Raw genomic sequence first — 118,421 nt, 5'->3', positions numbered from 1 at the left:
TTATTTGAGGTTTCACTTTCCGTGGTTTCAGTGACCCTGGATCAGTGGCAGTCTGAAGACATTACATGGAAAATTCCAGAAATATGAAACAGTTCGTAAGTTTTAAATTGCAGGAGACGACATTCACCTAACTTTTATTACAGGATATTGTTATAGTTGTTCGATTTCATGATTAGTTATTGTTTTAACCTCTTACTGTGCCTAATTTATAAAGTAAATTTTCTCAAAGGTATGTATGTATAGGGACAGAACATAGTGTACATGGGGTTCGGTACTGTCCGTGATTTCAGGCATCCACTGGGGGTCTTGAAACGTATGCACCTTGAGTAAGGGGAGACCACTGTATATAAAAATGTTGGATCACTATGTTGTACAACTGAAACTAATGTAGAAAGAACGAAAGAAAGAAAGAAAGAAAAGAAAAGCAAGAAAGAAAGAAAAGAAAGAAAGAAGGAATTCATCAAGCCCAGGCCTTCCTTGCTGTGCGTGGAGATGGCGTGTGAGCACGTCTATGGGGAGAATCCAGGATGGAAAAGAAGCTCCATCTACACATCTGGCTACCTGTCAGGCACTTGTGTTCCACCCGGGGCTGACTTCTCCATCAGGCACTGGAAACCTAGTGCCCAGGACCCATAAAACTTTTCTTAGAGGAGGAGATTTCTTATGATGTTTTAAAATTTATTTATTTATGGCTGCATTGGGTCTTCGTTGCTGTGCGCAGGCTTCTCATTGTGGTGGCTTCTCTTGTTGCAGGGCACTGGCTCTAGGCACGTGGGCTTCAGTAGTTGTGGCATGCAGGCTTCAGTAGCTGTGGCTCACGGGCTCTAGAGCGCAGGCTCAGTAGTTGCGGCTCACGGCCTTGGTTGCTCCGTGGCATGTGGGATCTTCACGGACCAGGGCTCAAATCCATATCCCCTGCATTGGCAGGCGGATTCTTAACCACTGTGCCACCAGGGAAGTCTGTGATAATGTTTCAATTTCTTTTAAAATCAGACGAGGAAAAAATGAACATAGTGACTGCTACATCCTGGAATATATTCATCTTTATACCAGCATGGTCATAAAATATAACTTTTTAAAAATTGAAGTAAAGTTGGCTTACAATGTTGTGTTAGTCTCTGCTGTACACTAAAGTGATTCAGATCTGTATATACATATAGATATACTTTTTCAGATTCTTTTCCATTATAGGTTATTACAAGATTTTGAATATAGTTCCCTGTGCTATACAGTAGGAACTTGTTGTTTATCTATTTATATATAGTAGTGTGTACCTGTTCATCCTAAACTCCTAATTTATTCCCCCCTTCCACTTTGGTAATCATAATTTTGTTTTCTATGTCTGTGAGTCTATTTCTGTTTTCATTTGTATCATTTTTTAGCTTCCACATATAAGTTATAGGTATTTGTCCTTCTCCGTCTGACTTACTTCACTTAGTATGATAACCTCTAGGTCCATCCATGTTGCTGCAAATGACATTATTTCATTCTTTTTTTTATGAACGTAATCTGTTATATCTATATTTCTATATAGATATAGATATATATATATCTCACATAGTCTGTATCCATTCATCTGTCAATGGACATTTAGGTTGCTTCCACGTCTTGGCTACTGTAAGTAGTACTTCTATGAACATTGGGGTGCATGTATCTTTTTGAATTAGGGGTTTCTCTGGATGTATGCCCAGGAGTGGAGTTGCTGGATCTTATGGTAAGTCTATTTTTAGTTTTTTAAGGAAGCTCCATACTGTTTTCCGTAGTGGTTGCACCAATTTACATTCCCACCAACCGTGTAGGAGTGTTCTCTTTACTCCACACTCTCTTCAGCATTTATTATTTGTAGACTTTTTGATGATGGTCATTCTGACTGGTGTGAGGTGATAACTCATTGTTGTTTTGATTTGCATTTCTCTAATAATTAGTGATGTGGAGTATATTTTCATGTGCCTTTTAGCCATCTGTATGTCTTCTTTGGAGAAATGTCTATTTAGGTCTTCTGCCCATTTTTTGATTTTTTTTTTTTGATATTGAGCTGTCTGAGCTATCTGTATGTTTTGGAAATTAATCCCTTGTCAGTCGTATCATTTGCAAATATTTTCTCCCATTCTGTAGGTTTTGTTTTCCTTTTGTTTATGGTTTCCTTTGCTGTGCAAAAGCTTATAAGTTTGATTAGGCCCCACTTGTTTACTTTTGCTTTTATTTCTTTTGCCTTAGGAGACTGACCTAAGAAAACATTGCTACAATTTATGTCAGAAAATGTTTTGCCTATGTACTCTTCTAGTAGTTTTATGGTGTGATTTCTTATGTTTAAGTCTTTAAGCCATTTTGCGTTTATTTGTGTGTATGGTGTGAGGGAGTGTTCTAACTTCATTGATTTACATGTGGCTGTCCAGCTTTCCCAACACCACTTGTTGAAGAAACTATCTTTTTCCCATTGTATATTCTTGCTTCCTCTATTGAAGATGAATTGACCATAAGTGTGTGGGTTTATTTCTGGGCTGTCTATTCTGTTCCTTTGATCCATATGTCCGCTTTTGTGCCAATACCACACTGTTTTGATTACTGTAGCTTTGTCATATTGTCTGATGTCTGGGAGGGTTATGCCTCTAGCTTTGTTCTTTTTCCTCAGGATCGCTTTTGCAATTCTGGATCTTTTGTGGTTCCATATAAATTTTAGGATTATTTGTTCTAGTTCTGTGAAAAATGTCATGGGAAATTTGATAGGGATTGCATTAAATCTATAGACTGCTTTGTGTAGTATGGCCATTTTAACTATAATTCTTCCAATCCATGAGCATGGGATATCTTTCAATTTCTTTGAATCATCTTTAATTTTCTTTCTTTCTTTTTTTTACATATTTATTGGAGTATAATTGCTTTACATTGTGTATGATAATTTTCTTTATCAATGTTTTATAGTTCTCAGCATATAAATCTTTCACCTCCTTGGTCAGGTTTATTCCTAAGTATTTTATTTTATTTTTTATTTTTTTATTTTATTTTATTTCTTTGATGTGATTTTTAAAAGGGTGTTTTTTGTTTGTTTTTTTTACTTTCTCTTTCTGATATTTCATTGTTACTGTAAAGAAATGCAATAGATTTCTGCATGTTAATCTTGTATCCTGGACTTCCCTGTGGGCACAATGGTTAAGAATCCACCTGCCAATGCAGGGGACGTGGGTTCGAGCCCTGGTCCAGGAAGATCCCACATGCTGCGGAGCAACTAGGCCCATGCGCCACAACTACTGAGCCTGCACTCTAGAGCCCTTGAGCCACAACTACTGAGCCTGTGTGCCACAACTACTGAAGCCCGCGTGCCTAGAGCCCATGCTCTGCAACTAGAGAAGCCACTGCAATGAGAAGCCCGCACACTGAAACAAAGAGTAGCCCCTGCTGGCCACAACTAGAGAAAGCCCATGCACAGAAATGAAGACCCAACAGAGCTAAAAAAAAAAAAAAAAAAAAAAAGCCCGTGGCTGCTGATGCCAGACCTGCCCTAGCCACAGAGGCGCCAGATGCCCCAGGGGGTAAACCCTTGGAAGTCACACAGCTGCAGGGAATCAACTCAGATTTCAGCCCTGCCTCTGGGTGTGGGTAACCTGCAGGCACTCGTGCGCTCCCAGACCTTATAGAGGTTGAGCTGAGCCCACTGTGAGCACGCTGAGAATGAGGCTGCTATGGGGGGGGGGGTGTCATGCCCTCCCCTTTACGTGTGCATTGACAATGGCCTCCCCAGTTGTGGCCTGGACCACACTCCAGGCCCTTTGGGCTGTCCCCACACAGCTGACCTCAATCCTGTCACTGGTTCTGTCTGTTGAAGCCTGAGTTTCAGCCCCAAGACACTGCATACTCCAGCTGGTGAGATCTCTGGCTGGGAAGTGCAGCAAGGTGACCAGGACCGTCTGTGCTGCTCTGTCTCAGTCCTGCCTGATGCAAGGCTGCTGCACTCACCTCTGAGCCTCTGAGGCTCCCTATCTGTGCTGGCTGATCTCTCAGCCAGGGAGAATTGCCAGGGAAAAGGAACCCTTCCTCCTTCACAGCTCCCTCCCATGAGCACAGGTCCCGTCCAATTCCTTTTTTCCCCCCCTTTGGTCCTACCCAATCTGGGGATCTTTCTTGCAGCTTTGGTTGTATGAGATCTTCTGCCAGCTTTCAGTAGGTATTCTGTGAGAACTGTTCCACATACAGATGTATTTTCGATGTACTTGTGGGAGGACGTGGGCTCCATGTCCTATTTCACCATCTTGATCTCTAGCTCATTAGATCTTTTTTCAAAAATAACTTTTTGTTTGTTTGTTTTTGTTTTTTGGCCGCACAGTGTGGCTTGTGGAACCTTAGTTCCCCAGCCAGGGATTGAACCCACACCCTTAGCAGTGAAAGCACAGAGTCTTAACCACTGGAGAGCCAGGGAATTCCCGTCAAATATAACTTTTAATGTTATTTTGTTGAAGTTCAAGAATGTAACTTTTTTTTTTTTTTTGCGGTACGCAGGCCTCTCACTGTTGTGGCCTCTCTCGTTGCGGAGCACAGGCTCCGGACGCGCAGGCTCAGCGGCCATGGCTCACGGGCCCAGCTGCTCCGTGGCATGTGGGATCTTCCCGGACCGGGGCACGAACCTGTGTCCCCTGCATCGGCAGGCAGACTCTCAACCACAACGCCACCAGGGAAACCCAAGAATGTAACTTTTTTAAATAAAAATTTATTTATTTATGGCTGCATTGGGTCTTCACTGCTGCCCACGGACTTTCTCTAGTTTTGGTGAGTGGGGGCTACTCTTGGTTGCCGTGTGCGGGCTTCTCATTGCGGTGGCTTCTCTTATTGCAGGGCATGGGCTCTAGGCACACAGGCTTCAGTTGTTGTGGCTCGCGGGCTCAGTAGTTGCGGCTCATGGGCTCATTAGTTGTGGCTTGTGGGCTCTAGAGCGCAGGCTCAGTAGTTGTAGTTCGTGGGCTCCAGAGTGTAGGCTCAGTAGTTGTGGCGCAGGGGCTTAGTTGCTCCAGGCATGTGGGATCTTCCCGGACCAGGGATCGAACCCGTGTCCCCTGCATTGGCAGACAGATTCTCAACCACTGTGCCATCAGGGAAGTACCGCAAATGTTAAGTTTTGATATAACTTTTATGGGGCAAAACCACACAGGACCCACAAAAGTCCTAATACAACCCTGGGTCCCTGCCTTTGCTCGGTCTGCTTAGGTGTATACAGTGTGTCTGAGCCCCATGCCTGCTGTAACAGGTTACATTCCTCTGGCGTCTCTGCCTCGGTTCGTGTGGTGCGTATGAGCTCCTGCCTGGCCTAGGCAAAGCTTGGTGCAGCGGCTGAAAACACGGTCAATTAACTCCCGCAGCTCTAGAAGCCACAAGTCCAGAGTCACTTGCCCTGCGCTCATGCCCAGGTGTCTGCCAGGCTCGTTCCTTCTGAAGGCTCCAGGGAAGAGTCTATTTCTTGGCCTTTTCTCAGCTCTTGGTGTCCCCACATTTTTATGCCTTGTGGCCCCTTCCTCCCCACCTTCTCTGCGGTCTTCACGACCTCTGTGCTCACGTCGCTGTCCTCCTTCTCTGCCCCCCTCCCACTTAACACCCTTCAGGAGCTTCCCATCTGAGAAATGAAACCCAGCCTCCTTGGGAGCAGCGTGTGATACACCTGCCGTGTCCCTGGCTCCCAGGACTTGGAGCGGGAGGTGGAGAAGCCATATCAGGCCCAGCAACCCGCCACCCCCATAACCTCACCTTTCCATAGACCCAGGCACAACATAGAGGAAAGCCCCTTGCTGGAACTTCAGGATGGCAACGGGGAAGCCTTAAAGCCAGCCTGGGCCCTGCAGGCTGCGCGGGTCCCCCAGGTACCATAGCAAATGCTTCTGGGCTCCTCTCCCTGGGGAATGGGGAGGAGCTCCAAGGGCTGCTTTATCTGCCTTGCCGCAGGTCACCACGCCACAGGAACCTGAACCACTCAGCGCCTGCGGATGCGGACGAGGCTCGTGCCTCTGCAAAGCCGCATGTGTCACCCGGCTTCCCGGGGCAGCGTGCAGAACCGGGAACCCTGTTTTCTGTAAACGGCAAGTCCATTCTGAACCGAGGGCCTGGAGACGCCCTAATCGCAGCACTCATGCGTGATGGACCTGCTCCAGACGTTGTGATGGGGCCTGACCACATGGTGGGCAGCCAGGCACCAATGACCACGTGCACGATGGATAAAAATCCCTCCCGCGACCCCATGGACTCCTGGAGCTGGCGACAGGAGGGTGCACCCGCGCACAGAATGGCCCTTCTCACCCCCTGACTCTTGTTCCTGCTGTACCCTCCGCCTAGTGTTCCCCTCTTGTTCACCATGAACTCATTGACACTCCTCCCAAAGCCTTCGCTATTCCACCCTGCGTCGCCTGGCTTTCGCATCCACGTCTGCTTTTCGGGGGCCCCTCATTGTCCAATTCCTGCACTTTTGTTGACATTCCTAGGAAAGAGCGAGCCCTGTTCCATGCAGCCGGCCCTGGGAGGATGCAAGCTCACATGGGGTCACAGGGGCAAGACAGCACAAGGAGGGACGAAGTCTCTTCAGGGGAAAGGGGAGCCCAGAGCGGCGTGGGGTCAGGGCCGCCCGAGGGCGAGTCCCCTCTGCTGAGCTTTCCCGGACAGACCCGGGCGTCCATCTGCACAACCAGCCCGCGAGTCTCTGGGACAGGGTCTGCGCCCCACCGACCTAGCGCAGGGGAGGGTTTCCGACAGGGCCCAGGGTCCGGGTCGGGGGCAAGCCTGGTCTGCAGCAGCGCCGGGGGGAACCGGTGTCCTTCTGACGGAGAGCAGACAGACGCAAGCCGCAGGCCAGATGGACAGGTGGTAAAAGGGAGGCTCTCCAGTTACCGACGGAGCGAGAGAAGTGAGGCAGAGGCGTGCGGCACAGTGACATTTATGTAAAAAACAAAAATTAAAAGCACAGGTGCACGGAACTCGATGCATGTTGGGCAGGACGTGTGCAGGGACACGGTTTGCTGGGATGGCCTGGGGCGCTGCGGGCGGGGAGGGGGCTGGGACTGGAGCGGGTGGTGGGGTGAGAGCAGGGCTGGGTGGATGCAACACTGTAAGTCCCAGAGGAAAAAGAAGCGATCCGTGGGCACCGGGCCATGGAGACGTGGGCTGGACCCCAAACTGGGCACCCGCAGGCTCTCGGTGCGGCCGCCCCCTCACCTTCCTGCCGCGGCATCTGGGTGAGGTCCTCTACCAGGCTAGCGGCCAATTGGAAGCCGCCTAGGCTGTGTTCCCCGCCCCAGTGGAGTCCGGGTGTTCCCGGGACACGGATTCGGTCGCCATGGTAACAGGGTGCCCTGTCCGGAGAGGGGGCGGAGAATGTGCAGTGTCTGCACTGCCTCTGAGCGGTGCTGTGCAAACGTGCTCCCTTTGCAATTCAGCTGCCAGATAAGGCCGAAATTCCAGACAAATGAAGAAAGTTTTTCTTTTTGACTATGAGTGTGTCTCATATTTAGTATGTTAAAAAAATTGTTTTAAAAATATTTATTTATTTGGTTGTGCCAGGTATTAGTTGAGGCAGGCGGGTTCCTTAGTTCCCGCACATGGGCTCCTTAGTTGTGGCATGTGGTCTCTTAGTTGCGGCATGCATGTGGAATCTAGTTCTCTGGCCAGGCATGGAACCCGGGCCCCCTGCATTGGGAGCGCAGAGTCTTAACCACTGCGCCACCAGGGAAGTACCAAAAAAATTTTTTTTAAAAAAGTATGTCTTGGTTAGTGTAATATGTCCCAGTATAGGATTTCCAGATTTAGCAACTTAAAAAATAGGAGAGGCCCAGTTAAGAATTGAATTGGAGATAACCATGAGTGTTTTTTAGGATTAGTATGTTTCACATTGAGTGTATTTTAAGAACTTCAAATAGATAAGCAGCAAGGATCTATTGTACAGCACAGGGAAATATAGCCATTATTTTGTAATTAATACAATAAATTTAAATGGAGTAAATTCTATAAAAATACTGGACAATACGTTGTACACCTGAAACTAATATAATATTAGTTTCTATACTTCAATTTTAAAAAAACGATCAAAGCCCAAGTATAACAAAGGGATGATACCACATATGAAAAAGGAAAAAGAGGATTACCTTGTCTGCTATCGGACCATGTAATACCAATTAGTCAAATAAATATGAAATAGACACACGAAAAGCAAGTTTTGTTGCCTGTTATCAAAGATGCCTGCGGGACTTCACTGGTGGCGCAGTGGTTAAGAATCCGCCTGCCAATGCAGGGGACATGGGTTTGATCCCTGGTCCGGGAAGATCCCACATGCAGCGGAGCAACTAAGCCCATGTGCCACAACTACTGAGACTGCGCTCTAGAGCCCGCGAGCCAAAACTACTGAAGCTCCGCAACAAGAGAAGCCACCGCAATGACAAGCCCGCGCACCCAACTAGAGAAAGCCCGCGCGCAGAGACGAAGACCAAACACAGCCAAAAAAAAAAAAAAAAAAGAGCCTGGGACTTCCCTGGCGTTCCAGTGGTTAGGACTTCGTGCTTTCACTGCAGAGGGCACGGGTTTGATCCCTGGTCGGGGAACTAAGATCCCGCGTGACCACCTAGTGGGAGACATGTGGTCAGCCTTGCACATCCCCATGGCCTGGCTCCTAGGGCTCTATAAATTTCCCAAGGTGAATCACCCCAAAGCCTGTCCCCTTCACAAACTGTGCTTTCGCTACTACTGGCCAGGTTTCCCGCTAATGCTTTATGTGCCAGACACTATTTTTACTCCACACCATAACCTGGTGGTGAGGGAACCTCAATCCCTGTGACATCAACGAGGAAAGTGAGGTTTAGAAACAAATCAATGATGGGTCCGAGCTCACCCAGGGAGGCTTGGAATGCCACCACCTGGCGTTCCCCAAATTTCAGGCCCTGGGCGTCATCCCTACGACGGTGGTCATCTTCTTGTCTTCCTTTAAATTTGGCTCCTACGTTCACAGGTTTGTTGAGATAGAATTCACACACTACGCCACTCACCCACTTAAAGTGGACAATTCAGTGCTTTTAGTCTACACTCAGAGTTATGCAGACATCACCACAATCAGAGAACATTGTCATCACCCAATAAAGAAACATCAAACCCATGAGCCACCACTTCCCATCATCCTCAGCCCCCGGCAACCACTAATCTGCTTTGCATCTCTATGGATTTGCCTTTTCTGGGCATTTCATATAAACGGAATCAGGTCTCATGTGGTCTTTTGTGTCTGAATTCTTTCACCCACCATAACGTCTTCAAGGTTCATCAGTGTTGTAGCATCTATCAGAGCTTCGCTCCATTTTATAGCTGAGTGACATTCCATTGTATGAATGGACCACGACGTGTTTATCTGTTTATCAGCTGAGGGACATCTGAGCTGCCTCCACTTTTTGGTTATTGTGAATAATGCTGCTGTGAACAGGGTAGGTTTTGTGTATGTGTGTTTTCAAGTCTCTTGGGGATTTGAGTGGACTCGACGGGCCACATGGTAATTCTATGTTCAACTATTTGAAGAACTAACAGAGCATTTTCCAAAGTGGCTGCACGGTTTTACATTCCCACCACATTGTCTGAGGATTCCAATTTAAAGCTATTCATTTTGACTTTGAAACTATATATTGGAGTGAATTCTCTCCTTGAAGCCTTAAATCTGCTAGGTTCCCAGGCCTGCCGGGAGAGGATTTCTGTCTTACCCGTGAAGCTGGGGCCTTATAAGTCACAGAATAGGTTCCAGGGCATTTCTGGGGACGGGACTTTCAGGGTGTGGGTGCCACAGAGGAAGTCCAGCCCTGGTTCCTCCTCGGAGGGCTTGTCATGTGACGCGGTTTATTCTTAAGTGTGACACTCCAGGTATGGGCTCGGCTGTCTGACTGATTCGTCCAGTTCTCTCCTGATAAAAAGGAGTCTTAGAGAACCTCTGCCAGTAACCACACCGCTGTTACAGGGGAAGAAGCTGGGGACAGCTATCTGTGGATTCTGACAGGGCTGTGAATGCAAGATGCCATCTAAAGAAGAACGCTTGTATGGGGGGCAGGATGCTGAGGTAGCCCCTGAGATCCTTGCCTGCGGGTGCACACGCCCCCTATGGTCCCCGACCCTGAGCGGCCAGAGCAACCTGTGAGCGCGCTGGGGCCCTCGCTTTTGTGATTATGTTACATCATACAAGACTCGACAGAGTAGCCTGAAGAGACATTTTTCTCTTCTGACATAAAGGAGAATTAAACGGCCATACTGATATTTTTCCTTTGAGGTAATTTATCTTTTTATTAAAAACTTTTTTAGATTTTAACTTATTTATTTTTATTGAAGTAGAGTTGATTTACAGTGTTGTGTTAGTCTCAGGTGTACAGCAAAGTGATCCATTATATATATATTTATATATATATTCTTTTTCAGATTTTTTTCCCTTATAGGTTATTACAAAAATTTGAGGTCTTCCCTCGTGGCGCAGTGGTTGAGAGTCCGCCTGCCGAAGCAGGGGACAAGGGTTCGTGCCCCGGTCCGGGAATATCCCACATGCCGCGGAGCGGCTGGGCCCGTGAGCCATGGCCGCTGAGCCTGCGCGTCTGGAGCCTGTGCTCCGCAACGGGAGAGGCCACAACAGTGACAGGCCCGCGTACCGCAAAATAAAATAAAATAAAATAAAATATAATAAAAATTTGAGTATAGTTCCCTGTGCTGTATAGTTCCCTGTAGGTCCTTCTTGGAAACGGCCATATTTTGAGAGTAGGAAGCCATGTGACAAGAATCTGAGGTGGCCTCCAGGAGTGGAGAGGGGCCCTCCACCAAAAGCCAGCAAGAAAACAGGACCTCACTCTTACAACTGCAAGCAACTGAATTCTGCCAACAACCAATAATCCTGGACGTGGAGCCCACACCTCAGATGAGAGCCCAGCCCTGGCTGATTCCGTGCTGGCCACCTTGGGAGACTCTGAGCAGAGGACCCAGTTAAGTAAGCCATGCTCTCACTCCTGACCCACAGAAGATGTTAGCTAAAAAATCCGTGATTTTTTAAGCTGCTAAGTTGCAGAAACAATTGGTCCTTGCTTAAGACAGGCACATAGATGGTTGTAGCTGCATTGCCTCAACTGAAATGATGATCCAGTTTGAAAATAAATTGATCAGGTGGTAACACAATAATAAAACTTCATTCATATCATAAGCAAAAAAAAAAAGAGAGAGAGAGAGAGAGAGAGCCTTGTGAATTTGTTATTGTCATATATTATATTAATACAAGTCTGGAATTTGGTTTTCCTTCTGTTAAAATGCCAAACTGGTCTTGGCATATTCAGACCATTCTTAGCAACAGGTAGTAAAAAGGCGATTCTTTGTGTAATCTGCCCAGAGAGAGGAGATTCAGAAAATTACCAGAATAACCCCTGGGGCTTGGGCTGAATTGTCATGCCCCAGTTAAAAAAACAAACAAACAAACAAAAAAATACAGAATTTTTTTCCCTCACTTCTGAAAGAGCTAATTTTATTTTTTAAATTTTATTGAAGTATAGTTGAGTTACAATATTGTATTAATTTCTGCTGTATAGCAAGGTGACTCAGTTACATATATATATATTCTTTTTCATATTCTTTTCCATTATGGTTTATCACAGGATACTGAATATAGTTTCCTCTGCTATACAGTAGGACATTGTTGTTTATCCATCCTTTATGTAATAGTTTGCATCTGCTAATCCCAATCTCCCAGTCCATTGGAGGCAGGAGATAGATGGTCTCCAGGCTAGACATTTACAACTGGCCTCCTGTTCACACTTACTAGGGTGAGAAAAAGATGGGCTCCAGGTTGCACATTCACTACCAGCCCCCTGTTTACATTTCCTGAAGCAAGAGACAAACGGCCTCTAGGACTACATATTTATGACCAGACTCCTGTTTATATTTTGAGATCTGCACCTCTATATAAAAACCAGCAACAGAAATAGGGTAAATAATTGGAGATTGGACATTCTTATGGCAGGGACGGAGTGGGACTAAACCCTGTTAAAAGATCAAGAGGTCATACATTTCCCATCCTTGGAGCAAGGGAAACATTGCACATGCGCAGAAAGGTTCCTTGGGGGTCAAAAAGGAGGGGGCGCCACCCCATAATAGGTGATGCTAAGGCCGTCCCATAGGCCTCTGGGCTGTAATCCATCTTCGAAAAAAGTTGAGCACACGGGCTTCCCTGGTGGCGCAGTGGTTGAGAGTCCGCCTGCTGATGGAGGGGACACGGGTTTGTGCCCCGGTCCGGGAAGATCCCACATGACGCGGAGTGGCTGGGCCCGTGAGCCATGGCCGCTGAGCCTGCGTGTCCGGAGCCTGTGCTCTGCAACGGGAGAGGCCCCAACAGTGAGAGGCCCGCGTAGTGAAAAAAAAAAAAAAGTTGAGCACGCATGTTGGGGAGGGTCCTAGGGCAGGGCAGGTATGGAAAAAGAAACCAGATAATTGACCAGAGGTTAACAGAGACCCGGAAGAACTGCCCTATATGAATGACTTAACCGCCTCTTTACTGGTCTCCTCCTCATTAGGGAGGATGCCCACACCCTTTCTCTCCGGGTGTGCATCTCTGCCTTGCTTCTGTCTTAACGAAACAAACTGCTTCTCTGTGTGCTCTCCCACTTGTTGTTGTGCTGTCTCTAATAATAAACTCTGTACCTGTTTTTACAGTTTTTGCCTCCGTGAGAAATGCACTTTTCACTGGGGGCAAAAGCCATGGGGTGTAGTGGCCAGGATTCCTGGTTTTCATCCAGGCTCCCCAGGTTCAATTCCTGGGCAGGGAATTAAGATCTTGCTTCACGCCACCACTCACTGCTGCCTCTCTGAGATCCTTCCCCCACACCCCCTACCCCTTGGTAACCCCAGGTCTGTTCTCTGTGTCTGTGACTCTGTTTCTGTTTCATAGATATGTTCATTCGTGTCATATTTTAGATTCCACCTATAAGTAATATTATACGGTATTTGTCCGGAAAGAGCTAATTTTAACTGTGTTCTGTTTCTTTTAGAATCTAATCAGATATATGACTACTAGTTTCACATAATGTTTAAGATTTTTAAAAAATGTAACCTGGGACTTCCTTGGTAGTCTAGTGGTTAAGGCTCTGAGCTTCCACTGCCAGGGGCACGGGTTCCACCCCTGGTCAGGGAAGTTCAACATGCTGCAGCACAGTGCGGCCAAAACAAACAAACAAAAAACATGTTCAACTAAGTTGAATTATCATTCTGACACATTTTTATATCAATAGTAATTATGATCCATGTGGTATCAACTGAAGGATAATTTCCAAGAACCTAACTTAACAGTAAGAGATTGGATTCATGCTAATTTCTTAATTATTTAACGATCTTTGGATACTGGAACAATTTCTAAGTCTGAAAGTCTGGCCACAAAGAATAGATTTGGTGTTTTTTTTTTTTTTCTTTCTTGCCGCACCATGCTGTTTGCAGGATCTTAGTTCCCTGAACAGGGATCAAACCTGGGCCCCCTGCAGTGAAAGCGTGGAGTTCTAACCACTGGACACCAGGGAATTCCCTAGATTTTGTATTTCTACCTTGACTTCATATTTCTACGCATTGTAGGGTAACATAGATTTGGGTCGTGTTAATGAGCGTGCTTATTTTTGACACTTTAAAGTGTGTAAAGGATGTGTGTGGCTTTAGGGGGTAACATCATGTCTCCCAACATACCCATCCTCAACAGCCTTTGGGTTGTTGGGTCTTTTGACTTGTGGGGTGTGATGCTATCTCATTGTGGTCAGAACAGCAATTTAATCTCCAAAGGAAGGGGTGGCAGAATGGGTGAGAGTTGCTGTTCTAGTCGGCAAGGGCTGCCATAACAAAATACCACAGACAATGTGGCTTAAAGAACAGATGTTAATTTTCTCAGTTCTGGCGGCTGGACATTCAAGATCAAAATGTCGACAGCATTGATTCCTTCTGAGATCTCTCTCCTTGGCTTGCAGATGACCACCCTCTCCCTGTGTCCTCACATGGTCGTCCCTCTGTGCATGTCTGTGTCCCAATCTCCTCTTCTTAGATGGCAAGTCCACTGTGGCTGTGGAGTGATGTAGCCGAAAAATGACATTTTATGAAAGAACTATCCAACAACCTACGACTGATGCTTGCCTTCATTACCCACCTAATAAACAAAAACACCCAGGCACAGGATATAATATTTAAATGTCTTTGTCAAAATAAATAAATACATTTTTGTCTCTTATTTAAAAAACACAGGGCTTCCCTGGTGGCACAGTGGTTAAGAATCCGCCTGCCAATGCAGGGGACACTAGTTCAAGCCCTGGTCTGGGAAGATCCCACATGCCGCAGAGCAACTAAGCCCTTGAGCCACAACTCCTGAGCCTGCGCTCTAGAGCCCATGAGCCACAACTACTGAGCCCACGTGCCACAGCTACTGAGGCCCATGTGCCTAGAGCCCGTGCTCCACAAGAGAAGCCAATGCAATGAGAAGCCTGCGCACTGCAACAAAGAGTAGCTCCTGCTCTACACAGCTAGAGAAAGCCCGCACACAGTAACGAAGACCCGACGCAGCCAAATAAATAAATAAATTTATATATATTTAAAAAAACCCAATAACAACAAACCAAATAAACAAGTACGGTGACATTTATTTTTACTTCATCTCCAGGAAGGTATATTTGTGAAGATAGCATCTTCCACACCTGGTGTGAAGGGCAGGCTGTCCTCAGAGGCCTCACGAGGCCGGGAGACAATGGACTACAACTTCCAGAATGCCTCGCTCCAAGAGGTCGCAGACTGTACCCGCCCACTGCACCGCGAAGCCCCCTGGGAGATGTAGTAGGACGCTCCAGGTGCCCGCGCGTCGCCTGGCGGACAAGGTTAGTGTGATTATGAGTTCCTAGAACGCCCTGAACGCCCAGAACGCTCATCCTCAGGCTCCCCGGACCCTCTGGATGCCCGCCCAATAGTCGCTTCTGTGTGTTACAGTGAGATAAAGTGGTCTCAGTGCGTCCTAGACCTGGCCCGAGAGCCAGGACTTTGATTCCCGAAGGCCCTCTTCCCAGCCTAGGCCCGGCCCCGCAAACCCATTGGGCGGTCCCCCCGCGCCGCCACGCCTTCTGAGAAATGTAGTGTGACTCCCTGGACGCCCTGGTCCAGAGTCGGCTGCAGGAATACAACTCCCAGAAGCTCCAGCGCAGCGGCGTCTCAACGTCCCGGGCTCCCCCGTCGCTCTCTCGCGTTGGTCGGTCGGTCGCGCCACAGGGTCTTCTGGTAAATGTAGTCTGACTCTCTGTGCGCTCAGGAGGAGGGCTCCGGCAGCGGCGCACACGTGTTGGTCGGCAAGCTGCGCCGCGGGTTTCCTGGTCTTGGTGGTTTCCCCGGAGGGCGCTCTGGGCCGAGGTCTCCGGAGTCCGCGGTCTGGGGACGGAGTAACCGTCGGGAGAGCTGCGGGGTCCGGCCGGCCGGGGCCTGGGGCGGACGGTGTCGGGAGCTGACGGGACCCGAGAACCGTGGCCCTGGCCCCTCCCTGTGTGCAGAGACTCCGGGGTGGGCGTTGCGGGTCGGACCTGACCGCCGTCGAGGTTTGTTACTCGCCTTTCCCAGCTCTGACTCGGTCGAGAGCTCGGAGTCGGAAGAGATGACGGCCACGGGGCTCTTGGCTGCCTGCCTCCCGGTGAGTGGCCTCTCCTCTCCCTCCTGATGGGCTAGGCCTGGACCCCAGGCTAGGGGGCATAACTCCCCCGACTTCGGACCCTCAGCCCGTCGTTCTGGCCGAAGAGGGATGAACAGAAGAAGCAGAAAACTGCCTTGTCCTGCAGTCCTTAAGTGTATCAATAAAGCCCTAGAGCCAGTGAAGATCTAGTCACAAAGCCCCCCAGCAAGAAACTTCCTGACCCGAATGGCTTCAGCTACCACCCGTTTAATGAACAAACGATTCTGGTATTTCCATCATCTGGAATGATTTGTCTAAAAGAGGGAGCATGTCTCTGTTAATTCTTATGAAGCCCACGTAACCTGTGTTCCAAAACTTGTGCACTTCTCTCAGCTCAGGCTCCTCCTTTGAAAGGACAACAAAACAGACTCCAGGAAGTGGCAACTACTTTCTCAGACTGTTGGCAGGGTTAAGTGAATTTCCGTTAGAGAAAGTGCTGACTTAGCATTGCGCTCAGCCTGGAGAACTCTTGGCAAATGTTAACATTATTATCAGCAGTTAATAACATCATCTTTTTATGCCTGATATATAAAAAGGAAGAGAAATCCTGAAGGATGACTGTACATTTTGATCTTGTGGAGGATCCTTAGTTTATCAAGAAATACGTGAGATTCTTAGGGGGTAAACATTTCAGTATTATGGGGGCTCTCCTCTGAAATGGCTGATGGAGGCCCCCAGATCCCCCGGGGAACCTTGAGTATCCCTCCGAAGCCAGAACCTTCTCAGGACATCTCTCTGTACGCCTGAGTCCATCCTCACGTTCTCATGTATGCTGCTCCCAGCCCTTGTGGGAGCTTTGCAGAGATCAGGGTCTTAGCTAAGCAGACACGACGGTGACATTTCAGGGGCAGTTAACCTTCGATGATGTGGCTGTGGACTTCACCCAGGAGGAGTAGGGGCTGCTGGGCCCTGGCCAGAAGACCCTGTACCACAACATGATGCTGGAGACCTTTAGGCACTTGGTCACTGTGGGTGAGGCTGTGCCTTGTGTTGACTTGCATCTGCCTGGGGTCTTGGCAGAGTGGGTGTGACCTGGCTGGGAGTGTGGGGTCAGTGAACCCTAGAAGGGTTTCTCTTCTTCCAAGCCCTCAAGGCCTGGTCTCTCACTTGGACAGTGTCTTGGATCTCCAAACCAGCTATCGTGGCCCAGCTAGAACTCGGAGTAGAGCCATGGATAATGGACAGAGGACTCTCCCAAGGTTCCTGCCCAGGTGAGAAAGGATCTTTACAGTCAATGTTTATATTTTTCTTCATATCTACCCTTTCGTATACTCTTCACTCCCTTTGGTATTTCCATAATTCCTCCTAGGATAATTTTCCTTTTGTCTGAAGAGCTCCCTTTATCATTTCTTTTAGAGTGACAGAATTTCCCCACTTTATGTTTGCCTGAAAATGTCTTTATTTCATCTTCATTTTGGAAAGATACTTTAAGCAGAGAATTTTAAGTTGGCAGTTCTTTTTTTTTTTCAGCCCTTTAAAGACACCATGCTATTGTTTTCTGTATTCCATGGTTTCTGTTGAGAAGTCAACTCTCCGTCTTATTATTGTTACTTTGAAGACAGTGGGCCTTTTTATATGTATTTTTGCTAACAGTGCTTTGTTAAATACACAAATTTTAAGTGTACAATTGAAAAATTTTGACAAACGTGTACCTATATGTAATCATTCAAATTGAGCTTGAGGACATTTACATTACCTCACAAATTTCTTTTGTTACCTCTTTCCATTTAAAAAATTTTTTTATTTATTTTATTTATTTATTTATTTATTTATTTATTTATGACTGTGTTGGGTCTTTGTTGCTGCACGTGGGCATTCTGTAGTTGCAGTAAGCGGGGGCTACTCTTTGTTGCGATGCGCGGGCTTCTCACTGTGGTGGCTTCTCTTGTTGTGGAGCACAGGCTCTAGGCACGTGGGCTTCAGTAGTTGTGGCACTTGGGCTCAGTAGTTGTGGCTTGTGAGCTCTAGAGCACTGTCTCAGTAGTTGTGGTGTGTGGGCTCAGTAGCTGTGGTGCACGGGCTTAGTTCCTCTGCAGCATGTGGGATCTTCCCGGACCAGGGCTCGAACCCGTGTCCCCTGCGTTGGCAGGCAGATTCTTTTTTTTTTTTTTTTTTTTTGCGGTACGCGGGCCTCTCACTGTTGGGGCCTCTCCCGTTGCGGAGCACAGGCTACGGACGTGCAGGCTCAGCGGCCATGCATGTGTTAATGAATTGTGGCTTTGTCATGGCACTTGAGGAGGGTGACCAGCGGTGTGTGCATGCTTCATGGCCTTATTCAATTAAGCGCTCTATTCTTAATTTACTACTAAATCCTCCTTTAGTTTTTAGGTTTCATAAAAACTTTCGTGTGGGTAAAGGGTGTTATTGGTGTAGAAAATGTAGCCTATTTCTTCCCACCCCATAGGTTACACCTTGACCTAACGTTCTTAGGTGTTGTAATTGTGCTTACTTTTGCTCCTTTTTAGGGTTTGCTGAAGATGGAGGCATATAGACTGGAGTAGCAAGGGTTGGTGAGGTTTATCGGGGTTTATCGATTATAGAACAGGCTCCTCTAGAGAGGTGTGAAGCACCAGCAAGTCCTTTGAGTTTTAAGCTGTTGCCAGTAGTACTCTGGCGAATAGTCTAGTTCTTATGATTATTTGGGTTTAGGGCTAAGCGTAGTGGGATATCTAATCCCAGTTTGGGTCTTAGCTATCGTGTGATCAGAATATGTTAAAGTCACTTTAGTAGTTTATTTTTATTTTAATTATGGTTTTTTACAGCTTAATTAAGGTTTAACTTTATATTGTATGGTTCTTTAACACGCTTTACGCCGTAGTTCTATTAATTTGGGTCAATCATATGACCGCGGTGGCTGGCACGAAATTTACCAAACCAGATTAATATGGCTTAGTCAAACTTCCCTTTGTGGCTTAATTTTTATCCCTGCTGTCTCCCATGGGGGTGTGGTTGAGCAAGGTGTTGTGAGCTGCTGGTATAGCGTGCTTGATACCTGCTCCTTTTAATCTTAGTCATTCAGAGGGCATTCTCACCGGAGTGCGGATGCTTGCATGTGTGATTCTATTAAAACTAATAGAAAGGCCGGGGCCAAGCCGTTATGCTTACGGGGCTAGTGAGCCATCTAGACATTTTCAGGGTCTTGCTTTAGGAAGTATTTAAGCTGCATTAGCTTGTTGCACATAGCTGGTGTTTGTACGGCTGTATTGTGTGGCTTATGTCGGATGCAGTATTAAATCTTTGCTAAGGTGGCTGGCGAATCTAGGGGGATGTCTGTCTATATGGGTGGTGAATATCTAAGTAGCTCATGGTATGATAGGGAGGGGGTTGAGGTTGATTTATTGTGAGGGATAAATATTTTAAGCCGGGGTGGGGAATAGTAAAGTGCTATGTCCTGTGACCATTAAGTGATTGTACAACACAGGTTGCTCTTGCCAATTAATAAATACATCCAGGTCCAGCTACAATTTGCTTGACTGTGTTAAGACCTTTTAAGGTCATAGCTGAGTCTAAGCACTTCGCACCCCCCCAAAACAGAAAATACCAAATATATGAAATCGCAGTTATATGTGAGCATGGGCTGATTAGTCATTAACCCATCGAGATGTCTTACTTAAGGGGAAAGAGTGGGCGATTTTAGGTGAGATGGCCCTGAAGTAAGAACCAGGTGTCGGATAAAGTTCAGTAGAAACCCCCACAAGTTATGGGCCCGGCGCGAGAAGAGGGACGCCTGCCGAGCGGGTTGATGGTTTCACGCAGCCTGGTGATTAAGCTCGTGGTCTAATGGACGGGATTCCAAGCATGTTGATTTAAATTGATTTAACTTAATGTACTATGTTCGATCAATAATATGTATTATGTAATATCAATGATTACATTACATACTAATATTCCCCATATTAGTTGTGTTTGGTTATACAACGGCTATAGCCGCTGAACAATATCCTGAGGTTTGGGTTTCTAATAAGGTTTTATTGGGGGCATTTCTTTTAGGGTTAACAGTAGAGTTTTTACTGGTGTTTTGTATTTTGAAGGATGAGGATGTGGAAATTGTGTTTAAGTTTAATGGGTTGGGGGATTAGGTTATTTCTGATACTGGTGACTCTAGGTGTCTTAGTGAGGAGGCTGTGGGGATTGTGGATTATATAGTTGTGGTACTTGGTTGGTGATTGTTACTGGTTGGTCATTATTTATTGGTGTTGTGCTTATTATGGAGATTACTCGGGGTAATTAAATAAGAGTATACTAAGGGTGACGGTGATGAGAAATGATAGAAAGTATAGTTTAATAAGGTCTTTTTGGTTTGAGATTAGTGTGGAGGATTTTAGTTGAATGAAGGCTATAGTCTTTGGTAAGATAGTTTCTAGTCAGATTAAGTCTAGGAGGGAGGTTGCTAATTTTTGGCTCATTAATAGGTTTAGATGGGGAGGTAGGCCGTGTATGATGGTAGGGAAATATCCTAGGAGAGTAGAGAATTTAAAGGAATTTGAGGGTAAGTATATTTTGAGTTTTGTGCGTTAAGGTTGGTTTCGAATGCTAGTACAAAACCCGAGCTGTTACTACGAGGGCAGTTAGTTTTAAGTGCAAAGGTGTGGTTATTAGGGGGATGGTTGTTGGGGGAATGTTGTTGGAGATGATGAATCCAGCAAAGATACTTCCAGTTAGTAGGTGTTTGATAGAATTAACTAGGAGGGGATTGTTTTCATTGATAGGAGCTGAGGTATAGAAGCGGGTTGTCCCAGTAGTGTGAAGAAGATGATGCGAGTGCTATAGATGGCTGTGAGGGAGGTAGCGATTAGAGTTATTAATAGGGCTCAGGCGTTGGTATAAGATGTGGTGGTGGTTTCGATGATTAGGTCTTTAGAGTAAAAACCGGTGAGAAAAGGCATTCCTGTCAGTGCCAGGCATCCAGTGATAAGGGCTGTTGCAATGAAGGGCAGGGTTTTGAATAGGCCTCCTATTTTTCGAATGTCTTGCTCGTTGTTTAGGTTGTGGATAATGGATCCAGAGCACATGAATAGTATGGCTTTAAAAAAAGCATGTGTGCAAATATGTAAGAATGCTCGATGGGGTTGGTTGATACCGATTGTTACCATCATCAGACCTAATTGGCTTGAGGTAGAGAAAGCGATAATTTTTTTTAATGTCGTTTTGGGTGAGAGCACATATAGCTGTGAATAGGGTGGTAAGAGCTCCTAGGCATAATGTTATTGTTTGAATGAGTTTGTTGTTTTCTGTTAAAGGGTAAAATCGGATAAGTAGGAAAATTCCTGCTATGGCCATTGTGCTTGAGTGGAGTAGGGCTGATACTGGGTTAGGACCATCTATTGCTGAAGGGAGTCAAGGGTGAAGTCCAAATTGGGCTGATTTTCCGGCTGCAGCTAGTACGAGTCCTGTGAGGGGGAGGTTTAGAGAATTTAGGTCGAGTATAAAAATTTGTTGTAGGTCTCATGCCTTTGAGTTGGACAGAAATCATGCTATTGATATAATGAATCCGATATCTCTGATGTGGTTATGTAAGATTGCTTGGAGAGCAGCTGTGTTTGCGTCTGTTCTTCCATATCATCACACGATGAGTAGGAAAGATATGATTCCTACCCCCTCTCACCCAATAAAAAGTTGGAAGAGGTTGTTGGCTGTAACAAGGATTAGTATAGTAATGAGGAAGAAGAGTAGGTATTTGAAGAATTGGTTGACATAAGGATCTGAATGTATGTATCGTATTGAGAACTCCATGAGGGATCATGTGATAGACAATGCCACTGGTACAAACATAATTGAGAAATAATCTATTCTGAAGCTGAGTGTCAATTTAAGGGTTTGGACAGTGATTCAGTGTCAGTTTGAAGTGATTATTTCTTGGCCTGTATGAAGGAATATTATTGTTGGGATTAGACGGGTAATGAAAGCACATGAGATGGTATTTTTTTTACATGTGATGGGTATTTATCACTTTTGTAGGAGTTTTACTAGTTATCATGATTGGAATAATTAGTACTAGTAATGTGATGAGGGCAAAAGAAGAGAACAGGTTTATTACTTTTATTTGGAGTTGCACCAGTTTTTTGGTTCCTAAGACCAATGGATAACTACCATCCTTTAAAAGTTTGAAAAAGCCATACTATTAGTCATGGGGGCATGAATTAGCAGTTCTTGCAGTACTTTCTCGGGAAATAAGAAGTTTTAGTCTTCTGTTGCTAGATTCACAATCTAGTGTTTTTTTAAACTATATTTACAGTATAGGGGGCCCAAGATGATTTTAGGATTTAGTGACAGGAGTAGAAGTGGCAGGATATGGAGAGCTATAAGGGCATTTTCTCATGTGAAGGAGGGTGTAATATCACTGATGTGGTGTGTACATTTGCCGCGTTGTGTTGTGATTAGTATATACATAGAGTATAGGGTTGTAATTACAATATTGGTTCCTATTAGGATAATAGTGAGGTTTGATCATGAGAAAGTTGATATAACTACGAACAGTTCTCCAATTAGATTAATAGTAGGGGGTAGGGCCAGGTTTGTTAGGCTTGCTAGTAATCATCAAGTGATTATTAGTGGGAGGATAATTTGTAGGCCTTGGGCTAGGATTATAGTTCGGCTAGGATTCGCTCATAATTTGAGTTTGCTAGGCAAAATAATATAGACGATGTGAGGCTGTGGGCAATTATTAGGGCGGTAGCCCCTATGTAGCTTCAAGGGGCTTGAATGAGGATAGCTGCGATAACAAGTGCCGTGTTGCTGACTGAGGAGTAGGCGATGAGGGATTTTAGGTCTGTTTGACATAGACAAATAGAACTGGTTATGATTATTCCCCATAAGGAAAGCATAAGGAAAGGGTATGCTCTGAACTCTGTTAGGGGGTTGAGTATCGATGTGATCCGTGGTATGCCATAGCCCCTGAGTTTTAGTAGTATGGCTGCAAGGACTATAGAGCCTTCGATAGGAGCTTCTACATGTGATTTGGGTAGTCAAAGGTGGAGGCCGTAGAGGGGTATTTTTACTATAAAGGCTATCATGCAGGCCAATCATATAAAGACGTTGGATCAGGAGTTGAATAGTGGTTGAGCTCAATATTGAAGTACTAGGAAATTTAGAGAGCCTATGATGTTTTGTATATATGTTAGTGCCACTAGTAATGGGAGTGACCCAACTAGTGTGTAGAATAAAAAATAGAGTCCAGTGTTAAGTTGCTCTGTTTGGTTACCTCAACAGGTAATGATAATGAGGGTAGGAACTAGTGTGGCTTCAAATATAATGGAAAATAGTTCTGTGGCGGTGAATGTTGTGATTAGGAATGATTGGTATTAGTAACATGATTAGTATTGTGATGTATAGCTTTTTTTGGATTAGTGGCTCTTTGAGTAGGTAAGATTGGCTGGCTATTAGTATTAGGGGAAGGAGTCATATTGTTAGGATTAGTAATGGTGGGGAGAGGGAGTCAGAGAAGAATGTTAATGAGATGTTGAGGCTATTGTCGTTGAATTGGTTAAGAAGAAGTAGGCTTGTGAGACTAATTAGTAGACTGCGGGTTGTGGAGTTAATTCAGATTATACTTTTTTTTTTTTCCGGTGCGCGGGCCTCTCACTGTTGTGGCCTCTCCCGTTGCGGAGCACAGGCTCCAGACGCGCAGGCTCCGGACGCGCAGGCTCAGCGGCCATGGCTCACGGGCCCAGCCGCTCCATGGCATGTGGGATCTTCCCGGACCGGGGCACGAACTCGTGTCCCCTGCATCGGCAGGCGGACTCTCAACCACTGCGCCACCAGGGAAGCCCTATACTACTTTTTGATAGCCAAGTTAGGGGTATTAGTATGATTGTGGGGATGATAAATTTTAGCATTGGAGAAGATTGAGGTTTTGTATGTAATCGGTTCCATATTTGTTTGATACCATTACCGATAAGGCTAATATGAGGGCTGCCTCGCAGGCCGCGAATACCAGTAAGGTGATTGGTATTATGCTGGCTAAGGTGAAATGTGAGTTTAAGGTTGTCAGGGCTGCTAGGATAAATAGTGACAGTACCATGCTCTCTGGGCATAGTAGTGAGAATATTAGGTGGGACAGATATATTAGTGACCCTATGAGGGACATAGTGAAAGCTATGATAATATTTATATGTACTAAGGACACTTGGTAATTACGAGTTTAACCATAATCTAATGAGTCGAAATCACTTGTTTTATTTTCAACTAAATACCATATTCAGCTCGCTCCAATCACCTTTGAGTTCATTCATAGGCCAGGCTAACTGCTAATAATGAGATTAGAAGTAGGGCTATGGTAAGTATTGTTTTTAGGTTGTCTAGGTCGAAAAGGAGGAAGGTGATCGCTACTAGGAAAAATTTTATGGAAAAGGGTAGGCAGGCGGATCCTATAGGGTCAAATCTGCATTCCTAGGGGCTTGTTTTTTCTGTGTGTTTAGTTGAGGAAGTCAGAAGGCGATAAGTACGAGTAATGAGGCTAGTATTGTGTTTGTTAATAGGGTCAGTATTAGGTTTATTGTTCTTTATTGGGGTGTACCGAAACTAGCTGATTGGAAGTCAGTTGTACTAATTAATGCTAAAAGGACTATGAGCCTCATCAATAGACAGATACATGAAGAGTCACACAACGTCTACAGAATGTCAGTATCAATCAGCAGCTTCGAAGCCGCAGTGGTGGTTGGATGTGAAGTGGAATTTTAATTGGCGTAGGAAACAAACAATAAGGAAAGTAGACCCAATAATTACATGTAGTCCGTTGAATCCTGTGGCTATGAAGAAAGTTGATCTGTAGACTCCATCTGAGATCGTAAGTGGGGCTTCGTAATACTCTGATGCTTGTAGGAGTGTAAAATAAACACCGAGGGCGATTGTAATAAGAAGGGCTTGAAGTATGTGCTTACGATTTCCTTCTATAAGGCTGTGATGGGCTCAGGTAATGGATACGCCAGAGGCCAATAACACAGAAGTGTTGAGGAGTGGTACTTCTAGGGGGTTTAAGGGGTGAATGCATAAGGGGTGGCCAGCACCTGCCTAATTCAGGGGTAGGGGCGGGGCTTGAGTGGTAGAAGGCTCAAAAAAAGCTGGTAAAAAATAGGACTTCTGATACGATAAATAAGATTATTCCGTCTCAAAGTCCCTTTTGGACGGTTGGTGTGTGGTGGCCTTGGAAAGTGCTTTCTCGAATGACGTCTCGTCATCATTGATACATTGTTAGACTATTAGTTAGTAGGCCCAGTATTAGTAGAACTATTGAGTTGAAGTGGAATCATATGTTATGAGAAGTGCTGAAAGAGCTCCTGTGAGAGGTCAAGGACTGGGATTTACTATGTGACACGTGTGGGTTTGGTGGGTCACTATGTGTTGCTATGCAGGTATAAGCTTACTAAGAGGGTGAATACATAGGCTTGAATTATAGCAACAGCGACTTTGAGGATGGGGAGTAGGGCGAGAATGATAAATGTAATGAGAGCCGTGAATGTGCTGGTGCTTATTAGCACTAGGGTTGTCTCTTCGATTAGAAGTATTAGTAAGTGGCCTGCTGTAATAATATTGGCTGTTAGTCATACAGTGCTACTGGTTGGATGAATAATAGGCTGATAGTTTTGATAATTTCTAGCATACGGATAAGGAGGGTGGGTGTGCCTTGTGATAAGAAGTGGGCTAGGGATGCTTGTGTTTTATTAAGGAAACCTGGAATGATGGCACTGGCTCATAGGGGGATGGCCATTCCCACATTCATTGAGAGCTGTGTGGTGGGGGTAAATTAGTGGGGTAATAGTCCAAGGAGATTGGTTGAGCCAATAACTAGAATGAGTGATATTAGTATTAGTGATCAGATTTGTCCTTTATGATTATGGATACCTATTATTTGTTTTGATGTGAGTTGAATTAGTCATTGTTGAAGGGAAATTATGCAATTATTAATTAGTCCTTTTGATGTTGGAAATAAAATACTTGGGAATATAATGATTAGAACGACTACAGGGAGGCCTATTATTGGGGTTACGAAAGGGGCAAATAGATTTTCGTTCATACTGTTTCTCAAGGGGCAGGTTGTTTTTGCACTTTAGTGAGTGCTGATTTTGGGTTGGGGTAGTAGATGTGTTTTGAGATTTTTAGTTGAAATATAATAAATAATGTTAGAAATATAGATGAAATTGTAGTAAATCATGTTGATATATCTAGTTGTGTCATGCTATCAAGGAGAACTTTAGCTTTCAGTCTTTAAGGTTAACAATAATCTACCTTCTTAATGAGTTTATAGCATAGACGTGGATCATTTTTCAAAGTATTTTAGGGGCACTAGCTCAAGGACAGTTGGCATGAAGCTATGGTTTGACCCACAGATCTCTGAACACTGTCCGTAATACAAGCCTGGTCGTGTTGATATTAGGGTTGTTTGGTTTAGGTGCCCTGGGATTGCGTCTGTCTTTAGGCCTAAGGAGGGTACCGCATGAGTGTAATACGTCTTCGAAGGAGATTAGTATTTGGATTGTTATCTCTATAGGTAAAACTACTCAGTTATCTACTTCTAGCAGTCATAGCTCTCCTGGTTTTAGGTCTAGTGTTGGGATTATATAGGAATCAAAATTTAGGTCTTCGTGGTCTGTATATTCATAGCTTCAGTATCATTGGTGGCCTATAGGTTTTACAGTTAGAGATGGATTGTTGATTTCATCTATTATATAAAGGATTCGTAATGATGGCAAGGCAATTAAGATTAAGATAATAGCCGGTAGGATAGTCCAGATAGCTTCTACTTCTTGTGCATCTATTGTGCTAGTATGTGTTAGCTTAGTTGTAAGTATTATATAGAATATAATATAAGTATTATATAGAATACTTATAAGTAATATAAGTATTACTTATAAGTAATATAAGTATTATAATACTTATAAGTAATATAAGTATTACTTATAAGTATTCTATATAATACTTATAAGTAATATATAAGTATTATATAGAATACTTACTTAGTTGTAAGTATTATAGCGTAATAATATAGAGAACTAAGGAGCTAATTAGGAAAACAGTTATCAGTGTGTGGTCTTGAAAATGTAGCAATTCTTCTATCATGCGTGATGTTATGTCTTGAAAACCTAGTTGGAAGGGATATGCCATAGAGTATACAAGATTTTCACTTGTGACTTAACTTCGACAAAGTTATGTAAAATTTTACTAATACCTCGTTCATGAAGAAAGACATAGTGGCTATGATGTTGGCCTGAAACCAATAAAAGAGGGTTCGATTCCTTCCTTTCTTGGCTACTTTAGATTAACGTAAGTTGGCTATTCAAATGTATGGTATGGTGGAGGACATCCATTTAACCACTCTAATTTGTAAGTTCTACTGTTAGTACTTCTCCTTTGGATGTGAATACTTCTCAGATAATGAAGACTATCAGTATGACCGCTGTTAAGGAGATGAATGAGCCTATTGTTGAAATAGTATTTCATGTTGTATAGGCGTCTGGATAGTCGGAGTACCATCGAGGCATGCCAGATAAGCCTAGAAAATGTTGTGGGAAGAAGGTTATGTTGACACCCACGAATATGATCACGAAGTGAATTTTTGCTCATGTTGAGTGTATATCCTGAGAGTAGTGGAAATCAGTGTACAAATCCTCCTACGATAGCAGAAACAGCTCCCATTGAGAGCACATAGTGAAAGTGTGTGAATACATAGTAGGTATCATGAAGGACAATGTCTAATGATGAATTATCTAGGACAGTACCTGTTAGTCCGCCGACTGTGAAAAGGAAGATGAAACCTAAGGCTCACCTCATGTCTGGGCACCATTTAATATTGCCTCCATGGAGTGTTGCCAGTCAGCTAAATACTTTTACCCCTGTAGGAATAGCAGTAATTATAGTGGCTGATGTAAAGTATGCTCGCGAATCAACGTCTATACCTACTGTGAATATTTGATGGGCCCATATGATAAACCCTAAGAACCCGATTGATATTATAGCTCATACCATACTCATATACCCGAGAGGCTCTTTTTTACCTGAGTAATATGTTACAATGTGTCAGATCATTCCAAATCCAGGTGGGATTAAAATGTATACTTCAGGGTGTCCAAAGAATCAAAACAGATGTTGATATAAGGTTGGGTCTCCTCTTCCCGCAGGATCGAAGAAAGTTGTGTTCAGGTTTCGATCAGTTAATAGCATGGTGATTCTGGCTGCTAGGACAGGTAAGGATAGTAGAAGCAATACTGCTGTGATTAGTACTGATCATACAAATAGTGGTGTTTGGTACTGGGTTATAGCGGATGGTTTTATGTTGATGATAGTAGTGATAAAATTAATAGCCCCGGGCTTCCCTGGCGGCGCAGTGGTTGAGAGTCCGCCTGCCGATGCAGGGGACACGGGTTCGTGCCCCAGTCCGGGAAGATCCCACATGCCGTGGAGTGGCTGGGCCCGTGGGCCATGGCCACTGGGCCTGCGCGTCTGGAGCCTGTGCTCCGCAACGGGAGAGGCCGCGGCGGTGAGAGGCCCGCGTACTGCAAAAAACAAACAAACAAAATTAATAGCCCCAAGAATTGAGAATACACCAGCTAAATGTAGAGAAAAAATAGTAAAGTCAACTGAATCTCCTGCGTATGCTAAGTTTCCAGCTAAGGGTGGATATACAATTCAACCTGTACCCGCACCGGCTTCAACTATTAATGATGCCAGTAACAATAGGAAAGAAGGAGGGAGTAATCAGAAACTCATATTGTTTATACGGGGAAAAGCCATATTGGTCGCCCCAATTATTAGGGGTACTAGCCAGTTTCCAAACCCGCCAATTATAATGGGTATAACTGTAAAGAAAATTATTACAAATGCGTGGGCCGTTACTACCACGTTGTAAATTTGGTCATCTCCGAACAGTGTTCTGGGTTGGCCTAGTTCAGTGCGAATTAATAGGCTTAGGCCAGTGCCCACCATTCCGGATCAAGAGTCAAATAGTAAGTATAAAGTACCAATGTCTTTGTGGTTGGTTGAGAATAATCAGCAATTTATGAATATAGGTAAAATGGCCGAGCAGGCATTAGACTGTAAATCTAAAGACAGAGGTTAAATCCTCTTTTTGCCAAGTCCCGTGGTGAATTGATCATTTTGAATTGCAAATTAAAGGAAGCAGCTTCAACCCTGCCGGGATTTCTCCCACCTTTTTTTTCTCGTGGCTGGAGAAGTAGATTGAAGCCAGTTGATTAGGGTATTTAGCTGTTAACTAAAAGTTCATGGGAGATGTATCCCTCCCATCTAGTGAGGATTTAGCTTAATTAAAGTGTTCGATTTGCATTCAGTTGATGTAAGATACAGTCTTACAATCATTATTAGGCAGGAATTAAGTAAATTGTACTTGCTTAGGGCTTTGAAGGCTCCTGGTCTGGTTTAACCTAAATTCCTACTCTAGGATTGACAGTATTGGTGTGAGAGGTAGAAGTATTGTGGATACTGCGATTATGGTTGGTAAAAGGATTATTTGTTTTGTAGAGTTAAATTGTCATTTTATCTTCATGTTGTTTGTAGAGGGGAATAAGGTCAGTGCTGTGGAGTACGTGAGTTGTATGTAGAAGTACAGGTTGAGCAGTGCTGTGGTAGTTATGAGTGTGGGTAGGATAATAGTATTGTTTTTTGTTATTTCTTGAATAATCATTCATTTAGGCATGAATCCTGATAGTGGTGGATGACCTCCTATTGAGAGTAGGAGGGCAGTACATCAAAATGCTTATATTTTATATAAAGTTCTCCAAAGATAGTCCAGGTAAGCACGTACAAAGCGAGCAGCAAGTCACTATGACCCCTACAGAGTTGGGAAAGAATGCTGTTCTTTTTATTTCTTTGCCGCGCTGCGCGACATGTGAGACCCTAGTTCCCCAACCAGAGTTCGAACCTGCGCCTCCTGCATTTGAAGTGTGGAGTCTTAACCACTGGACCGCCAGGGAAGTCCCAAGAATGCTGTTCTTTTAAGAAGTTACGTTTCTAGAGTCAGAAGAAAGGGAAAAAAATTGATCTTTACCGTCAAGCAGGCACTCCCATCTTTGAGGAGCTCTGGTTAATGTGTAATGCAGATTCACGCTGCACATTAGGGAGGGAGGGAGAAGGCCCAAACAAACACAGATAATTTTATGTTTAATTTTTTCTTGTCCTGCCTTAAAATATAAATTTTATTTCATCACTGTGAACTTGCTAAAATCACTTACATGTTCTAGAAATTTGTTAGTTTCCTTGGATTTCTTACACAATCATGTCATATACAAAAAAAAAAAAATTGCTTTACTTCTTCCTTTCCAGCCTTTATGTTTTCCTTATTTAATGTTAACTATACTGACTAGGATCTCTAGTGCTTAACAGTGAGACATGCTGTCCTTAAGAGTACAGTCCAGTAAAGTTTTAGAACTGTATATTTATGTAACCCATACTCTAATCCATACATAGAATATTTTCATCTCCCGATATATTTCCTTTATGTCCCTCTCCAGTTAGTACCCCCAGAGGTGACAGCCATTGTTATATGATATCTGTCGCTTTAGATTATCCAGTACAATCTTGAATAAAAGTGAGAATGGACATACTTGCCTTGCTCATGATACCAAGAAATAGCATTCAATATTTCACCATTAAATGTGATCTGATGCCCTTTATTTGATTGAGGGCAATCTGATTGAGGACACTCTATTCCTAGTTTGCTGAGTTTTTATCATGAGTGGGCATTATATTTTATCAAATACTCTACATGCATGTATTGTCATGATGGTATTTTTTTTACCTTTGTTCTGTTGGTTTCCCCACTTGACTATTTTGTTCCTTTTTCTTGGTTTAATTTGCTTTCCTTTTCCCTGGCTTCTTGAGGTAGAAGCTTAGGTCATTAATTTTTTTTTAAGATTGATTTATTATTTATCTATTTTATCTATTTTTGGCTGCATAGGGTCTTAGTTGTGGCACGCGGGATCTTTGTTGAGGCAGGCGGGATCTTTCCTTGTGGCCCGGGCTCTTCGTTGTGGTACTTGGGCTTCTCTCTAGTTGTGGCGTGAGGGTTTTCTCTTCTCTAGTTGTGGCGCACATGTTCCAGGGCTCTGTAGTTGGTGGCATGTGGGCTCTAGTTGAGACGCGTGAGCTCAGTAGTTGGGGCATGTGGGCTTAGCAGCCTTGTGGCATGTGGGATCTTAGTTCCCTGACCGGGGATCGAACCTGTGTCCCCTGCATTGCAAGGCGGATTCTTTACCACTGGACCCAGGAAGTCTCTGGGTCATTAATTTTAATCCTTCCTTTCTGATGCTTGCATTTATAGCTACACATTTTCCCTTAAGCCTATTTTAACTGCATCCTGCACATTTTCATATGTTATATTTTCATTAGCGGTCAGTTCTTTGAATATATGAAACCGATTTCTTCTTTGATTTGTAAAATACACTGTTTAATTTCTAAATATGAGGAGATTTTTATTATTGATGGCCAGATTAATTCCATTGTGGTCAAATAACATATTCTGTATGTATCCAGTCCTTTTAAATTTATTGAGAAATGTCTTTATGAGACAGCATATTATCTATTTTAGTGAATGTGTATTCTGTTCTTGCTAGGCATAGTGCGTGATAAATGTCAATTAAGTCGAGTTGCTTAGTTGTGTTGCACACTTTATTCTCATGGATTTTCTTGTTTGCTTGTTCTGTCAGCTACTGACAGAAGAGTGTTAAAATCTCCAACCATTACTGGATTTCTTTATTTTTTAAATCAATTCTTTTTTCTTTTTCTAGTTTTATTGAGATATAATTGACATGTAAAATTGTATTACATTAAGCTGTACAACATTATGACTTGATATATGTATATATTTTGAAATACTTACCACAATAAGTTTAGTTAAAAATCTATCACCACATAGCTATAATTTTTTATTTCTTGTGATGAAAACTTAAAGTTTTTATGAAGCTAGCGTAACTTTATTTTTTTATTGAAGTATAGTTAACTTACAATGTTATATTAGTTTCAGGTGTACAAAATAGTGATTCAGTATTATAGATTATATTCCATTTAAAATTATTACAAAACAATGACTGTATTTCCCTGTGCTGTGCAATATATCCTGTTGCTTATCTATTTTATACATAGTAGTTTGTATCTGAATATTTTTTATCAATTTTTGCTTCATGTATTTTGAAGCTATGTTACTGGGCTTAATGACATGGCAGATTGTTCGGTCTTCCTATTGAACATACACTTTTTTTTTTTTTAATATTTATTTATTTGGCTGCGCCGGGCCTTAGTTGCCGCACACAGGATCTTCAGTGCCACATGCGAAGATTGCATGTGGGATCTAGTTCCCTGACCAGGGATCGAACCCAGACCCCCTGCATTGGGAGCGCAGAGCCTTAGCCACTGGACCACTAGGGAAGTCCCACATGTCTTTTTCTTTATTTTTACTTTCAACTCACCTGTTGAAATGTTAAAGTGAGTCTCTTGTAAACAGCATTTAATTGGGTTTTGTTTGTAATCCATTTTGGCAGTCTTATTTCTTAATTTGTTCAGTAAATTTGTATTTATTATATACTGATATGTTTGGGTTTATGTCTGCCACCTTGTTATTCTGTTTGCCTCGTCTGGTCTTTGTACCTTTGTTTTTCCATTCTGCCTTCTTTTGGATTAATTGGGTATTTATTCCATTTCATCTCCTTTTATTTCTTCTTAGCTTTATGTCTTTGTAATATTGTATAATCTTATGTTTTATTTGCTCTAAGGTTAACAATACAAATTTTATTTTATAATAATCTACCTGGAATTAATATTATGCCACTTAATGTAAGAACTTATATATTAGTATAATTGCAGTTTTCCCTGTTGTCGTATATATCACTTTTTACATATTATATAAGTCCATTATGCATTTTATTTTTCTTTTTTCTTGCGGTACGCGGGCCTCTCACTGTTGTGGCCTCTCCCGTTGCGGAGCACAGGCTCCGGACGCGCAGGCTCAGCGGCCATGGCTCACGGGTGCAGCCACTCCGCAGCATGTGGGATCTTCCCGGACCGGGGCACGAACCCGTGTCCCCTGCATCGGCAGGAGGACTCTCAACCACTGTGCCACCAGGGAAGACCTATGCATTGTTGTTATTCTTGCTTTGTACGGTCACCAGCATTTTAAAGAAATTTAAAAGTAATTTTGTACAATATTTTTTTCCTAGTTAATTAGTTTTGGGGTTGCTCTTCATTCCTTTCTGCAGACCCAGGCTTCTGTCTTTGATGGTTTCCTTTCAGGCTAAAAAACTTACTGTACCTGGAGGAGACTTCAGATGAGTCTGTCATCATTCTAAAGTCTTGGCTGCTTCTTCTGTCATTCCAGCCTGGATGAGGCTCCCACATGTGTCTCACTTCTCTCTGGGAGGGAGGTGCAGTTCATGAACTGTTTTTAAGGGAGCAGAGAGCATCTACAGGAAACAAATTAATGAGATTAGAACTGATGGTTCAGTTCCTGTGTCTCTGGGTTTGGTGCTTTAAAGTTTAAACCCACACTGCCTGTGACCTTTCACTTTTTTGATTCTGTTTTGGTAAGTGTTTAATACGGGCTCAACAAAAAAGTTACATTAAAAAAATGGAAATTAAGTGGGGAGGGGGTAAAATGGAAATCTGGTTTTCATGTATGGTTTCCCCCCAGAGACTGTCATTTAGAATGACTTTACTAGCTGTATTTATCATACATTGAAGTGTGTAATGACATGCTAAAAAATACGATGTCAAACGTCAGAATCATAAGATTTTCTCTGCAGGTTGTTGCCCTTGAACAGTAAACATCTATTAGGGTAAGGACTACATTATCACCATATCTGGCTTCTTTATTCTCAGTTCAGATTACTTAACTCAGTAAATATTTGTTATATATCAGGTTATATATCTAACAGATGTAACATGCCAGATTTCAGTGCTTTGCAAATACCACCATCCAAGTTACTTCTATTATTATGATCTTTCTTGTACTGATTCGGTTCTAGCTTTCTTACTTAACATCACGTATCAGTAATTTCTCCCCAAGATCAGACTGCCGTTACCCTGGTTGAGATTGAGGCAGACATTTACAATAATTGACACTTTGCTTATTTATACAGATGATGAGTCTCAGTCATTATTTGTTAATTTTACTAGATTAACTCTCAGAGGGTAACCTTATACTAGAGTTTTGAGGTTGCTTTACTATCACCATAGAGTATTAGCAACAGAAATTACCTGTAGATAAAAAATTAACATCGATGATAATTGATTTAACAAACAGAAGAATAGTTTTTGAAAGATAATAATAAAATTTAAATGCTAATGTTATAAATATCAGACCTTAGGGATAGAACATTTGCCAGGAAATAAATGCACATACCTATACTCCTGCTGTTATGAAGGATAATGGTGGAAGGGGAGAGGCTTCTAGTTAGACATGAATCTTCTAAAACCCAGGTTATGCAGGCAGTTGATAGAAGCCATTACTAGTAAGGAATATTGGCTGAATGCAGTAGTGAAAAGATAGAGTTAAAAGACAACATCAGCTCGTGGCTTTTCCTCCATTTTGTTAAACGATGTTCAGTTTCAGGTACCTGCTTTGTTATTGAGTTTCATCATCAGTATTATGTTAGTTACCTTTCAGTTTTATTGTTATATCATTTCTTATGACTGTAGAGTGATAGGGAATAAACTACTCTATGTAAAAACAACAACAAAACATGCTGTAGTATTTCTTGTGATATGCTCAGATGATGAAAAATTCTCTCCACTTTGTGTGTGTGTGTGTGTGTGTGTATGCGCATGCGTGCCTAAAAATGTCTTTATTAAGCCTTCATTTTGGAAGGATTTTTTTCTTGGATATAAAATTTTAGGTTTTTTCTTTCAGCTTTAAACGTAAGGTAGATAGCTAGTGGGAAGCAGCCGCATAGCACAGTGAGATCAGCTCGGTGCTTTGTGATCGCCTGGAGGGGTGGGATCTGGAGGGTGGGAGGGAGGGAGATGCAAGAGGGAAGAGATATGGGAACATATGTATATATATAACTGATTCATTTTGTTGTAAAGCAGAAACTAACACACCATTGTAAAGCAATTATACTCCAATAAAGATGTGGGAAAAAAAAAAAAAGATGTTTGTCTTGGGGCTTCCCTGGTGGCGCAGTGGTTGAGAGTCTGCCTGCCGATGCAGGGGACACGGGTTTGTGCCCTGGTCCGGGAAGATCCCACATGTCACGGAGCGGCTAGGCTCGTGAGCCATGGCCACTGAGCCTGAGCGTCCGGAGCCTGTGCTCCACAACGGGAGAGGCCACAACAGTGAGAGGCCCTCGTACCGCAAAAAAAAAAAAAAAAAGTTTGTCTTTTGTTTCCTTGTTTCCATTGTTTCTTGTGGGAAGTCAGCTGTTTTCCTTCTTGTTGTTCCATGAATATAATCTGTTGTTTTCTTCTGATTACTTTTAAGATTTTTACTTTTTATTTGGTTTTCAACAGATTGTGATGTTTTAGGTGAGGTCTTCTTTGAAATGATTCTGTTTGGAGTTTGCTGAGCTTGTAGGATCTATAGGATGGTGCCTTTAATCAATCTAGGAAAACTCTCCCACATCTCTTCAAATATGCCTTCTGCTGCTTTCTGTCTCTCTGCTTTAACATTACACGTTACACGTTAATCCTGTGTCAGATGCTCTGTTTTTACATTCTTTTCACTTCCTTTGTATCATCATAAAGTTTCCACCTACTGCCTTAATTCACAATCCTTTCTTCTACTGTGTCCAGACTGCAGTTAAGTGCATTCATGGTTTACGTCAGATATTATACTTTTATTTAGTTGTAGAATTTTTTTTGGTTCTTTTCTTCTTTTTTTTCCATGAAATTATTTCTCATGTTTATAATAATTTTAAAATCTTTTCCTGCTACTTCTGATGTTTGGGATATCTGTTTTTGTTGACTTTTTTTTTCTTGATTATGTGTCACATTTTCCTGATTCTTACATTTCCTGATTCTAGTCAGTTTTTTGTGTACTGGACACTGTGGATGATACCTTGTAGGGACTATAGATTGTTATCTTCTACTAAAGAGTGTGAATTTTGTTTTGGTAGGTGGTTAAATAATTACAAATCACCCTAATCCTGATGAGGCTTGGTTTAGGATTGATTAAGGTAGAGTTACTTTGATTTTGCTTAATCCTTGGGTGTAGCCCTAATTCTTGGGCATGGTCTTTCCTTCTAGGATGTAGCTTTCTAGGGTTTCAGCTGAATGCCTTGGGTGCTTACTGATGTTCTTTTGCCCAAGGTGGGTCAGAACTCTAATGCCTCCCAACACTGTGTAACTCCTGAAACCTCTGCTCAGAAACCTAGCAGCTGTTCTTTGCCAGGTCTTTGAGAGCCTTTTCCGATACATTTGCAGTTAGGGTCCAGCTAAGGACTCATGGAGAAACCCACTGCAGGTTTCTGGGTCCCCTCCTTTGCTCTGCTTGACTTTGCAAAGCCCTCCTCACAGACAATTCCATAGCCTCCTCCCTGTGGACAGGAATGTAAGGCCTCCCCGCCTGGCAGGAGCACAATTGTCTACCCTCTGTCCACCTCACAGACATGTACCAGGCACCCACAGAGCTACCAGTGCTGTGCCGGTATCTGGGGAAGAGCAGACAATAAAGGACCAAACGAACAAGGTGATGTTAAATAGCGCTAACCAGTGCTGAGCAGCAGATAAAACAGGACAGTGAGCTGGAAAATGAGGAGTAACCCATATAGGAGGGGAGGTCAGAGAGGGTCTCTTAGAGGAGGTTACCTGGGAGTTGTGACCTGAATGATGAGAAGAAAGGGAAGGGTTGCTGTCACCTGAGACCTTGGAATCAAAACAGACAGGCCTCAAACAGACAGGAATTGTGTGTTAATGGGGGAAATGGTCACTTACAGGGAGAACTAAAGAAACCCAGCAGAAAATGGAACAAGGAGAGCTGTGGTAGTTTGACCCTGGTTCTGAGTGCTCGGGAGGATCAAGAGGTATCCTCTTGACATTGTGAAACTTGTTTGTTAGGAAGGTTAATATGATGTCAGTTACAGGAGGAATGGACCTAACTAGGGAGATGGATCAGAATTTGGAGATATCTAAAGATTAAAGAGGGGTGGCTGTTCAGAATATTTTATGTTTGGGATGTCTGCTTATTCCATGATGTTTCCCCTAATATGTCTTCTCCCCCTGTTTTGCTGATGACTTTTTTAGCTGATCAGTCTTCCTGTGGATTCCTCTTGTTCTGTGTGTACATTTTGTGGCTTCTCTTCTCAAAGTTCCATCTGTTCCCTTAGTTGATATTTAAAAACATCTACTTGTATTGTGCACATCTTGTTGCTTTTATCTCATCATTCTCACTCTAGGAGTTTTTTTTCCCAAGCACCTGTTTTTCATTTCCTTTCAGCATGGAAGCAGACCTAAAAGCCAAGAGTCACCACCAACAGAGGCCATTTCTGGTGACAGATTACCCAGCAGCATGAACCTGGAAAGATACACAATGGGTGATTCCTGGTGTTCTACCATAGCAGATGACTGGAAATCTGAGGATGAATCCGGAAAGCAGAAGATGTACAGTGTTAGTGTGGGGCCAGTGGAATATGAACAAGGGCAACTAGTGACCCCAGATGGGGATTGGGAAAATGCTGAAGTTGTGGGGAAATGCAGCTTCTATTCCGACTTTGTTTCTTCACAGAGATTTCTTATCAAAGAACATTTTAATAAACTGACTCAGGAGTTCACAGTTTACAGCATAATTTTGTTTTTCAGAATCATCAGGAAATCTTGGTAGAAAAGAAATCTTGTAAAGGCAATCCATGTGGAAAAGTCCTGGAAAAATTTTGTAAGTTGAATGAGCATGGTAAATATACCAACCAGAGCATATGCTTTTCTACACATGAGATAATTAATACTGGAGAAAAATGTTATGGATATAAGGAAAGTGGGGATTTTTTTGCCCATAGGTCACACCTCTCTCAGTTCATGAGAACTCATGGTAGGGAGAAGGCCTATGAATGTAATGAATGTGGGAAAGCCTTTAAGAAGCTTTCATCTCTTTCTCACCATCTAAGAAATCTCAGTAGAGAAAAAGCCTATGAATGTAATGAATGTGGGAAATCTTTCTGGCAGAGTGTTCACCTCATTTTGCACCAGAGAATTCACACTTTTGAGAAACCTTATAAATGTAGTAAATGTGGAAAATCTTTTAGCCAAAATTCTCACCTTAATGTACATCAGAGAACTCATACTAGAGAGAATCCCTATAAATGTGATGAATGTAGAAAATCCTTCAGTGGACGGTGTAATCTTAATGTGCACAAGAGAACACATACTGGAGAGAAACCCTACAAATGTAATGAATGTGGGAAAACTTACAGTTTTCATTTATCCTTCACTCAACATAAGAGAACACACACTGGAGAGAAACCATATGAATGTCATCAGTGTAGGAAAGCTTTCAATCAAGGTTCTAACTTTATTGGGCACCAAAGAACTCATACCAGGGGGAGGAAATTACACATTTCATTTTAATTCACAAAAGCTATACAAGTATATGTAGATTTTGTCTTTTTTAACCATTTCCAGAGAAGGGCTGAGACTGGGTGGTATTTGATACCTGGGTAAATTGCCAATGAAAAATAATTAGTAAAATCAAAACTCCCTTCAATAATACTAGCTAATACAATCAACCAGTGTGGGAAAGGCCGTTGCTGAGAAGTCAGAATAGGTTGATGATATTTGACTCAAAGACTGAATGTACTATTTCAAAGAGCCAGAGTGCTATGATTTACTTCTTTGTTCTCCAGTGCTAGAAAGTTAGGGTACTTCTAATTTGTTTCAGGAAGTCACCATAAACTGTTATTATGAACACTGTGTAGAAATACGGAAAGCACCTGTAATGTGTACTGAGAAGTGCAGAATTGTTGTGGCTGTGTTATCCTATGTATGCATCTGGACAAGGGCTTAGAAGAAAACAGAAATGAACATAGCTAATTTAATAAGAGTCTGGGAATACTGGGCCTTTTTATGTTTCTCTAAAAATCGGGACAGTTTTACAACAACTAAAAATACAAGGAGGAGGGGCTTCCCTGGTGGCGCAGTGGTTGAGAGTCCGCCTGCCGATGCAGGGGACACACGTTTGTGCCCTGGTCTGGGAGGATCCCGCATGCCGCGGAGCGGCTGGGCTCGTGAGCCATGGCCGCTGAGCCTGCGCGTCCGGAGCCTGTGCTCCGCAGCGGGAGAGGCCCGCGTACCGCAAAAAAAAAAAAAAAAAAAAAAAAAAATACAAGGAGGAGAAAGAAGCTCAAATGTCAGTCTGAATCATTAGAAATGGGTGCACTAAAGTAGCAAAAACAAGAAGAAATGGAAATAAATTTAGTGCTAAACACAAGAAATTAGAAAAATAATATTTCTAATCAAGGCAGAAACAAGGATGTAATAGTGATAAAAGGAGAAAATACATAGTAAAAGATGATTCTGAGAAAAACAAACTATAAATTCCAAACTAACACGATCAAGAAAAATAACACACAGATTCGCACCATTGGAAATGAAAAGGGAAATAAACATAGAGAAAATTATATCATAAGATTTGTACATTTTTGTGTTAACACCTGAAAAACTTAGACGAAAAAGATAGTTTTCTAGAAAAACATAATATTGACTGAAGAAGACACAGAAAACCTAATAGACGAAACATTTCAGAATAAATTGAAAAAGTTCTCAGGAAATTACTCCACAAAATTTCAAGCCCAAGCTATTTTACCACTGAATTATTTCCACCTTCAAGAAATAGAAAATTCTTTGATATACAACTATTCCAGAACATATAGAGAGTTGAATGCTACCTCTTTTGTGATACCGGTCTGTCAAAGCTCAAAGAAAGAAAAAGGCCAATATCTCTCAGGAATATTAATGCAAAAGTTCCAGATCAGACATTACAGCGAGTACACCTGGATTTAGGAACAATCACTCCAGTAAACGGGTACTTTGTATTAGGAAATATACGACTACCATGCTCCATTTTAATCAAGCAGTGGGGAAAAACAAGTCATCTCAATGATTAATGAAAAAGAAGCTGATAAAACTTAATATTTATTATTTCGGGGGAGAAAAAAACCCTGGTAACGGAAAAAGTATTTTTGTTTGTTTGTTTTTGCGGTACGCGGGCCTCTCACTGTTGTGGCCTCTCCCCGTTGCGGAGCACAGGCTCCGGACACGCAGGCTCAGCGGCCATGGCTCACGGGCCCAGCTGCTCCGCGGCATGTGGGATCTTCCCGGACCGGGGCACGAACCCGTGTCCCCTGCATCGGCAGGCGGACTCCCAACCACTGCGCCACCAGGGAAGCCCGGAAAAAGTATTTTTATAATATGATGATATCAGGCTTAATGGTGGCACTAGAGCTGAGGTTGGCAAACTAGGGCCCACAGGCCAAATCTGGCCCATGTGTTTTTGTAAGTAAAGTTTTGTTGGAACATAGCATGTACCCACTCATTTCCATGTTGTCGGTAGCTGCTTTATGAGGTAGAGTAGCTGTGAAAGAGGTCGCATGGCCTGAAAAGCCAAAATGCCAGAAAAGCTTTGCCAATTCCTGATCTAGAGCCGTTCCTGTTCCATTCAGGAAGGACCAAGGCGAGGTTGCTCACCAGCCTTATGTATGAGCAGGCAGTTCACAAAAGGAGTACATATGGACAATAAATACATGGAAAAGTGTATGAGCTCATCAATAATCAAAGAGATATAAATAAAAATGATAAAAGTATATACTTGGGCACCTGTTATGAGGTAGGCAGTATCCCAAGCATTCAGTCTAAGTAACCTCATTTAATACAAAAATCTTAGTAAGGAAGTTCTGTCTAGACTGCAGAAAATTCAGTCCCAGGAGGCTAACTGACAGGTAAAGACTGGCAAGGATTTTAAAAGACTGTGTTGGATGTAGGCAAAACTAGTAGGGAAATTGACCCTATTATTCAGCACCCATGGATGGTTATATGGGTGCACCCTCTTTATAGGGTGGTCAGGTTAGAAGTGTCCATATGTAAAGTATGCTCATGAGTTGATTCAGCAGTCTCACCCGTGGAAATAACTGCCCAGTTATGAACGCACACGGCCCTAGGACCTTTGTTATAGCACGGTTTATAACAGCAAAATAAGAAATGCTCACCAATAGGAGAATGTTTAAGTAACTGTGGTGCAGAAATTAAATGGCATATTGTTGGGAGACAAAATTAGGCTCATAACAACCTGGATGATCCCAACTCTATGAAACCATAAATCTCAGGGGAACTCTGTGGAAGAATGTCACCCACATGTTGACATTGATTATCTATGGGTAATGGGACTTTTAAGCAATGTTTGCTCTACCTTTTCCTAAGCGATTTTGTTTACAGTGAATGTGTACCATTTGATACACATGCAGCTTACTTATTCAGCACAGTTCCCAGAATAAGTAACTTCTCAGCCTGTGTCTGGTTTCTGCCTGCCTCTGAATGCTCCCACCGTAGCACTGTCCCAGGTGTTCACCCTGCTTGGCTTGCACTGGCCCTGTTCTGGTTCCTGGAATCTTGGCAAGGTGCCTGCAAATGTTTTTCCCTCCATCTGGAACCACAGTCCACCCAGCATAACCTTTGGGAAGCTGAGACCCATCCTTCTGGTCTGGGTTTAGACATCACTTTAGAAAGGACATTCATGACCAACCAGACCTAGCTGATCCTTCGTCACACCATTTATCAGAGTTTGCAAAGATTTGTTTACCTGTTTATTCTTCAAACAGCAAGTAGAATTCCTGCTGAAACGTTAACTCCTGTCATGCCAGCCTCTGTGGAGAAAGTTCCTGTGTCTTCCCATTTTATCCAGAATTTAAGATTCAGATCCTTAACATGGAAAAGCTTACTGGGGCCCTCACCTGTGATTCTCCCCCTGACTACATTTTAATCACAGAGGTAGCTTTAAAGAAAATGACAACATCAAACTTGTTTCCAGTGAAGATGTAGGAGTGCATGAACAACCTTAGCTCCCAATGTAACAATGAGTAAAACAAAGTTTAAAAATTATACTCTCCTATGGTACACTACCAAAGAGGGGCTGGGAGCAAGGAAGCCTTGATGCATTTCAAGGAGGTGGCCCCTTCACAGGTGAGCACGCTGGGGACAAGCAACTGGTCTGGGTGCAGGTAGGCCTCAAAATTGGCTAGAGCAACTCTGAACAAAGAAGGAGAGAGCAGCAGAGCCCTGGACAACAGTGAGCGGGTGGAACAGAGCCCCAAACTTGGGGCAGGAAGAACTCCAAGTGCAAAAGTAATTTTCTCATCCTGAGAATCCCCTTAGCCTAGAATTTTGCTGTGTACCCAGAACAGTGAAGTGCTCATATCTTAGAGGCACCATTGAATCATTTTTGACAAATGCATATCAAGACACAACATTTCTATTACGCTAGCAAGTTCTTTCATGTCCCTTGCCTCAACCTGATAAAAGGCATCTACAAAAACCTACAGGTAATATCACACTCAATAGTAAAAAACGGAATGCTTTACGTCTAAGATGAGAACAAGACAAGGATGTCTGATCTCACCACTTCTATTCAACATTGTAATGGAGGTTCTAGCTAAGGCAATTGGCAAGAAAATGGAATAAAAGGAATCCGTATTGGAATGGAAGAAGTAAAATCTGTTATTTACAGATTAACTGATCTTCAATGTAAAAATCTGATGGAATCAAAAAAGAAAAAAACTATTAGGACTAGCAAGTGAGTATAGCAGGATTGCACAATACAAGATCAATATTCAAAAATCCCTGGTGGTCCAGTGGTTAAGACTCTGCGCCCCCAATGCAGGGGGCCCAGGTTCGACCCCTGGTCAGGGAAGTAGATCCTGCATGCTGCAACTAACATAGCCTACATGCCGCAACTAAAGATCTGGCACGTGGCAACGAAGATCCCACATGCCACAACTAAGACCCAGTACAGCCAAATAAATAAATAAATAAATATTTTTTTAAAAAAATTGCAGGGAGCTCCCTGGTGGTCTAGTGGTTAGGGTTCAGCACTGTCACTGCCATGGCCTGGGTTTTGCTATAAAAAGAGGAATATTTTCAGTGTTATTGGCCACAGTAACTTTTTCTTGTTGTTGTTGTTAATGATGTTCTTTTAGAGATTTTATGTGAGAATAATTTCCTTAGGTAAATATCCAGTTATTTTGGAAAGATCTTTTTCAATTTTGTTTTTGTTGTTTTTTAAACAGTTGAAATAACAAAAATCCTAAGTACTCAAAATTAATTGCAGAGAGTTCCCTTGTGGTCTAGTGGTTAGGATTTGGTGCTTTCACTGCCGTGGCCTGGGTTCAAATCCCTGGTGGGGGAACTGGGATTCCTCAAGCTGTGCATGCAGTGGAAGCATGGAGTCCTGTCTTTTACTTTGTTTATGGTGTCTTTTGAAGAAAAGAAGGATTTTTAAAAATGTCTTTTTTCTTTCATTGTTTGTGTTTTATGTCTTCAGTTCAAAATCCCAACTACGTTTGGGTCCTAAAAATAGTAGCTTGTATTTTCTCCTAAAAGACTTTCTAATCAGCTTAATTGCAATATAATTGACACATAATAAAACTGCACATGGACTTCCCTGGTGGTGCAGTGGTTAAGAATCTACCTGCCAATTCAGGGGACACGGGCTCAATCCCTGGTCCTAGAAGATCCCACATGCTGCGGAGCAACTAAGCCCATGCGCCACAACTACTGAGCCTGTGCTCGAGAGCCTGTGAGCCACAACTACTGAGCTCATGCGCTCTAGGGCGTGTGTGCCGCAAATACTGAGCCTGCGTGCCACAACTACTGAAGCCCTTGTGCCTAGAGCCTGTGCTCCGCAACAAGAGAAGCCACCACAATGAGAAACCCGCGCACCGCAATGAAGACTATCCCCCGATCACTGCAACTAGAGGAAGCCCGAGCGCAGCAACGAAGGCCCAACGCAGCCAAAAAAATAAATAAATAAAAATAAACTGCACGTATTTAAAGTGTACAATTTCATAAATTTTGACCTTTTTAAAAAAATTTTATTTTTGGCTGCATCGTGTCTTAGTTGCAGCACGCGGGATCTTCACTGCGGCATGCAGGATCCTTCACTGGGGTGCGCGGGCTTCTCTCTCTAGTTGAGGCGCACAGGCTTAGTTGCCCTGCAGCACGTGGGATCTTAGTTCCCTGACCAGGGGTCGAACCTGCGTCCCCTGCATTGGAAGGCAGATTCTTTACCACTGGACCACCAGGGAAGTCCACTTGACTTTTTTTTTTTTTTTTTTTTTTTGCGGTACGCAAGCATGTGGGATCTTCCTGGACCGGGGCACGAACCCGTGTCCCCTGCATCGGCAGGTGGACTCTCAATCACTGCGCCACCAGGGAAGCCCCCCTTGACCTTTTTTTAAAAAATTATTTTTCTTTTGGCCACGCCATACGGCTTGTGGGATCTTAGATCCCCTATCTGGGATTGAACCCGTGCCCCCTGCAATGGAAGCGCTGAGTCTTAACCACTGGACCTCCAGGGAAGTTCCAATTTTGACGTTTAAATCTGTAAAACCATCACCACAATCAAGAAAATGAATATGACCATCACCCCCGCACGTTTCTTCATGCCCCTTGAAGTCCCTCCTCCTACCTCTCCACATCCTTCCCCATTCCTCTGTTCCCAAATGACCACAGGTCTGCTTTCGGTTACTATAGATTAGCTTGAATTTTCTAGACTTGTATATAAATGGAATGATATGTTGCATACTCTTTTTTTGGGGGGAGGGGGAACTGGCTTCTTTTACTTAACATAACTATTTTGATATCCATCCATGTTGTTGCATGTATCAATAGGTCATTCCATTTTACTGCTGACTAGTATTCCATTTTATGGATCTACCACAATTTGTTTATCCAGTCATTTGTTGGTGGACATCTGGGTTGTTTCCAGTTTGGAGCTATTACAAATAAAGCTGCTATGAACACTAGTATCGTGTACAAGTCTTTGTATGGACATATATTTCCTTTTCGATAAATAGGATTAAAACATCTGGATCATACAGTAGGTGTAAGTTCAGCATTTTAAGAAACTGTCATTTTGTTTTTCAAAGTGGTTATACCATTTTACATTCCCATCAGCAAAGTATGAGAGTTCCAGTTCCTCCACATCCCCATCAATATTTGGTATAGCCAGTCTTTTTGATTTTTGCAACTCCAGTAGATGTGTATTGGATTCTCGTTGTGTTTTTTTTGTTTTGTTTTGCGGTACGCGGGCCTCTCACTGTTGTGGCCTCTCCCGTTATGGAGCACAGGCTCTGGACACGCAGGCTCAGCGGCCATGGCTCATGGGCCTAGCCGCTCCGCGGCATGTGGGATCTTCCCGGACCGGGGCACGAACCCACGTCCCCTGCATTGGCAGGCAGACTCTCAACCACTGCGCCACCAGGGAAGCCCTGTTTTTTTAAAATAAATTTATTTATTTAATTAATTTATTTTTGGCTGTGTTGGGTCTTTGTTGCTACGCGTGGGCTTTCTCCAGTTTTGGTGAGCAAGGGCTACTCTTCATTGCGGTACGCAGGCTTCTCATTGCAGTGGCTACTCTTGTTGCAGAGCATGGGCTCTAGGTGCGCGGGCTTCAGTAGTTGTGGCACGCAGGCTCAGTAGTTGTGGCTCACGGGCTCTAGAGCGCAGGCTCAGTAGCTGTGGTGCATGGGCTTAGTTGCTCTGTGGCATGTAGGATTTTCCCAGACCAGGGATTGAACCTGTGTCCCCTGCATTCTTAACCACTGCGCCACCAGGGAAGCCACTGATTGTGGTTTTAATTTATATTTCTCTAATTACTATTGATGTTGAGCATCTTTTCAAGTGCTTGTTTGTCATTTGCCCATCTTCTTTCATGAAAATATTTTACTCTTTTTTCAAAAATTGGGTTCTAATTGTTGATCCACTTTAATTTTTGTACACGGTGTGAGTTAAGGATCAAAGTTCTTTTAAAAAAAAAAAAAAAAGATAGATATCCTGTTGTTCCAGTACTACTTGTTGCAAAGGCTATCCTTTTCCCACTGTGTTGCCTTCTGTGCCATTGTAAAAAATCAGTTATCCATAGATGTATGGGTTTATTTCTGAGCTATGTATTCTGTTTCATTGATGTATCTGTTTATACCAATACCATGCTGTTTCGATTATGTACTTTATAATAATTTTTGAGATCAGATAGTGCTAACTCTCCAATTTTCTTCATTTCTGAGTTGTTTTTATTATTCTAGGTCTTTGCATTTTCATATGATTCCATGTGTACAAAAACTCCTGCTGGGATTTTGATTGGAAATGCATTGAATCTATATATTTGAAGATAATTGACATCCTAACAATATTGAGTCCTCTAACATATAAACAAGTATATTTCTCTATTTGTTTAGGTCTTCTTTAATTTCTGTCAGCAATATTTTGTTTTCAATGTATGAATTCTTCACATCTTTTGTCACATTTATCCCTAAGTATTTCATATTTTTTGATGTTGCGGTAAATGGTATTTTTACTATTTTCAATTTCCAGTTGTTCATTATAAGCATATAAAAAGGCAATTGTTGGGACTTCCCTGGCTGTCAAGTGGTTAAGACTTTGCATTGCAGTGCAGGGGGGTGCAGGTTCGATCCCTGGTTACAGAGCTAAGATCCCACATGCCTCATGGCCAAAAAACCAAAACATAAAACAGAAGCAATACTGTAACAAATTCAATAAAGACTTTTAAAAAATGGTCCACGTCAAAAAAATAATCTTTAAAAATAATGCAAAAATAATAATAATGCAGTTTTTAAATAATGCATTAGGACTCCATGCTTCCACTGCAGGGGGCCGGGTTCGATTCCCTAGTTGGGGAACTAAGATGCCACATGCCACACGGAAAAAAAAAACAACACTGAAAGGATAAATCTTTCCTTATATATGGAGCAAAAAATGCAAGTTGCAGATGAAATCTTATGCATTTATATGAATGCAAAACGTGCTTTGTATTGCTTTCGAACACAGGCATGTAAAGTTTCAGGAAATGTATGGAGTGATCCACATCTCATTCAGGATAGTGGCTGCCTCTGGAGGAAGGGGGGGTTTCTCTATTGGCGAGGGAAACACAGGTGTTTCAGCCTGTAGGTTGATTTTTTTTTTTTTCAGCTTAGGAGTGTGTTCACAGGGTTTCATTGAATCTCTGACGAGTTTACTATATTTTACATGTTTTTCTTAAAAGAAAAACGAGCAGACGTCTAACGTTAAATTCCAGAGATGTGAGAATTTGGATGCTGAATGGTGAACTGGTGGCAAAGAAAAGCTGTGGAAGGGGGAGCTTCTGCATGGTCACCAGCAGTAAAGAAGCATCTTGACGTCCTTCTGGGGGGACTCAGAATCCCATAGTGTTGACCTTAGTGACTCTTGGACTCTTAGCTGGAGAAGATGAGTTAATCCTAGGATTTGAGAGCATAAGGTAACTTCAAGTCTAGCTGACTTGTGCTAGTTATTATACTATTGGCGACCCTACAACCCAGTTCATAAAATACCCTACTTATTCCAAGTAATGTATCCTGGACTCCTCCTCCCTTTACCTTAAAAAAAAGAAAAAAATTAATTAAGTTTTATTTATTTATTTTTGGCTGCACTGGGTCTTCCTTGCTGCGTGCAGGCTTTCTCTAGTTGTGGCCAGTGCGGGCTACTCTTCATTGTGGCGTGCAGACTTCTCATTGCGGTGGCTTCTCTTGTTGCAGAGCATGGGCTCTAGGTGCGCGGGCTTCAGTAGTTGTGGCTCATGGGCTCTAGAGCGCAGGCTCAGTAGTTGTGGCACACGGGCTTAGTTGCTCTGCAGCATGTGGGATCTTCCCAGACCAGGGCTCGAACCTGTGTCCCCTGCATTGGCAGGTGGATTCTTAACCACTGAGCCACCAGGGAAGCCCCCCCTTTACCTTTCATTCTTATCTGGTTTTGAGGAAATGGAACCAGCTGAAGCCCTTCACGTGGCATGGAGTGACCACATTTTGGGCACCTCTCAGAGGAAGGGCATGTCCACAGACAACCTAGATTCTCCTACTGCTCTGGTCTCTCCCCACTCAGAAACCTCAGTAACAGCTCAGACGTAGCCCAGACTTCCATAATGTGGCATCCAAGATGGCTGTTCGCCCCAGCGTTTGCCACCTCGTGACAGAGAGAACAAGGTAGCATCCAACAAGCTGGGGTACCTGAAGTAGGAGAGGGCCTGGGTATTAGGGAAGCAGTATCATCACACACCTGTAACCCACTCCCCACCGGGCCCTGGTGAACTGCTCTGCATTGAGAGGCCTCCTCCATGCCCTTCCTTGTTCTGGGTATTACAGACTGGACCGCAGCCCATGATGCACAACCTTTAACCTACTGCCTGTTGGCGCTACCTTTTGAACGCTAACATTTCCACAATCTGACCACGGATCACCACCCACGTTGATTACTGCATTGGTACAAAGGTCACTCTGGTCCTTCCCTCACCCTCTTTAACTCTGCTCTCCACACAGAAGCCACAGTGAGTGATCCTTTGAGGAGGCCAGAGCCCATGACTGCTCTGCTCAGAACCATGCCCTGGCTCACAGCCAGAGCCATTCCGATGCCCCTAAGGCTCTCTGCAATTGGCCACTCTCTGACCACCATGCTGTCCCCCCAACTAATCAGTCGAAACTAGGGTGGAGAAATGAACAGGCATGGCGAATAAGGAGCAAGGAGGAAGGGGCTAGGGAGCTCTGAGCAAGGGTCACCCCCAACACAGCTGGGAAGGAGGCCTCGGTCCAGCGGACTCAAATTCGTCTCGGTAACAAGGAGTAGGGCTTCATATGTGAGGGGAAGCTCAAAATTAGGTTCCTTGTCCAAAAAGGGTATCCTAACAACCACTTCCTTACAATCTTTTAACTACTGAACGAAAAGGAAAGTGCTCAGACTTCAACCAAGTTCCCACCGCTAAGTGGGGCTACAGCAAGCCGCCGTTTTACGGACAGGCAAACTGAGGCTCGCCGACCGGCGATTTACCGAGGCCCCCTAACGTCAGGCAGCGGTGGCTGGGGAGCGCGGTCCGCCGCTGGGAAAGCACCGCCCGCCTCGCCGAGGTCTCTGGCACGGCGGTCCGGGTAAATCCCTAGAAGGAGGAACTCGGAGGCCGAGCACCTCCAGGAACTTGCCAAGGTCTAACCGGAAGCGCTCCGCCTGGAACTACCACTCCCAGCAGCCTGCGCGGCGCGTCCCGGTCGACGCCGGGCCGGGGTGGGTGGGGGGAGCGACCGCCATTGTCCGCTGCTGAGGTGAGGCGGTCGGCCGGTCCGTGGGGTTGCTACTGCTGCTGCTGCCGCTGCCGCTGCCGCTGGCCGGGAGGTCGGGAGAACGGGTGGAGAGAGCCGACGCCTACACTCGCGGCGGGCGCGACGCCAGGGCAGGTCCCTCGGCCCGCCTACGGCCTCGCGGCCGCGCTGGAACAACTGGGCGGGCCTGGGTGAGCTCTGCGCGTCGGGCCTTTGTCCTCCGGGCGGGAACCCCAGACGCACGGGCGAGCCGGGCCGAACGTCCCCGGCGAAGCAAACGCGAGCTTGTTAAGTCGCCCGCGAAGAGCGGCGGGCACTGGCCCTCAGGGGTGCGAGGCCGGTGGTTGCGAACCAGGTGAGTCCGGCCGTTCCCGGGACGGGCTGAGAGCATCGCACCCGCGGCAGGGTTGCGGAGGAAATCCGGGGCGGGAGGCCAGGAAGCAGGAGGCGAGGACCCCTCCGAGGCCGTTCCGGGGAGTCTACCTTTCCTTCCCTGGCGGGCGTTTCTCGTACGAGTCCGTTCTCATCTGACGCAGAGGCAAGTCAAAAGTGGGTTGGGAACAGCCCAGGGCTCCTTTAAACGTACAGTGACCGAGGACTTTGTCAAGTTGCAGGCAAGAGTGCAGAATACTCAGTGCGCCGACTTGGAGTTCGGGCGCAGATCCCGGTGCCCCTGGTGCCCAGTGGGCGTCCCAGCGCTTTGTGCACTCTCCCAGGAATCCGCAGAGCTCTGCCAATGGGTGTCGGGCCCTCAGAGAGGTGCGGGACTTGCATAAATAAGCCTAGAACTTAGGGAGTTGGGGATGGTCTGGGCTCCAAACCCGGCTTGCTTTTGGCCTCTGCACCAGCAGAGACAGACAGACTTGGGCCTGGTAGGTCTTCCAGGTGGATTTTTTTTTTTTTAAAGATTAAAATTTACGTAACATAAAATTAACCATTTAATCGTACAAGTCAGTGATTTTTGTTGTGCTTTCAGAACGTTGTGCAGTCATCACCACTATATAATTCCAGAACATTTTCATAACAACCCCCAAGGAAAAAACCCCTGAACCCATTAAGCATTCATTCCCCCGTTCCTCCTTCCTTTCTGCTCTAGACAGCCACTTACATGTGAAGGTTGTACGTAGATTTTATAGTAATTTTCGTTAAATCAACAGAAAAGCTACCTTGTCCTTGTCAGTAGCTGTCTCTTGAGAACTGTTGACAAATTTCTGCTCTCTTATTCTGGAACGTGCCCATTTTTCAGCTAATTCTTGTCACCCTTCATTTCTCTTAAGAAATTCTGTTATGTTTTTGACATGTAAATTGTATTCTTATAATGCTCTGTAGGAGTCTTTTTGTTTCTGTGGATGTGTTCTCTTTATTCCCACTGGATCTTCTGTGAGGAAAGACCATTTTTTGTCTTTTTACACTTTTATCACTAGGTGGGTATTGCAGTTGCTTTCAGTAATCACCCAAATCCACTGCTCCTGGGCAAGCTCCTGGTGGATTAATCCTGCAGGATGGCAGCCATCAACCCGTGGGCTTCGTGGGGTGAGTACAAATCTTGTTTCTTCTGGGCCTCCCCAGCAATGATGTGCTGGAGAGGGGCTGAGGGCTTTTGGGATTGGGGAGGGGGGGGGTCTCTCTGTCTTGGTATAGAATTAGAACTGAGTGAGATTTCTTTAAAAAGTTGGTTGTTTGTATTAAAGTCAGTGTAATTTTTGTGTATTTCATAGTCATCTCCTGAGAAGTCTCATTAGTTTTAAGAGATTTTCTAGTGATTTGTGTGACAGTCGTACGTACAACCAAAATTTCTCTACTACTCCCGTATTTTTTTACTATTATTATTGTTTCTTATTATATAGCAGTGTTTTATGATATAAGAACAATGTTAAAATAGTGTCAGTGGTGTGTTTTATCTTTAAGCGAGCTTTCGTGTATCTGTCATTAAAGATATCAAAGGAGTATCTTTCTACTAATATTTTTTAAGAATTAAGTAATGTTAAATTTTATCAAATACCTGTCCAGCCTATTTAAGTAGTTCTGTCCTTAATTGTTCTGTTGCTGTGTCATATCAATAAAATTCCTGAAAGTGACCCACCTGTGCATTTCTGCTATAAATCTAGCTTATGTTGGGTTTGTTTCACACGTCCTTGGTCTCTACTTATGGAATTTTGTTTTGCGCATTAGTGAGACAGTTCTCCTTTTCCATTTGTAGCCTTTAGTCACTAGGATTGGTGTCACAGTTCTTTCCTTTCCTTGTCCTAACTGGATCCTCTGATGCAGGTATCTTTACGGACCAGTCCTGGGGGATGGCGGCTGTTGACCCGTGGGCCTCCTGGGGTGAGTCAAGAACTTTTGTCCCCGGACTTCCCTGGTGGTCCAGCAGTTAAGACTCCACACTTCCATTGCTGGGGATGCGGGTTCCATCCCTGGTCGGGGAACTATGATCCGACATGCCTCATGGTGTGGCAAAAAAACAACTTGTGTCCCCATCAGCCACATTAGTTAACATGTTGTGGTCTCTCCCAACCGTAACCTGCCATTGCCAGGGAATTAGAGCTGGGGAGGAGGGGGCCGGGGGCGTGGGGTCTGGTCCAGCTCTGTCTCTGGGCAGAGCTGGAACAGAGAGGGACCAGAACACTCCACTGGGGGGTACAGTGTGATGATATCTCCAGGACAGGATGCATGAGAATGAATGTGTGGCCACTTAGGGCTCAGGCCTAGAAAGTCTGTGAAGAGACACTTTGTCTAAGACAGTACCTCAGCAAGGGGAGATTATCCCTGTGTTTAGGCACATTCTTTAATTTCTCGGCCCCACTGCTTTCATCTATAACATGAGGAGGTAGGGTTTTTCCCTTGCCCAAAGGGGAAGGACAGGGTCAGGAGGTGGGACTCATGTGGTCACACTTCTGGGAGGGAGAACTGCCTCTGTGACTTCACTTTCCTCCCCCAGCTCTGTGTCCTCAGGACTCTACCTGGTGCGTGGAGAAGACCCCTGAGGAGAGAAGGAGGGCCCCCAGGCTTCCGACAGCCCAGGCCCAGGTGAGATGGGGCTTCTGCTTTTTCGTGAAGGGTTGCCCTGTTCCCTACGGTGTTCAGGGTGTTCCCGGCCATCCCAGTCGATGTACTTCCTCAGTTTACCACAGCTAGGGTTTGGGTAAAGAAGGAATCAGCTAGAAGTTTATTGATTCCTGAGCACAGGTCGGGAGAATTCTGTTTTCCATGATTTGCAGCCTCACTGTCAACCAGCCTGTTCAGAGTCCCGGGCCCCAGCTGTGCTGTGGGCTGTTTGGTGGATAAGGGGCAACCCTCTTCTGGCTAGCATCCCCCTCCTCTTTTTCCCTCCCACCTTCCCTCATGTATTCAGTGCCTGACTCAGATTGATGATGTCTGCTGAGCTCTGTGCTTACTGGGAGGAGAACAAGGTGAAGTGTTAGCCCCCATCCTGAGGAGCTCCCATGCCACTTTCCAGGGTGGTTCAGTCAACTGCTGAGACCTCACCATCTGCCTAGTGCTGCACATGTGGTTCAGGACACAAGCCAGAGGTGCTTAGGGAGGCCCTGAGCCCTGGAGGAGCTGAGCACAACTGATGCCTTGGGAGAGTCTGCATAGAGGCCGTGGGGCACAGAGCACCTGGGGTCCTTTTGCTGTGGAGAGGAGGCTGCCTGGGAGATAGAACACCCCTGAGCCAAGGGGTAAAGGGGACACATCAGCCAGGTGGGCATAGCCTGCTGAGCAGGAATCTGGCCTCCTGTAGCACCATGGGGACACACCACATGACCAGCATCTGGGTGAAGGCTGGCCATAATTAGATTTTAGGCCAAAGAGGCCAGGACAAACCCAGCCGCATCCTGAATGCCCGCCACCGAGCTGGGTCTCCATCCTGGTGGTAATGAGAAGCCTCAGAAGTGTTGGAAGCAGGAGGAACCAGGGTCTAGAATGTGGCTGGAAAGTTGCCTCTGGCAGGGGAGTGGAAAGAATGGGGGCTGTGGGAAGCAGGCTGGCGTATCAGGCTTCAGTCTGCAGCACCTGGAAGCCAGATCTGAGAGGTATAAGGGAGTCGAAGCAGGAGGACTTCGTGACTGTAAGGGCACAAGGGTGGCTCCCAAGAGAAATAGGGCAGCACAGTTCATGATGTTGGACAGGTGTCATCTCCCTCCTCCCCTCTTGCTCAGCCCCCTTACTTGAGGCAGCCACTTAAAAAAATTTTTTTAATAAAAGCTTTATTAAAATATTAATGTACCATAAAGTTCAACTTTTTAAAGTATGTAGCTCAGTGGGTTTTAGTATATTCACAGAACTCTGCAACCATCACCAGTATCTAATTCTAGAACATTTTCATCATTCCAAAAAGAAACCCTATACCCATTAGTAGTTACTCCCTGTTTCCCCAACTCTCAGCTCCTGGCAACCACTAATCTACTTTCTCTGTATTTGCACATTATGGGCATTTCATATAAAGGGAATCATATAATATATGGCCTTTTGTGTCTGGCTTTCATGGGTCCTGTATGTCATATCGTTTATCAGTATTTTATTTCTTTTCATGACTTGGAAGTAGCCATTTTTAACTTATGTTTCAGTTTCTTAGGGTTTTTTCTAAATGAGAGATTTTTATCCTAGTTCTTCACATTTACATGTACTCTAATGATTGTCTGCTGTGAAAAACAAAAATAGTTTCATTACTATATTTAGATTTTTCATTTCTAAGTTAAAATAATGAATCAAGCAAATGTGAGATACTGTGATATAAAAATGTTAATAACATCTCTGCTTAGCATTACGCCTCCCGCCAAGTTAAAAAAAAAATTAACAAAACCTCCCACGGTTTCAAGGCTGACTGGTGAAGCACGTCGTGAGTATGCTGTCCCCACGTCACAGCACTGCCGTCTCAGGTCTGAGCCACGTAATGAGGGCATCACAGCTTGGGTGACTGGTGTTCGTTGCTCTTACAACGTGCGGTCATTTGCAGACAATCGATAGTGAAGCTAGACTAGGCTGAAAGATGGGCCCTGATCAGTTGCTTGGGAACAGAAGTTAGCTGTAGTAAAGTGCTGTGAAGAAATTCTAATAACCACTGTGCTGCACTCTGCTGTCCATTTATATGAGGGTTTCTGAGAGTTATTAGAGTTAATGCCGAGAAAATAAAATGGAGAATTAAAATAACACCACCCTCTAATGTCTGAAGAGTTGTGATTTGTGAGCATGTACTCCTGGCCCCTTCCCACACCCACTTTGGATCTTTCCCTGTGGGAAACTCAAGACTTGAATGTGTGAGTTTTGTATTAAGTGAGGTCTTGGGAACACAAACAAGAGCGCCTTATCCCTCTATTGTTCCCTCCAAATTAAATATTTATTGAAATAAAGCATTCACCTGGTGAAAATATCAAATGCTGTCATCCCTTGTTATCTGAATAGTCTGATCTTACAAACATGTTGGTTAGTGAAGTTTCAGCTAGTGGGAGCCCATTATTTTGATGAATAGGGAAAATAATAATAATATCCCAGCCCATATAAAAACCCCAGCCAGACCCCCCCAAATATGGAAACTCTCAAACCCCCACTATAACAATCCACCAAAGATTTCTGCACAGTAAACATTCACATAAAACACGAATTAATGGAATACTCTGCCTCCGTCTTTGGTTGTTTCAAGGTTGAGCACAGTTTAGTTATATTTTCCTTCTCTGCAAAGAGCTTGCCCTAAAATATTAATAAATAATGAAATTCTGAAGATGCCAGAGAGTATATCTGGACTTCCCCAGGTTCCATGAAGGGGCCAGTTGTCAGAGAATTCAGGTAATGCAGGAGCAATCAGATGAGATCCTTAGCTGTCAGGTAAACAGCTAAGACCCAGCTCAGAACCCCCTACATCCTCTCTTAAACCCTCCTGTAGTTTAAACGTGAGGCTGGTGTGTCAGATTTCATAAAGTGCCTTAGAATGTCTAGATAAATGATTATACTTGTGTACAAAGCAACATGTCCAAAAATGTTTACAAGAATTTGGGTGAAACATCTTTGCAAGTCATCCTGGCAGATGATATTTGGAAAGTAGGAGTTCAGGTAAGGGTTACCTGTGAAATGGAAGGGCTCACTCCTACCTAGGGGGTGGGGCCCTTCTCTGTTCTGCTTCCTTGCTCCTAAGCATTAGGTAACTGAGGCTTTCGTCTCCCAGCCCCACCTCTTGTCTCCACAGCTGGTGAGACTAGGTGCCTATCTTCTGCTGTCTCTTCTGTTTCATCACCAGCCTCAGTTTTGCATTTTCTTTGTATCCCTAAGGCCTCCAGGAGTTGTGGGCCCTGACATTGGGGCATATTCTGCTAGGGGTCTTTTTTCTTCCTGATTGGCAGTCCATGGGCCCTTCCAGTTTTGATGACATCTCTCAACTCTGAAAATATTTTTTATTTAAATTTTTATTTTGACAAATTCCATAACTGCAGAAAAGTATAAAAAGTGATTAAACAGGGTCCCACTCCAAATCATCGTTAATGTTTTGCCATATTTACCTTTCGTTCTTTTTAGTCCCCAATCACATTCTTTTTGCACCCTTCCTGACAACAACCACTTAAGATACGTACATAGTTAATCCATTTTCATACTCATGTAGGTAATAAACTATATAGACATTATAAGGTAATAATCTGGTTTTTTTAACAATGCTTTTTCTACATGTAGCTTTTCTACACCTTTCAAGGTCAATTTTGAGGTATATCCATGTGGTAGATGAAGGTCAAGTACATTCCTTTTGCCACATCAGAGAAGCGCACTCTACTCATCTCTTCTGAGAATAAGCTTATAAGTCCTTCCTCCTTCCACCATTTTTCCTATTCCAAACAAAGCCCTGTGGAAGTTCTTTTAGTTTTGCTTTGTGCGCACATTTAAGTTTATCTAGGCATACCTTGGAGGCAGCACTTCGCTGAGTTTTAGGGTGTTTGTGTTTTCCGTGTGACCAGTGCTTCCACGTGGTTCTGAAAGGGCAAAGCCCCTTCTCAGTCTCCCCACTCAGAAGGTGCATATTTCCCTGCATCTTTGCTGCCACTTGACAATATTAATATCGGGTCTTTTAATTTTTGTTTACCTCAAGACCACAAAAGTTTATTGCATTATTTTAATTTGCATGTTTTTGATTGCTAGTGAGGTTGAATATCTTTAAATGAGTTATTGGCCATCTGTATTTCCTTCTTTCTCTGTGTGTCTCCCATCCCTAGATTTCTGTAGATTCTCACATTAATATGTAGGCATTTCATGCTTTCTGGATCCTGAGTCTTTGCCACATATGGATTATCTTCTCCAAATCTATAGCTTGTCTCTATGGTGTCTTTTATCAGTGAAATGTTTTTTGGTATATTTTTGTCAAATATATCTGTCTTTGTTTATGGCTAGTGTTGGTTGTGTCTTTCTTAAAGAAGTCCTGTGTTTTTAAAAAATTCCCTCCTGTTTTCCTTTATATTATTTTTCTGAGGTTGTCTGTTAGATGGCCCCCTGACTGCTGTGTTTTTTATCTCTTCTTCATATTCTCTGAGCCTCTTGTATTATTCTGTCCTATTTTATACCGAATCTTTCCAATCTGGGAATTAGAAGTATAGGTCATTGGAAGTTGGATGTGACTGCTGCCTGGATTCTCTGTCCTCTTAGCTGCTAAGTTCAGTCTTTCCACCTGTGCAGATGTTCCTCATGTGTGCAGGGGCCCTCTGGTCTGTCTTTGTTTACCAGAGAAGAGCTGTGAGGCTGTGTCTGACAGATCTGCTTTGTGCACCTGAGCAGGTCTGGTTCCTGATTGACCTGCCTCTAGGTCTCTGTCTCTATCTGTCTCTCTCCCTCCCTCCCCTGACAAGTCTCACTCTAATCTCCATGTGCCTCGGTGGGCCAGGATCACCAGGTCGGTTCTGCTTCCGGTTTCCTGGGTGCACAGCTGGCTGTTAGGCCACAGACCCCTCCCCTCTCCCTGTGTTGGGCTGAAGGGGTCTCAACTCCAGGGTAGTCACTCATCCAGGCAGCCTGAGAACCTCCCACACTCTTGAGTATGAGGAGGGTCCAGGGAGTTTTTCCCACAAGGCAAACTGGCTGGCAGGGATGTGGGGCAACTGGCAAAGTTGTCCTGAATATAGAGGTCCTGAGTATAGACCTTGCAGCCTGATTCTCCTGGCTTCAGTGGCATTTAAGCTCAGAGCCCAGAGCCTCTCTTGGGGTCCTGCTTCCCCTGCAGCCCCTTCTAATGTGCAGGCCTGGGGTCTCCTTTGCTCTGGTTCCTTGGTCAGCCACACTCATCTCCCCATCTTGCGGGAATGTGTAGAACACCACATGCCGACGGCCTCTTCGCTGGCCCGTTATGTCGTTTACTTTCTTAAAAAAAACTTTTGGAGGGGCTTCCCTGGTGGCGCAGCGGTTGAGAGTCCGCCTGCCAATGCAGGGGACGCGGGTTCGTGCCCCGGTCTGGGAGGATCCCACATGCCACGGAGCTGCTGGGCCCGTGAGCCATGGCCGCCGAGCCTGCGCGTCCAGAGCCTGTGCTCTGCAGCAGGGGAGGCCACATCAGTGAGAGGCCCATGTACCGCAAAAAAGAAAAAAAAAAAAAAATTTAGGAGATTTAAAAACCCTACGAGTTTCCTGTTGCCGCTATAACAGATTACCACAAACTTAATGGCTTAGAACAACATGAATTTATTCTCATGTTCTGGAGTCTGAAGTCTAGAATGGGTCTACAGGGTTGTGTTCTTTCTGGAGGCTCAGGGGAGAGGCTGCTTCCTTGCTTTCACTCGCTTCTAGAGGCTACCTGCCATTTCTTGGCTCATGGCCCCTTCCTCCATCTTCAGTGTGCATCACTCCGACCTCTGCTTGCATTGTCTCCTTTTCTCTGGCGCGTACCCTCCTACCTCTTTCACTTGTAAGGACCCTTGTGATTTCATTGAGCCCACTGGATAATCCAAGATAGTCTTCCCATCTCAACATCCTTAACGTAATCACATCTCTGTAACTATGACATCTTTTGTCATATTAAGATAACAGTCATTAGGACATGGACGTCTTTGGCAGTGCCATTATTCAGCTGATGACAGACACCCACATTCACCAGCCTTAGCAAATGTCACCTTCCAACTTTCTGCCTTTTCATTTATTCGGACAACCTTTTAAAAAAAAAAAACTAGAGTATTTTATAGCAAAGCACAGATACTGTATCATTTCACACTTCTGTGTATGTATCTGAGACATTCATACCTTTTAGAAGATAAACACAATACCTTTACACACCCAACAAAATTAACAACAGTAATTCCTTACTATTACCTAATACCAAGCCCGTATTCACTTTTCCCCACTTGTCCCCAAAATGTCTTTTGCAGTTGTTATTCAAATTAGGATCCAAGCAAGGACCACATGTTGCATGTGCTTCATATACTGAAGAAACCAGGTCACCTGTCTTGGGTTGCCTGATTTTGCCTTTGTGATGTCCTTGGATGAGTTCCTCTATCCAGCTGTCTCCCATAGACTGGTAGTTGAGCTAGAGGATAGGGCAGATTCAGGCTTTGTATTTTGGGCAAGAGTACTTGATAGGTGGTGCTGGGTCCTTCTTACTGTCCTGCATCAGTGGGCACAGGTTGTCTGGTTGGCCCATTTCCAGGTGATGTGATGGATTAGTGGCTGCAGGTATTGTCAGCCTGACCCCTCCATCGGACATTTCCCTTATGCCTTTCACCTGTGGTTTAGCAGTCATCGATGATCATTGCCAATGTCCACTATTTTAGTAGGGGTTGCAGAATCTCTCTAGTGATTTCATTCCTTCTGTGTCAATTAGATGTGGTGGTTTTGTTCCTTTTTAAGTATGTGTATGGGGATCTGTTGGGGTCTTGGGAAGGGTGGGAGGTGAACTTGTGGCTCAGTCCACCGGCTTGACAGCTGCCACAGTGTGGGCTTGGACCTTGTTAACTATTGAACTTTGAAGCCATCTAAGTAGGTGCCACCCTTGAGATTAGGGAGCATGAGATGGGCACACCAGGAGCACCCTGGGCAGGAAGCCTGGCCTCCCAGCTGGTCTCCCAAGTGTGATCACTCTGAAAGTGCATTGAGTTTAGGTATGGTGTACACTTCGGTTTTGTGCACTTCTCTACCCGAATGTTACATTTAAGTAAAAAAAGTTTACCCCAAAAATGTAGAAGCAGCAGCCAGTAAGGAAACTGAGGCCTGGGCATGTCTGTAAGAGGAAAATAAAAAAATTGGAATGGAGGAGTCCAAGGCTAAGGAGGGTTTCACTAAAGGAGGTTGTGAATAGCAGTTGTAAATGCTTTTTGGAGTTAGAGAATCACTGGAGCAGAAGCAGTTCTGTGTTTCAAGCCAGTCATGTGAAGGTGGAGGAGGAGCAGTTCAGACCAGCAGAGCAAAGTCTACACTGAAGACCAGCATGAGGGCTGACCCTGGTCGGGGATGACTCTCAGGACAGAAAGGAAGGCCACATGTGGGTGGAAGAGAAGTGAATAGCAGGCTGTGAGGAAGTGGAGGGATGCTTGGAGTGGAAGCGCACTGCACGTGTATCCATTCAGTGGGTGTTTGTCCTGGGGATGATTCTGCACTGACATGGAAGGGAGGACTGTAGTGCACAGACAGCCCAAGAGGGGGCCCTAGGAAGGAACAGGGGCTGTGGGGTTTGTCGCTCACTCACCTCCCATGAAGCACAGCTCGCTCCCCAGTCCCCCTGCCACAACCTGGAAGTGCCCAGATACCTGAGGCTCACGTTGATGGCTTCAAAGGACTGTAAGGGATGCATTCATTGCAAAAATCAGACTTCCCTTTAGCTTTCTAGTGGGTATTCTTGGTTCTCTTTTTCCTAAAAACATCAGTTTGAACTTTTTCAAAATCAAAGTGCTTTGACAGCAACTGTAAGTGATTCTCTTTGGCTTGGGCTGCTCTGCTTAATCCTGTCTCACCCCTACCTCCAGTCCTTGGGTCGGAGACAATCTGGGAGTGGAAGTGTCTCTGCTGTGGCCAAGAAGGCGGTCACCCTTCCAGGTCCTAGATCTACACGTGGAGCAGACTTGAGCCCCAGGTTCTCTGGTCTGTGACCAGGGCTCAGAGTCTGCATCCACCCTGGTCCTGGTCTCAGTCTTATTAAGTGTCTGCAGTTCCAGAGAAGCAGGAGGAATTGCCCAGATGGGAGTCCTGTCCATACTAGCCAGTGTTAACTAGAATTGGGCAAGATCTTAGGAGAGACCTGCTCATCTCTATTGTGGTTATTGTGGGCCCAGATATCTAACTCCCTAAGAGTACATCCCAAATGCAGGGCCCTGGGTGGCTCCCAGTGAGACCTGACCCATGTCAGTGAGAATACCGAACGCATCCAGGACAATTCCTCTATGTACTATCTCCTCTCCAGGGCTGTCAGCCTCACTCCATCCCCAGAAAACACTGGAGTGGGGGTAGCTCCGGGCTGAGGAGGAACATGTGTGCTCTTTTAGGAACCAGTGACCTTCAAGGATGTGGCTGTGGACTTCACCCAAGAGGAATGGGGGCAGCTGGACCCTGTTCAGAGGACCCTGTACCGTGATGTGATGCTGGAGACCTATGGGCATCTGCTCTCTGTGGGTAAGGCGGGGACTGCCCAAGTAAACGATGCTGCCCCCCTTGCAATCCCCTGTGCTACTCTCTGTTTACAAGCTTACGAGGCCTCAGAAGGGCTGAGATGATCTTGAGCCCTGAGGTTCAAGGATGAAATCCCTATTGCTCATAAAGCATGAAGTGAAGTCATTCATGAGAAATAGACAAGGGAGGGTTACATGGCTCTACAAGTCTGTGTTTTTCCTCCACATGTAGGGAATAAGATCGCCAAGCCTGAGGTCATCTCCCTGTTGGAGCAAGGAGAAGAACCGTGGTCGGTGGAGCAGGCATATCCTCCTCAAGGCACTTGTCCAGGTGAGAGCAGATACCCAGGTGGGAGCGAGGAACCTTCCTCCAAGCCATCCTTGTTTGGGAAGTGGGCTGAGGCCGTGAGGAGTTCACTTCCTCAGAGACGGTCACAGTTCCTTCCAAGGAGCTTTATCCCTTTATCCCTTGACTTTTTTCTGCTGTTGATTCAGAGCAAAGATGCCCACCTTTTTAACACGGTAACAGTTTTTGTATGCTACAGTTTCCCTCCTCACCTCTCATGTTCTTTGCTTTGTCCCTTTGTCTAAGAAGACTTCTCATTCATTTACCTGCTTTTTAATGTTTTATTGCCAAACTTGTGGCCTGTAGTCACTAACTCTTCTTACAAAAAAACAACAAAAAATGTTTTTTTAATATAGATAATGTATTTACATGATTCAAAAAACTCAAAGCTATATAAAATGTGTAAGCTGAAAAAAATCTCATTTATACTCTCTCCTCTTATCCACATTATTATTATTCTCCAGAGAGACACACAGATAGACACACAGACACACAGAGGCACACACAGGTAACCACTTTCCTTTTACTATAAATTTTGGGGTTATTTTATTAGTGGTTGCCCTGGGAATTATAATTAACATCTTAATTTATAACAATTTAGTTTGGGTTACTATCAGTTTAATTTTGATAGTATACAAAAACTTTGCTTCTGTATAGCTCTGTCCTCCCTCTTTTGTGCTATTATTGTCACAAATTACATCTGTACATTGTGTTTCAACATAGATTCATAACAGATTTTTAATTTATTTATAATTATTGCTTTATGTAGTTGTCTTTTAAATCAGATAGGAAACAAACAAAAAATGCATTTGTATCGTCTTCTTGTATTTACCTATGTAGTTACCTTTACTGGTAGTCAGTATTTCGAGTTAGTGTCTTTTCATTTCAGCCTAAAGAACTCCTTTTAGCATTTCTTGTAGGGCAGGTTTACTAGCAGCAAACTCTTAGCTTTTTTTATCGGAGAATGTCTTGATTTCTCCACTTTTGAATGATAGTTTTGCCAGGTATAGAATTCATGGTTGACATATTTCTTTTTCTCTCTGGCCTCCGTGGTTTCTGATGAGAAATAAGCTGTTTATCTTGTTGAGGATCCCGTGTATATGATGACTTGCTTCTCTCTTGTTGCTTTCAGGATTCTCTCTTTGGCTTTGGCTTTTGAAAGTTTAATTACAGTGTGTATGCATGGGCCTTCTAGATTCCCAGGAATATGTTAGGACTTTTCAAATCTATGGACATCTCACTCCTCAGGTTTTCCTTTCATTTTCTGGTTTGTGTATTGTGTACCCCGTCTGTTTTCCATCACCTCAGACAGTAACGCTTTAAAACATTGCCATTAAACGTTTGACAAATACCTACTTCCTAGAAGTTTTTAGCGCTGTGCAAGTTCCCACAAGCCTTTCAAGTGGGGTCTTCCTGGGAACCACCAAACAGGTCAGATAATGACTGTTGTTTGGGAATGAGGCTTTGAAAAAGCTCTAGCTTTGTTCTGTTCCTTCTATCACCAGAAATGTGAGCTGTTATTTTCCAAGGCTACTGCTGAGTTGAGGAGTCAGATGGGATTAGGGTAAGTTAAAATGCCACAAAACTCACCGTTATTATTGAAACTCAGTTTTCCTTGAATAAACTCTCCCTGGGTTGCTGCAAGTCTTTGGTTAATTTAGAGAATTCAGAAGAAACTTATTCTGTCAGGTTTTGCCAGTTTTATGGTTGCTTTTATGGAGTGGTGAAATTTCACTGATGTCTTACCGAGGTTAATTGCTTGCAATAATTTCTATTGTTTGTTTCCTGAGTTTTTTAATGCAATTATAAGAATATAGGCATATGTAGTTACTTTTCACCTTTCCAAAGGTAGAATACAATACACGTCATTCTGTATCTTGTTGTTTTTAATTTAACGATATACCATGGCCCCCTCTTGAGTCCTGAAGTTGTACATCTTCCCATCTAACGAAGTGAACTTTTGTGGAGTCTTAACCAGCTGCCCCCTATCTGGATCTGAAACCTTCCACCAAGGAGTCATGAATTCCAGAAGCTTTAATGGTCAGTGCTGACCATTCTAAGTAACTGTCCTGAGCCCTGTGGTTCCACCACCTCCATCCTTACACTTCTGCCTTCTTGGAAATCATCTCAACTGTCTCCTTGATCTTGGTAGAACCAGGAATCTCAGCTCTCCCTTCTAGATTGTTTACCCGTCTTCCTGATCTATATCCCTGATGCCAACCTTCTGTGAGTCTGCTAAGCTGGAAATGGGGAAGTCATCCTGACTGCCTGCTCTTTCCTCTCTAAGAAGTAATCTCTTGTCTGACTTCTGAGATTTTCTTCCTCTGAAATGTCAGCTGTGTCATTCAGCTTCCACCAACATCACCCTCAGGTAGGCACCCTCATAAAATTCCAGCTCAAGTTGGTGAGTGAATTATTATTTGTTATTAGCCCCCTCAGATGTTGTTTCTAGATTTATATCCCTGAAATCTTCCATTATGAGGTCTCTGCCAGTAAACCTACAGTGACTTGAGTTGCCTTTTAAATAACTCTGACCAGATTTCAAGACCTTCCAATTTTTTCTATTATTTTGCTCATTTCCTGACTAGTTCCTGCAGTTTACTCAGCTGGCATCCTTAAGGCCCTCCTTACATTTCAGTCACATCACGCATGCCTTTGCTCATGCCATACCAGCAGTCTGTCTGTATTTGAGCCATGCCCGAAGACTGAGCTCATGTTATTTCTCTCGTGTGAAACCTTGATTGCTTCTGTCGTGGTCTCCTTTTCTGACCTCCCATCCGCTTAGCATCTACAACCCCACAAACTCTCAGTGATGTAATGTGTGTATTCATAACTGTTTAGATCGTCACCTCATCACATAGATTATAATTTACAGGTGGAAGAGACACTCAGGCCGTAAGTACTGAGTATGAAGCTGGACGGACATTATTTATCTAATCAGTGACTTGGTCAGCTACCATTTTTTAAAGTTTCTACTGGAAAAATTCAAAAGTTGTTTGAAGATCATTCCCTAACTACTAGAAGCTAAGCTTAAAATTGATAGTAAGTGCCATTTCTTGAGCAGAGTAGGATCTCTCCTGTTGTAATGGACTTGGGTAATAAAAGAGGGAAAATTGTGTATAGTGAAGAAGAAGAAAAACCTGGAGAAAGAGGACAAGGGTCTAGGCCCTGTTGGGTACCTGCAGCATTAGACCCTGTGGTATGCTGAATAATGAATGATACCCACCCCTGCAAAATGTCCACATCTGAAACTTGTGAATATGGTGCCTTATATGGCAAAAGAGACTTTTTCAGATGTGAATTAAACTAGGGATCTTGAGATAGATTATCTTGGATTGTCTGGATGGGCCCATGTTATTGTGAGGTCATTCTAAGAGTGAGGCAGGAGTGTCAGAGACACAGAGATGTGACTGACAGAAGCAAAGGTTGGAATGATAAACTTTGAAGATGGAGGGGGGAGCTACAAGCCAAAGAATGCAGGCAGCTTTTAAAGATGGCAAAGGCAAGGATGTGGATTTTCCCCTAGAGCTTCTGAAGGAAAGTTATCTTGATTTTAGCCCAGTGAAAGCCATTTAGAACTTCTGACTTTCAGACTGTGAGACAGTGAGTTTGTTATTTTAAGCCACAACATGTGTGGTAATTTGTTACAGCAGCAATAGGAAACTAATACAGACCCCTGTTGTTGGAGGACTGATACCTCAGCAGTGATGATAGGTAGCTTCCACATATTGAATTTGCCAGACATTTTGCTGGATTCACAATCTCATTTAATCTTCAGAAAAGTCACGTAAGGATAGTGGCAGAGCCAGTACTTAAATACAGATTATCAGACTATAACTCCTGTATCTGCTTCATTGCAGTGTGCTGTCTTTCCAGTCTATCTCTTTTGTCATTATTCTACACATGTTAGAAGAACTTTAGGAGTATCCTGAAACCACGTGATTTTTGCCGTTCAGGAGGATGATTTTGTGTTACTGACTGAACTCTGTGAGATAGGAAATAATGTGATAGCTTGAAGCCTTTGTTGGTGATACTTTCTCTTAACCCCATCCCCTTCTTTTTTTGGCAGGTGTCAAAGTAGGGGAACAGTAAGGACATTATAACATAGAAATGAATTAGCACACTTTAATAATTTAAACATTAGTTTCTGAGGGGCTGGTTGTTCATCTGTCTTTTGTTAAGCCAGTTATTATTTTTTCACCTTAATAGTATTAAATGCATCTGGATCCTCCAGACAACCCCCAGGTTCAGTGGTTCATTAGAAGGACTCCCTGGACTCAAAAGGCATTATATTCAGGGTAATGGTTTATTACAGTGCAAGGACACAAAGCAACATCAGCAGAGGGTAAAGGTGCATGGACCGAGGTCTGGAGGAAACCAAATGCAAGCTTTCAGTAGTTCTTTCCCAGTGGAGTTGCAAAGAACACACTTAATTCCTTCAGCAATGAGTTGTGTGAAGTGTCATCTACTAGGGAAGCTTGCCCAAGCCTGTGAGTCCAGGGTGTTTATTGGGGGTTGGTCATTTAGACACACATGACTGACTGAGTAATCATGGAAGCTCCAGAACCCCAGAAGGAAGCAGGTGTTCACCATAAATGACATTGTTTGTACAAACTGTCTAAAGAAGTTGGTACAGTATACTTCAAGGGTTCAAGCATGCAGAACACTCTTATGAGTTAGAACATTCCAGGATCTCAGTCCTTAGGAGTTGGCCGAGGGCCAGTCATGAAACAGGCCTTCTTGGGAATGTGCAAAGTGTGACCAACTCAAGTGTGTAGAGTTAACTCTTCCCTGCACACACGTAATAACTGGTCCTCCTTTTCATGGGAAGATACTCCTAAATGGGTTTTATTCATATTCAGTGCACACTTTGTATTCTGGTTAACTACTTTTGTTCACTTTTTACTATTCTTCTCTTTCCTATTACAATCTTCCTCTGGGTTACAAGTCTATTTGGAAACAAGTTCATGCTTACCTTTTCAATAATATGGACAGTAAATCTTACCTTTTCCACTCTACTCTTAGAAGTTCTTTCCCTATGCTCTCATGGATATTTTCTGTTTATTTCAGAATGGGTGAGAAATCTTGAAAGCAAAGCATTGATCCCAACACAGAGCATTCTTGAGGAGGAACAGTCCCATAGCATGAAGTTGGAGAGATACATATGGGATGATCCTTGGTTCTCCAGGTTAGAAGTTTTGGGATGTAAAGACCAATTAGAAATGTATCACATGAACCAGAGTACAGCTATGAGGCAAATGGTCTTCATGCAAAAGCAAGTACTGTCTCAAAGAGGCGCTGAGTTCTGTGAACTTGGGGCAGGGTGTAGCCAGAGACTAAGCATTGTTCCATCTCAGAAAGTTTCTCAAATAGAACATTTCTATAAGCCTGATACAAATGCTGAAAGTTGGAGATGTAACTCAGCCATAATGTATGCAGATAAGATTACCTGTGAAAATAATGAGTATGACAAAGCCTTCTACCACTCCATGCAACCTGTTCACCCTGCAAGGGTGCAAACTGGAGATAATCTTTTCAAATGTACTGATGCTGTTAAATCTTTCAATCATATACTGCATTTTGGTGATCATATGGGAATGCATACAGGAGAAAAACTATATGAATATAAGGAATGCCATCAAATCTTTAACCAGAGCCCATCATTTAGTGAACATCCAGGACTTCATATTGGAGGAAACCAGTATGATTACAAAGAATATGAGAATATCTTTTACTTTTCATCCTTTATGGAACATCAAAAAATTGGTACTGTAGAGAAAGCATATAAATACAATGAATGGGAGAAAGTCTTTGGGTATGACTCATTCCTTACACAGCATACAAGCACTTACACTGCAGAGAAACCCTACGAATATAATGAATGTGGGACGTCTTTTATCTGGAGCTCTTACCTTATCCAACATAAGAAAACTCATACTGGAGAGAAACCCTATGAATGTGATAAATGTGGAAAAGTTTTTAGGAATCGTTCAGCCCTTACTAAACATGAACGGACTCACACTGGAATCAAACCCTATGAATGTAATAAATGTGGAAAAGCCTTCAGCTGGAATTCTCATCTTATTGTACACAAGAGAATTCATACGGGAGAGAAACCTTATGTATGTAATGAATGTGGGAAGTCTTTCAACTGGAACTCCCATCTTATTGGACATCAGAGAACTCATACTGGAGAGAAACCTTTTGAATGTACTGAATGTGGGAAATCTTTCAGCTGGAGCTCCCATCTTATTGCCCACATGAGAATGCATACTGGAGAGAAGCCCTTTAAATGTGATGAATGTGAAAAAGCTTTTAGGGATTACTCAGCCCTTAGTAAACATGAAAGAACACACTCTGGAGCAAAACCATATAAATGTACTGAATGTGGAAAATCCTTCAGCTGGAGCTCCCACCTTATTGCCCATCAGAGAACTCACACAGGAGAGAAACCCTATAACTGTCAGGAATGTGGCAAAGCATTCAGAGAACGTTCAGCCCTCACTAAACATGAAATAATTCATTCTGGAATTAAGCCCTATGAATGTAATAAATGTGGAAAATCATGCAGCCAGATGGCTCACCTTGTTAGACATCAAAGGACTCATACTGGAGAGAAGCCCTATGAGTGCAATAAATGTGGAAAATCCTTCAGCCAGAGTTGCCACCTTGTTGCCCATCGGAGAATCCACACTGGTGAGAAACCCTACAAATGTAATCAATGTGAAAGATCCTTTAACTGTAGCTCTCATCTTATTGCACACAGGAGAACTCATACTGGAGAGAAACCATATAGATGTAATGAATGTGGGAAAGCATTTAATGAGAGTTCTTCCCTTATTGTACATCTGAGAAACCATACTGGAGAAAAACCCTACAAATGTAATCATTGTGAGAAAGCTTTCTGTAAGAATTCTTCTCTTATTATTCATCAGAGAATGCATAGTGGAGAGAAACGCTTTATATGCACTGACTGTGGAAAAGCCTTTAGTGGTCACTCAGCCCTACTTCAACACCAGAGAAATCATAGTGAAGAGAAACTCTGTGAATTGAATTGATGAGAGATTTTTCTTTTATTGTACATTTGATAACACATTGAAAAAAAACCTATAAGTATAATCAAGAGGGGAAATTTTTAATACTAGTTCAGTAAGACTTCTCCCCTTATTAATCAGTAGAAATTATCATCGTAGAAGAAACCTGTGAATGAAAAGAATAGGCAAAAGCCTTCCACAGTTGTGTAGCCTTTATTTAACATCAAATAATTACAGTGAAGAGGACACCAGGAATCCTACTTGAGCAACATGAACGTAGGGAATGAGACATCTTTTTGTAAGAGATCTCAACTATTTGTGGATCAGAGTGCATTGTTAAGGGAAAAACTTTATCCTAGGAAAAGTGTTTCAACTAGAAATCCGCTGTTTTGCATCAAGCTGGAATATTGGATGGAAGCTTTACAATAACATTTTGTGCATCATTATGGAAACACAGATTGTGCTATTATAAGGGGAGGGTCTGGGTGCCCTTTAAGGAATAGAATATGGAATACTAAACCTGAATTTAAGGAAAAAAAAAAGTGTTGAATGGGATATCTACTGTTGATTGAGATTAACCTTAGAAAAGATTAGTAAATGAGATTACTAATGATGGAAAGGTATTGCCCATAAGTATGAGACTGATGTTGTTGGAACAAAAGGTGATACTTAATAACCCACTGTGTCAGTGACCATGGTTTACTCATTACTGCATTGTTGGACAATTAGTTTGTAATCTGTTTTAGGCAGTCACTGTAAGTTATAATTATGGATACTGAGTCAATATACATAACAAAAAAAGGAATAAAAAGGACACAAAATTGTATATACATATCTACTATAACATCTAAAAAGTGTATATGCATAACGACTGGAAAGACCCATGGATAAATTAACCCAGTTAAGGTTTTTTTTTAAGTTTTACAAACACATACAGCACTTATCACGTGCTAAACTTTGTTTTAAATACTTTTCAAATATTAACTTGTTCAGTCCCCTTAATTCTATGAGATAGGTACTATTATCCCAGTTTTACAAAGGGAGAAACTGAGGCAGAAATCATCAGAAACCTACCTAAGGACACACAGCTAGTTAGGAATAGAAAGATTGTTTGGCTCCAGAGATTGTTTTAACCACTGTGTTGCACTGCCTCTGCAGTGATTTTTTTTCCCCTAATGTTTTTTTTTTTTTAATTTTGTCCAGTGTTCTTATAGTAGATATTTGATAATAAAAATCAAATTCCTAAACAATGAGAAGTAAAGTTACCTGGCTTTCTACCTTGTGGGATTTCGGGTACCATGAGAGCAAACCTCCCTTTGGAATACGAAGTCTGGATTGGACATTCAGAATCAGTGCATTTTCTGGGCCCTGGGTTCCCTAGAATTTCACCACCTATGACCCTGAAGATTACAGCAGAGCAGGGGCTGGAGGACTCACTGGAGGTTTGGGCAAGTCAGAGGAAATGCCCCTTGATGGGTTTAGAATGCCCTTCATGAGGCAGAGGGCAAGAGACACATCTGCACATGAGAGCACCATTTCTCAAGGTCTCCGTAGAATTCAATGTTTATATTTTCTTTATCTTCTCCAGATGAAGAGATTACTTGATAGTAAGGAAGATTCAGAAGGAAAGGGAGCTAATCAGTCATAAAATGAGGAAGTTTCTCTGAGTGCTCAGAGTGGAAAGGGGGCAAGATGACTAGGAGGACTTGGGTGGCATTTCTTCGGTTCACAAATATTTCCCTAAGGTAGGGCTATAATTAGGGGCCAGCAGTCCTTCCTGGATGGGTTTCAAGGGCATTGGTTAGAAATCCAGGGTACAGAAGGTTCATCTAGTTCTCGAGGGGTCCATGACTCTCCAGTGGTTGAGAAAAAGTGGCCTGCTGGTATGGTGGGACTCTGTGCTCACTGTCAAACTCCTGTAGCTGGCGCTTCCATAGGTATGTAACAGTGACCCTACCTTAATGTATAGGGGTTGCCCAGTAAAGGTTGCAGGGGTAAATTAATTGGATTTTTTGTATGATTTGTGCAGAGATCCTTGGAGAGAATAGAGGCAGCACTATTAACCTCTGTAAGAGACAGCAGCCTAACGCATCAAGAGGTGTACTGCCAATATATGGGTATTGTATTCTAATACCCAAAGTAATATACTTTGAACCCAGATTTTCTGATTTAGGGACTACAAAGGATTTTGTAAGTTATACACAAATATTCCACAAGCATCCTGGCAAGTTCTGTAACTGTACCACCAAGCTTAGTATCTTTTAAAAAATATTTCTAAAAGGGCCTCCTGGACTTTTAAAGTGTCCTTCTAAAAGGGTCCCAGACTTCTGCTTCCTCCTAGAAGGATTCCCTACCTCCCTACCACCTATTACACAACCTTATGTATGCCCAGGGCTCCCAGGTCCCCTCTTACCTCCCTATTCTAACCCACATCTAACTCAGTTCATTGCCCTTTTGATCCCCACGCTCCACTCTTCCCCAACTCTGAAACCTGCTGGGCCCAGTTGGAACTCTCCATTCAGCCATCTTCTGCTGTGACTGAAACTTGGGTTTCCCCTCTGCACAGTACCTTTTCTTACGATCCTTGCAGGGAGTGGCTGCTTTGTCTTCCACTCTTCTTCATTTGTTGCTTCTAGATTGTTTCCCCTCCCTTCTCTCTAAAACTGAGTTCTGACTCTTGGGACACCAAACTGTCATATCACTCCTGCTTCCCTCTGTTGCAGTCACCTTATGAATGGTTCACTCTTCCCATCCGTAAAGATTTCAGCTCTTGCTGTATTGCATCTAAAACCACCCGCATCGTAATACTTCCTGATTTTATTGTCCAGGTAGATGATCTTCCTGTGTCCTGACCTCACAGTTCTTTGACCTGTCTGCTCACGGTTTTGTCACCCACCCTGCAACAGACAGTCACTCCCATTGTCATCCCTAGGACCATTCCATTACCAGTGACTGGAACCTCCCCACCATCGGTTTCAAGTGTCTTTTCTTAAGCTAGTTGGCTGTTTAGTACCAAGATTCCAACAGTCCCTTCACTGAATCTTCCCTTACGCTTGTTCCCAGCAGAAGACTTTGCTTCCTGTTTCCCTGAGTGATAGAAGCCAGCAGAGGCCTTGCATGACATCTGTCCACCTTCTCTACCCACTTTCCATAATTTCCGTGCCTTCCCACTTGTGCGTGTATATGAACTGACTGGGTTGGCACCAGAGCCTGTCCCATGTCCACTACTCCAAGACATCGCTCCAGCAAGTTTCCCGTATCTCTTGTATCCTCAGGTTTTCTATATATACTGGATTATCCCCATGGACATGTAAACATACTTAAAAAAAACAAAACAAAAAATCCTCTGGCTCCTGAATCACTCTCTGCTTTGTTTCAGAAAGCAAAATATCTCAAAAGTTGTCTGTTCTTGCAGTCTTCACTTCCCTTCCATTCTTTCTTTCTTTTTTAAAAAAAAATTATTATTTTTGGTTGCATCGGGTCTTAGTTGGAGCACACGGGATCTTTTGTAGTGGCACATGGGCTTCTCTCTAGTTGTGGCACGCAGGCTTAGTTGCCTGGCAACATGTGGAATCTTAGTTCCCCGGCCAGGGATCGAACCTGCATCCCCTGCATCGGAAGGCAGATTCTTAACCACTGGACCACCAGGGAAGACTCCTTTCCATTCTTTCTTGGACCCACTCCAAAACCTGCCTTGCTGCAAGATGACCTCCACATTGCTAAATCCAGTCGTCAGTTCTGTTTTCTTCCTTGACGTTATCAGCAGCATCTTAGATTCTTAGATAATAGATCATTTCCTCCTTGAAACATGTTCACCTGGCCTTTGGGACTTGCCTCCCGCCTCTCTCATTTCAGGCCCCATTTGCTGTTCCTTCTCCACCTCCTTTACCTCTTACTGTCAGACTGCCCACTTCCCATCTGCTCACAGTGCCTTGATCTCATCCAGTCTGGAAGCCATGTAAACACAACTGGTATGCTGATGACTCTCCCTTTAAGGCCACAGTTTGATGAGTTTTGAAAAATGTCAACACCCTTGCAACCACCACTACAACAAAAATAGAGAATATTTGCCCTTCTCCAAAAAGTTCCCTCATGTCTTTTCATAGTTAATCTCCACCCTACCCCAAGACCTGGGCAACCACATGTCTGCTTTGTCAGTACATATTAGAATTGTCTTTTAGGGTTTTATAAAGATAGAATCATACAGTATTCATATGCTACGTTTGTATGCAGATTCTTTTGCTCAGCATGTTTTGGAGGCTCATCCACGTTGTAGCATTTATCAGTAGTCTACTTTCTTTGCCGAGTAGCTTTCCATTATGCGGATGTGCCACAGGTAGTAGTCATCCTGTTCACCTAGATGGACATTGACTTGTTTCCAGTTCTGGGCTAGTGTAAATACAGCCGCTATGGGCATTCTTCTTCAGGACTTTTTTGTGTATGCAGGTTTTCATTTACCTTGGGTAAAGACCTAGGAGTGGAACAGCTGAGTTGTATGGTAAGTAAATGTTTAACTCCATAAGACACTTCTATGGGCCTTTTAATTTGATGTCTTTATTCTGTTTTACATTCTGGGAAATTTATCTCTTATTTTTTAATATTTCATTTTTGCCATTTAAAAAGTTTCTCTTTTTAGGACTCCTATTATTTAGATGTCAGCATATCTGTGTCTGTTGTTCATCTGTTACCTGCTCTTTTATGTCCTCTAGTTCCTTCTCCTTTCTTCCTTTTGTCTGGACATTTCCTCAGCTTGCTAATTTGTTTCTCAGCTGTCCATTTTGCTGCTCATTTCCTCTATTGTGTCTTCATTTCAACCACTATTTTACATTTCTAATATTTCTACTTGGTTCTCTTTTATATGTTCTTATTCTCATTTCCTATTGTTAGCATCATGCCATATCTCTTTAAATGTACTTAATTGACTAAGTTAAAATTTTGGTCCATCTGTTCTAATATACGTGCTTCTGGTGGAATCTGTAATCCAGTGTGGTGTTTTTCTTTTTGAAATAGTTATGCTCAGAAAATTGCTTACTGCCTGGCCAGTGAGCACATTTATTTCTCTTAGGGAAGCAGCTACTCCATCAGTTTTTATGCATACATGAGACAGGATCAGATCCTGGTCCCTGTAAACCCCACTGAATTCAGGGGTGGGAGGATGGATACTAGGATGGAGAGGTGAAGGCATCAGAAAGCCAATCACTGACTTCTTACCTCACAAGATAACTGAAATGTGATTCACCAGCCCAGGGCTCTGTGGAGGCAGGGTGGAGAAACATGTGCCTGATGTGATGTAGTCTCTGCCTGTCTCTCAGCTATTCCAAAGCCCTGCCTTGATTCCACTCCTCGGGAAGCCTGAACCAGAGGCTGTGTCACTGCAGCTGTGGGTGATGCCGGACCATCCAGTCAACGAATTCTCCTCACTTTCCACCTCACTGCCCTGTTTACTTGCTTCATCACACACGTCACTACAGAACATCACCTGGTCTATTTTTTTCCTTCCTTACTGTCCACACCATCTCCCGAAACCACACATTAGGCTGTGATCTCCATGGGGGAGGGCACCTCGTTGGTCCTGGTCGTGCTGTGTCCCTAGTGTCCAGTGGTTCTGTGAGTGCTTGGAACACACCAGCAGGTTGTTGCTTGTGCTTCCCAGCAGCCCGACCTCATCAGGTGGGGTGGCCATGAGTTCTCATCATCCTGGGTCTCCTGACCAGGGAGAGGAGACTGGGGGTGACTGTGGAGTGGTGCCCACAGGGAGAAGGGCTTCGCAATCATAGACAGATGGTCAAGAACACCTGTATGTGGGAGAAGGACTAGTCAGAAGGCTTGGCCATAAAATGGGGGGTGGGGGTGGATATCAAAGACACCACAAATCAGACTCACCTTGTGGGCAGAGGAGAGAAGTGGCCAGGAATGTGGGCGGTCCTGCTCCCCAGCAACACAGAGTCTTCGAGTCACGAGGGTCAGGGCTCATCCCAGCCTTCCCTGCAGATGCTGTTCTGTCTGCACAGGCAACACCCTCCCTTGTGTCGTCAGAGACAAAATCCCTCTGCAGATGGAGTGAGCAGCACTTATGGGCAACAATGTTCTCAAGGTGGGTCCTCGTGGTGGGAGGAACTGCTGAAGAGTCTAGACAAGTATTTATGCCCTGAGGATGGAGGGTCCCCAGGTAGAGAACTGGGGGCCCGAATCACAGGGAACCCGATCAGATTTTCCAGCAGAAAGTCACTAAGTTTGGCCTTGCTCCCCAAACTCCTGATCCTAAAAGTCACTTGGGGGCTTATTAAAAATATAGACCTCCTGGCCCCAACCCCGATCCGCTAGACCCAGTGCTCTGGAGATTCTTGTCATGCTGGGAGCAGACATCCAGTGGGACCTGATATGGGAGGAAGCCAGCTTGGATTGGGATCATTATGGGTCCACCTTGGGCAGAACCCAAGCAAGGTGTGAGGGACTCTAACCCGGCCCCATGCAATGATGACACCATAGGAAAAGTTGGTAGCCCAGGCTTCATGTGGCCTAGAGGGGCAACCCCAAGATCCTCTTCAAAGGGTTCTGGGATAAAGGAGGGGTGAAACCTGGAGGTGAGGGGTGACAATGTTGAACCTTTCCTCCAGGCTCCTGGAAAACAGACAGTTGGATCCCTCCAACCTTTTGTGTTCCAGGAAACGGCTTACTGTGAAGGACAGATGGGACTCTTGACCCCTCTTTCACATAGGACAAGGCTAGAGCCAGACTCTCCAAATTTCCATTCACTCTCATAAATGATTAGCTAGACTGATCAATCAGAACAAAAGTCTGTTGAGTTGACTTCACCAAACTTTAGTTCAGCTTCTTCACTCCCCAAAGACCCTTGAACTCTGACTTACTCCTAAGGTTAAATAAGTATTCGAATGCAGGAAAGTGGCCCCTCTCTAGAACCAGCTGACAGCAAGACATCTCCTGCTGCAGTCCGATCTTCCACTCCCCGCACCCGGTTCTTTCTAGCCTTGTTCACTCCTCCCTATGAAAGAAAGTTCCTTTCTGTGCAACCTTGGAGATGCTTGCAGATCTTACTGTCAAGAGTGTTCTCCCTACTGCAACAGTCCCCCTCTCCTTACTGGAATCGTCTTTCTGAACATAGTCTCTCCTTGCCTAAGCTTGATTTTGTTTTCTGTTTGGCAGAAGTTGGCTCCAGGCCCTGCTTCTGGGTCTGGTCAGAACCCACAGCAGGAAGGATGACCTCCCACAAGGCCTTGGTGAGCTGCCCAGACAGGCACGAAGGCTGGGTTTCTGTATGGGAACCACTGAGCAACTTTAACCAGGAAGGACAGAAAATGCTTTTGTTTTTAAAGAGGTCCTAGTGGCTGCTGTGTGGATAATGACCTGATGGAGGCAACCGTTACCAAGGAAGGCAAGCGCGGAGGCTACTGTGGTCGTTCCGGCGAGAGATGGAAACTTGGACCAACGTGGTGCTGCAGTGCGCAGAGAAGTGATGAAACGCTTCACCGTACAGATTCAAACCGCTCAGTGAACTTCAGAGCAAGATAAACACAAAGAAACCACATTATTAAAAAGTACTGAAGCCCAAGAGAAAAGGTCATGGTCATGGTGGAGAAGCTTGGATCGGATTTACCTTCTTTCCGGTAATAATTAAAAACTCCTAACCTTGAGGAAAAAGCTTAAGGCAACTGGAGAACAACCGTAGCAGAAAGAGACTATGGTGGAGCCCATCCTCAGTTACCTAGGAGACGCGGCTGGGCTGCACAGCCTTCTGGGAGTTGTGGTCCATAGGCCGGGCCCTGGCATCCTCGGACCTGTGAGGCTCAGACTACAACTCCCAGAAGGCACCGTGGCGTGCCTCCGACTAATGAGAGCAGTCAGGCCGCTGAGAGACAGCGGCCTGTGCAGGCTTCTGGGAGTTGTAGTCCATGGGCTGCACTTAAGATCACCCAAAGTCGGGCTTCCCTGGTGGCGCAGTGGTAGTGCCCCGGTCCGGGAGGATCCCACATGCCGCGGAGCGGCTGGGCCCGTGAGCCATGGCCGCTGAGCCTGCGCGTCCGGAGCCTGTGATCCACAACGGGAGAGGTCACAGCCGTGGGAGGCCCGCGTACCGCAAAAAACAAACAAAAAAAAACAAAGATCACCCAAACTCAAAGGCTTTTCTCATTTTTTAAAAATAATAGCTTTGACAGGGAGGGACAAGACAGGGGTAGGTGATTAAGAGGTACAAACTACCATGTATAAAATAAATGAGTTACAAGTATGTGTTGTACATCACAAGGGATATGCCAATATTTTATAGTAACTTTAAATGGAGTATAATCTATAAAATTTTGAATCACTGTGTTGTACACCTGAAACTAATATTATGAATCAACTACACCTTATTTTAAAAAGAGCTTTGAAGCTTTGAAAAGAAATGAGTTGCCAAGCCATGAAAAGACATGGAGAAACATACTACTAAAGAATATATTAAATAAGTATTAATAAGTGAAAGGAGCCAATCTGAGTATGTATTCAAGGCTACATACTGTATGAGTCCAACATATGACATTCTGGAAAAGGGAAAACTATGGGGATAGTGAAAATATCAGTGGTTGCCAGAGGGTTGGGGGAGGAGAGAGGGATGAATAGGTGGAGCATAGTGGATTTTTACAGAAGGGCAACTGTGCTGTATGACATTTTATAAGATTGGATACATGTCATGATACCTTTGTCAGAACCCATAGAATGTGTAATGCCAGGAGTCAACCTCAACATAAACTAGGGACTTTGATTATGATGTGACAATGTAGGTTCATCAGCTGTAACAAATGTACCTCTCTGGTGTGGGATGTCAATCATGGAGAAGTCTGTGTGTGTGTGTGTGTGTGTGTGTGTGTGTGTGTGTGTGTATGAGGGGGTAGGGGGTACGTGGGAACTCTGTTGTGAACATAAAGCTACTCTAAAAAAGAAAGTCTTTTGAAAAAGCAATAGCTTTCTTGAGATATTCACATACCATAACATTAACCTTTTTAAAGTGGTTTTTAGTATATTCACAATATTGTTCATTCCTCACAATTATCTAAATCCAGAACATTTCATCACTCCAAAAGGAAACCCCATTAGCAATTACTCTACTCCCTATTCATTCCTCCCCCCAGCCCTTGGCAACCAGTAATCTACATTCTGTCTGTATGGATTTTCCTATTTTGGACCTTTCATATAGATGGAATGATATAATGTGGCCTTTTGTTTCTGGATCCTTTCACTTAGCGTAATGTTTTCATAGTTAATCACTGTTGTAGCATAAATCAGTACTTTTCCCCTTTTCTTGGATGAATAATATTCCATCGTGTGGATATACCCTTTTTGTTTATCCATTCATCAGTTGATGGACATTTGGGTTTATAATAACTTTTTGGTTATTATAAATGTTATGAACACTGTTTTATGTTCTTTTAGGTGATGGTAAGTCATGTGCAGCCATAAGAGGAGACACAGGAGAGTAGCAGGAAGAAACAAAGTTTATTATACTCACAGGTCCAAGAAAGATGGAGTTACGGCATGCCACGAAGGTCCACACATGCTGTAAGCCAGGGAGCGGGCTCAACCAAGCAGGTGGGGAGCAGAGAGTGAAGACTAGCCCACAGGCAAGTGCTTTTATTAAGGGTGTGGGTAGAATACACAGGGATAGGCATGAGGTATGTCATTGGTGCTTTTGAATGTTACTAGGTCATGTTCAGGGGAGAGCAAAGAGGAAGCCCCTTGTAGCAGGGGCCAGTCTTATCACTTGATAAGCCTGGTCACCTGGGAGGGGTGCTCACAGCCTGTTTGCGGGTATGTTGAGGCAGCAGGAAAATACAAAATTTAAAATTTTACAATACGATGAAATAGGTGAAAGGGGTAAAAAGGTACAAAGATCCATTTATAAAATAAGTCATGGGGATGTAATGTACAGCATCACAACTGTAGTTAATAATGCTGTATTGCATATTGAAAGTTATTAAGAAAGTAAATGTTTTTATTTGTCTTTATTTTTTATTGAAATATAGATAATTTACAATGTTGCGTTAATTACTGCTGTACAGCAAGGTGACTCAGTTATACATATATATACATTTGTTTTTTATATATTCTTTTCCATTATGATTTATCACAGGATATTGAATAGAGTTCCCTGTGCTATACAGTAGGACCTTGTTGTTTATCCAGTCTCTGTATAAAAGCTTACATCTGCGAGCCCCAACCTCCCATTCCATCCCTCCCCCAACCCCCTCGCCCTTGGCAACCACCAGTCTGTTAAGAGTAGATCTTTTTTTTTAAAAAAAATATTTATTTACTTATTTATTTTTGGCTGTGTCTGGTCTTAGTTGCAGTGTGTGGGCTCTTCATTGTGGTGTGCGGGCTCTCTAGTTGTGATGCAAGAGCTTAGTTGCCCCTCGGCGTGTGGGATTTAGTTCCCCAAACAGGGATCGAACCGGCGTCCCATACATTACAAGACATTCTTAACCACTGGACCACCAGGGAAGTCCCAAGAGAGTAGATCTTAAAAGTCCTAATCACAAGAAAAATTTTGTAATTATATATGTTGTAATATGTATATGTGACAGATGTTAACTAGACTTATGATCATTTCACAATACATACAAATATCGAATCATTATGTTGCACACCTGAAACTAATATAATGTTAATGTCAGTTACACAATTGAAGTTACACTTCAATAAAAAAAAACTACAATACAATCCACACTGTAGTGCTCCAACATCATTAACAATATTATTTGGGGTGAATAACACTTGCCACCTGGGTTGTGGAGATGCTAAACTGACTGGGACGGCTGGACATGGCCACTGACGGCAAATTTTGGTAAAGGTGACAATGAGGAATTCTCCTATAAGGCATATGACGAAGGTTGGGAACACAGTTTTGCAACCGGACACACTACTTTGGAAGAAAGCCAAGAGAACAGGTCAGGCACCTCTGGATTTAAGGGAATCTGTTGAAAGGTTTTGGTGACATTATGAAAGATCTTATCTCTTGGCCTAATCCTCATAGCTTGACCTTGTATTCGCTACACATCTGTCAGCATTATTAACTCACAGTGGTATTCTGATGCTTGTAGGATTCATCCAGCTGGGCTGGGTGCACAGACTGTAAGAACCAAGTCTAGGAAGAGCCAGGTGTTCACAGACCTATTGGAGAGGATTGGGCAAGGCAGTAGTGACCATTGGGAAGTTGATATCCCAGAGCAGCCCCAAAGACAGCGGTGTCCATGGGGAGCTTGAGAGACCTAAATCCAGTCTAAAGGTCACAGTACCGAGAGGGAGCCCCAAACTAAGTTCAAAGAGACACAGCAGATGAACTCATCCAGACAGGCTTGATTGGGGGTGACTCTGAGACTGCGGGATTTAGAGAGAGAGCGTGGGGCGCTTGTTCTTACCTGGCTCATCCCCGGGCATGGCAGGAAGGGAGGAAGGCAGATTGGGCTGTTGTAAGAGCAGAGCAAGAAACTTCATGGTCCACAGAGGGCGTATATCTGGAGGCCTGCCTTGTCATCTCCTGACATTCAGGAAGGACAGCTGCCCTTTGGGGCACAGCACACGAGGAACCAGCTCCTAACCCCAGGGGACTTTACAAGCCTCGAACGGTCTCTGGTCTGTTCACTTATTCTAATTGGTAGGAGGAATGAAAACCTGTTTTCTGTATTGTGGGAACTACCAGATGGGCAAGGGGCACGTCCAGGGGACAACCTTCTTCCATGCCATCTAGTTTTCTATCCCATTTCCACATTTTCAGATGATTCATTCAATCTCCTTTAAAGAAACTTCTGGAGATGGCCACTTGGGTCTAGGTTTCTGAACAGCACCCCCAGAGGCTGGAGGAGTACTGAATTGCTTTATTGAAAATATTATACTCTCCTATTTTACAACCAGAACTAACGTTCAGTGCCCACACTCTTTTTGAGCTTTGCATGGACTCCTTTATTGAGCCATCGCTGTAACCCTGTGAAGTAGGTTCCTGTTCTATTCTTCTGCTGAGGAAACTGAAGCTCAGAGGGGTAAGTAACTTGATCAAGCTCAAACATCTAGGAAGCCAGAGATGAGGGTTAGAATTCAGGCATTTGAACACAGAGCCCTGCTGTTTTCTCTGTTGGCTTCTTATGATGTGTCACATTGAATTATTATTATTTTTTAAATATTTATTTATTTATTTAGCTGTGTCGGGTCTTAGTTGTGGCGTGCATGTGGGATCTAGCTCCACCACCAGTGATCGAACCCGGGCCCCCTGCACTGGAAGCATGGAGTCTTAGCCACTGGACTGCCAGGGAAGGCCTCACATGGGATTATAATTGATTTCTATCTGCCTCCTCACTAATCTGGACATTCTCTGAGGGCAGGGACCTGTTCTTATTCACATCTGTACCCAAGAGCTTAACATCCCTCCCAGCGCACTCACTCATTCTGTTAGGCTCACCACTGGCTGACCTGATTCCGTGAAAGAATTCCATGTGGCAACGTGAGCTGACTTCACACTGGTGGTTCCCAGTCAGAATGCAAACATTCTGTAGTGAGAAGAGCTCCTTAGTTCCTCAGAGAAATATAGGACAGATCCTAGCCTACAACTAAATACTTCCTTTCACCCATACGATAACAAACTAGCAGTTTTGGAACGATAGACAGGTTCAAAGATCTTTCGCCATTTTATTTTTGTTTGTAATGGAATTCCCACTTCATTTGTGCTTGTCTTATGCAGGTGAGTTCAAACCAGCTGGACAAACAACATGCTTAATGGGTAGCTTCAAGCATGATTTCACTTGTTTTAGAGGAAGTAAAAAGGAGTAATTATATTTCACTGCTACAACTTTTCTTTTCCAGGTTATATGCAGTCACAAAGGCCCACAAATGTCACCCAAAAGCCCACACTGTACGCTAAGGAATTTCAATTATCTCACGTTCAAGGAGCTTTCTCAAAACACAGAGGTGAGTCATTGTTAGTATTCGTTCAGTGAAATGAGAATGTATTCTGGTGTCCTCTTATGCGCTATATCAATGTGTCTCTTCTTTTTTTTTTTAAGATTAAAAAAATTTTTAATTTAGTTTTGGCTACATGGGTCTTCGTTGCAGTGCATGGGCTTCTCATTGCAGTGTCTTCTCTTGCTGCAGAGCACGGGCTCTAGGCACGCGGGCTTCAGTAGTTGCAGCACGTGGGCTCAGTAGTTGTGGCTCATGGGCTCTAGAGTGCAGGCTCAGTAGTTGTGGTTTGCGGGCTCTAGAGTGCGGGCTTAGTAGCTATAGTGCACGGGCTTAGTTGCTCCACGGTATGTGGGATCTTCCAGGACCAGGGCTTGAACCTGTGTTCCCTGCATTGGCAGGCGGATTCTTAACCACTGCACCATCAGGGAAGCCCATTGTGTCTCTTCTTGTATATTTGTTAGTAGCATGGTCCATAAAATAATAAAACTAGATAAGCATTGCTTGGAAATTATATCCTATACTCTTCACTCTCCGTAAGCTGGGTGACAGAAGGGCTGTGACTATTGGGCCCTCCCTGGCCCCGGCTCTCTGACCTGATGAGAGCACAGCCCTCTTCAGCTCTGTGCTAAGTTTCTCCAGGTCCTCAGCTTGGGAGGAGGTTTCCCAGCTTGTGTGACTGCAAAAGCAGGTCAGGACCCAAATGCAATATGTTCTTAATGGTCCAGATTCATGAAAGGAAACACTGGATGCAAGCAGAGCAGCATGCTTTTGCAAATTAAGCCACGCATTTCTATCAATACTAGGCATTGGAATAAATTTATTGAGAACATTTACCATCTTAGCTATTTGGAAACTACGGTTTAGGCCCCCTCATCTAATACCAAGTTACATCTTAATTTTCCTAAGTGCATCTTAAACCTGTCTCTTCTTTCTGATCCCCTTCAACGTCCGTATAGCTCCAGCACGTACTACACCCACGCCATTCCCAGGGCGTACTGGTAAGTCAAGGCATCTGGGAGGGTGGGTGGGATCCATGGACGTTCACACAGCTGCTGTGCTGTGTGGATCCAGAGGGCACCCCGCGCTGCTTGTCACTAACCTGTACAGCCCCTTTGTGCAAATTAGAAAAAGCCGTCCCCCGCCCCATGGTTGGATTAGTAATGATGTTCCTTGGGGCAGATTAGAAAATAGCACAGAGGTCAAAACATCAGGAAATACAGGAAAAAAAAATCCACAATTAATCCATCCCTCCATCCATCCCAAAGACGCTATTACCCTCCCTAAAGCCCAGCTATAATATTTCACTTCCCAGTTCACCACCCCCCACCCCCTCGCCAGCACCAAAGCCCAGAAAAGGAGTTCAGGCCAAGGTATCAGAAGACCCACATTCTAGTCCTTACTTTGACACTAACTTGTCTTGTGAGATGGCAATAGAAGTTCACTGAGACCTCTGCCACGCCTGAGCTTTGGGTCCCAAGTGTAGCTTCTGATACAGAGAGAGACAGAATTGTCTAGTCAGGTCACTGGAAGACTCCCATTTTCTCCTGTAACCTTCAGCTCTTGGTTATATGGAAAGATGTCTACCTCATAATAGGGAAAATACACATTGAAAATACACTAGAATTCCAGTTTTCAGCTATCATGTTGAAAATAGGCAAAATACTTCACAACAAACTCTCCTGGCAAAGGAGTAGAGAAAGATAATCTCATATCTTGTTTGTAGGCTAGGAATGAGTACAACTTCTACAGAGCACAATTGGCAATTCTTATAAAAAGAATGCATTCACTTTTTGACCCAGAGTGTTGAAATATACCTGGGATTTGTTTTAATCAGGAATGGTAATACACGCAGACACAGAAATGGTTGTCATGAGGGAAGACCTTTATACACACGGAATCCTAGAAACAGAAGGCATGGCACAGCATGCCAGGCCATGTGGGAAAGGACCAGAGTGGGTTAGGAGGCAGGAGGAGGAGAGGGGAGAGAATGACCCAGAGCTTCTATTGGGGGTTTTGAGGGAAGAAATGGGTGAGGTGGGGTAGGTACATGGAGTAAGCTTAGTGTTGCATAGTTTGAATAATTTTGGTGGGCTCTGGGCTATACGAGTGGTTCTCAGGTGTCCAGTACCTGGCCCTGGGGTGATTCAGGGCAGAGGGAGTATTGGCCTGGTGTGTGAGGGTTTGATGATTGGTTTGAATATCAAAGACACCACAGGGGAGTCGCTTGCTGTCTCTGGGAAGTAGCCAGCCCTGAGAGGTGGAGCCTTCCCAGGATGAAGGCCCCAAATGGTAGACCATCAAGGATATAGAAAATAAGAAAATAGAGTCAATATACCCCGCAATTCCATTTCTGGGAATTTTATTTAAAATATGCTATTCCAGGGAATTCCCTGGCAGTCCAGTGGTTAGGACTTATTCACTGCCAGGGCCTGGGTTCAATCCCTCGTCAAGGAATTAAGATCCTACAAGCCACGTGGTGTGGCAAAAAAAAAAAAAAAGAAAGTAAGCTACTCCATTTCCTTAGTTCATTTACCCTCCCCTTTTTCTTGGTGACTTTCTCGTCTATTTTTCTCATCCCACAAATACTCCCAACATACCTACCCCAAGCTCGCTCTTAGGGGATGACCTTGTTTCCTCCATCACTGACAAAACACAAGCACTTGACAGAGTGTCTGCATCCCCTGATCCAGCACAGTTGTACTTTCTCATTTTTCCTCCTGTCTAGGCCAAGGCTGACCCCTCACCTGTGCACCAGCTAACATCCCCTCAGACCAACTGGGGACACCCCAGGCAATTCTCTCTCCCTTTCCAGGAACATTTAAAAGTATCATCCCCGTTCTTATATGAACATGCTGTCGGTTTTCCCATATTAAAAAACAAAACTCATCTCTTGATCCCTCAGCCCCCTCTGGGAGCTGCCCCCATTTCTCTTCCCTCCATGACAGCAAAACTCTTCAGGAAGTTTCCAAAACTTGCTCTCTCCAATTCCTTTCCCCCTGTTCTCTCTCAGACCTGTTTCACTCATGCACATCGATAACATCTCCTTTGACTAGGTCTCCAATGACCTTCCCATTGCCAAGTCCAGCAACCAATTTTCAGGAGTCATTGTATTGAAACAGACTGTAACCCATACCCCCCCACCCCTAATATTTCATTAAGAAAATCTGAAAACACAGAAAAGTTGAGAGAATCATAGAATGAACATCTATGTAAGCCACACCTAAGGTCTACAATTAAGCGTTTAATCTGCAAGCATTTTTACAGTCCAAGTTCTTTTTGTCATGTCAGGCTGACTTCACATTGAGGTATGAATCTCAAAATACTTCTCAGCTCAGTCGTTGAACCAGTGAAGGGACAGAAAGTGAGGGAAGGCCACGTTTGCAACAAGGAGTAGCACTTCAATTTGTCAGATTTTTACAAGTGGTATTTTTTTTTGTTTTTTAAAAATATTTATTTATTTTGTCTGTGCTGTGTCTTAGTTGCGGAACGTGGGATCTTAGTTGCGGCATGCAAACTCTTTAGCTGCAGCATTTGGGATCTATTTCCCTGACCAGGGATTGAACCTGGGCCCCCTGCATTGCAAGCGTGGAGTCTTACCTACTGGACCACCAGGGAAGTCCCTACAAGTGGTTGAGTAATGTACTTAGTCAATTTCTTTTGTTCAGTTTGTACCAACAATAGCTCTGTTTATTTATTTTTATTTCAGATAATGGGAGAAGTGGTACACCTGGTCTACAAAAAGCATCCAAGGTTTTGTAGCACATTCAGTGGGCCTAAATACCAACCCCAATACAGGTTTGCGGAATTAGATTCTGAATTGCCCTACAATATTCCTTTTGTAACGGCACTACACAACCTAAGACCATCTGGGCAACACTTGAGTTGCAAAACTAAGGCCACTCTCCTTTCAGCTACATCAATGGCTGGTTCTGCTGTACTGAGTCAGGGATCCAGTCTCATAAGAGAGGGCTTTGACCAAAGACAGGAAGCAGATGGAAAAAGGAATCAGAGATTGGGTGAGAATTCAAATTATATTTGTTCACACAGGCTGTACAATCTAACCTCTGTGGTTTTTTTTTTTAAGTTAAGAATACTATTTTTAAGGTTATTTCTGATTTTGTCTGCCAAAACAATATGATTAACAAATATATTAACTGATAGTCACACCTAAAATGAGATTTTATGAGAACTTTTTTTCCATTTTTAGCACTGATTCCTCATAGACCTGCTATTGTTCAAGTAATTACAATTGCGTGTATAGCCTTCAGTATTGCCCTGATATGTGGGACCACTATTTCCTACATGATATAGTAAGTCTATGGTAAATAACTTTTACCATCCTTAAGTAAGACATAACAAGTTAACTAGGTTATTATTTTGTGATAGTAATGATGATGATGGTGATAATTCTTATAATCCTTAAATTATTATGGTCATTATACATTTTCAGACACTGTTTTTCAGAATATGGGCTATATTCATGTTGGGTCATGATATAAATGAAAAAATTTAAAAGAAACTGGATAAAAAGAATTTTTAAAGTAAAAATAGAAATTAGTTTTTAAAAAAGCAAGGAAACAAACAAAAAAGAAACAGGACAGAATATAATTTAGTAGAATAGAAAGTATTAAAGTAAATGTTGGGCTTCCCTGGTGGCTCACTGGTTAAGAATCCACCTGCCAGTGCAGGGGACACGGGTTCCAGCCCCGACCCGGGGAGATCCCACATGCCACAGAGCAACTAAACCCGTGCACCACAACTACTGAGCCCACGCACCACAACTACTGAAGCCTGTGCACCTAGAGCCCGTGCTCTGCAACAAGAGAAGCCACCACAATGAGAAAGCCCACGCACTGCAACAAAGAGTAGCCCCCCCACCCCAACTAGAGAAAGCCCACGCAGCAACGAAGAGCCAAAGTAGTCAACAACAACAACAATAAAAAGTAAATGCTGATTTTCAACCTTTTCAGACTCAAGATTGTGAGGTAAATCTTATCTCTTACTGTGGATCATGATCAAAAATGTTTGAAAGCCACAGTCAGAGATGCTGTCATCCTCCCAAAATGTGGCTTTCTAGAGTGAACTTGATACTTTGGAGGGAATCTTAATAGTGCAAAGCAGAAAAGAGTGACCACTCTCTCTTTCACTAGAAACTTATTATTAATGCAATAGTAGGGGTAATAGTAGCATTTAGGGAAGACACTTCATCTTGTTCGCACAAATAAAGCTTGTGGTCAAGCTCAGGTTATGTGATCATTTTGAAATTAGTGTCAGACGAAAGCGAGCCGCACCGTGACATCATGCTACTCTGATCAGGAAAAACACATTGATTCCTATTCTAGGATTTAGTTCCAGGACTCCATTATATCCCATCAGAAACAGCTTGAGGAAGTACTAAATTATTTACTCTATCAGAATTAAGTGTGTACATGGGAAATGTATTGCCATGTATGGGATATTTTTTAAGGTAGCCATTTTAGAACCACTTGGAATATGTCAAATGAAGGCAAAATTAAAGGTAAAATTGAAGAAATTTTGCTAAGGAGAGAGTGTCCCCAGTATGTTTGGTTCTGGGTTATCTATGACTCAATTTATGTAACTAGAATTTCAGTTTATTTCATTAGTCTAGACAAAGATGTTAACATATGAAGATTGCTAAAGTAACTCACTACAACGTATCCTCCTGGAATTTCAGTGTCCAATTAAATTACTGAGCTAATGTCAACATTTACAGCTTTTACATTTGTGTTACCCCCAGTGGCATTTTAGAACCTGAGGCAAAAGGAAAAATATGTGCCCCAAAGTTCATGTTTTTACATAAATTTTAGTGGTTAATTTTTTCCAGAAGTACATTTTTGAAAATATATTGGTGAGTTTGATTTCACTTAAACCAGGAAAGTAAAGTTATAATAAATTTTGTTTCTGGTAAAGATAAAGTATTTAAACTTAAAATAATGCTGTGAGTTATGATACAGCACTTTTCAATTTTTAAAATATATTTCAACTACTTTAATGTTTTGGAAAAGAAGAACCATAAAATAATACATAAAAACATGTATATAGGGACTCACATTTTCCCTTTTGACTCAGTCTCCCATATCGTTCATCACAGCACTAATGGATCCTGTCTTTAAAATTTTGATATTTTGTTTATTATGGATTTTTCCCATTCATTTCTTTTTCTCTTTTTTTTTGGCCATACCATAAGGTTTGCAGGATCTTAATTCCCCGACCAGGGATTGAACCTGGGCCCTAGGCAGTGGAAGCACTGAGTCCTAACCACTGGACCGCCAGGGAATCCCCTCATTTCAATTTTTTACAATATTAAGTCAAAATATTTATCCCCATTACTGAGTTTTTTGGCACCCCCTTAAACTGTGCACCTAAAGTGAGCACCTCACTCTCCTCACCCAAAATCTGGTCCTGTTCCAGCTTCCTGATTATCTGTAACAGTGTTTACAATCAGGCCATTTCTTCCTGCTACAGAGCATGATTCTGGAATGTTCCCCCTACACCCCTTCCTCCATCACAGTCCCTTAGAACACAAATAAGTTAACCCTAAAATGGTTTGTTCTTACATGAGTCAAACACAATTAGGAAGGTAAGTATGTTAGGAGAAAGTAGAACACTCTTACCCATTTTCACTTCACACAGAAATATCTGTTCAATGGTCCTCTTCCAAGTTTGGGCCTAGGGTGGGTGAGCGAGGCACTCACCTCAGGTGCAAAATTTAAGGGGGTGCAATAGTCAAGACAAAGAATAATTTATTGCAATATTTTTAAGTCTAAATTAATGCCCTCAAAAATCCATGATGAACAAAAGGTCAACACTTTAAATACATGATCAGTGATGATGTCGGGCCAAAGCATATTGGAGACTAAGCAAAAGGAAAAATCAGCGGTACCTATGCTACCTTTATTTAAAATGTTGACATTGTGTTCCTCATGGATTTGTTGGCGTTAATTTTTCTTTTGTAAAATATTGCATTAAGATGTTATTGAACTTGATCATGGAGGTTTGTGCCCAGCCCGAGTGCCCCATTCCTGTCACCTGGCTCCAAATCACTCGCCCCTTTTCTGCGTGTCAGCCCCAATCTGAGTTCTATAACTCTATAGAACTATAGAATTCTATAATTCTAATTATATTTCTATAATTAATTATAGTTCTATAATTATTTGGGTTTAAGTCTATTTCTGCTTCCTCCCCCATGTACTAGTGACCCCTTTGCCGTCAGAAAGTCACAAGATTAAGACAGGATGATTTAGTGGGAAAATTGTGCTTTTAAATGTACCTATTTTGTCCTCCAGTCGACTGGTACAGGCTGAGGAAAAACAACAACTTGCGTCACTCTATAAAAATGTCAAGATACCATTATTAGGAGATGAAGAGGAGGGCTCTGAGGATGAGGGCCAGGATGAGTCCACGCACCTCCTTCCAGAGAGTGAGAAGGAACCGGAAAAGTTCATTCATTCAGGTAGAGGGTCAACCAGCTTTTCTTGTCAGATCCAAAATCCAAGGGAAGCTGAGCTGACAATGATGCTTGGGTTTTCCACGGCAAAGCTAATGAATATTTACAGCCACATATGCAGGAATGAGCCATTCGTATCAAATTACACAGAGGGGCAAACAGCTGTGTTGTTTGATTCCTTTTGCAAGGCAATTCCAAGGACTGAAAAGAGAGTTCAGGAAACAAGACTTTTCCTGGACTCAACATTTCCCTTAAACATACTTATCAATGTTGTGTTGTTGCCGAGTTTTGACCACAGACAGGCAGATGCCCTCCTGCGCTGTCTGCCTCAGTTTGATGTGGAAATGGGATGCAGGCCCACAAAAAGAGGTTACTACCCCCAGGTCAGAGACGCCCCAGTGAGAATTGCCCACTACCCCTGCAAATCCTTGTGAGGATAGAACAACATATACGCTCATAGAAACCTGATTTTGTAGAAGTTCTGAGATTCTTCAGTACTTGCTTAAAATTTCTAGAGCAAAACGACGTAGATTGCAGTGTCTGATTCAATACTATTAAGCATGCACTGCATGGATCTCCTCTCTAACCACCCCAGAGATAGTCAGAGAGAGGCTGAGAGGCCAAGAGTAGAAGAGATAATTGATGCTTACTGAGGCAGACCACCCTTGTACTCTTAGAAAATATTTTTCATTGCATTGAGTTATAACTTTTCTAAATGTTTAAAAATTGAAGTATAGTTTATTTACAATATTATACATTTTAAAAACTGGGTATTTATAAAGCTTGAATACAGAAAGTGGGAAAATCATTTCGAAATGCAATTTTCACCATCCTTATCAGACAAATAACATTCATGAAAGCCTGAAAATTCCATTGTTTGTTCCTTTATTTTTCCATATATTTCCTCACTTCTTTTGTCTCTAATTCCTGATTTATTAGTATCTAAATAATGTTATGTCTACATTTTAGTCATTAGGTCAAAAGGAAGAAAACATATGGAAAAGAAGAGATTGAACACAGAGCAAAAGTTGGTAAAGGAAGTGGAAATAAAGGATGCTATACATACCGCAAATCCGGGGTGTCTGTGAAAAGAAATGAAAGAGAGGCAGGACATGCTAGCCAGTGTGGGGAAACAGTGACAGATGACAGAATGTGAGCATGACTTGCTCCTGGAGAACCTTGTGCAAGAGCACTCTAAAGGAAGAACACCAGACGTAAAAACAGGAAATAAATTCATATGATATAGCAATCTTGCTTCCTAGTTCTTAGAGTTTATGAATAAATACAACGTAATTGGAAAAGGAAAAAATCCAACTTCGTAAGTGTGAAAGAGAAATTGTCAGGATTTTCTTTTCTCACTCCTAACCAGTAGTTTCTTCGGGTAAGTCTCTCAGACCAGGTGAGGAAACCACTTTCATGAAACAAAGCTTCCCCAGTGACATTATCTGTTAATTCCAGTAGCTCGCTTCCATTTTATGTATAACAAGACTGAGAATGTCAAAATGAATATGACAGCAGACAGTAACCTTTGTTTTTAGGGATCTGGGACCTGGTGCAGGAAATAGGTCTGCAGGCAAAGAGCTATAAAGCATTGCCAGATGTACTGAGTGCTGTAAACTGGGAGTCACCGAGAGCTGTGGAAACACAAAAGGGGCAGGATTTAATCTGAGCGGTGCTATTGGTGTGGAAAACAGTCTGATGGTTCCTCGAAAAGGTAAACATAGAGTCACTACCTGACCCAGCAATTCCACTCCTGGGTATATATCCAAAAGAATTGAAAATATATGTACCTGCACACAAGAGAAACCCTCACACAAACGTTCATAGCAGCATTATTCATAAGAGCAAAAAGGTGGAAACACTGCATATGTCCATCAGCCGATAAACAAATTAACAAGATGTGGTCTCTCCATAGAGTGGGATGTTATTAAGCAAGGAGAAAGATAGAAGTACTGACACATGGTACAACATAGATGATCCTTGAAAACATTATGCTAAGTAAAAGCGGTTAGACACAAAAGGTCCACACATCGTATGATTCCATTTATACAAAATACCTACAATAGGCAAATCCATAGAGGGTCAAAGTAGATAAGTGGTTCTAGGTGCCGGAGGAGGGGAGAAAAGGGAAAGATGGTTGGTGGGTAGGAGGATTCTCTTGGGGGCAATGAAAATGTTGAAAAAAAAGATTAGTGTAACTTGAGGAGGCTGGTACCGAACCCAAGTTCAGCTGCTCACCACTCAAAAGACCAATACTCAAGAGACAAGTGTTATACTTGATTTACAACATTGTTTTAATTCCTGCTGTACAGCAAAGTGACTCAGTTATACATATATATATATACACTCTTTTTCTCTCTTTTTTTTTTTTGGCCGCACCTTGCAGGATCTTAGTTTGCCGACCAGGGATTGAACCTGGGCTACCGCAGCAAAAGCGCTGAATCCTAACCACTGGACCGCCAGGGAAATCCCTGGACTGCTTTTTACCACGTATCAAGCACATGAGAAGAGCATGAATCTTCTCAGGCAGATGTTTCTTAGCAAGAATCACTGAGGCAGGCAGAGTTCTAAGATGGCCCCAAGACTCCTGCCCTCTGGTGTACACAGCTGTGTAGTTCCCTTCTCTTGAGTGTGGGTCTTTGAATATGACAGATGTCACTCTTGTGATTATGAAAAAGTGATGGGATTGTCGCTCTCTTAATTGTTACATTAAGCCACCTGTCCAAGTTTTCAGGGACTAGCTCCATGCAGGGAAAGACATTTACTAATCAACCCAGTGTGAAGGCTTCAGGCTTTCTCAGTTTTTTTCCAGACACGCATCTACCCTGGTGTGTGTGTGTGTGTGTGTGTGTGTGTGTGTGTGTGTGTGTGTGTGTGTTTCACCAGTTCTACCATATACAGTATGCTGCATTTATTTTTATTTTTTTAAAGTAGGATTAAAAGCCTTTTAGTCTTTTTTTTTAAATTAATTTTTGGCTGCATTGGGTCTTCGCTGCTGCGTGCGGGCCCTCTCCAGTTGAGGCTAGCCTGGGCCTTTCACTGCGGTGGCCTCTCCCTGCTGCGGAGCATGGGTTCCAGGCACATGGGCCCAGCAGTTGTGGCTCACGGGCTCCAGAGCACAGGCTCAGTAGCTGTGACACTTGGGCCCAGCTGCTCTGAGGCATGTGGGATCCTCCCGGACCCGTGTCCCCTGCATTGGCAGGTGGACTCCCAACCTCTGTGCCACCAGGGAAGTCCCTATGCTGCATTTAAATGTCTTGATTTCCCTAATAGTCTCACTCCCCACCCTTGCTCCGACTTTTCTCAGGGCTTTAAACATTCTACTGCATTCCTCTGCCTTAGTCTTTTTGTTGCCCGGCACTGTAGGACTGCAATCTCCCTGCAGCTGCCACAAGGTTTGGAATCTACCAGTGCCCTTGCTGGCAACTAATATTTGTGTATAGTTTGAAGAGGAGGTCTAAATTCATATTTTACCATTTGTGTACTTCAGTGCTGCAGACCTTATTTATTTATTTGGTCACGCCACTCGGCATGTGGAATCTTAGTTCCCTAACCAGGGATCGAACCCGCACTCCCTGCATTGGAAACATGGAGTCTTAACCACTGGACTGCCAGGGAAGTCCCCAGATCATATTTATTTATTTATTTAAATTAATTAATTAATTTATTTTTGGCTGCGTTGGGCCTTCGTTGCTGCACAAGCTTTCTCTAGTTGCGGCGAGTGGGGGCTACTCTTTTTTTTTCTTTTTTGCGGTATGTGGGCCTCTCAGTGCTGTGGCTTCTCCCGCAGCTAAGCACAGGCTCCGGACGCGCAGGCCCAATGGCCATGGCTCACGGGCCCAGCCGTTCCGCGGCATGTGAGATCCTCCCGGACCGGGGCACGAACCCGTGTCCCCCGCATCGGCAGGCGGACTCTCAACCACTGCGCCACCAGGGAAGCCCAGGGGGGGTGCTACTCTTGGTTGAGGTGCGCAGGCTTCTCATTGCGGTGGCTTCTCTTGTTGCGGAGCATGGGCTCTAGGTGCGTGGGCTTCAGTAGTTGTGGCACGCAGGCTCAGTAGTTGTGGCTCACGGGCTCTAGAGCACAGGCTCAGTAGTTCTGGCGCACAGGCTTAGTTGCTCCGTGGCATGTGGGATCTTCGCGGACCAGGGCTCGTACCCATCTCCCCTGCATTGGCAGGTGGATTCTTAACCACTGTGGCACCGGGGAAGTCCCTTTGTTTGTTTTTTACTGTAGATTTATATCTCAATTTGTTTCAGAGCAATTACTTCAAACGTACATAGTTAATTTATTTTTGTCTATGATCATTGCCGTATGATTGTTAAAGATAATTTCTTGAATTCCTAAACATGGCTGAATTTTTATAATTTTGACGCTTGAATTGCTTATGATAATTTTTATGAGTTTCCTATACCCGGAGACACAACTTTTGTGACTCTATGGAATGACAGGTTCATTTATATCTGTAGCCTTTAGGGGCGTCTGAAAGAATTAGTTTAGCCTCTCAGAGCACGCTGAGCTTCCCGGGAGTCCAAACTAATACGTCTCCAAACACCTGCGCCATCAGTTGCAGAAAGGGCTCCCCAGAAATCTGAGTATGGCCTTTTCAAGAAGGAGCGAAGTCCCTCCTCTGCCCGAGCACCCAGACGCACAATTTCCCAGCGCCCCTGGCAGCGGAGCTCTGCCTTTTTTTTTTTTTTACTGCCTTCTTTACTAGAGGTCGGCGGGGAGTATCCTCACACGCGGCCTGTGGTTCTGCGGGAACTACATTACCCAGAATGCTCCACGACGGGCGGCAGCGCCACTCAGCCAATCAAAGTCTCATAAAAGGGGCGTTTCCGTATCAGGTGCAATTCATAAGGGAGCGACTTCTGGTTTCCTTCTCGTGGCGGCCATTTTAACTGCTCTGGGTCTGTTCTGGCTCCGGACTGCTGGGTCTGGACCGACGTGACGGCCAACAAGGTCCGAGAAGAGGCCTTTTTCTCCCAGGACAAAAGCGGGTCTGAGGCTCGGCGACCCCGTCCCGATGCCCCGCGCCAGGCCTGGGAGACGGACTGCCGATCTGGGTCCCGCTCTGCCCACAGACCCCAATGGCAGCGGTGGTGCTGAGGGACCCGCCTCAGGTAGATGCCTGTCCTCTGGACCCTCACTGCGCTCACCCCAGCAGACACTAAAGCCCCCAGTGCGGGGAGCCTGTTCTTGTGCTCGCAGCCCTCACCCCAGCAGACAATAAAGCTCCCAGTGTGGGGCGCCTGCTCTCGTGCTCCCAGCCCAGGACCCTGTGTCCAGGATGGTGAGGCGGCCGTGGGTGTGATGCCAAAAGCTTGGCCTCTGTGCACAGGTGCCGAATCGAATCTCAGAGACAGTTTTCGGTGAAGCAGAAAATAATAGTTTTATTGCTTTGCCAGGCGAGGGGGGACACAGTGGGCTCGTGCCCCGAAAACCTGTTGTCCCAACGCCGGGGGAATTTGGTGAGGAGTTTTACAGCAACAGTTGAAGAACGCGGTTGTTGATTAGGATCAGGGTGTGAGCAGGGCTTGCATTCCTTTAATCTGGCCTCAGGTGGTGTCCTGATCGTCTCTGAAGAATGCTTCATCAAGTAGTTAGCATCTTCTATTTGTTGGGGGTTTTAGTTCAGTAGAGCTCAAGGATATTGTTATGAATATCCCTTGACCTACAAACAAGAAAAGCAAGACACAGAAAGGCTTCCGTACCCAGGAGCCCCTCAGGGTTCTGCTAGGTTTCTGGTGGGGCCCTGTTTCTGACAGTGTGGTGGCAAGTGGGGGAGGGTGACAGGCACAGGGACACCTTGTAAAAGGGGAACTGATCACTGAGGCTCAGAGATTAAGTAGCTATCCCAGACTTCAGGGCCAGGCAGGGGTACATGGAAGCCTGAGCCCATCAAACCCCTCCATAGACTCATCAGTTGTTCCACATTTCCATGGCTGCTTATGGAACCAACACAGTCAAGTGGAAGATGTCCCGTTCCCTCGCTGGGCCTGACACTGAATCACATGTCTGGATTGTGGTGTCTTGGGACTCTTAAGTGCTATTTCCCCAGTCCTTGAGTCCCACCTGGGGTGGTGGAAAAGGAATTGGGGAGGCTCTCAGAGACAGTATTGTCTGGCAGGTGGCCAAGGCTCCCAAGAAAAGACGACATGAGATGGATGCACAGTCATAGTAGCAATTGAAGTGAGATGATAGTCAAGCCAGAACTAGTGTTATTTACCACTCTGTACACACCAGGATTTTGTGAGGACTTTGGTGGAGCTTGTTTCTCTCTTTTTTTAAAAAAATTAATTTATTTATGTATTTATTGGCTGAGTAGGGTCTTTGTTGCTGCGCGCAGGCTTTCTCTAGTTGGGGCAAACAGGGTCTGAGCGGGGGCTACTGTTCGTTGCAGTGCGCGGGCTTCTGATTGCGGTGGCTTCTCTTGTTGCGGAGCACGGGCTCTAGGCACGCGGGTTTCAGTAGTTGCAGCACGCGGGCTCAGTACTTGTGGCACACGGGCTTAGTTGCTCCGCGGCATGTGGGATCTTTCTGGACCAGGGATCGAACCCGTGTCCCCTGCTTTGGCAGGCAGATTCTTAACCACTGTGCCACCAGGGAAGCCCATGTAGCTTGTTTTTCATTCAGCCTGGAGGATAAGGTCAAGAGCAAATGTAGTCATCTGTGAGAGTCATTAGGCCTGGGGTAGGCCACCTGTGGGCTGTTCTTTGAACGAGGGGTAGGTGGACAGAGGAAGGTTGTAGTGGTAGGGGGCAGCAAGTGAAGCACACAAGTAGAGGAGAGCCATATGTGTCTGAGATACATGTGTGATTCTGTGTGACTAAGTCAGAGGCAAGGAACTGAGCCAGGCAGGGAGATCTTCATAGAAAGTTTTGGGGCTGTGAATGCTAGTGGAAGCCATGGGTTGTCTGGCATCATACTGGATTGTGTTTAACTATGTCAAGCATAATCTTTATGTCATCTGTCAAATTGCAGCATAAGCCCGTTATGGGTAGCCTTAACATGGGTGGTAGAAATGGGATGGCTCAAATGTCCTCAGTGCAAGTTGCCCTCCCCACTCTGCTCCTACCAGATACCCCTTTTTTAGCAAGAAGACCAGAGCAGTTCCTGTTCATCCCTTTGTAGCAGGTTTCAGTTCCTACCAATCCATGGAATTTTGCACAAAGCCAATCACACCCTCCCATGGGAACCAAGGAACACTTCTCCCTCTTGATACTACAAAGCTTATATCCCACAGCCCCCGGTGTACAGCCTCTCTTCTGGAGTACAACCTCCATGTGGCCCTGTGTAGTGTGGTGTGTCCTCCTCTCTCAGGCTGTGAGTATATGTGATTTATAAACTGCTGTCTATCTCATATGTTCAGTGTCAAATGTCACATGTTTGACTGTCTCCATAACTATACACTGGGAATTCCACCCTCAACAGTGGGGTGAAGAGGTGTTGATTAAGACACGAGTAATGTAGGGAGACCACAGACATGCCTATGGTGTGGGCCCTAAGGTGGTGATGGCCATGGGCATGTGGCTGTGGAATCTAGGGATGTGAGGGATGTGCATTCTAAAGAGTGGTGTGAACTTAGGGAGTATACCTGAAGGTTCCAGGATCTGGTATTGAGACTTTGGTAATACCAGGGTAATATGAGCCTCTGGATCCTCTATGCCAGGCCCATAGCTTAGATATTGTTGACCCTTCAACAACAAGGGGTTAGGAGAACCAACCCTCTGCACACTCGAAAATCTGCATAAAAGTTTACAGGTAGGCCCTCTGTATCTGTAGTTCCACAACTGCTGATTCATCCTACCTATACACAGATCGTGAGTACTGTAGTATTTATTTATTGAAAAAAATCCAAGTATGAGTGGACTCGTGGTTCAAACCTGTGTTGTTCAAGGGTCAACTGTATGTTTCTCCACCTGCCTCCTGGACCCAGGGATTAATGGGCACATGAAGACACAATGGCATCAGTGGTGCCAAGGCCTAGTTTCTCAAAATGCTGAGTTAAGGAGCTTGGGAGGAGGGTGGGCATGGAATAGATGTTGGGGGAAGGGATTGTGACTCAGAAGTGGACTGCTTTTGGTTCTTCTGTCATCATCTTAGCAGGGCAATGTGACCTTTGAGGATGTGGCCATGTACTTCTCTTTGGAGGAACGGAATCTCCTTGACGAGCCTCACAGATGCCTGTACCAAGATGTGATACTGGAGAATTTTGCACTTGTAACCTCCCTGGGTAAGACCCTCAAACCTACCCCTGTGCCCAGAGACAGCCTCTGCCCTTTCTCTTTCCCCAGGACCAGCTATGTCATTCTCAAATCAGGACTGTGGGCACTGCTTCCTCAGTTTCCTGAATAGGTGCTGTGGTTGGTAGGACTGCCCTCTCCTCTCTTTGAGCAGGTCCTACACCTGCTTTCCTGCAGACTCCCAGGGAAGGATGCAGGGTCCAGAGTCTTGTACTCATCCTGCGTCCTACCTTACTTGCCTTCTCCCGGGCCAGGTGACTTTGTCCAGATCGAAGGAACGTGTGTGACCCAGGTCTAACTTACTTCCTCTAGTTGACATTTCCTCATGCCTGCCTGTGCCAGCAATTACCATCACTGACATAGTCACTACTTAATGTGGATCATGTTCTGTTCTTGTAAGAGCCTCCCCCAAAGTTCTCTTTGTAATAGTTTTCTTTCCTGTGGGCTATCAGTATTCTGGGCCAATCCTGAATGCCTTCTGTCCTATCTTTCCCTTAACACTTCCATCACCCAGGTCCCATGTAGTTGCTCATCTTGGGGGTGGGGTGGAGAGCCCTGGGTGGTTCAAAGAATGGAAATAAATTGTTGTAGTCAGTTCATGCTGCTATAACAAACTAACATGGTTGGGTGTTTAAACAAACATTTATTTCTCACTCTTCTGCAGTCTGGGAAGTTGAAGATTAAGGCACTGGCCTTGTGGAAAGAGCCTTCTCTTTTTCTACGAAAAGAATAGGTATGTACTGTCTACTGCCCTAGGATGGTTTGCCTCTCTTTGACAACTTATCAGGATTTGGACAACATTCCATGAGGACATAAAACAAAAAAGTCCTCTCCTGGAGCCTCTGGTGAACAGTTGGGTCTTGCTTTACAGTGTGGTTCCATTCACAGCCTCCATCCTCCACCCAATCCTACTTCTAAACATGGCCTCTCTCAGCAAAGAAGCCAAGCATAGATTATGGGAAAAATTGTTAATAACCAGGAAACTGGGTCTCACTGAGGAGAAGCAGCTTGTCCAAGGAACTATGGCCTCAACACCCACAAATCCCATTAGGGACTTCAGGGTTCCAAATCCTGCCTTAGCACTTGCAACTTGGAGTGCTTAAATGAGTAACAAACCTCATTCTCCTTTAGATCTGTAGAGCACAGTGATTTTCACATTCTAGGAACTATATCCTGACACTGTAAATTTTTAAATCTGCAGTTTAGGAGACAGTTTAAAAGGTAGAAAGGGAGCTAAAGGGCAGAAATTATGATTGCATAATACATTACATTAGTGTGTTGCTCAGTAGCTTACCAAACCCTTTTACCCACATGTTTATCCCTGTCTGTCTTAGTACATTCAGGCTGCTGTAACAAAATACCACAGACTGGGTAGCTTATAAACAACAGAAATTGATTTCTCACAGTTCTGTGGGCTGGAAAGTCCAAGATCAAGGCACCAGCATGAGGTTCTGGTGAGGGCCCTATTACTTGTTCATAGCTGCCACCTTCTCTTTATGTCTTTATATGTTGGAAGGGGCTAGAGAGCATTCTGGGGTCTCATTTATAAGGGCACTAATCCCATTTATTATGGCCCCACCTTCATGACCTAATCACCTGCCAAAGACCCCCACTTCCTAATACCATCACATTGAGGATTAGGACTTCAACATATGAATTTTGCGGGGACACAAGCATTCAATCTATAGCATTCTACCCTTGGCTCCCAAAATTCATGTCCTCTCACATACAAAATAAATTTATCCATTCCAACAACCCCCAAAATCTTTTTTTTAAACATCTTTATTGAAGTATAATTGCTTTACAATGTTGTGTTAGTTTCTACTGTACAACAAAGTGAATCGGCTATATGTATACATATATCCCCATATGCCCTCCTTCTTGCATCTCCCTCCCACCCTCCATATCCCACCCCTCTAGGTGGTCACAAAGCACCAAGTTGATCTCCCTGTGCTATGCGGCTGCATCCCACTAGCTATCTGTTTTACGTTTGGTAGTGTATATATGTCAAAACCACTCTCTCACATTGTCCCAGCTTACCCTACCCCCTCCATGTGTCCTCAAGTCCATTCTCTACGTTTGTATCTTTATTCCTGTCCTGCCCCTAGGTTCTTCAGAAACTTTTTTGTTTTTTTTTTTAGATTCCATATATATGTGTTAGCATACGGTATTTGTCTCTCTCTTTCTGACATACTTCACTCTGTATGACAGACTCTAGGTCTATCCACCTCACTACAAATAACTCAATTTCGTTTCTTTTTATGGCTGAGTAATATTCCATTGTATATATGTGCCACATCTTCTTTATCCATTCATCTGTTGATGGACACTTAGGTTGCATCTATGTCCTGGCTATTGTAAATAGAGCTGCAATGAACATTGTGGTACATGACTCTTTTTGAATTCTGGTTTTCTCAGGGTATATGCCCAGTAGTCGGATTGCTGGGTCATATGGTAGTTCTATTTTTAGTTTTTTAAGGAACCTCCATACTATTCCCCATAATGGCTGTATCAGTTTACATTCCCACCAACAGTTCAGGAGGGTTCCCTTTTCTCCACACCCTCTCCAGCATTTATTGTTTGTAGATTTTTTGATGATGGCCATTCTGACCAGTGTGCAGTGATACCTCATTGTAGTTTTGATTTGCATTTCTCTAGTGATTAGTGATGTTGAGCATCCTTTCATGTATTTGTTGGCAATCTGTATATCTCCTTTGGAGAAATGTCTATTTAGCTCTTCTGCCCATTTTTGGGTTGGGTTGTTTGTTTTTTTGCTATGAGCTGCATGAGCTGCTTGTATATTTTGGAGATTAATCCTTTGTCAGTTGCTTCATTTGCAAATATTTTCTCCTATTCTGAGGGTTGTCTTTTCACCTTGTATATGGTTTCCTTTGCTGTGCAAAAGCTTTTAAGTTTCATTAGGTCCCATTTGTTTATTTTTGTTTTTATTTCCATTTCTCTAGGAGGTGGGTCCAAAAGGATCTTGCTGTGATTTATGTCATAGAGTGTTCTGCCTATGTTTTTCTCTAAGAGTTTTATAGTGTCTGGCCTTACATTTAGGTCTTTAATCCATTTTGAGTTTATTTTTGTGTATGGTGTTAGGAAGTGTTCTGATTTTATTCTTTTACATGTAACTGTCCAGTTTTCCTAGTACCACTTATTGAAGAGGTTGTCTTTTCTCTATTGTATATTCTTGCCTCCTTTATCAAAGATAAGGTGTCCATATGTGTGTGGGTTTATCTCTGGCTTTCTATCCTGTTCCACTGATCTATATTTCTGTTTTTGTGCCAGTACCATACTGTCTTGATTACTGTAGCTTTGTAGTATAGTCTGAAGTCAGGGAACCTGTTTCCTCCAGCTCCGTTTTTCGTTCTCAAGATTGCTTTGGCTATTCAGGGTCTTTTGTGTTTCCATACAAATTGTGAAATTTTTTGTCCTAGTTCTGTGAAAAATGCCATTGGTAGTTTCATAGGGATTGCACTGAATCTGTATATTGCTTTGGATAGTATAGTCATTTTCACAATGTTGATTCTTCTAATCCAAGAACATGGTGTATCTCTCCATCTGTTTGTATCATCTTTAATTTCTTTCATCAGTGTCTTAATAGTTTTCTGCATACAGTTCTTTTGTCTCCTTAGGTAGGTTTATTCCTTGGTATTTTATTCTTTTTGTTGCAGTGGTAAATGGGAGTGTTTCCTTAATTTCTCTTTCAGATTTTTCATCATTAGTGTATAGGAATGCAAGAGATTTCTGTGCATTAATTTTGTATCCTGCTACTCTACCAATTTCATTGATTAGCTCTAGTAGTTTTCTGGTAGCATCTTTAGGATTCTCTATGTATAGTATCATGTCATTTGCAGACAGTGACAGCTTTACTTCTTCATTTCCGATTTGGATTCCTTTTATTTCTTTTTCCTTCTCTGATTGCTGTGGCTAAAACTTCCAAAACTACCTTGAATAGTAGTGGTGAGAGTGGGCAACCTTGTCTTGTTCCTGATCTTAGAGAAAATGGTTTCAGTTTTTCACCATTGAGAACTGGCTGTGGGTTTGTCATATATGGCCTTTATAATGTTGAGGAAGTTTCCCTCTATGCCTACTTTCTGGAGAGTTTTTATCTTAAATGGGTGTTGAATGTTGTTGAAAGCTTTTTCTGCATCTACTGAGATAATCATATGGTTTTTATTTTTCAATTTGTTAATATGGTGTATCACATTGATTGACGCGAATATTGAAGAATCCTTGCATTCCTGGGATAAACCCCACTTGATCACGGTGTATGATCCTTTTACTGTGCTGTTGGATTCTGTTTGCTAGTATTTTGTTGAAGATTTTTGCATCTATGTTCATCAGTGATATTGGCCTGTGGTTTTCTTTTTTTGTGACATCTTTGTCTGGTTTTGGTATCAGGGGGATGGTGGCCTCATAGAATGAGTTTGGGAGTGTTCCTCCCTCTGCTATATTTTGGAAGAGTTTGAGAAGAATAGGTGTTAGCTTTTCTCTAAATGTTTGATAGAATTTGCCTGTGAAGCCGTCTGGTCCTGGGCTCTTGTTTGTTTTCCGGACAGGGGCACGAACCCGTGTCCCCTGCATCAGCAGGCGGACTCTCAACCACTGTGCCACCAGGGAAACCCCCTGGGCTCTTGTTTGTTGGAAGATCTTTAATCACAGTTTCAATTTCAGTGCTTGTGATTGGTCTGTTTATATTTTTTTCTAATTCTTCCTGGTTCAGTCTTGAAAGATTGTGATTTTGTAAGAGTTTGTCCATTTCTTCCAGGTTGTCCATTTTATTGGCATAGAGTTGCTTATAGTAATATCTCATGATCCTTTGTTTTTCTGCAGTGTCAGTTGTTACTTCTCCTTTTTCATTTCTAATTCTGTTGATTTCAGTCTTCTCCCTTTTTTTCTTGATGAGTCTGGCTAATGGTTTATTAATTTTGTTTATCTTCTCAAAGAACCAGCTTTTAGTTTTATTGGTCTTTGCTATTGTTTCCTTCATTTCTTTTTCATTTATTTCTGATCTGATCTTTATGATGTCTTTCCTTCTGCTAACTTTATGTTTTTTTGTTCTACTTTCTCTGTTTGCTTTAGGTGTAAGGTTAGGTTGTTTATTTGAGATTTTTCTAGTTTCTGTGTAGGATTTGTATAAACTTCTCTCTTAGAACTGCTTTTGCTGCATCCCATGGATTTTGGGTCATTGTGTTTTTTCTGTTTTTATTATTATTATTTTTTTGAGGTACGTGGGCCTCTCACTGCTGTGGCCTCTCCCGTTGCGGAGCACAGGCTCTGGACGCACAGGCTCAGCGGCCATGGCTCACGGGCCCAGCTGCTCCATGGCATGTGGGATCCTTCTGGACTGGGGCATGAACCCGTGTCCCCTGCATCGTCAGGCAGACTCTCAACCATTGTGCCACCAGGGAAGCCCGGTCATTGTGTTTTCATTGTCATTTGTTTCTAAGTATTTTTTGATTTCCTATTTGATATCTTCGGTGATCTCTTGGTCATTTAGTAGCGTATTGTTTAGCCTCCATGCGTTTGTGTTTTTTACAGTTGCTTTCCTGTAATTGATATCTTGTCTCATAGCATTGTGGTTGGAAAAAATACTTGATAAGATTTCAATTTTCTTAAATTTACCAAGGCTTGATTTGTGACTGAAAATATTGTCTCTCCTGGAGAATGTTCCATGGACACTTGAGAAGAAAGTGTATTCTGTTGGTTTTAGATGGAATGTCCTATAAATATCAATTAAATCCATCTTGTTTAATGTGTCGTTTAAAGCTTGTGTTACCTTATTTATTTTCATTTTGGATGATCAGTCCATTGGTGAAAGTGGGGTGTTAAAGTCCCCTACTATTATTGTGTTAACTTTCAATTTCCCCTTTTATGGCCCTTAGCAGTTGCCTTATGTATTGAGGTTCTCCTGTGTTGGGTGCATAAATATTTACAATTGTTATATCTTCTTCTTGGATTGATCCCTTGATCATTATGTAGTGTCCTTCTTTTGTCTCTTGTAATAGTCTTTATTTTAAAGTCTATTTTGTCTGATATGAGAATTGCTACTCCAGCTTTCTTTTGATATCCATTTGCATGGAATATCTTTTTCCATCCCCTCACTTTCAGTCTGTATGTTTCCCTAGGTCTGAAGTGGGTCTCTTGTAGACAGCATATATACAGGTCTTGTTTTTGTATCCATTCAGCCAGTCTATGTCTTTTGGTTGGAGCATTTAATCCGTTTACATTTAATGTAATTATCAATATGTATGTTCCTATTACTATTTTCTTAATTGTTTTGGGTTTGTTTTTGTAGGTCTTTTCCTTCTCTTGTGTTTCCTGCCTAGAGACATTCCTTTAGCATTTGTTGTAAAGCTGGTTTGGTGTTGCTGAATTCTCTTAACTTTTGCTTGTCTGTAAAGGTTTTAATTTCTCCATCAAATCTGAATGAGATCCTTGCTGGGTAGAGTGGTCTGAGTTGTAGATTTTTCCCTTTCATCACTTTAAATATGTCCTGCCACTCCCTTCTGGCTTGCAGAATTTCAGCTGAAAGATCAGCTGTTAACCTTATGGGGATTCCCTTGTAAGTTATTTGTTGCTTTTCCCTTGATGCTTTTAATATTTTTTCTTTGTATTTAATTTTTGATCGTTTGATTAATATATGTCTCGGAGTGTTTCTCCTGTATGGGAATCTCTGCGCTTCCTAGACTTGATTGACTATTTCCTTTCCCATGTTAGGGAAGTTTTCAACTATAGTCTCCTCAAATATTTTCTCAGACCCTTTCTTTCTTTTCTCTTTTTTTTTGTGGTACGTGGGCCTCTCACTGTTGTGGTCTCTCCTGTTGTGGAGCACAGGCTCCGGACACACAGGCTCAGCGGCCATGGCTCACGGGCCTAGCTGCTCCGTGGCATGTGGGAACTTCCCGGACCGGGGCATGAACCCGTGTCCCCTGCATCGGCAGGTGGACTCTCAACCACTGAGCCACCAGGGAAGCCCCAGACCCTTTCTTTTTCTCTTCTTCTGAGACCCCTATAATTTGAATGTTGGTGCATTTAATGTTGTCCCAGAGGTCTTTGAGACTGTTCTCAATTCTTTTCATTCTTTTTTCTTTATTCCGCTCTGCAGTAGTTATTTCCACTATTTTATCTTCCAGGTCACCTATCCGTTCTTCTGCCTCAGTTATTCTGCTAATGATTCCTTCTAGAGAATTTTTAATTTCAATTATCGTGTTGTTCATCATTTGCTTACTCTTTAGTTCTTCTAGGTCCTTATTAAACGTTTCTTGTATTTTCTCCATTCTATTTCCAAGATTTTGGATCATCTTTACTATCATTACTCTGAATTCTTTTTCAGGTAGACTGCTTATTTCCTCTTCATTTGTTTGGGCTGGTGGATTTTTACCTTGCTCCTTCATCTGCTGCATGTTTCTCTGATTTCTCATTTTGTTTAACTTACTATGTTTGGGGTCTCCTTTTTGCAGGCTGCAGGTTTGTAGTTTCCATTGTTTTTGGTGTCTGCCCCCAGTGGGTGAGGTTGGTTCAGTGGTTTGTGTAGGCTTCCTCGTGGAGGAGGCTGGTGCCTGTGATCTGGTGAGTGAGGCTGGATCTTGTCTTTCTGATGGGCAGAACCACGTCTGGTGGTGTTTTTTGGGGTGTCTGTGAACTTAGTATGATTTTAGGCAGCCTCTCTGCTAATGGGTGGGGTTGTGTTCCTGTCTTGCTAGTTGTTTGGCATGGGGCATCTAGCACTGGAGTTTGCTGGCCACTGGGTGGAGCTGGGTCTTAGTGTTGAGACAGAGATCTCTGGGAGAGCTCTCGCCAATTGATATTACATGGGACCAGGAAGTCTCTGGTGGTCCAATGTCCTGAACTCGGCTCTCCCACCCCAGAGGCTCAGGCCAGAGCACCAAGACCCTGTCTGCCACATGGCTTTCCTGGGCTTTGGTTTGCTCATTTTAGTTTTTGGTCAAGCTCCAGTTGACATTTGGTTTGGCACACCATCAAGATTCTGAATGTTTTCAGTTTTATTTCTCCAATTTCCTTCCTTCTGATGATTTTTCTAAAAGCTTACTCTTCAGGTTTTTAGAAATCTCATTTTTTTCTTCTCAGTAATTCTGTGAGGTTGGTCCTGTTGGTCAAATTTTATAAAAGAATTCCTAAAGAGAACAAGTTGCTTGACTAGGATCACACAGCAAATGAGAATGCTAGGATCTCTTGATTCTTCTCAGTAACTTCTCTCTCCCCCATATTTCTCTTTGTATCCTGGCCCAGCCCCACTTCCACAACCTCTCCAGTCTAAATCTCAGCAAGGGTCTATTGCATCATAGACTTTGTTCAGCTGGTTAATGGGCTTGGGCTCCTTTTAGCCTTATTGAAGACAGATACCACATATACCGTTAATTTTCCACATAGATTTCCAGAAACCTGACTCCCAGCCAGAAACCCAAACCCTGTGGGTGGAAAGGAAAAAACAAAAAAAAACCCCAAAAACCTACTACACGACCATTTCCACCTTGCAGGGCCAGCAAACATGCCCCCAAAATCTTAACTAGTTCTAGCATCAACTCTAAATTCCAAAGTCTCATCTAAATATCATTTATATCAGATATTGGTGAGACTTGAAATACAGTTTACCCTGCAACAGATCTCTCTCCAGCTGAGAACCTATATAACCAAACAAGTTATGTGCTTCCAAAATATAGTGGTGGAACAGGCATGAGGTAGACATTCCCATCCCAGAATGAAACAATTCCCATTCTAAAGGGAAGGGAGAAAGGAGTGATAGGTACCGAGTAAGTCCAAAGCTTACTGGGGCAAATGTCTTTGGACCTTAAGCCTCAAGTATAATCCTCTGTGGTTCAGTGCTCTGCCCTCCAGGCCCACTGGGGAGCAGTCTTGCCTCTGCTGCTCTCCTGGATTGGGATCTCATGACGGTGGCTCTCAGACTGGCACTGTTGGCTGGTGGCTCTGTTGGTGATGTGTCCAGGTGCTACGGCTCTGGGAATCCCTGGCCCCATGTGTCTGCCGAGCACAACACAGCTCTCTGCCGGGGCCCCGCCATGAGGCATGGAGTGGGAACATCGTGGTGTGCCTGACCCAGATAGGTGGCCCCACCCATTGGAGTCATGTTGCTCTCCCTTGGCCCTTGCTCTCTGGGCCTGTGGTGGAGGTGGCAGCCATGAGGGTCCCTGATCACCTTAAGGGGGATCATTTTTGAGATGGCAGATGAGGTTTCTGGGTCATATGCATGCTAATCTTATCAAAGTCTTAGTGTTCCCTTCTGAAAACACCTTCTCATTCTTTTCAAAATGGATAGGCTGAGAATTTTTCAGATCTTTAAGTTCTGGTTCCTTTTTGCTTAACAATCCCGTCGTCAAGTCATCTCTCTAATTGTATCTTACTCTAAGCAGTCAGGAGGAACCAAGCTGCTCTGCAGCACGGTTTAGAATTTTCTCAGCTAAATATCAAATTTCATTGCTCACACATTTTACCTTCTATAAAACACTAGAACATGAACAAAATTCAGCCAAGTTCTTTTCCACTTTATAAAAAGGATCTTCAGTGTTCCTTGTCTAATAACATGTTCCTCATTTCTTTCTCAGATTCATCAGAATAGAATAGCATTTACCATCCATATTTCTATGCACATTTTGTTCATGATTCATTATCATCTAAGAAGATGGAAGCTTTCTCTATAACTCCCCTCTTTTGTTCCTAAGCTCTTACCAGAATTACTTAGCATTCTTGAAAATATTGGCTTTTGCAAATATGCACCTCAAAACTCTTGGTAGCCTCTGACCATTACCCAGATCCAAAGCCACTTCTAATTTTTCAGGTTTTTCTTGCAAGCAGCATCCCACTTCTCAAACCAATTTCTGTTTTAGTCCAGTCAGGTTTCTATAACAAACTACCATAGTCTGGTACTTACACAACAAACATTTATGTCACAGGTCTGGAGGCTGGGCAGTCCTCGATCAAGGCACTGGCAGTTTCAGTGTCTGGTGAGGCCTACTTCCTTGTTCATAAATGGTCTCCTTGTTGCTGTGTCCTCACATGGCAGAAGGGGAATGAGAAGGCTTTCTGGGGTCACTTGTACAAGGGCACTAATCCCATTGGTGGGGGCTTCACCCTCATGATCTAATCACCTGCCAGAGTCCCCCACCTCTTACTACCATCACATTGAGGTTAAGATTTCAACATATGGTGTTTGCAGGAACATAAACATTTGAGTTTGTAGCATAAATCCAGCTACAGCAGTATGGATTCCATGGGAGCCTAGCCCTGGGGGAGGCACGATGTCTGAGCTGTGCTCAGATCATACAGAAACCTATTCTGTTTGTGTAGTATTTTGGTGCTGTTGACAAAGGCAGCCTAATGCCTTTCCTTTCCCATTCTTGACACTGCCAACTTGTCAGCTCTGCTATTTGTCACTTCTGCTCTTCCAGCTCAGGGCTGTTCACCACATCTGTGGGCTACACATCTCACTCGCTGTTCTCATTGCTCCACCTGTAGTACTCTCTGACATTGGCCTCTACATGTGCATTGTAACATGCACACATATTCTTTCTTTATTTTTTTTTTTAAGACTTTTTTGATGTGGACAATTTTCAGAGTCTTTATTGAATTTGCTACAGTATCGCTTCTGTTTTATGTTCTGGCCCTGTGGCCCCAAGGCATGTGGGATCCCAGCTCCTCGATCAAGGATCAACCCCACATCCCCCGCACTGGAATGCAGAGTCCCAACCACTGGACCGCCAGGGATGTCCCACACACATATTCTTAAACAGTCATTGAACACCAGCTACTCTGTTGTAGTTGCATTTTCTTGGGCCTGAACACACTCTTCTACATAACACACCGATGTCAGCAGAAGACCAGATCTCCAGAGAGAGTTGTTTCCAAGGGAAGGAGTTGTAGACCCTTTCCTCCCTGTGCTGCACCCAGTGGTGCTGTATTTAACCTCGTGAGTCCTCCCCTGTTCTGTGATCTTTAGAGGCCCAGTTCTGCTAATCAACCCATTCTCAACCTGTACCCAACTCTTTGGTCCCCAGAACAATCCCACTGATTGTTCCTGGGTTTGTCCCACACACACTTTTCTACAGGTTACCCTTCTCACTGGAATCAACATGCACTTCACCAGCATTTCCTTCTTTCAGGTTGTTGGTGTAGAGTGGAGAATAAGGAGGCATCTTCTGAGCACAGCATTTCTGCAAAGTAATGCCACAGGATAGGACTCTTAAAGCAGGTCTGTCTCCCCAGAAGGCCCACGTCTGTGAGATGTGTGGACCCATGTTGAGAGACAGTTTGCACTTTGTTGAACACCAGGAAACACATCACAGGCCGAAACTGCACATGTGTGGGGCATGTGGAAAACAATTTCCTCTCACTGCAGACCTTTATCGCTGCACAAGCAGCATGTTGGAGAGAAATGCTTCAAAAGCAATATGAGCAGAGCCTTGTTCTTGAAGAGATGCTAATTCCATGTGTCAGGGAAGTCCTTTACCTGTAAGGAGGTTGGGAAGGACTTTCTGGCCAGCTTGGGACATCTTCAGCAACAGGCTACTCACACCAGGGAGAAGTCAAACAGCGGACCGGAGTGTGTGGTGGCCTTCCACAGTGTAAACAACCATTACAACTGGCTAGAGTGCATGAAAGCTTGCAACCCCAAACACACCCTTGTTCCGCACCAGAGTCCTCAAGAGGGAAAGATCTTACAGGTGCCGTGAGTGTGGGAAATCCTTTAGAAAAAACTGTAGCCTCAGGGAGCATTTGAGCGTTCACACTAGTGAAAAGCCTTATGAGTGTGGGGAAGGTGGAAAATTATTTAGCAAGAAGTACAACCTTATCATGCATCGAAAAGTTCACCCTGGTGAAAAGCCATGTGAGTGCAGTGAACGAGGGGAATGTTTTAGCCAGAGCTCTCGCCTCATTAGACACCAGAGAATTCATGCTGGAGAAAGGCCTTATGAGTGCAGTGAATGGAAAGTCCTTTACCTTCAAACCCAATCTCCTAAAATACCAGAATGTTCACAAGGAATAAAGGCCTTTACATAATATAGGTAAGTCTGTTATGGACTGAATTGTGTCCCTCAAGATTCATATGTTCAAGCCCTAACAGCCCATGTAACTATGTTTTTAGGTATGTCCTATAAGGAGATAACTAAGGACAAATGAGGTCATAAGAACAGGGTCCTAATCCAGTGTGACTTGTGTCTGTGGAAGAAGATAAGGCACCAGAAGGTGCTCACTTTCTCGCTGTATTCACGAACAGAGGAAAGGCCATTTAATGACACACCAAGAAGGTGGTTGATTAGAAGTCAGAAAGAAAGGCCTCACCAGAAACCATTCCTGTTGGCACCTTGGTCTTAGACTCCCAGCCTCTAGAAATAGGAGAATATACATTTCTTTAAGCCACCCAGTCTGTGGTATTTTGTTGTGGCAGCCTGAAAAGAGACAAAGATGCAAAGAAGGTACCACATTGTATTCTGTTTTTGCGTACTGATAATAGTAGACGCAAATAACCTTGAGAATGTATAGAATAGTAAACCATAGTGAAATAATTAGGAAGTCACAAATTTTAAGAGTTACCTTTGCTTTTTAAACAGCTTTACTGAAGTACAATCAGTTGTTATTCACGCTAGTCATGTCCTCTAATTCACTGAATCGGTGAATATAGAACCGTTGTTCCTAGGGGAAATCTGTAATTCGGTTCCTGAGAGCCTCTGGTCACAACGTTTTGGTCAACTGGTAAGTACATAACGTGGTTTTCCATGTGTTTCTGTTTAAAAACAGTTCATTTACTGTATACTGTTGATTCATTAACACTGAAATCATGGCCAATAGCACGATGATTCATGCCTGAACAATGCTACCTAACATGTATTTTCTTTAAGCCACATTGTTTGGGCTTACGAACTCTAGGCGGCACATAAGCGCCAGTTTTGGAGGCCATTTTGGACCACCAAGAAGAAGCATAAATGGGGCACTAAATACATCATGGGAAGAATGCTTGTTTACAGTATGAGAGCTGCAAAGAGAAGGCAGAGCATCATCTTGTGTATCTCACATACACTGGGTGACTCGGATATTTTGTGTCTCCACATGTCTATGAATAAGCGTAAAAATGTAAGTATTGATTTGGGGGTTTTCCAGTTTTGGCAGGTAGGCAAATTTACAAATACAGAATCCATGAAAAATGAGGATTGACTGATTGTCTTGCCATAAATTGTGCATACTTAAAGATATACTCAGGCTGAAACTTGTGCTTTTTTACCATTTTATGGACTAACCAAGATTTTGTGAGGACTTTGGTGGAGTCTGGGATGTTTCATTCAGCCAGGTGCATATGATCAGGGGCAAATTCAGTCATCTGTGAGTCACAAGATCTGGGGTGGGTTATCAGTGGGGCTGGGCTTTGAATGATGGTTGGATGGACAGAGAAAGGGTGTGATTTCTGAGGGCACAGCAAGTGCAGGAAAAGCAGATAGGACCATGGGTAGCTGAGATCCACACATGGTTCTCTGTGACTGCGTCTGAGCCAAGGAGTTGAATGAGACCTGCATGGAGTGATTTGGGGCTCTGGTTGCTAACAGGAACCATGGGAAGTCTGTAGTCATACTGGATCCTCTCTGAATTTGTCAAGGATATTCTGGATGCTGTCTGCCAAGTTGTGTTGTAAGTTCTAAAATTAAGGCCAATAGGTATGCTGCCTTGACATCTGGTGAAACAAGTATGCCCTCAAATGGCCGTGGTGCAAGTTTCCCTTCTCATGCTTCTCACAGGTAACGTCTCCTAACCTTACAACCCTTTTTATCAAAGGGAGCAGGCACAGTTCCTGCTTATCCCTTTGTAGTTAGTTTCAGTTCCCTACCAGCCTGCAGAGTCATTTAAACAAGCCAGTCATGTCCTCTTGCGGGAAGCAGGGCACCGTACCCTCTCGATCCCACAGAGACTGCATCCCACAGCCCTTTGTTGTTCACTCTGCCAGCGTGTGGCCTTCCCATGGCCTTGTGTGTTGTCTCCCACATGTTAATATGTGGTTAATAAATGGCTGTTGATTGCGTCTGGCCAGTGTCAGGGGTCGTGTGTTTGGCTACACCCTTAGGGTGGGAATTATACCCTCACCAGTGGGGTTATGAGGAGGTGACTGAAACACGAGTAACAAGACATCTACAGTAAGGGGCACTGATGCTGGTGGCCGTGGGTATGGGGCTCTGAGAGATGTGCGTTCAGATAGGGGGCATGTCTGATGGTCTAGGGCACTGCACTGGAAACCACATGACTGTGGCCACACCCGGGTAATAGCCTGTGGAGGTGGTACATCCTTCTGTGCTTGTCCCAGAGCTTAGCTGTTGATTGGCCATGTGCCTCCTGCCACTGATGGCTTTGCCCAGTGATCAATGGACCCCTGAGGAGACAGAGGCACCAATGGCACCAGGGCCTGGTTTCTTCTCTGAGTTGGGGAGGTTGGGAGGAGGATGGGCATATGGTGGATGTGGGGGTGGGTGGGTTGGTGGAGAATGGATTGTGGCTCCTTGAGAGTGGAGCTGTTTGTGGTTTCATCTGTCCCCATCATAGCAGGATGGCGTGACCTTTGAAGATGTGGCTGTGACATTTTCCGGGGAGGAATGGGGTCTCCTTGATGAGTCTTGGAGATGCCTGTATTGTGATGTGAAGCTGGAGAACTTGGCACTTACAGCCTCCCTGGGTAAGAACCTCATATCCACCCCTGTGTCCTTCCTCTTTCCCCAGTGACAGCTCTGTCCTCTCATCAGGACCACAGATACTGCTTCCTTTTCCATTTCCCTCGGTTGGTGCTGTGGTTGGTTGAGATGATGTGTGAGCACTGCCTTCTGCTCTCCTTGAGCAACCCCAACACCTGCTTCCTGTGGTGTCACGTGGAAGGTGTCAGAGGCAGAGGTTTTTCAGTCACCTTAATGGACCCCCCTTTGTTTGGCCTTGCCCTGGCCAGGTAACTGTCCAGATCTAAGGCACCTGTGTATACCAGGTTCTAATTTTTTCCTCTAGCTGACATTTCCTCATGCCTGCCTGTGCCAGGAATTGTCATCGCTGACATGGTCACTACTCATGTGGACCGTGGTCTGTTCTTGAAGACCCGCCTCTGAAATTCTCTTTTTATTTTATTTTATTTTATTAATTTATTTATTTGGCTGCGTTGGGTCTTCGTTGCTGTGCGCAGGTCTCCTCTAGTTGTGGCGAGCGGGGGCCACTCTTTGTTGCTGTGTGTGGGCTTCTCATTGCGGTGGCTTTTCTTCTTGCAGAGAACAGGCTCTAGGCGCGCAGGCTTCAGTAGTTGTTGCTTGCACGCTCTAGAGCGCAGGCTCAGTAGTTGTGGCACACGGGCTTAGTTGCTCCATGGCATGTGGGATCTTCCCGGGCCAGGGCTCGAACCCATGTCCCCTGCATTGGCAGGCAGATTCTTAACCACTGTGCCACAGGGAAGTCCCTCTTTTTTTAATTTTAAATGTAATGTTAATTTTATCGAAGTGTAGTTGATTTACAATATTGTGTTAGTTTTAAGTGTACAGCAAAGTGATTTAGTTATATATATATTTTTTGTTTGTTTTTCTCAGATTATTTTCCATTGTAGGTTATTACAAGATATTGAATATAGTTCCCTGTGCTCTACAGTAGGTCCTGTTGCTTATCTATTTTATATATAGTGTTGTGTATCTGTTAATCCCATACTTCTAGTTCACCCTTCCCCCATTTCCCATTTGTCAAACATAAGTTATTTTTTCTAAGTCTGTGAGTCTCTTTCTGTTTCTTGAATAGATTCATTTTTATTATTTGTTAGATTCCACATGTAAGTGATACATAATATTTGTCTTTCTCTGATTTCATTTAGTATGATATTCTCTAGGTCCATCCATTTTGCTGCAAATGGCATTATTTCATTTTTTATGGCTGAGTAATATTCTATAGTGAGTATGTGTTGTGGGTATGTGTGTGTGTGCATCACATCTCCTTTATCCATTCATCTGCTAATGGACACTTAAGTTGCTTCCATGTCCTGGCTATTGTAAATAGTGCTGCTATGAACACTGGGGTATATGTGTCTTTTCGAATTATGTTGTTCTCCAGATATATGCCCAGGAGTGGGATTGCTAGATCATATGGTAGCTCAATTTTTAGGTTTTTTGAGGAAACTCCATACGGTTTTCCATGGTGGCTACACCAATTTACATTCCCACCAGCAGTGTAGGAGGGCTCCCTTTTATCTGCACCCTCTCCAGCATTTGTTATTTGTGGACTTTTAAAAAATATTTTATTTTATTTATTTATTCTTGGCTGCTTTGGGTCTTCGTTGCTGTGCGTGGGCTTTCTCTAGTTGTGGTGAGTGGGGGCTACTCTTTGTTGCGGTGCACAGGCTTCTCATTGCCGTGGCTTCCCTTGTTGCAGAGCATGGGCTGTAGGCGTGCAGGCTTCAGTAGTTGTAGCGCACGGGCTTCAGTAGTTGTGGCCTGCGGGGTCTAGAGCACAGGCTCAGTAGTTGTGGTACACGGGCTTAGTTGCTCCGCGGCATGTGGGATCTTCCCAGACCAGGGCTCGAACCCGTGTCCCGTGCATTGGCAGGTGGATTCTTTACCACTGTGCCACCAGAGAAGTCCCTAAAAATTTCCAGTTCTTAAGGATACACTCCAGAGGTGTTTCTTCTGGTTTAGAAGGGGATCCTCCCATGTTGAGCAACCTACAACCAAGCATTCCTAGAAATGGAATCCGGCTTCCCGGAAACATTTACCAGGAGGCTTTAACTTGAAGGGGTCAGAGCATCCTCCGAATTCCTTTCGAACCTAATGGGGTTTTCAGTGTCTTCTGCTCTCCCATCGCCCAACCAGATGCCTGTGGCCAGCTCAGTCCCTTTCATGAGGGTCCCCAGGGGTTGGGGGTGGGGACGTTTGAACCAGTGCCAGTGTGTTGCCAGGACTCTCCCTGAGGGGCATCTGTTGTGTATAAAGCCTATGTCCTATAACAAGTTTCCCTACACTGGGGTGTATTCCTCATGCTTGAACATCTACAGAGTTTATAATATGGGCTTCTGGGCAGCAGCCAGCCCGATAGGCTGTCCATAGCAGTGTATGGGCTGCCAAGGCCTGGAGTGAAGGGGGTCCGATAGATTCAAAGAGGAATCCTTGGAGAAAGTGGACCTGGGCAAGGGGTTCAAGACCCGAGGCTGGGAAACAGAAATTCTTTAGATTTTTGTAAGTTGGGTGAGGTGAGAGACTAGAGAGCAGAAGAACCCCAAATCCTTTCCCCTGTCTGTTTTGTGGCTATGAAAAAACTGGGGAGAGCCTGATGATTCCATCTGCCACAGGCAACAGCGAGCTTGGACAATGTTTTCCATGTAATTTAACACACCAAGTGAACCCAGCTAGTTTAGGATCTCTCTTTGGGATGCTCCAGGGGCCCTTTGAAGCACCCCAAAGTTAGCTGGAGTTCAAAGAATCTGATATTTGGAAAGTTTGTTCAAAGTTTTCAAAAGTTTTAAAACACCTCATCAGAGAGGATTATACCCAAAAGATTAAAAGCAGGGCCTGGGACAGAAATGGGTACACCCACATTCCAAGCAGCGTGAATCACAATACCAAGAGGCAGATGCCACCCAGGTGTCCATCGACGGATGAATGGGTAAACTACATGTGATATCCACACAAAGGAATGTCATTCAGCCTTAACAAAGGAAATTCTGACAATTCCTACAGCATATACGAACCTCAAAGGCATTATGATCAGTGAAATAGCCCTGTCACTTTAAAAGGACACACATGATGAGTTACTACATATAGGAGGTATCCAGAGAAGTACAATTCAAAGGCAGAAAGTAGAATGTGGGTGCCAGGGACTGAGGGGAATTAGTGTTCAATCAAAGTACAGCGTTTCACTGGTGAAATTGGAAAAGATCTGGACATGGATGGTGAGGTTATTTGTACAACAACGTGCCTGTGGTTAATGCCATAGGACTGTGTACTTTAAATGGTTCAGATGCTAAATGTGATGCCCATTTAGTCACAACAAACAATGAATGAAGTACTGATCTGTGTAACCACACAGAAAAGGCCACCCAGATCATACTCGTGTTGTGTGCTCTCAATCCATCAAGGTTGTGAAAAGGAGGGAAAGGATCTGTTAGTGTTTCAGAAAAAGAAACCTGGATCAGAATGGAAAAAGACATTTCCTTAGCATTGGGGCACCTGGTGAAAGTGGACGTGGGCCTGTGGATTGGATTATAATGTGGAAACCATAAAAATGGCCTCACTTGGAGGTCATGTGCTGCTTCCCTGGAAGAGGATTTCTGCTTTGCGTAAAACACAATATAGAATTCTGTGTGAAATGGCAAATGTGAGTCTTTTCTACTGCTAGGGACAATTTTCTAGACTTTGGAAATGACTGCAGAGTCAATTACTTTTCAAAACAAGCATGTCAGTGAAGGGACAGGAAAGCAGAGAAGATGTCATAGTTTGTTATGGAGGCCAAGCCCTACCCAGCTCCTGCTCCCCAAAGTGATGGTTCAGTTCACCGCTGTAGGATGGCAGAGATTTGAGGGGCACGGCGGGAAGATTATGTCAGTAGCCACCATGTCTTGGTGTTCTGGATGACCTGGATGTTTTAGAAACAGTGGTATTTCTAATTGCAAACACCAAACATCCAACCAAACATCCACCAAACATCCAAACACCAAAACATGGTTAGCAGTAGTGCATGAATTCAGGGAAGTCTCATGATACAAAATCACAAATACACAAAAGTCAGTTGTGTTCCTATACACTAATAATGAAACATCAGAGAGAGAAAAGAAGAAAACCATCCCATTTATAATAGCATCAGAAGGACATAACTCCTAGGAATAAATGTAACCCAAGAAGTGAAAGACCCGCAAACCTGCCCACAGAGAGGCCAGGCCTCTGCTCCTGGCTCCGGGTTGTCACCTTGCATCAGATGGGTGTGTCCGTGCTCCGTGGTCTTCACACTGGGCTGGTCTGTGCTGACGGCGTGACGCATGGTGGGGTTTCCTGAGCCCCTCACAGGCACTGGAGTGAAACTCCAGCCACACGGGGTTCCCCACGTCAACGTGGTGGACCTCAGTGACACCTTGCACCCCAGGGCTCAGGTCGCTTCCCTAGGTGTTCATACCTGATGGGCCCCCCAACTCTCCTCCTGACCTCTGTTCTCAGCTGATGTTATCTGATTTCTTTCAGCATAACAAATCCTGAGCCTGAGTATAAATCTTCAGTGAGTCCTGGGAGCCTCTAAGAAAAACCCTGGGGTGGTCTAGGGGCTCCCAGTCTTGCAGTTGGGGTCAGAAGTGGGGTGGTCTCAGAGCCCTAGAACCTGCAGGGCCCCTCTACCAGGCACGGTGTAGGAGACACCCGAGTCTAGTGCCCTCGGCATATGGGGCATCCTAGGCCCGTGGATCAGGAAGGGGCCCGCTGTCTCTCCTCCTCGGCTGAGTCTCTGGCTTTTGTAAAATGCCCTGGGGGCCGAGGGGGTGGGGGAGAGTTGGAAAATCACCCCGCCCTTATCTAAACCTCCCTCCCCTTAGGGACACCCCCCTGCGCATACACTGTTTGCACAAACCATGTGGTTCGCGCTGAACAAGGCTCCCCTTCTGGGCCCAGGCATTTGGGAGGGTGAGGGTGGAAATCACGTGACCAGCCCCAGCTGAGTGCCAAGTCTATAATGAGCTTACCTGGGGGAAATGTCATGGTTTTATCCTTCGTCACTGGGGTAAGAGATGTTCTCGAGACCCTTGAGGAGAGGAGGGGTCACTAAGATGCTGGCGCAGGGATCCCCCTTTTCATCCCTACTGCACATCCTGACCCATCTTAGCCTTGAGCACACAGCATGTGCTGAGCCCCGTGACCTCCCAGCAAGTCCCCGAAGGTGAGGGAGGCCCTGCAGACCCCACCCCTTTCCTCCACGTCTAGTAGGTGGAAGACCCACTTCTTGCCATTCTGGGATCAGTTCTAGAGCTGATCTGGGAGCTGTTCTGGGGTTTTGCGGGCTGAGCCCCTGTTGCTATACCCCCACTTCCCCACAAGAGCCTCCAGAGAAAGCTGTTTGCCCTGTTGCCTGAATGCCCCCCTCCACCAATATTCTCAGGAAAGAATCGGGTTTCTGGGGGCTTCCCTGGTGGCGCAGTGGTTGAGAGTCCGCCTGCCGATGCAGGGGACAGAGGTTCGTGCCCCGGTCTGTGAATATCCCACATGCCGCGGAGCGGCTAGGCCCGTGAGCCATGGTCGCTGAGCCTGCGCGTCCGGAGCCTGTGCTCCGCAACGGGAGAGGCCACAACAGTGAGAGGCCCGCGTACCACAAAAAAAAAAAGAAAAAAAATCAGGGGTTTCTGTAGCAGCGTCTGCAGGCAGCTATGCAACTCCGGGTGTCCCACCCCCCCAGCAGGAAGCATCCCACCACATTTTCTTCACCTTTCCCTCCCAGGGTGGAACCTCCCGGCAGTTCTTGGGGAAACCGAGCTACGCTTCATGAGGATGCAGGTCTGCATTTTCCAAAGCCAAAGCCCTGGCGGGTCCTACGGAGACCTAACCCCTGTCAGCTGTGCACAGGGCCAAGCCTGTGGGCAGAAGAGGCAGGTCCCGCACTGGTGAGAGATGCCGGCTTGTCGCCCTCCGCTGGCCACCTGGGAAAATGCAAGCAGCACCCACTCCCACTTCAGGGGAGGCTGAGTTCCCTGTGGGCAGCCCCGCTCAATGCACTACACTCTGCAGGTTCCAAGGGACAGAGGCCAACATCCCAGGACTTCTGGAAGCTAATTACAGGAGAATTAGGAAACACGTGCCACGAAACGAATGTAGGCACAGACTTTAAAACTCGCACCAAAAGTCACTCCAAATTGTCCACAGGCAAATTTAAAATATAAAACTTTAAAAATTATAGAAGATCATATAGAAGAAAATTGACATGGCCATGGGTTTGGTCACATAGATCACGAGCTTTGATTTCTAACACCACGTGAAAAGCCCTCACACAAAAGGGAAAAACTTAATAACGTACTTTATAAAACTGAAAATTGTACTTGGTTAAATACCTTATTCTGAAAGCCAAGAGACAAGCCAGAAACTGGGAGAAAAATATTTGCAAAATACATATGTGATAAATAATTTATATTCACATAATATGAAGTGCTATAAAACAAATAGCTACATTCAAAGCGAGTCTGCAGCACAGCAGCCAGAGCCCACCTGCTGACCTCCTTGCTCTACGTGAGCCCGCGCAGGGTTTCAGGAGCCCACAGTGTCTCCTGATTCTCATCTCACCCCAGCACTGCCCAAGGGTGAGGAAGAAACTGTGCTGGTGGCAAAGAGGATGCTTGTTCCACAGCCCCTCCCACTGCAAGGGCTCTTTTACACAGGCCCCTCCCAGGATATGGAGCTCACCTGAGCAGGCACCCAGCAGCCCACGGGGCTAAGGTGGGCAGGCACCTTCCAGAACATGGGAATCACCTGGGCAGCCCATGGGGTTTATGTCGTCTCCCTCCACCGGGTCTTCCAGAGACTTACACTGCAGCCGGGGCACCAGGCCTCTGTCTCCACCCACCACCCCTCCTCTCCCTGACTCCTGGGTTCCTCTCATTAGGAGAGGGTCTTCTTGAAGTTGTCTCCCACTCATGGACCAGATAAAATGATTAGAAAACAAGCCAGGGCTGCAGCCCCTTGTCTATCCTGACCCTCAGGACCCCACACCAGTTCCTTGGACCTGGCCCGTGCAGCAAGGCCCAATTTGTGCAACTCTGAGCCCCTGATGGGCGAGGAATGGCTGACCTGGGCAGCCTGACCCAGCCGGCCAGCCCTCCCCAGGTGTGCCTGGGTTGAGGTCAATATACATACCCCTTCCAGGCAAGAGTACCTGCAGCTGTGCCTGAC

General features: G+C 43.9%; 3 protein-coding genes, 1 long non-coding RNA gene, 1 other non-coding gene and 3 pseudogenes across 18 annotated transcripts; 3 read left to right on the top strand and 5 right to left on the bottom strand.

Annotated features, from left to right (window-relative positions):
• The first annotated feature begins 14,795 nt into the window (after positions 1-14,795).
• ZNF606 (zinc finger protein 606) lies at positions 14,796-78,378 on the top strand. Of its 14 annotated transcripts, XM_049703246.1 has the most exons (12): positions 49,160-49,297; positions 50,367-50,475; positions 51,211-51,267; positions 51,881-51,969; positions 60,375-60,501; positions 60,730-60,828; positions 65,914-66,031; positions 72,324-72,375; positions 73,190-73,971; positions 75,042-75,115; positions 75,212-75,502; positions 77,304-78,378. In XM_049703246.1, exons 2-9 carry the CDS (start codon positions 50,445-50,447, stop codon positions 73,418-73,420), a joined length of 804 nt encoding a protein of 267 aa, XP_049559203.1. In that variant the 5' UTR covers positions 49,160-49,297; positions 50,367-50,444; the 3' UTR covers positions 73,421-73,971; positions 75,042-75,115; positions 75,212-75,502; positions 77,304-78,378. The 14 variants fall into 14 exon arrangements, with proteins under 14 accessions (XP_049559202.1, XP_049559200.1, XP_033267634.1 ...); XM_049703245.1 differs by lacking the exons at positions 49,160-49,297; positions 72,324-72,375; positions 73,190-73,971; ... (1 more) ...; positions 75,212-75,502; positions 77,304-78,378 and adding exons at positions 14,796-14,855; positions 16,807-16,902 and having other exon boundaries at positions 65,914-71,228; XM_049703243.1 differs by lacking the exons at positions 49,160-49,297; positions 72,324-72,375; positions 73,190-73,971; ... (1 more) ...; positions 75,212-75,502; positions 77,304-78,378 and adding exons at positions 14,913-15,652; positions 16,807-16,902 and having other exon boundaries at positions 65,914-71,228.
• Positions 19,627-23,711, bottom strand: LOC117197948 (NADH-ubiquinone oxidoreductase chain 5-like; annotated as a pseudogene).
• On the bottom strand, positions 24,522-25,703 carry LOC117197923 (ATP synthase subunit a-like; annotated as a pseudogene).
• Positions 25,766-27,457, bottom strand: LOC117197949 (cytochrome c oxidase subunit 2-like; annotated as a pseudogene).
• On the bottom strand, positions 45,097-50,209 carry LOC105748730 (translation initiation factor IF-2-like). The gene is made up of 3 exons (XM_033411949.2): positions 50,203-50,209; positions 49,475-49,572; positions 45,097-49,230 (listed from the first exon to the last, which is right to left on the bottom strand). The coding sequence occupies exons 1-3, from the start codon at positions 50,207-50,209 to the stop codon at positions 48,832-48,834; spliced, it is 504 nt and encodes a 167-aa protein (XP_033267840.1). The 3' UTR covers positions 45,097-48,831.
• Positions 75,246-91,796, top strand: C20H19orf18 (chromosome 20 C19orf18 homolog). Its single transcript, XM_049702777.1, is given in 10 exon segments — positions 75,246-75,398; positions 77,304-77,309; positions 80,505-80,637; positions 80,721-80,825; positions 81,776-81,817; positions 84,526-84,575; positions 84,577-84,835; positions 85,027-85,129; positions 88,127-88,293; positions 89,257-91,796. Coding segments are annotated over 10 exon segments (1,137 nt in total). The 3' UTR covers positions 89,376-91,796.
• TRNAC-GCA (transfer RNA cysteine (anticodon GCA)) lies at positions 84,362-84,434 on the bottom strand. Its single transcript has one exon. It is a non-coding gene; the product is annotated as a tRNA-Cys (tRNA).
• Positions 91,797-91,859: 63 nt separating the features above from the next.
• LOC125962696 (uncharacterized) lies at positions 91,860-107,838 on the top strand. The gene is made up of 4 exons (XR_007474271.1): positions 91,860-93,411; positions 96,395-96,524; positions 97,199-97,267; positions 107,679-107,838. It is a non-coding gene; the product is annotated as an uncharacterized LOC125962696 (long non-coding RNA).
• Positions 107,839-118,421: the final 10,583 nt, after the last annotated feature.

The sequence above is a fragment of the Orcinus orca genome, chromosome 20 (genome assembly GCF_937001465.1).
Source record: "Orcinus orca chromosome 20, mOrcOrc1.1, whole genome shotgun sequence".
Lineage (NCBI taxonomy): Eukaryota > Metazoa > Chordata > Mammalia > Artiodactyla > Delphinidae > Orcinus > Orcinus orca.
This window is presented reverse-complemented; position numbering and strand designations above follow the sequence as displayed.

Bases quoted from the DNA above. Each gene is read 5' to 3' on its own strand.
- LOC105748730 (XM_033411949.2), bottom strand. The intron at 49,231-49,474 runs GTCAGATGAGAA...CGGGCGACTTAA, and splicing joins CACTTTTGACTTGCCTCTGC to CAAGCTCGCGTTTGCTTCGC.
- ZNF606 (XM_049703245.1), top strand. From the start codon at position 50,445: ATGGCAGCCATCAACCCGTGGGCTTCGTGGG. The intron at 50,476-51,210 runs GTGAGTACAAAT...CCTCTGATGCAG, and splicing joins CAACCCGTGGGCTTCGTGGG to GTATCTTTACGGACCAGTCC. The intron at 51,268-51,880 runs GTGAGTCAAGAA...TTCCTCCCCCAG, and splicing joins TGACCCGTGGGCCTCCTGGG to CTCTGTGTCCTCAGGACTCT.